At 41.1% G+C, this 144,179-nt stretch overlaps 2 protein-coding genes across 9 annotated transcripts in view; one reads left to right on the top strand and one right to left on the bottom strand.

The window, feature by feature from the left end:
* RALBP1 (ralA binding protein 1) overlaps positions 1-46,402 on the top strand; it is a 49,116-nt gene extending 2,714 nt beyond the window's left edge. The window contains exons 2-10 of the mRNA XM_019814990.2: positions 24,228-24,526; positions 26,497-26,955; positions 30,907-31,256; positions 32,790-32,951; positions 33,956-34,087; positions 38,310-38,417; positions 42,465-42,586; positions 42,833-42,956; positions 44,713-46,402. Of these exons, the coding sequence (XP_019670549.2) occupies positions 24,283-24,526; positions 26,497-26,955; positions 30,907-31,256; positions 32,790-32,951; positions 33,956-34,087; positions 38,310-38,417; positions 42,465-42,586; positions 42,833-42,956; positions 44,713-44,955 (1,944 nt within the window). The 5' untranslated portion in view covers positions 24,228-24,282 and the 3' untranslated portion in view covers positions 44,956-46,402. The remainder of the gene's footprint in view (positions 1-24,227; positions 24,527-26,496; positions 26,956-30,906; positions 31,257-32,789; positions 32,952-33,955; positions 34,088-38,309; positions 38,418-42,464; positions 42,587-42,832; positions 42,957-44,712) is intronic.
* Positions 46,403-58,896: 12,494 nt separating this feature from the next.
* Positions 58,897-122,900, bottom strand: PPP4R1 (protein phosphatase 4 regulatory subunit 1). Of its 8 annotated transcripts, none has more exons than XM_023241747.2 (20): positions 122,822-122,900; positions 122,020-122,064; positions 102,434-102,518; positions 101,526-101,632; positions 96,797-96,939; positions 96,189-96,335; positions 93,211-93,318; positions 93,008-93,073; positions 92,174-92,332; positions 88,004-88,131; positions 80,301-80,824; positions 73,544-73,716; positions 72,121-72,216; positions 69,692-69,877; positions 67,848-68,009; positions 64,756-64,856; positions 61,841-61,961; positions 61,609-61,743; positions 61,005-61,146; positions 58,897-60,046 (listed from the first exon to the last, which is right to left on the bottom strand). In XM_023241747.2, the coding sequence occupies exons 3-20, from the start codon at positions 102,490-102,492 to the stop codon at positions 59,883-59,885; spliced, it is 2,721 nt and encodes a 906-aa protein (XP_023097515.1). In that variant the 5' UTR covers positions 102,493-102,518; positions 122,020-122,064; positions 122,822-122,900; the 3' UTR covers positions 58,897-59,882. The 8 variants fall into 8 exon arrangements, with proteins under 8 accessions (XP_023097515.1, XP_023097512.1, XP_023097514.1 ...); XM_023241744.2 differs by lacking the exon at positions 122,822-122,900 and adding an exon at positions 122,267-122,460 and having other exon boundaries at positions 102,434-102,569; XM_023241746.2 differs by lacking the exon at positions 122,822-122,900 and adding an exon at positions 122,267-122,460.
* Positions 122,901-144,179: the final 21,279 nt, after the last annotated feature.

Genomic DNA, 144,179 nt, shown 5'->3' with positions numbered 1-144,179 from the left:
GACAAGTAAGACCCTACGTTTAAGGTAGCATCAGTGGAGATACACAGGAGTAAGTTCCTAGCACAAACATTTAGAAAGTAGAATTCATAGGATTCAGTTACAGTTGGATTTTAACTTGGGTGATTGAATAGACAATGGTAAAGTACAGTTGACCCTTGAACAATGCAGGGGGTAGGGGTGCTGACCCCCTCGCAGTCTAAAATTCATGTATAACTTTTGATCCCCTCAGAACTTAACCACTAATAGCCTGCTATTGACTGGAAGCCCTACTGATAACAAAAAGTCAATTAACACATATTTTATATGTCATGTGTGTTATATACTGTATTCTTACGGTAAAGTTAGAGGAAAAAAAAGTGTTAAGAAAATTATAAGGAAGAAAAATACGTTTACAGTACAGTACTGTGTTTATCGAAAAAGACCACATATGAGTGGACCTGCACAGCTCAAACTCGTATTGTTCAAGGGTCAACTCTGTACTGAGACAGAGACTTCAGGAAGAGGAGCAAACTTGGGGAGGAACAGTATTTTAGCTTTTGGATATACTGAATAGGGAGTTAATCTATGAAACATTCAAGTGGAAACATTGGCTGCAGAGTCGGGTGTGTGGATTTGGAGTCTCCGAGAAGTCTTACTGTGCAAGTCAGCAGGCTGTATTCTAGGTGGTAGCTGAAATCTTTGATTTAGGTAATACCATGTAGGAAGAATTTACCAATGGAGAATAGTCCTGGAAATAGACAATGGAGAATAACATTTAAAGCCAGATAGAGGAAGAAGACCTGGAAAGGGAAATTCCTGTGTTTAGAGATGCAGAGAAATCATGAGAAAATGTCATAGAAGCCAAAATGGAATCATTTCAAAAGGAAGTTATACTTCAAAACCAACTCTCCAGGAAAAAAAAAAATTAAAAAAAAAAAAAAAGCTATGCTCTAACTGCTTTGAGAACTTGAGTTAAACAAGGATTGTTAGGAGTCTATTGAATTTAATAACTAAGATCAGTTGTAACATTCTACTTAATGCTTAACTTAAATTCTACTTAATACAATTAACTTTTGGGGAAGGAACTAGGTTTTATTGAATTGAGGAGTTAATAGAAGGTCAGAGAGTGAAGAAAATAAATGTAGATTATTTCAGGAATAAATAAGTCTTAGCTGTGAAGAATGGAAAGAGGTGTTAGCAGAAGGTAAAAAGGGTTAAGGGAGTGATTTTTAACATGGCAAAGATTTAAGCCTGCTTTTTTCAAGTGTACAATTTAGTGGTTTTTAGTATATTCATACAGTTGTGCAGCCATCTCCACAGTCAACTAGAACATTTTTATTATCCCGAGGAAGAAACCTTTTACTCATTGTCAGTCACTCACCATTCCCCCTACTCCCACCCATTAGCAACCACTAACCTACTTGCTCTCTCTGGATTTGCCTACTCTGGACATTTTGTATAAATGGAATCATATATGTTATCATTTGTGACCGACTTCCTTTACTCAGTATAATGTTTTCAACGTTTATCATATTGTAGCATATATCAGGACTTAATTCCTTTTTATTGCCAAATAATCTTCCATTGCCTGGTTGCACCATGTTTTGTTTATCCAGTGATCAGTTGGTGACTGAGTTTTGCTACTTTATGGCTATTGTGAATAATGTTGGTGTGAATATTCATGTGCAAGTTTTGGTGTGGATGTATGTTCCTCCTGGGTATATACCTAGGAACAGAATTGCTGGATCGTATAGCGACTCTTACGTTTAACATTTTGAGGAAGTACCAAACTGTTTCCCAAAGCAGCTGTACCATTTCGTCATGCAGTGTAGGGATTCTGGTATCTCCATATCCTCACCAACACTTGTTATGTTCTGGGTTTTAAAATTTTAGTTATCATTGTGGGTGTGAATTGGTATCTCATTGTGGTTTTGATTTGATGATATTGACCATCTTTTCAATGGCTTTTGTAGGTCATCTTTGGAAAAATACCGACTCAAGTCCTTTGCCCACTTTAAATTGGGTTGTCTCTATGTTTTTGCGTTGTAAGAGTTCTTTTTGTTTATTCTGGATGCTAGACCCTTATCAAATAGATGATGTGCAAATATTTTCTTCCGTTCTTTAGGTTGTCTTTTTACTTTCTTGATAACATCTTCTGATAGTAAAAGTTTTTAATTTTGATGAAGTACAGTCTGTCCATTTTTTCCTTTTTGTTACTCATGGTTTTGTTGTCATATTTAAGAATCCATTGTCAAATCCAAGGATGTAAAAATTTAGGCTAGTACTCTTTTAAGAGTTTTATGGTTTTAGTTTTTATGTTTCGGTGTTGATTCATTTTGAGTGAATTTTTATGTGTGGTCTGAGATATGGGTCCGTTTTTTTGCATGTGGAAATCCAGCTGTTTCATACCCATCTGTTGAAGAGACCATTCTTTTCCCATTGAATAGTCTTGGCACCCTTGTTGGTAATCAGTTGACCATAGATGTTTGGGTTTATTTCTGGACTCAAATCAATTCTGTAGGTCTGTATTTTATACTAATGCCAGTACTACATTGTTTTGGCTATTCTATAGTTTTGTAGTACCTTTTGAAATCGGGAAGTGTAAGTCTTCCACCTTCTGTTTCATTATTTTTTGTGGCTTGATTCAGGGCCCATTGTAATTCCATGTGAAACTGAAGATCAGCTTTTCCATTTCTGCAAAAGAGATTGTTGAAATTTTGATAGAGTTTGCATTGAATCTATATATCCCTTTGAGTTAGGGCATTATTATTTTGTCTTAACATTGTTGAGTCCTCCGGTCTGAAAAGTCTATATTCCCTATGTTGTACCTTTTACCTCCACAAATGGAATTTTTTTTTAATTTCATTTTTGGACTGTATCATCATACACAGTTAATTTTCTACCTTCATCTTGTATCCTATAACTTTGTTAAACTCATTTATTGGCTCTAATAATTTTCTAGTATATTCTTTTGGGTTTGCTATGTAAGATTCTGTCATCTGTGAATGGAGACAGTTTTACTTCTTCTTTTGCAATGTGAATGCTTTTTTTTTTTTGCCTGGTTGTCCTGGCTAGAACTTCCAGTTCAATGTTGAATAGAAGTGGCAAGGACAGGGGCGCCTGGGTGGCACAATCGGTTAAGCGTCCGACTTCAGCCAGGTCACGATCTCGCGGTCCGTGAGTTCGAGCCCCGCGTCGGGCTCTGGGCTGATGGCTCAGAGCCTGGAGCCTGTTTCCGATTCTGTGTCTCTCTCTCTCTCTCTGCCCCTCTCCCGTTCATGCTCTGTCTCTCTCTGTCCCAAAAATAAATAAACATTGAAAAAAAAAAAAAAAAAAAAGAAGTGGCAAGGACAAATCTCCTTGTCCTGTTCCTGGTCTTAGGAGGAAAGCTTACAGTCTTTCACCATTAATTGTAATGTTAACTATGGGTTTTTCACTGATGCCCTTGATCAGTTTGACAAAGTTCCCTTCTATTCTTAGTCTGTCAGATGTTCTGTTAAATGTTGGTTAAGATTCCTACATATTTTTTAATTTAAAAATTATTTTTCAAATTATTGATTTTCATTGTTATTTCATTGTGGTCAGGGAATATACTTTATGTGCTTTCAATCTTATAAAATTTATTCAGATTTGTTCATGGCCTAACATATGATCTTTCTTTAAGAATGTTCCAGGTGCACTTGGGATGAATCTGTATTCTGCTATTGTTGAGTGGAGTGTTCTGTGGATTTCTGTTAGGTTTAGTTTAAAGTATTTGTTCAAGTCTTCTCTTTTTCTTTTTTTTTTTTTTTTCTTCAACATTTATTTTATTTTTGGGACAGAGAGAGACAGAGCATGAACGGGGGAGGGGCAGAAAGAGAGGGAGACACAGAATCGGAGACAGGCTCCAGGCTCTGAGCCATCAGCCCAGAGCCCGACGCGGGGCTCGAACTCACAGACCGCGAAATTGTGACCTGGCTGAAGTTGGACGCTTAACCGACTGCGCCACCCAGGTGCCCCAAGTCTTCTCTTTTTCTTATTGATGTTTTGTCTAGCTAGTCTATACATTTTGAAGTCTTCAACTATTGTTGAACTGTTTTTCCTTTCAATTTAGTTAGTTTTTTTGTTCCATGTCTTTTAGGGTTCTGTTATTAGGTGCATATATGTTTGTAATTGTTATCTTACCGTTTTATCATTAAATATTTTTCTTTGTCTTGGGGCACCTGGGTGGCGCAGTCGGTTAAGCGTCCGACTTCAGCCAGGTGACGATCTCGCGGTCCGTGAGTTCGAGCCCCACGTCGGGCTCTGGGCTGATGGCTCAGAGCCTGGAGCCTGTTTCCGATTCTGTGTCTCCCTCTCTCTCTGCCCCTCCCCCGTTCATGCTCTGTCTCTCTCTGTCCCAAAAATAAATAAAAAACGTTGAAAAAAAAATTTAAAAAAAAAAAAGAAGAAAAAAAAATAAAAATAAAAAAAAATATTTTTCTTTGTCTCTTAGAATATATTTTTGTTTTAAAATTTATTTTGTTACTAGTATAGCCAGTCCTCCCAGCACTCTTTTGGTTACTGGTTGTATGAAATATCTTTAATTTTCAACTTGTGTCTTAGAACCTAAAGTGAGTGTCTTATGGGCAATAGATAGTTTATCTTAAAAAAAAAAATCTGTTTTGCTAGTGTCTGCCTTTTAATTTTGGGAATTCAACCAATTTATATTTGAAGTAATTATTCATTAATAAGAATTCCTGCCCTATTACTGTTTGTTTTCTATATATTTAAAATTCTTTTTATTCTTCATTTCTTCCATTATTGCCTTTTCTGTTTCTTTGCAGTGTACTATTTTAATTCCTATATTTTGTTTACTACATAGTTTTGAGTTAGTTCTTAGTGGTTAACCTGGGGTTAAGATTAACATTTTAATTTGCATTAGTCTAGTTCAGATTAATAACAGGTTAATTTCAACAGTGTACTCCTATAGCTCCACTCCCCTTTATAGTGCTGTTGTCACAAGTTGTATCTTTATACCTTGTATGTCCATCTGATTTAAAACTGTTCCTTTATGCAGAGAAAATAGATACAAATGAAAAATACATTTATGCTATCTTTTATATTTACCTATGTAGTTACTTTTATTGCCGTTCTTTATTTCTTCATGTGGATTCAAATTACTGTCTAGTGTCCTTTCATTTCAGCATGAAGGACTCCCTTCAGCATTTCTTGTAGGATAAGCCAATTAGCAATGAATTTTTTCAGATTTTTTTCTTCTGAGAATGTATTATTTTTTTCTTTCAATTCTGAAGGATAATTATACAAGATAAAGATTCTCGGTTGACAGTTTTTTTCCTTCCAGTACTTTGATTATGTCATCCCACTGCCTTCTGGCCTGTATGGTTTCTGATGAGAAGTCAGCTGTTAATGAATGAAGATGCCTTGTATGTGATGAGTCACTTCCGTGGGCTTCTTTCAAGATTCTCTCTTTGTTTTTATAACTATTTGATGAAGATGTGCCTCAGTGTGAATTTCATTGAATTTCTCCTGCTTGGAGTTTAGTGAGCTTCTTTGATATATAGATTAATATTTCATTAAATTTGAGAAGTTTTTAGCCACAGTTTCTTCAGATATTATTTCTTCACTTTTCTCTCTCCTCTTCTTTTGGGACTGCCACTATACTTGGTATGCCAGATGGTGTACCACAGATCGCTTAGGTTTTGTTATATTTTCTTCATTAATTTTTCTTTCTGATCCCCAGACTGATATATATCAATTGACCTGTCTTTAAGATCACTGGTCTTTGTCCTGCCTTCTCAAATCTGATGTTGAGTCTGTATAGTGAATTTTTCATGTCAGTTGTTATACTTTACAATTCCAGAATTTCTATTTGATTCTTTAAAAAATAATTTTTTAATTTTTATTTACTTATTTTTAGTGTTTATTGACTTTGAGAGAGAGAGAGAGAGAGAGAGAGAGCACACGTAAGCAGGGGAGGGGTGGAGGGAGAGGGAGAGAGAGGATCCCAAGCAGACTCTGCGCCATTAGCACAGAGTTCGATGCAGAGCTTGAACCCGTGAACCATGAGATCATGACCTGAGCCAAAATCAAGAGTTGGATGCTTAACTGACTGAGCCACCCAGGTGCCCCTAAAAGTAATTTCTGTCTTTTTATTAATGTTCTCTACCTGGTGAGACAGAATTCTTACGCTTTCTTTTAGTTTTTTAGGCATCATTTCCTCAGCTTTTGAACATACTTAAATCAGATCTTAAAGTCTTTGTCTAGTAAGTCTGATATCTGGGATTCCTTAGGGAGTTTCCGGTGATTGCTTTTTTTCCCCCTGTGTGTGTGGGCCATTCCTTCTTGTTTCTTTACATGTGCATAATTTTTTGTTGAAATTGGACATTTTGAGTATTATAAAATGGCAGTTCTGGAAATTAGGTTCTCCTCTTTCCCCAGGGTTGTTGCTACTTGTAACTGTTGTTAGTTGTTTAGAAACTTTTCTGAACTAATTTTCTAAAGTATATATATTCTTTATTATGTGTGCCCATTGAAGTCTGTGTTCTGTTAGCTTATTGGTCAGCTAATGATTGGACAGGTATTTCCTTAAAACATTTCATACCAAAAACATCTCCCAGTATGTTCAGAGGGGTGTTGTGCTACTGTTGAAGTATTCCTTGAGCACTTGGCCACTTTACAGCTCTGGTTAGTCTTAATTTCCTGTTTGTATAAAGGTCAGGGTCATCCAGAGTGAGCCTTCTTGATACAGTAAACTCAGTGAGATTCACACTGAGACTCTTAATCAAACAGTTGAAAAACAGAGAATCTTGAAAGAAGCAAGACAGAAGTGACTCCCCACATACAAGAATCCTCAATATCATTTAACAGCCAACTGCTCTGACTTCTTAGCAGAAACCATAGAGGCCAGGAAGTGGTGGGATGGCATAGTCCAAGTACTGGAAGAAAAAAAAAGTCAAGAGCTGGCAAAATTCCTGAGCATGTGCACAGCCCTGGGCATACATATGCGTCCTAGATTCCCAGGAATCTGTTCAAGGTCTTTATTTCCCGAAACATCTCATCGCCCAGCCTTACCACTCAAGGTTTTTTGGTCAGTTTGTTTGCCCCAGCTTATACTCATTGCATCAGGCAGCAGCGCTGAAAACATCTGCCTGTAAATGTTTTTGGCAAATACCCTTTGTGTCCTGTAGTGGCTTTAGCTTTGGGGAAAGTCTGAGGTAGCAGTATTAGGTGAGATAAAGCTCGACTTTTCAGAAAGTCTTCCAGGGAGCCCTTAGGTAGGTCAAAACAAATAGTTTCAGTTTGTTTGTGAATGAGGTTTGTTCTGCCGGCCAGTGCTGGGAACGTGTGCTGCTGTTCTCATGGCTGCCACTGATCTGCGGAGCTCAGGGTAGGACGAGAGTAAGTTAAATGCCACAAAGCTCTGTGTTTTTACCAAGATTTAGCGGTGTCTTGAATAAGTAATCCTGGGATTGCTGCAAGCTTTGGGTTAGTTTCTGCTGTCCTGGAAAAGTTGATTCTCACAGTTTTTAGTTGCTTTTATGGAGGGGTGGACTTTTGCTGTTTCTTATGCCAGCATTTTGCCAACATTCCATCTATTACACTACACTTAACTTTTAGGCTACCTGGTATTTGTATAGTCCAAGTGAATTTCATGTAGCATACCGTAAGCCAGCATATTCTTCTTCTCAGTGCTTTATTTTTAAAGGATTTTAGATGTGTATAGAGATGCAATGTAAATAAAGGTTTCTTGGCTGTTATAAATGTGATGTTAAGTATCCTTTTACTTATATTCTTGCTTACTTTTGTGTGTTTGAGGATAAGGTTTTAATAGTGGAATTGCTAGGTGAGAATATTAATTTTTGATAGGTTTTGTTAAATTGCCCTTTTAAATGTATCAGTTTACACTTTTACTACTAATGTATTAGGGTGTCTCTTTCTACACACCCTTCCATTATTGGGTATCAGACCTGTTCATCTTCAGAAGATTTACAGTTAAAAAAGAAAATGTCTTTAATTTCCTATTCCTTAATTTTTAAAATCTCTTTTTTGTGTGTTTTGTGTTTATACCCTCTACCATTTTTTTTTAAATTTTTAATGTTTTTTTAGATTTTATTTTGTAATATAATTTATTGTCAAATTGGCTAACATACAGTATGTAAAGTATGCATGTTTATTTTTTTTTGAGAGAGAAAATCCCAAGCAGGCTCCATGCTTTCAGTGCAGAGCCTGATGCCAAAATCAAGAGTCAGATGCTTAACCAACTGAGCCACCCAGGTGCCCCTTGTTTTTCTTTTTTTTTACTTTTTTTTTTTTTTTAATGTTTATTTTTGAAGGAGGGAGAGACAGAGTGTGAGTGGGGGCGGGGGCAGAGAGAGGGAGACACAGAATCCGAAGCAGGCTCCAGGCTTGGAGCTGTCAGCACAGAGCCCGATGTGGGGTTCAAACCCACAAACTGTGAGATCATGACCTGAGCCAAAGTCAGACACTCAACCGACTGAGCCACCCAGATGCCCCTTTTTTTCTTTTTAAAAAATTGTATAAAATATTTGCCACATGTAGTGTCAGTATTTTTTTCCACGCTTCTTCTTGAATTATTTTTTTTTTAAAGTTTAAGTTTTTTTAAAGTTCATTTATTTATTTTTGAGAGCATGCAGGCGCTCAGGGGGCAGGGGCAGAGAGAAAGGGAAAGAGGGAGAATTCCAAACAGGCTGCACACTGTCAGCGCTAAGCCTGACACGGGGCTTGAACTCAAGAACCGTGAGATCATGCCTGAGCCGAAACCAAGAGCTGGATGCTTAACTGACTGGAACACCCAGGCCCCCCTCTTCTTGGCTTTTTAAATGTGTTTACGATGTTTTTAAAATTTTTTGAGGGGTTTTCAAAGGGACAATCACAAAGAAAAGGCAGGAAAAACCTCATTTTTCAGAGTGTTAGATGGGGGAGAAATATAGTTTAGAAAATTTCAAGTTTTGTCCAGACATTTTTTTTTTTTTTTTTTTTAAAGTTAGTGAAAGCTCGAGCGCCAGCATGAGCAGGGGAGGGGCAGAGAGAGAGGGAAAGAGAAAATCCTAAGTAGGCATCGGGCCTGTACAGAGCCTAATGCAGGGCTTGATCTCAGAGGGTGAGACCATGACCTGAGCTGAAATTAAGAGTCAGACGTTTAATCGACTAAGCCACCCAGGTGCTCTGTCCAGACATCTTTATACTCTTGCTTTTTTTATAGTTAATATAGTACACAAGTACTTACAGCACAAGTAAATATTGGCTAATCTTATTACTGCTTACTGAGTGCCTACTATATATGAGGGATTCCATTCTACTTAATCTTGCCAATGCCTTGCCAGATGTCAGTATTCTTTTGTACAGATAAGGAAATTTGGTCTCTGAAAGGTGATGGTACTTAGTCAAAACCCATAGTTGTGTTCCAGACAGAGTTAAGATTCGAGCCCAGATCATCAGACTCCAGAGCCCAGTATACTTCCTATTTACCAAATTAGCTCTCTGTCGGGATATTTCCCAGTTTCCTTACAGAGGGAAGGGAGTCTGCATGAGACAAATATGACTGTGTTTTTCTCAGCCGTTAAAGATGCTGCCAAAGGAAGAACAACTTAATTTCTTGTATGTTCTTGCAGAGATATTTTATACACATACAAAGATACATGTATATCTTTAAACATGTATATCTTCCTTTCTAAACATGGAAGTGAGGGATCAATATTTGTTGAGCACTTGCTGCGTACCAGGCACTAGGCCTATTTCTTTTCTTTCTTTTTTTTTTTTAATTTGTTTAATGTTTATTCATCTTTGAGAGACAGAGAGAGAGACAGAGCATGAGTGGAGAAGGGGTAGAGAGAGGGAGACACAGAATCCGAAGCAGGCTCCAGGCTCCAACGAGCTGTTAGCACAGAGCCCGATGTGGGGCTGGAACTCACAAACCGTGAGATCATGACCCGAGCCGAAGTGGGCCGCTTAACTGACCGAGCCACCCAGGCGCCCCAACTAGGCCTATTTCTTTGAGTGAAGTCCTTAAAACTGATTGCCTTAGAAAGTTGTAGATATGAAGCTTCCGCATAAAAAATTGCTAAAAACAAAAACATTTGGAATGTGAAACATTTGGAATTGCTTTCAGAGCCACCCAGGTGCCCCCAGTTTGGATACAGAAATACTGAAGAGAAAAAAGAGAGCGAAGATGAGGAAGAAAGCTCCCCTCTCCTATACTAGAAAGAAGACTTTGTAAGGAAAATTTATAAATTGTAGCAATTTTAAGATGTTGGCAATTTTAAGTAGTTTCTTCGGAAGTTAAAATAATAAATCAAGACCTTTGACGTTCCGCTTAGGAAAATCACGGGAAACAAAAGTGTGGATGTAAAACTGGAGAAGAGGCTCGTTGAAGTCTATATTGTTAACACGCTAGTGTGGTAACACAATTGGAAAGCAGCAGATACCATCCAAGTTTTTCAACTTAAGTTTAGTGTTTTAAGAAAATGAGCATATTATGACATTAAATTTAGCTTCCTTAGGTTTTCCTTAGGTTACTTTTTCTTTTTTTAAATTCACAGACTTTTTAAAAGCAGTTTTAGGTTCACAGGAAAATTGAGCAGAAGATAGAGATTTCCCATATGCCCCCTTTCCCACATATGCATAGCCTACCCCATTATGAGCACCCCCTTCACCCCTTGCCAGAGTGGTACATTTGTTATGCTTGATGACCCTACAGTGACACTTCATAATCACCCAGAGTCCACAGTCCACATTAAAGTTCACTTTGGTGTTGTACATTCTGTGGGTTTGGACAAGTACGTGACATGTACCTACCATTGTGTTATCACACAGTGTTTTCACTGCACTAAAAATCCTTTGTGCTCTGTCTGTTCTTCCTTCCCTGCCTCCTTCCACAGCCACAGCAACCGTTGATCTTTTAGCAGTCTCCAGAGTTTTGCCTTTTCCAGAATGTCATATAATGGGAGTCACTACAGTATGTAGCCTTTAAAATTTTTTTGTTTTTATTTATTATTATGTTAAAATGTTTACATATTTATTTATTTTGAGAGAGAGAAGGAGAGAGATGGAATCCCAAGCAAGCTCTGTGCTGTGAGCACAGAGCCCATCGCAGGGCTTGAACTCTGCTTAACTGACTCAGCCACCCATGCGCCCCAGTGTGTACCTTTTTAGATTGGCTTCTTTCACTTAGTAACAGGCACTTAAAATTCTTTCTCCATTTAAGATTCCACTCATTTATTTTTATCACTGAATAATATTCTGGTGTCTGAATATATCACAGCTTATTTATCCGTTCCCTTATGAAAGGGCATCTTGGTTGCTTTTAAGTTTTGGCAATTATGAATAAATGTAATTCTCTAAGCCGCCATGAACATCTTATGTGCAGGTTTTTGTGTGTACATAAGTTCTCTCAACTCATTTGGGTAAATACCAAAACACCAAGGAGTGTGATTGCTGCATTGTATGTTGTATGAGGATGTTTAGTTTTATAAGAAACTGCTAACCTGCTTTCCAAAGTGACTTTGCCATTTTGCATTTCCACCAGCACTGAGTAATAGTTCCATATCTTCATCAGCATTTGGTTTTGTCAACATTTTGGATTTTGGCTATTCTAATAGGTATATAGTATTTTCTTGCTTTGTTTTTTTTAACTGAGGCATAACTGACATTTATTTTAGGTATACAGTGTTATGATTCCATATTTGTATGTACTGCAAAATGATCACAAGAAGTCTAGTTAACATCCTTTGCCATACGTAGTTAACAAAAACATTTTTTTTTAATGTTTTTTAATGTTTATTTTTGAGAGAGACAGAGTGTGAGTGGGGGAGGGCCAGAGAGAGAGCTCCCTCTCTCCCAGAATCTGAAGCAGGCTCCAAGCTCTGAGCTGTTAGCACAGAGCCAGATGTGGGGTTCAAACTCATGAACCGTGAAATCATGACCTGAGCCGAAGTCAGACGTTTAACTGACTGAGCCACCCAGGTGCCCCAACAATGTTAAAAATAGATATATCATTTTTTATAAATCTAGATTTTTTTTAATCAGGTTCATCATTTTAATTAGAAATGTTCCCTAATGATATGGAGCATTTTTCATATGTTTACTTGTCATTTGTATACTTTCTTTGGTGTCTGTTCTGCCCCATTTTTAAATGGATTTGTTTTCTTATTGTTAAGTTTCGACAGTTCTTAGTACATTTTGGATAACAGTCCTTTGTTACATTATAGTCTTTTATGAATATTTTCATCCAGTTTGGCTTGTCTTCTCATTCTTGGTCTTAAGTCTCTTAATTTTTATATGCTTACCCTCCCCGCTCTCTTTTTCTTACAAAATATTAACTAAAGAAACTAAATTCCATACCCTTTAGATTTTGAAGCTTAATCAGATTAAGATTTTATTTGCTTATTTTTGTAAGGCTGATGTGTGTGTCCATCAGAGAGCACATTAAGGTGTTTCTTTTTTGCGTAAGATATTAGCAGCCATTGATAATCATTACCAGTACCCGTTTTTAACTTGCTTATTAAGTGGTGATAGTCTTTCATTTCTTTGTTTATTAGGTGGAAGATTTTGATCAAAATAAATTTGCTGCATCAACACTTTGTAATGGAAGTTCAGGATAAATGCCTTTTTCCCCCTTTATTTACCAGCTATTCCAAATAATGAGATAGTTCTCTAGTATCCTGCAAAGTGACCAGTGAATTTTATTTTTGAGTATATTATGAACTCATGGATTTAAATATACTTGATACATTTTAGTTCATTGCAATTATTTTATTAATTTTTGACCAGTGGGATCATCTTCTAGTTGCCTTCTGAGTCATTTGGACTTGATTTCAAGCATCTTTTGTAACTTTATTTTTTTTTTAATGACATGATATTTCAGTCTCGTCTTGTACATATCCTGCTCTGAGATCTGGTGTCAGCCTAATGGAAATGTCTAATAGTTCCATGTTATGTTGTTATGTTCACACAACTTAATGTGTATTTATGTCATGACAATTTAGTTCATATTTGAAAAAAATACACATAATTGAAAGAGAAGATAATATTTTTATTTCACTCTTAAATAACTAAATGGTTTGCCTGTGCCTGCTGGATACTGTACATATTAATAACTTTGTAATCAGATTGGACATTACCACTGTCATTTCTTATCCCATGTTGATTTTCACATGGTACTTCAAAAAAAAATTATAGCTACTATCCCCAAAATCTCACTTCACAAAAATATGCCATTGACAGGAATGTAGCTCAACCTAATGTTGAAATTGAACTTCTTTTAGCTGGTAGTTTGTACAGTGTCTGACAGATGTTGAGCACTGCTCTTTGTCTCAAATTGAAGATGCCCCATGACTCTTTTATGACTTGGCTTATGATGCTCTGGGTGCCTCAGTGCACTGTTTGGGAACCATCGACTAGGTCTTTCTGCCCAGTTTCTGTTGCAACCAGTGGTGTGCATTTTCAGTTTGTTTGTTTGTTTGTTTGTTTGTTAGTAATCTCTACACCCAACATAGGGCTTGAACTCATAACCCCAAGATCAAGAGTGGCATGCTCTTCCTATTGAGCCAACCAGGTACCTCCTTTGGTGTGTGTCTTAAAAGTTATTGTTAAATAAAGTTTGTTTGTCCTTGTACTCTCCAGTTAAATTCTCATGTAAGATTTCCTTGAGAATAGATTATCTGATTATGAAATGTGGCAGGAAGGAGGCCTGTCTTCTCACCCCTCAAAAGGGTATACCATACCTCTAAAAATGTTCTGTTTCACTGATAAGTACCGAATGATATGTATTATGATTTTTTTTTAATAAGAAAACTTTTTTTGTCCTGTGTATAGAATGACTGCTAGTGATACCACTTTGATTTTGTTTAAAGGCAAGAGTCCACTGTGGGTTTTCCCCTGATACTTAACATACATCTCTACTTTTTGATTTGCGCAGCTGCACATAGGACTGAACTGTGTCCTTTCCAGCCTACCTTGTAGACAGAAGGTGGAATTATTTTCTGTATGTTTTGGCTGCTCATTTTCCAACACTTGACATTCGAATCCTTAGAGTCTGAACTTTCACTTTAAATAAAGGACATAAGCTGTGCTCTTTTATATTATTTTTTACCTTGAAGCATAGTTGACACACATTGTTACGTTACTTTCAGGTGTACAAGGTAATGATTCCACAAGTCTATACATTATGCATTGTTCATCACAAGCCTAGCTACCATCTGTCACTACACAACCCTATTACAATACCATTGACTATATTCCCCATGCTGTATCTTTCATCCCTGTGATTTATTCACTCCATAACTGCAAGCCTGTACCTCCCACTACCCTTTACCCATTTTGCTTAACTGCCGTCCCCTCTCCCTTCTGGCAACCATTAGTTTTGTTTTCTGTATTTATGAGTCTATTTCTTATGCTCTTCAGATTTCATTCTCATCTGGAGGTTGATTTTACAGATTGCATTATGTTAATTTCCTGAACTAACTTGTTAGTTCTTCTGTTTTCTTGTCATTAATTGTATAGTAGTTGTCAGCATTGAAAATGCATTCATTTTCATTATAATGAACTTCAGAATTTAAAATTTTTAAATTTTCTTTTACATGAATATCGGGCATATTGTTTCTTTTTTTTTTCTTTTTTTTTTTTTTTTTAGTTTATTTGAGAGAGAGAGAGAGGGACAGATAGAGAAGGGGAGAGAGATTTACAAGCAGGCTCTGAACTTTCAGCATGGAGCCCTGTGTGGGGCTCAAACTCACATGAGATCATGACCTGAGCTGAAATCAAGAGTCAGACAACACTTAACCCACTGAGCCACCCAGGCACCCGTAGGCATATTATTTTAATCAGTGACACTGGTAATGTTAGAAAGCTGAGTAGAAAACATGAAATCACTATGTCATTCAGTGAATTTCTGTGAGTGGCATGTGGGACTCTAATTAAATGTTTGTTTGGATAGACACCTGGGGGTAGGGGAGAAACTAAAGATGAAGTCTTACAATATATAAGAAGGGTATAGAAAAGAAACAATAACTTCACATAAAGAGTAAAATCTCTATTAAGGTACAGCCCTAAATAGTTGTTAGTAGATTTGAAAGGACTAATTATGTAACAAGGGCAATTGATCTGTGGGGATGTGCATGAGAAATTGTCATCAAGCTTGTAAATGTGAATACTCGTGTGCGTTTACTGGGCATAGGTCATAAACCTCAAGCATACTATCATGGGGATAATCTCACTGCTGATGTTATGAACCCCTCTAAACCCTATCTGCTTCATCTGAAGGATTATGTAGGTCCCATTTTGTTTATAAACTTAAAACATTTTTTTTTCTTGGACGGTAACGTTCATATTTTAAGAGAAATCCCTTTTTCTCTTTTATTTGGTTTTAAAATAAGATTGCCAGCATCCTTCTTTGTGTGTGTGAGACATGATTTTTTTAAGTTTTAAAATTGTATCAGAATAATTCTTAAGATAGTTTAAGGTATCCGGTAGTGTTCGTGTAGAGTTACTACAGCTGGCTGAGACTGCCATCCATCGAAAGGCCTGCCTGCAAAGTCAGTCCTGGCTGACACAGGAAAACTTGATGTTATGTTTTGCACAGTACATTCAACTTTTCCTAGATGAGAAGAGTGGCTTACTGTGTCTCAACTGTTGGTAAAAACAGTGCGGTTTCTGCTGAATAACCTGCTTTCTTTCTGGGAGTCTGGAGACCTGTACGTGCTAGGCTCCACAAAGACCTTGGGCTCAGTCTAAGGAGCTGCCTGGCAGACAGCACTTCACACGTTACTGTTGAAAGAATTCAGCCTGTCTCTGTGAGCCCACTGCAGGAGGGCTCTTGGAAGCTTGAGCCTGGTTTCCTCTGGACTTCTCTCCATGTGCCTTTTCTTTTGCTGTTTTTGCCAGCCTTTCATAGTAATAAATCTCAGCCTTGGGTATGACTATATGCGGAGTTATGTGGGTCATGGGATGATCTTGGGGACCCCTCCAACATAGTACTGAACGACTTACAATGGAAAACGCTATTCCCTGCCTCATTCTTGCACCCCCTCAGTCTTATTTCTTTTGTTATTCATTTCCTTATTTCTAAATAATATATTTACACTGCTGTTTTTTTAAGATACCAGTTGTAGGTGTTGTCAAATAACTGGGTGTTGTGGTAGATGAGGATTTAGGTCTCATACCTTTTCCAGAATTCCCTCCCTTAAGCCCTCTGATGCAATCCTGCCTGTCACAGAGCTTGATTGAGTCAGTGTTCATTGTTTTCATTATGATGACTGGACAAATGTGTAATGCTGAGCTAGGCGATAGACTACGATTTCATTTTCTCATCTGCCTTTTTCTTTTCCTTATAGTTAATGGTTGGTTACCTTCTGTTTTTGTTTTTCTATTCTGTTCTTATGACCAATTTATCCCAAAAGCCCCAGCAGCTCTTCACCAGATTTTACTGTTCTTTTCCACATGGCCAGAGGTCTGTACATCCCACTGTGCTTGGGAACTCTTCCTCCTGTGTCACTGTGGACTGCGTCAGTAGTTGGTCACAGGCCTGCTTTTCCTGGGGCTTCCTTTGCTGCTTTCCAGGGTTGCACTCAGGTCTTTGGAACTCAAGAGAAAGTGTATGGGAAGTACATTCCTTGATGCTGTGTGTCTGAAAATGTCTATGTTCTACCTGTACACTTGAATGGTTGTTGGAACTAATTTTCTTTTAGAGTTTTGAAGATATTTCTTCATTGTCTTTAAATTTCCAGTGTTCCTGTTGACATATTGGTCCTGATCTTTGTAAGTATTTTTCCTGGAGGAATCTCTTAGTAATCTCATTCTGTCCCCTTACGCTTCGTAGTGTGCTTCAGTGCAGGTCTCTTCAGTTACTATGTGGGGTGCTTAGTGGTCTCTTGTGATCTGAACTTTAATTCTGAGAAAGTTTCTTTCCACATCATTTGAAGAACAAGAATGTGTTGTGTGTCCAGATACTATTTACAAAATTTGGCATTCCCAAATAGTAGGTTAATGCTAGTTAGAGGTTCAGTAGGTAATGTATTAATGAGCCCGTATTTGGATTCTCTTGTGGAGATTTAGATTGGAGACTCTTAGTTTACAGCTTATTTTTTAAAACTATAAAAACAAGGAAGACCTGCTTCTACTGAGTTTTACCCTGGTATTTATTAATAAAGAACGTTTATAAAATGCTGAATTTGTTTGACTTATAAACTAGTTAAGCAAGTTCTTGGTTTTCTGGCATAGGTCTTTTTCTGTGTAGATATTATCAAGTATAATAAAACATTAGAGTTATTCTCAGAAGCTCATTTTGGGAGGCTTTAATTTAGTAATCTTTCTTTCTTCCCTACTTATATTACTTTGTCCTTTTGCATGGATGATTCTTATTACATGAGCTGATTAATACTGGTGCCAGAGCAGAAAAGACTGTTTTAAGAATAATGTATATCGGGGCACCTAGGTGGTTCAGTCGGTTAAGTATCTGACTTGGCTTAGGTCATGATATCATGGCTTGTGAGTTCGAGCTTCCTATCAGGCTGTATGCTGACAGCTCAGGGCCTGGAGCCAGCCTCTGGATTCTGTGTCTCCCTCTCTCTCTGCCCCTCCCCCACTCATACTCTGTCTCTCTCACCTTCAAAAATAAATGAATGTTAAAAAAAAAAGAATAATTTTATTCTCTTAGTTCTTTGGAGAAAAGGTATATGTTTTTATTTTTATTTATTATTTTTTAAATTTTGGAGAGAGCAGGGTAGAAGAATGGGGTGGGGAGAGAGAGAAAAAGAGAGAGAGAGGGAGGGAGGGAGAGAAAATCCCAGGCAGGCTCCATGCTGAGCGCAGAGCCCTATGGGGCTTGATCCCATGACCTGGGATCGTGACTTGAGCTAAAATCAAGAGTTAGACACTCAACCAACTGAGTCACCCAGGTGCCCCTTTTATTTTATTATTTCATTTTATTTTATTTTATTTTATTTTATTTTATTTTATTTTATTTTATTTTATTTTATTTTATTTTATTTTTCTATTCTATTCTACTTTATTTTATTTTATTTTTTATTTTATTTTTTAGGAAAAGTGAATGTTTTTAAACCATTGAGTCTAGTTTTATGAAACTTTTTCTTTGCTTTACCTCAGTGGTAACTGTCGTAAAAGTGCTTTATACTTTTAGTACTTTTTGTCAGATACTGCAGAGGTAACACTTTTTACCTTTAGTATAGTGCAACTCCTGGTTCTGTACTGTATTTTATATGCAACATATAATCTTTAGTATTTTAATGTTTGTGCATTAAAATTTGTTTAATGATTTTGCTGCTAAGATTTTGCCATCCCATTCCCATTTTTTCCTTTACAATTTTATCTTATTTTAAAGTTTATTTATTTGTTTTGAGAGAGAGAAAAAGCGTGAGTGGGGAAGGGGCAGAGAGAGAAGGAGATTGAGTCCCAAGCAGACTCCACAGGGTCGGTGCAGATCCCAATCAGGGGTTGAACTCGCAGACGATGAGATCATGACCTGAGAGAAAGATGCTTAACTGACTGAGCCACCCAGGCTCCCCTCCTTTACAGTTTTAATTTTTTTTAATGTTTTATTTTTATTTTTGAGAGAGAGAGAGAGAGAGAGAGAGAGAGAGTGCGACTAAGGGAGGGGCAGAGAGAGAGGGAGACACAGAATCTGAAGCAGGCTTCAGGTTTTGAGCTGTCAGCACAGACCCCAGTGTGGGGCTTGAACTCACGAACCGTGAGGTCATGACCTGAGCCGAAATCAAGAGTCGGACGCTTAACCTACTGAGCCACCCAGGCGCCCCGTGTGTAATAATTATTTTTAAAGTGGACCTTTTGTAAAAAGCATACAGTTGGATCTGCTTTTTGTGCAGTCTGATTATCTCTGTCTTTTTAAAAAATGTTTATTTATTTGAGAGAGAGGTGTGCGTGGACGGGGGAGGGGCAGAGAGAATCCCAAGCTCGATGTGGGGCTCAAACTCATGAACTGTGAGATGACCTGAGCCAAAATCAAGAGTCAAACACTTAACCTACTGAGGCACCCAGGCGCCCCATCCCTGCCTTTTTATTGGAATGCTTAGTCCATTGCATGTGATGTAATTACTGGTTTTAATTCTACGTGTTGTGATTTGCTTTCTGTACAATTAACCTTTTCTTTGGAGAATTAATTTTTTTTTCTTTTGCTTTTATTTTCCCATGTGGTCTCCATTGACACTCAGGTGGGGTGGCGTCACTACCACTGGGTGATGATGAAAAATTCTGACTCTTCACTAGGTGTCCTGTGAGACTACCCAGCAGCAGTGGAGCAGGGTGCTTAGTTACTTACAGTTTGGGGGTGTGGGGTGGAGGTCCAGATTCTTCACCTGGTCTCCGTAGACACCCCTGCAGGAGCAGAGCACTCTTAACCAGCTGGCAGGTGTGAAAGGCCCCAGCTCCCTACTTGTCCTTTTTTGACAACCCCCAGCGGGGGTGCTGGGCCACCACCTGAGGGCACAAATCTAATCTCCCTCTTACTGGTGCAGATAGGGGCAGAACTTCAGGTTTTTTGGTGTTTGCCTAGGGTAGACCATTATTATCTGGAAGTTTTCGTCTTGCAAGGCAGCCCCTTTCCTGGTCCTTTGGCTAGAGAGAGCAGGTTTTTGTTGTTTTATCTGTGCCTGTCTGGGATTCTGGGTTTCGGGCTTCTTGAGAAGCACATCTGAGATGCAGAGGCAAAAAGAAAATGCAGGGAACTCACAGCTCTGTTGTTAGAATCCTGAAGTCCCTAACTCACCAGCCTTCTTCTCTGCCTTTTGTCTTTTGTCTGTTTTTTGTTTATTTTTAACTCTATTATCCAGGATTTCTAGTTGTGCTTACCAGGAGGAATAGTGATAGGTATTCCTTCTTCAAATGTTTACAAATTTAGAATTAGGAATTTCTAATTTTTGTTTTCTTATCTTTGGCTGTTTATACTTAAACAAATTGGACCATTTGAGGCCTGTTCTGCCCTTTTATTTGGTGAAGTTTAGGCTTGCTGCGGCTCCCCAGTTCTCAAAACAGTGTGCCCTAATGGAAACACCAGTTGTTGTTGCCTTTAAATCATCCTGTTTTTTTTTTTTTTAATTTTTTTTTTTCAACGTTTATTTATTTTTGGGACAGAGAGAGACAGAGCATGAACGGGGGAGGGGCAGAGAGAGAGGGAGACACAGAATCGGAAACAGGCTCCAGGCTCTGAGCCATCAGCCCAGAGCCTGACGCGGGGCTCGAACTCACGGACCGTGAGATCGTGACCTGGCTGAAGTCGGACGCTTAACCGACTGCGCCACCCAGGCGCCCCTAAATCATCCTGTTTTCAGGCCTTCACCCCTTCATATGCTGCTACTTGCTGCCCTTCCTTTCACTCATTCCCAACTATAGGGAAGCAAGTCAACAAATATTTCTCTAAAGTAGTTTTTACAAGATAATCTATTAAGCACTTTATGGACAAACGTGTCTTCTTCATCAGTCTAGTATGGAAATGAGTAATGATAGTAAAGGAGCTGGGAGAATGTGTGTGAGTGTGCGCATAGGCGTAAGTTACAAAACGCCGCAGGAACACGGGAGAGAATGACCACATGCCTGTGTGGCATTTGATTGTGCATGTTCCTGCTCTGACTCCTTTCAGCATCAGTTTTGTCACTACTGGCTTTGGAATTGGTGATGAGTCAGCTCCCACATCAAGGCTGAAGTTCTCAGCTTGGCATTCGGTTGGTTTTCAGTTCAGAGTCCACCTTGTCCTTCCGAGCCTTCCCTAGCCTCCTTCCCAGGAACTGCTCCCGTCAGACCAGGCTTGCAGCCATCCTGCAAATAAGCGCCGTGTTTTCTGCTTGTGCCTTTAACTGTGCTGTTCTGGCATGAATGTCCTCTCTTCTGGGTGTTACATGCAAAGGGCAGCGTAGTGGAAAGAAGATCCCAGTTTTATTTCTTCCTTGCTGTGTGACTAATGTAAGTTACTGCGGCCCTCTGAGCCTTGGTTCCCTTGTTTGTGAACATAAAAAAGTACTTCTTTTCTAACACTATGTACTAAGGTTAGTTAATGTATATGAACATGGCTGAAACCACAGGAGCTCAAATAAAATTCAGGCTCCATTGCTTTGTTTCCTTAACTAAAATGTACAGCTAAAGGTCAGGTTCATTCCTTCTAGTCTTCGTCTCATCAGCAGACACAATATGTTGAGAACATGGAAAAAACTAAGTAGTTCATTAAGTAAATGCTTGAGGTACTTCCCATAATGCTCTGTGTTGTGTTAAATGCTGGAGCTCACACATTTGCTGGACAGGATGAGTGGGTGTGCAGGCAGTGAAAACACAGCATGGTGCATGCAGTGCTGGAGGTGTTGGAGGTGTGTTCCAGAGATTTGGGGGGCACAGAAAAGGAGTGATGAGGGAGGATTCCTGGAGAAAGAGTTGCTGGTAATTGACCTTTTTTTTTTTTTTTTTTAAACAGCTTTATTTAGGTGTGATTTACATACACATCAGATCCATCTACTCTAAGTGTATAATTCAGTGATTTTTTAGCAAATTAACCAGTGTGTGTAACCATCACCACAATCCAAATCTAGGCTGTTTCTGTCACTTCAGAAAGATTCCTCATTCCCATTTTCAGGCGCCATGTCGAAGGAGGGGTAGCAGTTGATCATGCAAAAGTGCTGGAAGGAGGGCTGGACTCCCGGGAGTGAAGACAGCCTTGGCAAAGCCAGGGGAGCACGAGACCAAGTGGTGGAGTGTGGGTGGGATGGATGCCTGTAAGGGGTTTTATTTCTGTGCTGTACGGCTGTGTTCTCGGGGGCTGTCTTCTGGCTCCTCCGTCTTCGGAGCTCAGTTTGCTCGCCTGTAATGTGTAACTGTTATGCTGTTGGGCCCCAGCTCCACCTAAATCCTGTGAGTGTCAAAACTTACGATGCCTTCGATTGAAGAGAGAATAGAATGTACTTTTAAAAAACAATAGCCAAACAGAAAAACAGAAGAATTAGAGTGATGCTTACAGATCCTCTAATGGAACTCTCTCCTCTTTTTATGCAATAATGCATAGTGGGTACAAAATTTATGAAATGTAGAAGGGTAGGAAGAAAACTTACGTCACTTATGATCTTTCAATTCAGAGAAAATTGTTCACATTCTCGTTCTTATGATTTGTTTTGCATAAATGTTTATGTACTTAAATATTGATATTGTGCTGTAAATAAAGTTGTTTTTCCCCACATTATTAAATAGTACTAAAAGCTTGATTTTAAATGCTGCATGAGTTTTATGAAATTAAAAACATGCTCTGTTCATTTTTTTCAATTTTTTACAATAATAGTAATAAAAGCACATGGTAAGTTTCAAACTACATAGAAGGAATAAAAATCTTTCTCCCATTTTACCACTTCCAAGTGTTAATAATTGTTAACTTTTTCTTTTCTTAATGTTTATTTATTTTGAGAGAGAGAGACAGAGTGTGAGCAGGGGAGGGACAGAGAGAGACAGAGACACAGAATCTGAAGCCGACTCCAGGCTCTGAGCTGTCAGCACAGAGCCCGACACGGGGCTCAAACCCCCGAACCGTGAGATGACCTGAACCAAAGTTGGATGCTTAACCGACTGAGCCACCCAGGCGCCCCAATAGTTAACTATTTCTTACATGCTTTCAGAAATTGTGTGTTAATTTATATTCCATTATGTGGATAAATCATAATTGAATTGATCTATTGATAGCCACGTAGATGATCATGTTTTTGCTTTTACAGTGCTAAAATGAATATTTTCATGTGCACATCTTTGGTTTCTTACAAAAATGTATGTGAAAGATAAATTCCTGAAAGAGGAATGCCTGGATCAGAGAGCACATTTTATATTTTGATATTGCCAAATTGCTTTTCAAAAAAGATTGTGCTAATTTATACTTCTGTTATTAGTAGAGAGTCTTATGAGTCCTTTGCTTATATCTTTACCAACATTGGGTATTATACACTTTTTTGTTCTTTGCCAGTCTGATATTAGACTGATATTACTGTTTTAGTTTATACTTTAAAAATTAAAACTGTACCTGAACATTATTTTTGCATGGATATTAGTCATTTTTCTGTGAATTATATCATGTCCTTTGTGTAGGTGTCTTGATTTGTTCATATTTTTACTGATTTGTAAGAGCTCTTAGCTCTTTAAAGAACTTAGCTATTGCACATTTTTTTTTTTTTTTTACAGTTTATTTATTTTGAGAGAGAGCTTGCAGGGGAGGGACAGAAAAAGAGGGAGAGAGAGAATCACACGCCGTCAGCACAGAGCCCAATGAAGGCCTTGAACCCACAAACCGTGCGATCATGACCTGAACTGAAACCAAGAGTCGGATGCTTAACCAACTGAGTCACCCAGGCGCTCTGCAGAATTTTTTTTTTTTTTTTACATTTTCTTTTGAGTGTGTTCATGGTCAGATTTATTAGCCTTGTCATTTAGGGCTCTTGGATTTATTAAATTGCAAAATAACCTTAAAAGTGAATGCAAAGAGAAACAAGTGATTCTAATAGTTTTCCAAATGAGTATCATAAAGATATTAAAGTGGAATAAGAACTAATAATCCAACTAACTTTTGAATAATGTACATAGACTGTGTTACCTCTGTCTAAAGAGGAAGAAAAAGTGACCAAACCTTGAACTCTTATTGCATTTGTCCTGTATAGTGTCCATTCTAGTGAATCTGTTTAGTGTGTCTTTCGGATTGAACAAATAAGGGTTCCCTTGTTTCTTTTAACATAACTGCAATACAAAATAAGTTACTATCAACACATGAACTACCTAATATCATGCACTGTAGAACTATAATGAATGATCTATAATTGTGTGAATCATCAAATACATCGCTATAAATATTGTAAATTTTAATTCTCATCCTGAACTATTCATGTGTAGTTGTATTAAGCTGTCTGTGTAATTTATTATTCATGGTTGTTTTTTCATGACTTAAAGAAAAATAGATTGCATGTTGGATAGAACAGTCAAAATGAAACCCCTTCTTTTTAAGAGGAACTCTGTATTCGACTTTGAGAACTCTCATTTTCATTTAGTTCATTTTTCTAATACTTAAAGGTGCCAGTGCTTTCTGCCTCTTTGAGAACTGAAATGTGTGATGAATGGAATGTAACTTGAGATGTTAAAATGAATGAGTATTTTCAAAAGGGTTGTAAAGAAAAATATTTTTGATTTGTAAATGCAAGGTTAATCGCCGTGTTTTGTGCGGTGCTTTTGTGTTCTGGTTGGTGTTGATGATCTTTTCTCCCTCTGTGCAGGTGTAATGGATAGGTAACAGAGAAACCCTCCTCACTGTCTCGTCAGGGAGGCAGAATGACTGAGTGCTTCCTGCCCCCCACCAGCAGCCCTAGTGAGCACCGCAGGGTGGAGCATGGCAGTGGTCTTACCCGAACCCCCAGCTCTGAGGAGATCAGCCCTACCAAGTTTCCCGGCTTGTACCGCACTGGCGAGCCCTCGCCTCCCCATGACAGCCTTCATGAGCCTCCTGACATAGTGTCTGATGATGAGAAAGACCATGGGAAGAAAAAAGGAAAATTTAAGAAAAAAGAAAAAAGGAGTAAGTGCCATTTTTCTCTACGCTTTTGGTATATTTTGGGTAAACTTTTACTCTAATCACTGTGCCTGCTGTCTGCAAAGATTCTTGTTTGGCATTTTCTGTTCTTTACTTTTCTGGGTCTCAATTTTTGTATACTAGAGTTGTATCTTAGGGTCTTACTCTTGTGAACAAAATTACTGAATTTCCAGAAGTGGTAAAGGTTTTTGTTAGAAGTTTCGTAAATGGGTCATTTTAAATAATGTATAAAAAGTAGATATTGAAATTTTACCCTTACAGAATATTACTTTCTTGGCTGGGTTGTGTAGGCCAGTGGGGGTACACTTTATTGGAACTGTGAAAAAGGTAGTTATTTGTTTGTCTTAAGCAGATGCCACGATGCATTCTCTGTATATAGGTCCTATTCTGTAGGAAAGCCAAATTGTTTAAGCATAGCTCTTTAGTATGTTAAAAGCAAATGAGGTGCTCTGTTTTGAGTTTCATGTTATACTTAAGTCAATTTGTTTTTGAAGCATAGCATTGAGATAGAATGCACAAATTGTGTGCCACTTGAATGAGCTGTCACAAAATGGACATGCGTCCTTGTAATTACAAGCATCTGGAAATAGAGCATTATCAGCACGCTTAGAAATTCCCTCCCATTATCCCTGCAGAGGGAATCCCCCACACTTCCCAAAGGTAAGTTTCTTTCAGTATAGCTTGAAACTGCCTGATTTTGAATTTATGTAAATGAAAGCATATTTCCTTTTGTGTCTAGTTTCTTTTGCCCAAAGTTGTATTTGTTAGATTCATCCGTGTATTCCACGTGGCAGTAATTTGTCGTTTTTATTACTGGATTTTGTTCCGTTGCATTAATATGCTAGAATGTATCTCTTCTGTTATTGGTCATTTGGGTTGTTTTCAGTTTTTGACTTGTGAATAGTGCTTCTGTGAATGTCGTTGTACGTGGTTATACGTTTCTGTTGTGGGATTGCTCTCTTAAAAGGCCATGCTTGTTTTAGCATTAGTAGATCCTGCAAAACGATTTTTCAGAGTGGTCGTACCAGATTGCACTCACACCAGCAGTGTCTGAGAACTGCAGCTGCTCTGTGTCGTGCTGTTCTCGCCCTTAAGATTTCTGCTCTTCTGGTTGCTGTGGCGTTTGTGGTATTTTAAGTAGAGGGTAATTTGTGAAATTTTTAAATTTAATGTTCGTTATGAAATGGCTTATTAAGGTAGCTGGCTAAAGAAAAGAACAGGAAAATCATATTTTAAAATAACAACCAAACCAAAGTAGGATAACTGATAGGATATAAAACAAGTGTCAGCGTGTGAAAACCAGGGCTCAAGATGCAGAGAAGTGGGCTGATGCATTCGGCCGCCATCCAGAGATCCGGGAACTTTCCTGGTTCTGTCCTCTACCCAGTTGAGACTTCAGCCCCTGCTGGTCTCCAGAAAGAACTTCACAGCTAGTGACAGGAGGGCAAAGTGTGACAGGGGAACGGCCGGAGCATCTGAACGGCAGGGCCGTTTGTGTCGTGGTGTCAGATTGCTTCAATAACAGGGACCAAATATATGAAAAAAAAAATCTAAATAAGAGGCCATTATTCAGATGATGATTTTTCATCATTTTTCATCATATATTATAGAAGGACTCCTTGCATTAGCCCTCTCTGCAGATCCTTTGTTGTGTGTTTACAATATTTGGTTTGGTTTGCCAAAATTCCACCGGCCCACACATGAACCCGGTTACAAAGGTGACTGGCACGCCGCATTCGCCCTCTTGTGGTCAGGAGATGTCAGTGCAGCATCTCATGTTAGCTGAGAAGAAACCCCTTTCATGACTGGCAGCACCCAGGAGGGATTGGCCATGAAGTGAAAAGCAAGGTAGCCAGTCCCGGGTGGCACTGTTTTTGGTCCTGTTTTCCAAAAGTTCATGGACGGTTTGACATGAAACAGGTGTATGACTTACATTCCCTGCATTTCTTTGGCAGCTGAAGGCTATGCTGCCTTTCAGGAAGATAGCTCTGGAGATGAGGCTGAAAGTCCTTCCAAAATGAAGAGGTCCAAGGGAATCCATGTTTTCAAGAAGCCCAGCTTTTCTAAAAAGAAAGAGAAGGATTTTAAAATAAAAGAGAAACCCAAAGAGGAAAAACATAAAGAAGAAAAGCACAAAGAAGAGAAACATAAAGAGAAGAAGTCAAAAGACTTGACAGCAGCTGATGTTGTTAAACAGTGGAAGGAAAAGAAGAAAAAGAAGAAGCCAATTCAGGAACCAGAGGTGCCTCAGGTTGACGTTCCGAATCTCAAACCCATTTTTGGAGTTCCTTTGGCCGATGCAGTAGAGAGGACCATGATGTACGACGGCATTCGGCTGCCGGCGGTTTTCCGTGAATGTGTAGATTATGTAGAGAAGTATGGCATGAAGTGTGAAGGCATCTACAGAGTTTCAGGTATTGGGCACACGTGCTTCTCTTAGGGGTTTTTAAAAATTCACTTCCATTTTTCACAGGAAGGGAAAAGAAGAACTTGTGAGGAAAATTGTGGCATGGTTCCTAATAAGTCTTACTCATTTCCTCAGTCCTTCTAGTTGCACAGAAATCCCCCACACTGTGTGTGTGTGTGTGTGTGTGTGTGTGTGTGTGTGTGTGTGTGTTTTAGCAGTTTGCTTTTTTTGTGATATTCTCTTCTATCAGGAGCCTTGATACACGAGTTGTTCACAGTTTTCAGGAGCCCGGATGAGTCTAAACAAAGTATATGAGTCATGTCCCTTCAGTTGGGTGCCCTCAGACTATGCTTTATTCTTCTCACCTCCTTCCCTCTGAGCAGGGCTCAGTGTTGTGAGGGAGATCAGTAGGACAAAGAAAGATATCTCGGTTAAGGGATGCTTCTTGGCCAGGAGACACTTTTATTGACCTAATCATAGAATGTATTTCCTGAGTTCGGCTGAAAGAACGTGAAATGTTACTTGCTAACTGTTTAGGCCCCAAATGTCAGTGTTTTTGTCAGCCATGTGCAGCTATTACATATATTAGTGAAATTGATTTTCTGTTTATGTTTTCCATACATGTGAAAGTTCAGATTTCTTATTTGGCAAGAATGTAATTCATATTGGATGTCTAAAATCCAGCTAAATGTATGCTACTTAAAGAAAAAAGATTTTATTTCTTTCTTTTGTACTGTACAGGATGGAAGTCCTGACCTGTGGCAACATCTGTGTTCTAAATCATTACTTTCCCATGATTTAGTTCTTGATACTGGAAATTATTTATTTATTATTATTATTTTTTTAATTATTATTTTTTTAATGTTTTATTTATTCTTGAGACAGAGAGAGACAGAGCATGAGCAGGGGAGGGGCAGAGAGAGAGCGAGACACAGAATCTGAAGCAGGCTCCAGGCTCTGAGCTGTCAGCACAGAGCCTGACACGGGGCTCGAACCCACGAACTGCGAGATCGTGACCTGAGCCAAAGTCGGACGCTTAACCGACTGAGCCCCTATTATTATTATTTTTTTAACACATTTATTTCGAGAGAGAAAGACAGTGTGCATGTAAGTGGGGAAAGGGCACAGAGAGATAGAGAGGGAATCCCAAGCAGGCTTTGCACTGTCAATGCAGAGCCCGATGTGGGAATTCCAACTCACGACCGTGGGATCATGACCAGAGCCGAGATCAAGAGTTGGACACATAACTGATTGAGCCACCCAGCTGCCTCTGGAGATCTATTTTATAAAACTTGTTGGTCACACATTTTCATGATGAGTCAAATCATACACATTTAGAATATAGAGACATTACACTTAGTTTTTTCCATTGATTTGGTTCACACAATCAATTTTTAGAGGGCAGATTTGATATATTTGGCTTTTGGGGAAAGGACAGGCATCTCTGATAATTGGGGAACCCTTAACATAGTACCCCTTAGACAGCGTATCATCATTAAGAATATTTTGGCTAACATGCTACCATTTTATAGAAAATATAATCCATAGATAGGGCATTGCATTTGAATTTATAATTCTTTAGTAACATGAAAATAAACACATTTAAATGAACTTGAAAATTTGACTTTTAAAACTAATGATGAATTGATTTTTAAAGATTTAAATAATACCAACATAGCTGCTTTCTCTCACTTGAGTCTGATAGGAAGGAATTTTGTTCTAGGTGAAAGTTTCTCTGAAGAGTTTCTACACCTTTGTTCAAAGGATTCTTTTGTCTTTGACCTATTTTTGATGTTTGCATTCTTTTGGAGTTGGAGTTGCAGAACTCTGTTTGTGTGTCAGAGCACTCAAAGGGAGCTGTTCCCCTGATCATTGATTCCTGGAGGCTGAGCTCCTGCTTTGATCAATTTTTTATCATTTTTTAAGCTCTGACAGTGTGCTATATTCAGGATACCGTGGATTAGAGTTAATGGCTGTGACTTTTTTTTCTTTCTTTGAATGCTCATAAGACTGTTTTCTGCTGGAGAGTTTTTGGTTCTTATTCCTATTATAAGTGCTAGTTTTCTTTTTTATTTTGTTTTTTAAAGTTTATCTATTTTGAGAGAGAGTGTGCATGTGCATGCACATGTGTGTGAGTGGGGGAGGGGCAGAGAGAGAATCCCAAGCAGGCTCTAATTGTCAGTGTGGAGCCTGATGCAGGGCTCGAACTGTGGAGCCATGAGATTATGACCTGAGCATAAAACAAAAGTTGGACACTTAACCAACTGAGCCACCCATTTGCCCCTATAAGTTCCAGTTTTAAAACACACATTTCATTTTGTGTATGCTCTCTCTCTACCTGAGATGTTTTTTTAAGCATCCAGTCTTTAAAAAGAAAACAATTTTGGGGCGCCTGGGTGGCGCAGTCGGTTAAGCGTCCGACTTCAGCCAGGTCACGATCTCGCGGTCCCTGAGTTCGAGCCCCGCGTCGGGCTCTGGGCTGATGGCTCGGAGCCTGGAGCCTGTTTCCGATTCTGTGTCTCCCTCTCTCTCTGCCCTTCCCCCATTCATGCTCTGTCTCTCTCTGTCCCAAAAATAAATAAAAACGTTGAAAAAAAATTAAAAAAAAATAAAATAAAAAGAAAACAATTTTGATAACTTCAGAGTAACAACAAACCAAAGACATTCTAATTGTTTACTTGTGCAGTTTTCTGGGTAGGCACTATTGGAGAGAAAAATTAGATGCATATAAATACATGTGAGAGAGAGAAGAGGTCTTTGCTAAGAGTTTCAATTAAAGTTATCACTCACCATGTTTTAGTCATGTCATAAAAGTAAGAAAATGGGGAGTATTTTCTAACTTTTATGTCAAAATGAAGATTATACAGAAATAAGCTTTATTTTGTTACTTTCATATTTAGAGTTATTGATTTTATTAGCACTGGATAAGTGACACATTTTTTGTAATGCCTTTGGAAGGTTTTCACATAAGATAAGCCCAGATGTAATAAGCACTATTGATTATAAAATGCTCTTCAGGTTAGATGACACTTAAGCATTTGCACCTGGACCATTACAGTCTCTCAGCCTTAATCTTGTTTCAGGTAATTGGCCTAGAATTTCAAGTGTTAAACACAACAGAAAGCTTCCTTGTGCTTTTATGAGCATTTGCTGGCACTGAATCCATATCACTTAAATTCAGATTGGACTGAGGGCTTCAAAACTTATAAAATGTTTGAAAAACAGCCGTTTTGTGTGTCAGTGTTTCTGTGCAGTAAGAAAAACCAAACAATTGGATTTGAGAAACCCAAGTTTCGCTTTTTTTGTGTGGTGGCTCCAGCTGTGTTCCAGATTAAGAAAATATACAAAAATTCAAATTTAAAAATAGAAATTAGATGGGGATTATTTAATGGACACTTTTTTCACAGAGTGTGTTTAGATAGCAAACCCACCTTTTGTATTTATGATACAATGTTTGCTTATAAAAAGTAATGACCTACAGCTTGTTGGAACATGCTTATAAATACCGAGTTGTGCTGTATGTTGTCAGTCTTGTGACTTGTTAGAAAAGGCCATTGGCCCTTTTTGGGGAGCAAGACTTATGCTTGGATTGTAGTTGAATTTTTGCCTGAATTTTTACCTACCTAGCTTTAAATGAAAAAAAAAAAAAATGTCCCTTGAATCACTTGGCATGTTTTAAAACTTAAAACGTTCCCTGATTGCTCTGACTTTTGTTCTGAATATTGAGTTTTCCTGGTATCATTTAGCTTTTGGTTGAATTCACCCTCACAGTGTAGTCTTTTATGTTATCATCCTTACGGAGGAATTGTACGAACCTCGAGCAGGTCATTGCTTCATAACTAGAGGTTTGGCTCTCCTCAAATCTCTTCCCACAGCAGTGGGTGTCATGGTGAAAAAAGTTGTGTGTTTGATTATTTTCTTGATACCCTCTTTCCCTTCGGAATTTGGATGTTTTTAGGAATTAAATCAAAGGTGGACGAGCTGAAAGCAGCCTATGACAGAGAGGAGTCTCCAAATTTGGAAGAATATGAGCCTAACACCGTGGCCAGTTTGTTGAAGCAGTATTTGCGAGACCTTCCCGAGAATCTGCTTACCAAAGAGCTGATGCCTCGCTTTGAAGAGGCTTGTGGGCGGAGCACGGAGAGCGAGAAGGTGCAGGAATTCCAGCGCTTGCTCAAAGAGCTGCCAGAATGTAACCATCTTCTGATTTCTTGGCTGGTCGTGCACATGGACCATGTTATCGCGAAGGAACTGGAAACAAAAATGAATATACAGAACATTTCTATAGTGCTCAGCCCAACTGTTCAGGTACATGGCCTTCCCTGCACACGTGCCCTCTGATGCTGACCCTGGGGAGTCATTTTCTATTGCTAAATCGCACACCAAGCAGTTAACCAGCAAAAGTAGATGCTAGAGTATTGGTCTTGTTCTCTCGGAACACGGACAGTGTCATGACTAGCATGTAGCTGTGCAATTTGAGTGTTGTACGGTCTTTGGTGTGGTTCTCCAAACCAGTTCCTGATGACAGTGATCCCTCATGAGTAGAGGAGGAGCCCATGGTACCCACAGTTACAAAGTTCATCTGTAGACTTTGGGAGATTTCATTTCTTTCTTCAGATAGCTTCATTAAGCTTCATTGCTTAATTATATTACACCCTATATCAGACTTCAGCACAGAGGGGCCTGACATCATTTGTTTGGTCAGGGATTTATCCTGATGATTTCATTCATAAAGATAGATCCTAGAGAAGGATTTTATAGAATTTTAATCTCAGGAGGCATTTCAGGGAGTTGGTAGTATGTTAATTGGTGTGTCTTTACAGCATGAATACTTGGCCTTTGTTTATTGCTGTTGACTGGGTGTTGGCACAGAGCGTTTATTGTCATTTAATTAGAGTTATACGGTATGCTCGATATTTTATTCAGGCCAGACACAAAAGGCAAAAAAAATGAAGTGATGATGTTTGTATTATTTTAAGCTCTCTTTTTGACCAGTATACTAGGTTATTATCAGCCATTGTTACAATGCACTGTTGTTGTAAGGGTATATTTTCTTGTATTCAAGATTCTTTCATCACTCATTGACTATATTTTGGAAGCAAAATGTTTCTCAAATTTCAGTTTGATCGTTCAGACTAGTCAGAATTTCAGAATTTGGTAAATATTATATTGTTACTTAATATTACTATGGTAGGGATGATAGTTTCATAGAAGGTTCAAGTGTGTTGTTAAGTTTTAGGTAGAAAGTAATTGATGTCCTGATCTCCTAGCATATGAACGTGATATTTAAACACTGGTTGTGCATATGTGCCTGCAAAGCATTGATTTCCAGAGTAATGGCTCTCATGTCAAGCCCAGCTTGACAACTCCCGGTACTCTTCCTTGCCCTGTCCCTCGCTACATACACTGGTATGTGTTAAAGGTCTCAGAATAACTCGAGAGTAAAGAACATAAGGTTTTTAAGATCAGTATTGCTAAAAAAAAAAAAAAAAAAAAAAAGAGAGAGAGAGAGAGAAAATTGATGATCATTGAGTTCTGCATCCTTTTTCCTGTCCTTTTGTTTATTTATTTTTTCAAATTCCTTATGGTGCTTGAATACATGCTTGAATATATGCTGTTTTTCCATTCTCTTAAGTTGGTCAGTAATTAGCAGAGCATGTCCAGTCACTGCCTTGGAAAAAAGTCACTCCCATGTCTACAATTAAAGGATGTACTATGCAGCAGACACAAATTAAATGAAATAAAATGATAATTTGAATAGGTTTTTGGGGTTTTTTTGGTTGGTTTTTTTTTTTTTTTTTTTTTTTTTTTTTGCAAATCTTTTTATTTATTTTTTCTTAGATTAGCAATCGTGTCCTATATGTGTTTTTCACACATGTGCAAGAGCTCTTTGGAAATGTGATACTAAAGCAAGTGACCAAACCTCTTCGATGGTCTAACATGGCCACTATGCCTACACTGCCAGAGACCCAGGAGAACATCAAGGAGGAGATCAGAAGACAGGTGTGTGTGTGCTCAGCCCCACCTTCAACCCTAAAGAGCCTACCTTTGCTCTGACCCTTTTGGATGATTATGATGATCAACAGGGATGGTTCGGAGGAGGAGCTCTTGTTCACTGAGCACTTTCTGTGGGTCTGGAAATTGTCGGGCACATTGTTCGTGGCACGCTGAGGGCAGAAATCTCTGCCTGGCCCTATTTCATGCCGGTGAAGTCAGAATATTGTGGTAGAAAGAATACAGATTTTGAAACCCAAAAGACCTGGCTTTAAATTCTTGCTGTGGTTAAAGTTAACTGATTTTTAGGCATACTGCTTAACCTCTGTTAACCTTGATGATCCCATTTTAAAATGGGTCATCTTGTGGTTTGGCATGAAGATTACTACCATAAATGAGATAATGGTGCCAGGCACGTTGTAAGGAGTCCAAAAGTGTTAACTTATCTGGACAGGGTTGCTGTTATCAGCCATGTTTTCCAGATAGAAATAAACTTGTGGAAATTAACTCACTGTGTCACGTGGCTTTAGTAAACTGTAGAACCAGAATTTGACCCCGAATCCAGTGCTTTTCCACCGTTCTGTTCTGACAGAAAATACCGTTCATTTGATGTGTGTGTGTTTAGCAAAACTGATTACGAAATTCAGGGCCAAGAAATCTACCTATATTTGATTATTGTTATACTTTTTATTTGCATACATATTATCAAATTTTTGCTTGGTTTTCTTTCCTTTTATCTGCTCTGAGCTCCCATCATTGGTTGTTGATGTGTTGTGGGAAAGGGATGTGAATGAACTGTTACTGAACCAATGTAAATTAACGATGAGAACCTAATGCCCAGGCAAAAAAGGATTTTCAGTGATAGCCTCGAAAAAATAATCCATGCCATTATATCATTCCCTTACTAATAATTGAAAAATAGTTGGTTGTACATCTTTAGAAATTTCATATAGTTTTATTTTGCGATGATGAGACATGGGATACCACTCAGTGTGTGGTATATTGTTTTCTAGGAGTTTCTTTTAAATTGTTTACATCGAGATTTGCAGGCTGGGATAAAGGATTTATCTAAAGAAGAAAGATTATGGGAAGTACAAAGAATTTTGACAGCCCTCAAAAGGAAACTGAGAGAAGCTAAGAGACAAGTGAGTAAATTTGGCATTTTGGTACGTCATGTCGATAATAGAATATAAACAGAATGCGCTGGAATTTTTTAAGTTAAGTTTCTCTTAAAACACAATATGTGTATGTCTCCTGAAGTAAAGTTCCCTGAGTGTTCCCAGTTCTGGATTATTGATCCTTCATTTTGGTATCAGGGAAATGATTATTTAGGAAGTTGGTTTTTTGGTTTTTGTTTTTTTTAAGTCAAACATGATTTTACTAAAAGCTGTTTTGTCATTTCCTGCTTGGTTGTACTTGTAAACAGAAGCAATTGGATAGTGATACATTTCAGAGACTGCTGGGGAATTTGAAGGCTTTGAGTCAGCTCTTGGGAAACATGAGGAGGCAGTTTTATTCACCTCATAAAAGGAAGAGTAGCCTGTGACTCCTGCTAAGTTTGGGGCACACGAATCAGACTTTTCATCTCCTCTCATGTATGTTTCTTGGTTCTGGGGCCGTGGGTTGCCTAGCCAAAAGGCTGAGATCTCAGATCTCTGGACCCTCTTACAACCTGTGTTCAGATTCAATGGCAGGCCCCACAGTACTTCCAGGGAACGTTAGTCAGCATCCATCAGACCGCTAGAGCATGATCAGTGGTGGGTCACCATTGTGGTTGTGCTAACAGACAAAGACAGCTCATGTATTTATGTCGCTCTGAGATTAGAGATTTGCATTTATGTGGAAGTTAGCTTTGTCAGAGAGGAAACATGAGGTGTTTGCACATGCCTTCTAGGACTGGCAGACTGGCGAAAGCCCTTTGTGTGTTTTTCTTCCTTCTTTTCTCCTGCTTACCAGATTATCTGTCTTTTTTTTTTTGTTTTCCTATGCCTGTTGTCTTTCTCTTCATGCTTCAGTCTGGAACCAGTGACTGACCGACTAGCCCTCATGGTTGTAATTGTTACCCACGTGGCATTGCCTCTCAGACTTGAAATGAAGGGTTTCTGACCTGTGACAGGGATAATGGATGTTTGGTTTTCATTACTCTTGCTTCTCCTCTCTCTTGGATAAAAGAATTGTGACAGAGCAAACCAGAGGCACTTTAGAAAGGATGGGTTACTTTTACTCTACCAGTTTTCTTTATGCTGTCTCTTTATAGCTGCTCGTTCATTTATAAAATTCTCAAAAGGTTTTGTCAAGTTGATTTCAACCTTGAGAAATAAATTAGTTATTTATTTTTTTAATGTTTATTTGACAGAGAACAAGCAGGGGCAGAGAGAGAGAAGATAGGACCCAAAGCAGCCTCTGTGACAGCCAAGAGCCCGATGTGGGGCTTGAACTCACAAACCGTGAGATCACGACCTGAGCTGAAGTCGGATGTTTAACCAACTGAGCCACCCAGGCGCCCCAAAAATCCTTTATATGTAGACAACATGACTGTCTACATACAAAATCTATCAAAAAACTGATAAGTGAATTTAGCACAATTGTGGGATACAAGAGTAGATACACAGAGGTCTGCTGTATTTCTGTATATTAGCAATGAGCAATCAGATATTGGACCTAAAAAGAAAAACGAAGACCTAAATAGGTGGAGTGATATATCTTAATATTGTTAAAATGTTAGGTTTTCTCAAATTTATCTGTGGATTTAATCCCAATCAAAATCTAAACAGGTGGGTTTGTAGAAATTAATAAGCTCTTCTAAAATTTATGTGAAAATACAAATGATGTAAACAGTTGTAGAAAAAGAACAACACTGGAGGACTTGTACTACCTGATGTTAAGACTTGCTGTGAAATTACAGTAACCAAGATAGTAGACGTTGGATAAAGAGAAGCATATAGAGGAGAAAGTCCAGAAATAGACCCACCAATATATGGGCAGTTAATTTTCCACAAAGATGATAAGACAATTCAATGGGGAAGGATTTTCTTTTCAACAAATTGTGTTGGAACAATTGAATATCTGTATGCAAAAAAAGAATGACCAAAACAAAATCCTTGACTCTTTCTACACAGCATATGCAAAAACTAAGTCAAAGTGAATCTAAGACCTAAAAAGAACTTCCAGAAGAAAGCATAGAAGATCTTACTGACTTTGACTCAGGTCAGGCAGTAATTTCTTAAATAGGACACAATACCCATGAACTGTAAAAAAAAAAAAAAAAAAAAAAAAAAAATTGTTAGATTACATCTCATCAGCATTCTAAAACCTGCTCTTCAGGGGCACCTGGGTGGCTCAGTCAGTTGAGCACCTGACTCTTGGTTTCAGCCCAGGTCGTGATTTCACAGTTCGTGAGATCGAGCCCTGCGTCGGGCTCTACGCTGATGGCACAGAACCTGCTTGAAATTCTCTCTCTCCCTCTCTCTCTGCCCCTCCCCTGCTCACACATGCACATGCTCTCTCTTCTCTCTCAAAATAAATAAACATTAAAAATAAATAAAAATAAAACATGCTCTTCAAAAGACACTGAAGAAAATGAGTATACAAGGCAGAGGCTGTGACAAAATATTTGCGAAAACCCATACCTGATAAAGGACTCAAATCTATAAAAAACTTAAGACAACAAAATTTTTTTTTTTAGAGTTTATTTTTTTTAAGCAGATTTAGGTTCATAGCAAAATTGAGAGGAAGATACAGAGATTTCCCATATACCCTCTGCTCGCCCACCAGAGTATGGTACATTTGTTATAATAAGAATTCAGTTTTTAAAAGGGCAAAAAAGCTGGGGTGACTGGGTGGCTCAGTTAAGCGTCTGACCCTTGATTTTGGCTCAGGTCGTGATCTCATGGTTCATGGAATTGAGCCCTCCCGTTGGGCTCTGCGCTCATAGTGAGGAGCCTGCTTAGGATTCTGTGTCTTCCCCTCTCTGCCCCCCTTCCCCCTTGTGTGTGGGCACACTCTCTTAAACTTTTTTTTTTTTTTAAAAGGCAAAAAAGTTGAACAGGCACTTTACCAAAGATCATGTACAGATGACAAATAAGCACATGCAAATAAACAGTGCTCAACATCGTTTATCATAAAGGAAATACATATTGAAACCACAGTGAGATACCACTACACGCCAACAAGAATGATTAAAAATAAAAATACCAGGTGTTGCCAAGAATGTGGCGCAACGGGAATGCTCATTGTTGCTCTTGGTAATGCAAAATGGTACAGTAATTTTGGAAAACAGTTTGGCAGTTTCTTATAAAGTTAAACATATGGTTACCATATGACCAAGCAATCCCACTTTTAAGTATTTAAAAGAAGGAAGCATATGTACCCACTCGAAGCATGTATGTACGAAATGTACATAACAGCTCTGGTTATAATGGTTCAAAACCAGGAAGGATCCAAATGTCCATCAGCTGGTGAATGGATAAACAACTTGATGTACATTTATGTCATGGCATATTACTCAGCAAACTACCAATACAAACAACAAAATAGATGAATAGTAAAAGCATTATGATGAGGGCACCTGGGTGGCTGAGCCAGTTAAGCATCTGACTCTTGCTTTTTTGGCTCAAGTCATGATCTCATGGTTTGTGGGTTGGAGCCCACTGTTGGGCTCTGTATTGCCAGGGTGAAGCCTGCTTGGGATATTCATTATCTCTCTCTCTCTCTCTCTTTCTCTCTCTCTCACTCTCACTCTCTCACTCTGTCTCCCTCCTTCCCTCCCTCCCCTTCTTTCCCCCTCCCTCTCTCTCAAAATAAAGAAACTTAAAAAAAAAAAGCATAATGCTAAGTGAAAGAAGCTACATAAAAAAAAGATACTTACTGACTGATTCAATTTATATGACACTCAAGAAAAGGCAAAACTATAGCAATGGAAAACAGGTCAGTGGTTGCCAGAGGCCAGCAGATGGTGGAAGAACCCAAGGGTACTTTGTGTGGTGATGGAAATGTTCTGTAATGTGATTATTGTGCCGGTTACTTAACTGTATTCATTTGCCAAACTAATTGAATTGTATACTTAAAATTGACAACATCCAAACAAACAAAAAGATCACAGAAGGTCATTTATATGGATGGGTTCCAGAAATGGTGAGCACGTTAACCAGAATTAAACATTTTTCATAGTGCGGCCACAGACTAAGATGCACACCTTATTTTGGAAGCACAGTTAACAAATGCTCATCTATCCAGTGGGTCACCTGACTGTTACTGCTACTTTGGCAATTCTGGGAAGTGAGAAGGAAGTTTGGTGATGGTGTGGAATTGTTGAATATGTGTTACATAGGGGCTGAGCAGTTCTTTTTCATTTGTCTCACCCAATAGGAGTGTGAAACCAAGATTGCACAAGAGATTGCCAGTCTTTCAAAAGAGGATGTTTCCAAAGAAGAAATGAATGAAAATGAAGAAGTTATAAATATTCTCCTTGCTCAGGTAAGCTAAACTTTTTCTCTACTTTGCAAGATCCTTTCTTAAAAATAAAAATTGTACATAATTAAGGTATACAGCTCGATGGTTGATACACCTATCCATAGTGAAGTGATTACTATGGTGAAGCTAATTAACATTGTTTCCTCATACAGTTACGTTTTTCTTTTGTGATGGGAACACCTGAAATCTATTCTTTTAGTACATTTCCACTAGTTAATACAATGTTATTAACTATAGTCGTCATGCCTGTATACTAGATCTCTAGACTTACTTATCCTTTTGTAATTGCAACTTTGTATCTTTGACCAACATCTCGCCATTTTCCCCATCCCTTTGCCTCTGGTAACCACTGTTCTACTCTCTACTTCTCTGAGTTCTACTTTTTTTTTTTTTTTTTTTTTTTTTAACATTCCACATAGAAGTGAGATCATACAGTATTTGTCTTTCTATGTATGGCTTGTTTCACTTAGCATGGTGTCCTCCAGGTTCATTGTCATAAATGGCAAGATTTCCTTCTTTCTCATGGCTGAATAATATTCCTGTGTCTGTGTGTGTTCATACACACCCCGCATCTATCCATTCATGCATTGACCACGAAGCTGTTTTCATATTTTGACTATTGTGAATAATGCTGCAGTAAACATGGCAGGGCGGGTATCTCTTCAGTCTTCTTTTCATTTCCTTTGGGTATATGCCCAGAGGTGGAATTGCTGGGTCGTATGGTAGTTCTTCTGTTTTTCATAACGGCTGGGTTCAGTTTACATTCCTACCAACAGTGTGCTCTGTGAATGTGGTATATCACATTTATTGACTTGCGTATGTTGGACCATCCTTACGCCCCAGAGATCAATCCTTCTTGATCATGGTGTATGATCTCTTTGCTTCTGTGTTCATCAAGGATACTGACCTGTAATTTTCTTTTCTTGTAGTGTCTTTGTCTGGCTCTGGTAATCATAATGCTGGCCTTATAAAAGGAAGTTTGAGAGCATTCCTTTTTCCGTTTTCTTGGAAGAGTTTGAAAAGGATTGGCATTACTTCTTTAAATGTTTGGTAGAATTTACCTGTGAAGCCATCTGGTTGTGGTTTTTGCTTGGTTGGGTGATTTTTGAGAACTGATTCAGTGTTTGTACGACTCTGTTCAGATTTGCTATGCCGTCATGGGTCAGTCTTGGCAGGTACTGTGTTTCTAAGAACATACCCATTTCTTCTAGGTTGTCCAGTTTGTTGGTGTATAAATGTTTATTGTAGTCTCTCATGATGCTTTGTATTCCTGCGGTATCAGTTGTAGTTTTTCCTCTTTCATGTATAGCTTTGAGTCCTTTTATTCTAGCTAAAGGTTTGTCAATTTTGTCTTTTCAGAAGACGAACTCTTGGAGTGCCTGGGTGGCTCAGTCGTTTGAGTGTCTGACTCTTGATTTTGGTTCAGGTCTTGATCTTTGTGGGTTCAAGTCCCACATTGGGCTTTGCACTGAAAGCTCAGAGCCTGCTTGGGATTCTCTTTCCCTCTCCCTCTGTGCATGCTACTGTGCATGTGTGTGCTCTCTCAAAAATAAACATTTACAAAAATAAAAACAACTCAGTTTCATTAATCTTTTGTATTGTTTTTCTAGTCTCTATTTCATTTATTTCTGCTCTGATCTGTATTATTTCCTCCCTTTTGCTAATTTTAAGTTTGTTCTTTTTCTAGTTCCTTCAGCTGTAAAGATACGTTGTTTGAGATCTTTCTTTTTTCTTAATGAAGGCATTTATCACCATAAACTTCCCTCTTCGAGTTGCTCTTACTTCATCCTGTAGTTTTGACACGTTGTGTTTCTACTTTCATTTATCTCTAGATATTTGATTTCTTCTTTGACCCGTTGGTCCTTCAAGAGTGTGTTGCAAGACTCTAAATGGTCCTCATATATTATAATTTGAGAAGCTCAACCACAGAGGTGTGAGTCTTTTAAAGAAACTCGAAAGATGATTAAGTGGCTTTAATGGGATCATGCCTGTTGTATTTGTTGGTTTTAACTTTTATGTGGTGTTTGCTGAAGTGTTCAGGAGAAACTGTCCTCCACTGACTGCTACTTACTGGACACTGTTCTAGATGCTTAATCTCATTTTATCCACACACAGGTCTGAGTTATAATGTTTTCCGTAACTTACAGGGGAGTTGTAATTAATTTGTTTCATGTTAATGAGATGGCAGTTTAAAAAAAATTAAAGTTTATTCTTTCATTTTGAGAGAGAAAGAGTGTGTGAGTGAGCGGGGGAGGGGGAGAGAGAGAATCCCCAGCAGGCTCTGCCCTGCCAGCACAGAGCCCAGCACGGGGCTTGAGCCCATCAACCATGTGATTATGGGCTGAAACCAAGAGTCAGACACTTAACCGATTGAGCCACGGAAGCGCCCAGACTTTTAATATTTTAAAATGTGTTTTTCCTGACCACAAAGTTTGGGATCCTTGAAATGTAACAGTATAGATTTTATCTGATTGTTGTTGCTGATAACACCTGTTTAGATATTTTCATTTTATTCTTTGTGGGTGAACTCATTTGTTGGAGATGAATTGCTTTATTATTCATTCATTGATTTGACAAATAGCTCTTGAGTATCTACTGTATTCCAGGCATAGAGTTGGAAATGAGCTCCTTTCTTTCTCTGCATTTCTTAAGTCAGCCTCACTCTGTTCTGGAAACTCCCAGAGGTTAACAGAAATGAAGTCCTAGGTTCTGATGGCAGTCCGTGTATTTCCAGAAATTCACATGTGTGGGGTACCTAAAGCTTTACAAGTTCCATTCCTTTCCTGTCACTTTTTTTTTTTTTTGTAATGTTTATTCATTTCTGGGAGAGAAAGTGAGATAGAGTGCTAGTGGGGGGAGGGGCAGAGAGAGAGGAAGACACGGAATCTGAAGCAGGCTCTGAGCTGTCAACACAGAGCCTGATGTGGGGCTCGAACCCATGAACTGCAAGGTCATGACCTGAGCTGAAGTTGGGCGTTTAACTGAGCCACCCAGGCGTCCCCCTTTTCTTTCACTTCTGAGAAGGACATTGTTTTGCCTAGCAGGAACACAGCTCTTCCCCTGAAGACAGGATAAAGTCCCAGATTATGTCTTTAGTTCAGAGTTTTTCAGTCTGACATTTTTCAGAACATGAGCTTTAATGGGTCCCCTGGGATAAAGGGAAAGCATCTGTGTTTAGAAACACACGGGGAGGGAACGCCGCATATTACATCTCTGAGAGCTTGCTCGTGCTTGCTGGAGGCTTTGAGTTCCCTCTAGAATTTGACCCCAGTGGCGTTCAGGTTCAAACACAGGTGCTTATCCTTTCAATACCTAGAAGTTGAGAAGGAAATGCTGTAGACCCTTGCCTCAGACTCCTTGTTTTCCATAGCCTGACGTTTCTGCCTCTGAAATTTTGTCTGCTTTGGTTCTTTTCTAGACTCATTTCTAGACTCATAGGTTGGAGGGGTTAGCTTCCCTTTGGTGATCCAGTTTTAGAAATGCATATCTGTGAAAGCAGAATATTTACTGTTTATCATCTCTGGGGACGTGGGTTGAGGAGGACGGTGGATTTTGGTGAGGAGGAAAGATCTCATCTGGGAATGTTTTCCCTTTACTAGGATTTGCTTTAAGGTAATACACCAGCTGTGTATCTCCTGGGTCCTTCTTTTCCTAGTTCTATCTTGACCCCGAAATAGATAAGAGAGGTCCTTACTGAGAAGTAGAAAGGCATTCAGGAGGGACTGGGAATCAAAAACAGTCACTTGGCCTTTGTGCCCAGGGTACTGGTTCATCGGGAGCCTTTGCAAATTGAGGACGGGGGATTCTGAGGTGGCATTTTTTGTCTTGGGAAAAATCTAGGTATTCCTCCCGAATAACTTAGTCTACTTTTTCTCAGCCTTTCCATGACATTAGTTAGGGAAACAGGATGATAAGCTTTGTAGTACAAGCTTTCCCATAACTTGTGTCACATATGGGGCTAAAGAATTTAAGGCAACATAGGAGACCCCAAAAGGCGACATTCCCTAGACTCATACTCTCGAAGGTGCTCACCAGTGGTCATTATTTCAGGAGAACGAGATCCTGACTGAACAGGAGGAGCTTCTAGCCATGGAGCAGTTTCTGCGCCGACAGATCGCCTCCGAAAAAGAAGAGATCGAACGCCTCAGAGCCGAGATTGCTGAAATTCAGAGGTAGAGGAAAGCTGAGGGTCTTAGTTTTAAGTTCGCAAGAATGTTTACTGAAAGATGCACGTAGTTGTTTCAACTCTCAGACTTCCACGCAAAAGAACTGGGCATCCGAACCAGTCAGCTTTACCGTTTCTTCCTAAGTGGCTCCACTGAGTGGACCCGTGGAGCGCTGGTGAAGGGGAAGGAAGGGCGGGAGGGCAGCGGTGCGCGCTCCTCTGCTCACCGGCTCTCTCGGCCTCCCACCCGCAGCCGCCAGCAGCACGGCCGCAGCGAGACCGAGGAGTACTCCTCCGACAGCGAGAGCGAGAGCGAGGACGAGGAGGAGCTGCAGATCATCCTGGAGGACCTCCAGAGGCAGAACGAGGAGCTAGAAGTGAGCACCGGCTTCCAGAAAGTTTCCCTTAGAAGCGGTCTTCCTTTCTGTGGGAACGAGCGGGGAGGCTGAGGAGAGAGTTGAGGGGACGTCTCACCGGAGCCGGCCGGGCGCGCCGCACAGCGTGGCCTCGGCGGGCGTCCTTGGGCTGTGGCGGCTGCCCCGACTGCCCTCGAACCGCTGCGAAAGATCTGGGCTCAGTTCCCAGAGATGAGCAGAAAGAGCAATGCTGGTGGAAGAGGTCGAAAAGCCTCCTGACTCTCCTGTGGGTAAAATGGGGACAGAGCTTTCTCTTGTCCCTTAACCCTCGGAGCAGCCAGTGTGTCGGCCCCAGGGATCGGGGAGGCAACCGCGTGGTGAAAAGCAAGAGATTTCTGTGAGCGCGATCGGAGTTCCCCTGCTTACCCCAGATTAATCATTGTCTCCAGATGTACCTCAGGGGTTGAGAGAGGAGAGCCGTCCTCGTCTTGCTCTAAGAACAGGGTGACGGCTTGCTTTCCCTCGTCCCGATGCACTCAGCTGCTGGGGCAAATCAGCCTCTCACTGCATAGACAATAGAATCCCGCACAAAACTGCCGCCCACAGAAGTCCCGTGGACAGAGTTCAGAGGGGCTGCCCACCAAGGTCCACGTCCCAGGACACTGGCTACGGCCACGGGTGTGTCGTGGGAGAAGCAGAGCAGCGGTTGAGGCCTGGGCCACCAGGTGGCTTCCCTTTACAAGGGCCTCCCGTTGGCACTTTAGTTTGCTTTCCTAACACTTGGCAGACCACGTGAAAATCCTAAGTAGGAAGATCTATTCCAGAATTGCAGTACTTGGGATCTAGGTGTAGCCGCTGTAAGAGAGGATATTCTCGCGGTTTGAACAAGATGGTTATGTCCCTCGCCTGGCAGACATGCACGTCTGCCACCCTCCACACGGGAAGCCCTCCCCCCATGTGGAAAACATTTGGGGTCCAGAGTGGCCTTAGGTCTTGCCCACTCTCAGCAGGAAGGGGGAAGGAATCCAAGGATGCCTGGTGGTTAAGGGCCTCCGCTCATACCTTGTTAGCAAAGGCACAGTCACGTGGCTGTAGGTAGCCGCAAGGGAGCCTGGGAAACGCAGGCTGCGTAGAAATGCCACAGCCCAGAGAGGAGAGGGTGCGCCGTGCAGCCAGTAAGTAGCCTGCTACCGAGGGAGGTTTGTAGGATTCTGGGATCAGCTACTGTCTCGCTACCTCGACTTTGCTGAATGCAGGCAGATAATCTAGAACTGATAGTTTTCTGTAGTTTGCTTCAGTAGCACAGTTCAGATGTAAAGAAATGCCATTCACAAAAGACAAAGGACGTTCACTTTTGAGATAGATCTGGGATTTGATCCTGTCTCTGACGTCCCCCTCTAATTGCTGGTCAAGTCCCTCTCATCTTCTGCTTACTTCAGGGCTAGTCAGGAGCCAGTTCAAAACATACACCTACTTGAAACACTGACATATTTATTATTATTAAGCGAACTGTTTTCTCTTGGTACATTTATGTTTTCCAGATGTGTTCACTCTTCTGTAATTAGCAGTTTCGTTCTTGAATTTTGTGCATTCGGGGTCGAGGTGTTGACGTGTCTCATTTGCGCATCCGTGTTCCTGTCTCCAGTCTCACAGCTGAGTTGACTAAAACAGAATAGATTGCTGTGTAGCACACCCTTGCTAACTGTTCTCTATTCCTGAATCTGTTCCTTTGGACCTTCTTGCGTAAGTGACGACTGTTCTTTTGTCGTTCCTCAAGATAAAGAACAATCATTTGAATCAAGCAATTCACGAAGAGCGAGAGGCCATCGTCGAGCTGCGGGTGCAGCTCCGCCTGCTTCAGCTGCAGCGAGCCAAGCCCGAGCCGCCAGGGCAGGACGACGAGGAGCCCGAGAGGCGCGGGGCCGGCCAGCCGCCCAGAGACGGCGCCCTGGAGACGAAAGCGGCTAAGGAGCAGGCCAAGCCGTCACCGAGCAGAGACAGGAAGGAGACGCCCATCTGAGCAGCCCAGACCCAACGAGACCCGTGCATCTTACTGTAATCCCGAGAGTCAGAGTGCACAACTCTGTGCTGTACATTCTGTAAAGATGTCTTTTCTCCTCAGACTCTTTCTTCTCTCACACGTATGACTTCTCCGCGTCAGGCTCAGGTTACACGGGAGGACAAAGCAGTGCACGCATTGTGGGCTTGTAGGGGACAGATGAGTTTTCCAGATAGTGTCAGCTTATTTGAAGATTAATTTTCCTTGTTAACTTAAAACTATTTTAACCCTTGAGTGGCTTCTTTTTAAACCAAAAATCGTCTTTCTTTGCTTTTTTATTACAGCAGAATCAGGATCTCTTTCTCTCGGTGGGGGGTGGGGTGGGGTGGGGGTGGGGGGTGGAGCCAAACAAGGTAAATCCTGTTCCTGCCTTGTGGATTGCCCCGTAGTGTCACCCTCCGGGATCTCTGCTTACTAGTCACTCTTGCTTGTGCCTTTTACACCTTCTCGGTGCAGATTCTATAATGGGGAGCTGCCTCAGATTTCCTGACTGGCCAGAATGGCTGTTACTGAGGTTACCTTTGCCCACCCTTGTCACCCTCTCCTTTGACGGCCCTAAACCAGTCCATGAACCTGAGTCACCGGATGGCCTGACCTGTCACAGAGCTGCCAGTGGAGCCCGCCCGCTGGCCCCGGGGCAGCGTGGCCCCCGTGTAGGAGCAGCCGCCGGGCTCCTGCGGGCTCCTCGCTGCCGGTGATCACATGCTTTTCAGTGGGTTGGTCGGAGGTAGCCGCCTGACCTGAGGCCTCCACACAGAGGACCGGTTCCTTAACCCGGAGATCTTCTCGTGTGACTGATCTTCCATTAAACACAGGATGACTTAGATTGCTTGCTTGGGCTGGAATGTAAAAGTCTCTCTGCCTGAATAAGCCATATATGCTCTTAAACAAAAGTGTCCAATTACCCGTATCCTATGATCTCAGTGAACCTGCTGACGGACTCCCAATTGACAAGATTGAGCAATAGAAAAAAACTTTTCCTTTAAATGATAGCTGTGATTCCCCGACCCCGTTTTCTTGCTTCTGTAACTTCTCCGGTGACTGAGGCATCTGGGAGGTCAGCTCTCGGGCACCTTTGTTCAGTCACGCTCTGTCTGAATAAATGGCACCCGTGAGGTAGGTCAGCTCTCATGGCTGTGAAGATAAACCCCACGCACTCAAGGTGATGGAAACAAACCCCCCACGAGGGCTCTGTCCTCTCCTAGTTACTATTTATTTTCAGCACCTGTTTGATGCGGTTTTTTATTCTCTACCTATTGCACTGTTGTGACTTGTTGGCCATTGTTTGATTTTTGTACGAAAAAAAGCTTTGTTATAGAAATCAGCATACTATTTTTTTAAATCTGGAGAGAAGATATTATGGTGACTGAAAATATGGTCAGGTGTCAAATATAAACGTATAAAAGCCTTCTTGCTGTCCTGTCGGTCATATTACATTTATTTTATATTTACTGGCAATATCGAAGGTTTCTTTTTTGTTTGTGTAAACTCTAATTTCTATCAAGGTGTCATGGATTTTTAAAATTAGTATTTCATTACAACTGTCTCCGCATTCGTTAACTAATTTTTGCCAGGACCATTATTGATCAAACAAATAAATTCAACAGCCATTTGAGGAAAAACAAACCAACAAACAAAAGCATCTTGTTTTTTTGTGCACCTTCTTTCTTTGAAGTAGCGTCCTGTGGCTGACAAGGAGTTGGTCTGATACTGCTTCCAAGAGTGAACTAACCTCCTGTTTGGACTCTCCGTGTGTGCCCCGCCCCGGTGGACTTGGTGCCCCTCGCTGGTTTCTAGGGTTTACTGTGCTCCTTCCCAATAGGTGCTTACCTGCTGAGGGAGCACGTCTGCACAGCCAGCCGACAGGGATCGGGTCTGCGGTTTCTTCTGTGAGCGACGTCCTGTGGACAGTGGAACGTCCCCTTCAAAAATGTCGCACAGGTCAGTCGGCCCAACGTGGCAGGAGGGCACGTCGGTTATTGCAAAGTCCCTTTCCTTTAGGGGCTGACATTCCTGGTTAAGATTCCATCGCCGGGAGAGCTGAACCTGTAATTCAGTGGTGGTTTGCTGACATGGGACTTAGCATAAGAGACTGTTTTGGGCCTCGTCTGGTTTCTGATAATTCCCACTTGATGAGACTCTCAGCCTTGAGAGATGTGATCAAAATATAAGGCATCAGTGCTTCTCTCTATCACTCTGAGGTTCTTGCAGTTTTTGCCAAATCTCTGTAGCGTTTCGCAGATCATGGTGTTGGGTTCGCAGTCTTTAAGCTGGCCCTTCTCTGTCCCTTTTCTCCTGTTCTATCTTAAGGAGTTTGCGTGGTGCTTAGTGGCTGCAGACACACAGTTAAAGCTTTTGAGAGATTCCGCGCACCGTGGAGCTACTGTGATCGTAAGCAGGATAATGCTGAGCGCACTTATCCGGAGTGCACTTCGGAGCCCTTGTTCCCAAGACCCAAGTCAGTCAACAAAGATTTCCCTGTTGAAGGAGTCACGTAAGGGCCGCCTGGGTGGCTCATTCGGTCAAATGGCCGACTCTTGATCTCTGCTCAGGTCATGATCTCATGGTTTGTGGGTTCGAGCCCCGCATTGGGCTCTGCACTGACAGTGTGGAGCCTGCTTGGGATTCTCTCTCTCCCCACCCCCCGCCCCCCTCTCTCTCAGAAAAAATAAAAATTTTAAAAAATTTTGTTTTGAAGGAGTCACTTAAGCCAGTTGGCTTGTACACAGACCTCATGTAGCTGGAGTGTCAACCTCCACATAAGTGTCGATCCAAGTGCAGGGAGCACAGACACCTCCTTGCTCAGCTGCCGGATAACTGATGGCTTTCCTATCATGGAGCCCATCTTTGGCGAGAGAGCTGAGGGTTTTTTGTCGTCATTGGGCAGCTAATTGCTTTAGCAGCAGATTCTTCAGTATCTTCGGAGTTCAGGAGAGGTTCCTGATCATAGCTTCATTTGCACTTAGCCCGTGGAGTAGGGGAATCTGTTGAAGGAAGTGAATTTAGAATCGATTACGCCTCCTGGAAATTCTGGTTTGAGTCTGTGGCTCGGGACTGGACAGCTGACAGCCATGAAGGCCGGTCTAATTTCTGGATCTGTAGGCTGCTCAGGTGGTTTTATTCTAGTCAACATCTTGTGTCTGTTTCTTTGTCCGGAGCCTGGAGGCAAGGTCCCCCGGGTTTGGGGTTAACTGGAGACAGGGAGATGGAGCCTGAGGGTTAGGGAGCCTGACAGGATTGAGGGGGCTGAGCTTGTTCCAGAGAAACTGAGGCATCAGGAATCAGACATTTGTGATGGACAGAACTATAGGCTCACCAGCATCGTGGCAAATCCCACAGTTGTTTGGATGCGATTACCCGCTTGAGAGAACTTTCTGGGCCGGAGGCAAGGCAAAAAAGGCCGAAGAAAAGAATCCTAAAGACCTTCATGATGTAAGAATTGGGAAAAGGATGGCCAGAGGGGGAAGGGGGAGTGGAAGGAAACACTCTTGGCCCTGTGTCTTGGGATGATGGTGGCTCGATGACGGCTACTTGCCTTCCTGGTCAGTTTTATCTTGAGGTCTCCAGCATTTGCACAGGACCGGATGTCAGGTGGGGCCATCTTGGGAAATAAACACCCAGGGTTCAACGCCTTGCAGTTTGGCAGCACAGAGTACCTGGCGGGGCCTGTCCACGAATCTCACTGTTACAGAAGCATCGGAGTAGAGCAACCGTTTGTAAATGACAGAAGACTTCAACGGGCCCGTGCTTAAGGAGCCGACGGGTTCACCGGAGAAGGAAGTGGAGTTACTTCTGTGGCATACGATCATTTAGGGTAATAACTGGACACTGAGAGCTTTGACAGATCTCTAGAAACTTCAGATCTGTAGAAACTTCGGTTTTCTGGTACATCCACACACATATAACCTGAGGTTTACTGTACACACAAAACCAAAGCATTTGACGGCGCTTCCCACATATTTGAACATGTTAAATTAATGAGAGACAGCCTTTGAAATCTTCCAGGAGCCCTCTGGGATAAATCTCAAGCTAGTTTAAAGTTAAAAAGACTACTGAGAATTTTAAGAAAATGTTAAAAGATTTGAACATTTGATTAAACAGGATAACAGATAATTATGAAATAATTGTATAACAAAAGTGGCAATAGAAGACGTTAAGGTAGGGGCGCCTGGGTGGCTCAGTCAGTGGAGCATCCGACTTTGGCTGAGGTCACGATCTCATGTTCGTGGGTTCGAGACCCACGTCGGATCTTGTGCTGACAGCTCAGCCTGGAGCTGTCTTTGGATTCTGTGTCTCCCTCTCTCTGCTCCTCCCCTGCTTATGCTGTCTCTCAAAAAATAAAACTTTATAATTAAAAAAAAAATGTTACGGTAAATATAGAAAATTAAGGTAAATACAGGTGAACAAAAGTTAGCTTTCTCAGTATGACAAAGACTGGATTTTCTTAAGTAATCAAACACCTGATATAAGACTGTAGAAAGCACAGTAAGTTATTTGGGAAAGAAAAAAATCTTTGCTATCCAAAGGTTAAAAAAAGAACAACCACAAAACAACCTTTGCAGCAGTTGCTTAGGTTCTTAGTAGCAGACCGATAATCTAAGAAAACTTTGTCCTTTTAACAGAAAACCAAGTTCTAATTTTGTACCAGTGTACTTTTGATATTAAAACTCATTTTTTAAAAAACTTTAATCTATTCCAATCTTAGCCAGCTTGACCACATGTAAAATCCTGCAAAGATTCTCTTTCCACAAACCTTCTACAACTTTTTTCTATCCATTCAGATTTTGTCCTGGGTTTTCTCTTTTAATTCTGGAAAATTCAACCATTTTACATTCCTTACCTATTTTCCATACACAGATGTTTCCTTCCGCCCTTATAATTTCTAAGTAGCTTTCATTACACACATTGAGAAGAACTTGGAAGCCTTAGATCTTCTGTTCCTAGTGAAAACTAAGTAGTAAGCAAATGTGGACCATAAAACCTGCATTCTGTGGACTGGCAAATTTATAAATACATTTTCAAAGTTGCTAAAAGCATATTCTTTCTCTTGGTAAAATTTCCAATGCAGCACAAAAATGGGTTTACTGATAGATCCGAATGTCTTCACCTCCTCTGTAAAAGGAAGCCAAAGTGGTTAAAACCTTTGTTGAGTCAATGTTTTGGTATGTTTATCTTATTTGGAAAGTGATCTAGATACTCCATGAATATCCATTATCTGTCTCAGTGTAACTTTAAGGCTTCAAGTTACCAAAAAGATTTTGAAAACTACTTTTAAGTAGACATACCAAAAAGCACAATTGTTGTTGAAAAGTTCATTTATAAAGTTTTATCGTGCATCTGTTTTAATTCACTTGCCCTTAACAGTTTAGACCGGTCATTGAAATTTTCCTGCAATTAAGCAGCTAACCACCATCTCATCTTTCTTGCTGACAAAATCGGTAACAGACATAATGTGAGCCTATTTGATTTTTAAGTAAACTAAAGTAGAATAAAAGTTATATGTACACATTATTTAATGTTAGTAACTCTAAAGACATGCCTGTTCTAGTTAAACCAACAAACTTAAACTAGCTTTTATGTACTGAAGATTATCCTAGATCACATGAACTAGAAAATCATTTGGGTTAGTTCCTGTACTTCTGAGAGGATACTTGATTTACATAATACTTGTCTGTCTTTAAGCCAATTAAATAGGGCTCTTTACAAATTAATTTTGGCAACACCTTTTGGAGCTAAAAAAAATCACGTTTATAACGTATATACATTGACATACATAAACCTACAGATGCAAACAGATCTTGTAGCTTTCATTTTAAGATTTTAGCCGCGAGATAGCTAAATAATACAAAACTCACTAGTTTACAAAAGAACCAAATTTTGTTTCTGGCAGAATGGAGTAAGGTTACCTGCTCAGATGGCTTAAGCTTTTCACTAATATCTGTGCAGAAGATGTTAAAATAGTTTTCTTTCCTGACAAGCATTACATCGGGGAGACCAGGTAGAGAACTCTTCCATCTCAGAGGCACAGAGAACGAATGCAAGTTCCGCTGAGAAGGACTTTTGTTCCCAAAGTCCGCATCTTTCACAATACCTGCAGGCCTTCTGAGGTGAAGGGGGGCGGTTTTAGGGTTCATGAAAATGACAGGTGAGCTTTAGACTGTTTCAGAGCCACGTTTCTAGTCTTGTGAAGGCTCAATCTGTAAGGCAAAGGTGTTTTTATTTATTTTTTAAAGTTTGGTTTTAGCAATCTCTACACCCAGTGTGGGGCTTGAACCCATGACGCTGAGTTTGAGCCGCTCACTCTTCTGAGCCAGGCAGGCACCAGAAGTACGGTTGTTTTGAATTCCGTAAAGAATTGGGTTGCAATCAGAATGATACCAAGAGGCTGCCCCACCCATCCAACTACATTATCTTTAAAAAAATTTTAGAGTGTGAGTGGCGGGTGGGACAGGGTGGGGGCAGAGAGAGAGGATTCCAAGCAGGCTCCATGATCAGCCCGAGAGCCTGATTCAGGGCTTGCTCCCACGACCCTGGGATGTGACCTGAGCTGAAATCAAGTGTTGGATGTTCGACTGAGCCACCCAGGTGCCCCCAACTATATTATCTTCAATTTGCCTTTTTTTTTTCCTTAGAGACAGACTACAAGTGGGAAGAGGGGCAGAAGGAGACAGAATCTTAAGCAGTCTCCATGCTCAGCATGTGGGGCTTGATCCCACAACCCTGAAATCATGACCTGAGCCAAAATCTGAAACCAGAGACACTCAAACGACTGAGCCACCCAGGTGCCTGCAATTGTCTCCTTTTACATCAGGGAGAAGATCTTCAATTAAGATGGAAATCAAGATTCTTACCTTCTAGTTTTAGAGCTCTGTGTCTTTGGGATGTTTTAGTAAATACTTCCACAAAGACTTCAGAATATTTTTCTTTCTTCAGGACCTATAGTTTCGGGTTAACTTTGGGGAGAAGGCCTAAAAAAGTTCCTATCAGGCTCTGAATATCAGCTTCCAGTTTGGCCAACTTCTGGCCATTTAGCTAATTTAAAAAATTCTTTCAAATAGCTTGCCGGGTTTTAGCTGAGACAATAGATACTCCTGTCAGTATTGAACAACCCCATGGACACAAGAGGTATCCCCAAAGAAGGTGCATAAGATACTACCGTCTGATTATCCTAAAGACAGCCAGAAGAGACAATTGCCCTGAGAGTTGGCAACAGAGGTTTGGACCCTAGCCCCAAAGGGAGAGTGTAACCCACATTTTTGTCCAGCCATACTTTTGGGGTCCCCATCCTGAAAGTCGACAAGCTAAGTTCTGTGGATACAAAATGAGACAGACAACGAGGCAACATAACTGTCCATGGGAGAGAAAGGATCGATAACCAATGGGTAGTGGAAAGCAAATTCCAAGTTACAGTTCAAAGATCTATTTTTTTTTTTAATGTTTATTTTGAGAGAGAAAACACAAGCAGGGGAGGGGTGGAGAGGGGCTGGGGGTGGGGGGAAGGACAGAACCCCAAACAGACTCTGTGCTGTCAGCATGGAGCCTGACGTGGGGCTCGATCTCATGAACTGTGAGATCGTGACCTGAGCGGAAATCGAGAGTCAGATGCTTAACCAACCGAGCCACTCAGGCGCCCCAGAAGGTCTAATTCTTACAAATGCTTCTTGCCTGCCAGTCTGAATTTGGGAAGAAAGGGAGGGAGGGACACAGTAACATTTTACCTTCCTCTCTGGACCAGGCACCACAGAGACACGGGAGCGCTGACTGGTAAGAATTCTCACAGCTCGCTGGCTTCTGCCAGTTTCCCCAGGATCCTGGCTGCAGTAAATGCGTTGTTCCACCAGGTCTCTTCCTGCTCACCAGAAACCGTAGACGAGGAAAAATAATTTTCCTCTACTTTTAATGGTGAGCGCTTGGCTGAGACCCATTTTCCCTAGGCATGCCATAAATGGATAAGCTTAGCTAGGTTAAAAGTTGTCCACTGTGGCCACTATGTAACTCGAGATTATCCTTGGTAAGGTAAACCTGCTTGTTCAGCCTCACGGCAGATTTTATTCATCTGAGGCCTCACACGACCCAGTCCCGCCCGCTAAATTAGACTTAGTCCGACCCCAGACCCAGTCCGGTTTCCAACTTGGACTTAGTCTGACCTTGGATACAATCCAGTTTTCAGGCTGGACCTAGTTAAATCTGGATCCATTCTGGTTAAGTCAAACCCAATCTGGGTGGGGGGGATGGGGAGGGAGAGGCTCAAAGCCTGAAAGCTCACAAAGCAAAAGCTCCAAGGGCCGGAGCTAAGAAGGACTTACCCACCATCTCCAAGGCAACCAGAAAGCAGCAAGCTCAAGGGGCTCGATGGGTACCTATGCCTGGTTCCTCACTGGTCCTGGGGGCTGATGGGTGTCTCCTTCAGATCCCACATCTGACACCAGAACGGTTACAAACTGAGGCTTGTTAAAAATTTTGGGGGGGCAAAAACTGATTTGAATCAGGCAATACCCCGTCTAGTAGACAGAAGGGAGTTTAAGGAACTGTACGAAGTGAGATTTTATAGGCTGCCGCGAGCAGGGACAAAGAAGTTGTAATGGGCCAAAAGAGCAGGTCAGTTACTGCAAAGTTGTCTTCCCAGGATGGCCTGGGTCCACTACCTTACAATTCCGTTTCTGGGAGAAGCTGAAACTTTAAGCCGAGTCTCGGTTTGGTGATGTGGGGGGGGGGGGGGGGGGGGGGTTAACGTAAGAGACTCCACAGCATGCGTGTGCTGTCACCACACACCCCTGAGAGGGAATGAAGTAGCCTCTGTGAAGGCATCCTGGGCCCAGTTCCGATGGCCTCAAAACAGACCCGGGGGAGGGAGAGACGGGCTCAATTCTCTGGAGTGCCCAGCTCCCACAGGCCGGAAACTGCTGAGGATTCCAATTAGAGCGAGCAAGAGCTGCCTCTTCAGGAGCACGTCTGCAGCCTCGGGATAAAGGCCGCAGCGAAAATTCTACCATTTGCTGCTGTTAAGATGGTCTCGGTGACATCTGCTGTCTGCTTCCTTAGCAGGGAGCAGCAGCACGGAAGGAGTGGCGAGTTCTCCGAAATGAAACGTGAACTGGCAGGCGGGGCCACCCAGGCACGTCTGTCCGAGGGCAGCTCCGAGGGCAGCTCCGAGGGCAGCTCCTCGGGCGGAAGAGCCCCCTGAGGAGTGATGCCGTCTCGCTCCCGGGCCTTCGGTCTTTTGACTTAGGCTGACCTTCTGGTGAGGTTGCCGTTGAAGTGCAGACGTCCTGGTTCCGTTTTACTTTCATATCAGCAGTGACAGATATTTGAATAAGGGTGTCCTGGCTTTTCTCTCCGCTCCTGTATTTTTATTTTTTGTCTGGTCAGCCCACCTCAGTGCGCTAACTAGCGACGGGGCTGCTCACGCCTGAGACCCTGAGTGCTGCACAGGCCAGGGCCGTTCTTGCTTGAGGGGAACAGAGGGGCCTCGGTGTACTGAAGAAACGCGGAGAAAATGCGGGAAGTGCTGACGCTACCAAGTAGGTGGAACTGGGGAGGGAAGGACGCATCAGGACTGACCACGTTTGGCTCTTTGCCTTCAATGTAAGATAGCGGGGAGCCCCGCCGAGCAAGCTCACGGTCTGATCACCAGGGGGCGGACTTATGTACAGAAGGAGGCAGCAGACGGGAAGACGGTGGGTGAGGCGAGCGGAACAGTCTGGGGCCACTGGAGGACACAGCCCCCCCCCCCCCCCCAGTCCCGCCATCCTGCACGTGGCTGACCCTCGCCGATCCCGGTCACCTGCCGGAGGGCTGGCTCTTCCCGGGCTTCAGGCTCGCCTACCAGCCGTGTCTGGTGCTGCCGTTGCAGCCACTGTGGCCGTGACGCCTGCCTGATGGCCAGGCACCGCGTGGGCACCGCCACACACATGAATGCGCTGGTTGGCAACTGAGGAAACCGACTGTAAGTATCAAATACTCAACCCTTTTCTTTTTAATGTTTGAAGGCGGAAGGCGGCGGGGGGGAGGGGGTGGCGGGGAGGGGAGAGGCAGAGAGGGAGACAGAGATTCCCAAGCAGGCTCCATGCTCCATGCAGAGCCCGACGTGGGGCTCGATCCCACAAACCGTGAAATCACGACCTGAGCCAGAGTCGGACTTGAACCAACCGGGCCACCCAGGCGCCCCTACCAGCCATATTTAGAAGCCAGAACCAAACAAAACCGCCAGAAAAACCTCAGAATAAATGGCTGTCCAAAACAAGCCAGCTGGCGGCCTTACGATGCACACACACAGACCACACCGCCCTGAGAATTTTCCCGCGAGGGGGAGGGTGGGTGTCCCGCCGAGGGGGCAAATCCCTGCTGTGGCGGCACCAGAGGTTAAATGGCAGCGGGCACAGCCTCCCTGGAACGGAGAGGAGCGAGCCAAGTGAGACTGTCTGTGCCCGGGAGAAGCCGGCCCGCTTTCCTCCTGTCCGTGCCTGAGTAGGTAACGTTCCTGTCCTCCGATACTTTCCTTCCCAAACTCGTACCTTCCCAGGGCACTGGGCTACCGGCGAGCTCCAGGCTCCGCCATCTCTCAGGGACAGGAGCGGTGACAGTTTCCTCGGCCGCCTGACGAGAACCGCTCACGGCTTCCTCACGGAACACCGACAGACAAGACCCAATACGTGCATTGTATCCAGTCAATAACTGCTGGCATCGTGACACGAAGTACAGCTGGTCAGGCTGAGAGATTCAGAGGCTACACTCTCTGACTAGAAACTCCAAGTGTCTGATCTTGCCACGTTTAGATCGGGAAAATCTGACTTAAATAAGCCTTGGAAATAAACCTGTGACAGCGGTGTAAAACGCTGCATGGAATAAAATCTGATCCCTGAACGGGACGCTCGCCGTCCGACTTTCTAAGAAAAGGATGCTTAAGGAAAACAGTTTCTGTAAGATTAAAACTAGTTTCTTCTCTATAGAAAACAGATGAAAGAATTCATTTGGCCTTGATGCAGTTCACTGCAGAAATTCCTTCACCAAAACGGATCACTGTTCGAATTTTTGTGTTCACGAACGGGCACATGTTCTCAAGGTCCACACCTCCCCTGGGTCAAAACATCCATTCGCATTCAAAGGATCACACGGCCTCAGATTTGGGGTTTCTGGTGGGAGAATCGGAGAATTGGGCTTCTTTCCCCTACCCTACCCTCACCTAAACCACCACCTGGTTTCCTAGTGAGCAGCAGGTACGCGAACTCTGCCGGCTCGGACTCATCCAGGTCACTTAACCGTCAGGAACACCAAGAGGGAAGGGCCTGGCCTCCACCCACGCAGGGTCCCCACCCTGCTGGCCGCAGGTCCCAGTGCCGGGTGCAGCCGGGCCCCCTTCCTTCCCGGCCATCCTCCTCCAGCGACCGACCCCTCCAGGTGGCCCTGCTCTTGACCTTCTCCACCTGGTTTGAGGACTTTAGAAAGGCTCAAGAGGGAATTCACAAATACGACAGAACCACAGAGTCCTGCTGACTCACATGATTTCCAGACTCACCTTCTTTTCCTCTGGTTTGAGTCAGAAGATTATTAATCGTAAAGAGGCCGCTTGCATGGTTTCAAGTTGCTGGGAGTTCCTTTTCCTCCCATCACTCATTCCTTCTGTCTCCTGGAATCTTGCACGGAAACATTACCATACAAGGAAACAATCGCGTGCGTCCCAGAGCCTGAGCCGCGCTTTTTCCTATAGATGGTCACTTTCAAACCCCGCCGCCCCCTCTCGAAACTCCCTCCTTGGAGCTGTGTCTGTGAAGTATTGCTCCCTGAGGCTTCCCAAATATGCCACGCCTGCCGTTTCAGACACCCGTGTTCCCCTGACGCCGGAGAGGGCAGATTCTCGACTTGCTTCCTTGGGCGTATTCAGCTGCCAGTCTGCCAGGAAACAGATTCACCCAATGTGCAGCGGGGCGCGGACCCGACAGGCGTGGGAAGGATCAGTAACACACCGTGCACCCGACCGCCTGCCCGGCAAACTAAGAATCGCCTGGACGGACGTTCCGTGACAGGGTGCCGGCAGCTTGGGCAGCTCACAGGACATGTGCATGGTAAACGATCTCAGGAACTCGGCACTTGCCAACTCAGCTAGAGGGTTCCAGAAAAATGAGCGGTCTGGCATCACAGAAATACCTCCAAGACCTAAGGACAAAGATCACAGCCAAAATTCCACTACGCAAATAAGTCTGGTGACCTGGGGACCGGGTAAAGGGATGCCCTGAAAGCTCACAGAAGCTGGCCCACTGATTTCTCCCAGACGAGGGGCGGGGCAGCCAAGGTCAGGTGCGGCACCATGATGCCGAGCGCCAGGCAGAGGCTGAAGAAGGGGGTGCTGCACGCTCCCAGCCTGCCTGGTGGGGGAGGCGAGGGCCGAGGACGGGAGACGCACCCGGCAATGACCTACTGAATAATGAGCTCGAGTTTTTGAAAAATACAGTTTTCCTCTTCACCTTGTCGACCTGCCTCAAAAGTCCTAGGATCACAGAATATCTTCTAAGATTGGCCACCCCACGTTAAATACCTAGGAGGACGTGATTATTACTATTTTATTCATTTTTCTCTTATGAAATTAGTTGGAGTATTAACTGGTTTGTAGTTTTTGCCTCCTCAAGGATTTCAAAGAACTGCTGAGTCATCAACTTTACTCATTTGCTTGGTTTTGTGCAGCCTTTGGAAGCCCAGTCTTCTCCCTTAGGAGATCCTGTCAGCCGAGAGGGCGCCCTTGCTGTCCTGGGGACCCGGCCACCGCTCTCCATCACGCCCTGAAGCAGGACCAGCCACACCTCGGCCAGCCCGCTGCAGGGGCTAAATACGGTTGAGAACCGAAGAGGTGACACCTGCAGCCTTTTCCTTATCTTGAATGATTATCCACACCGGGTTGCTTTCATTGTCGCCGCTGCTCAACAGTGCAGGTGGCTTCTGTACGCACTGCCATGGACGTGAGTGGAATCCCAGCGTGGCCCCGGGGCACCTGGAGACCCCCAGGGCACCTGCTGCTGTTCCTCAGCGCGGCACCGGGCAGCAGCAGGAAGGCTCACGAGGAAGAACTGGCTGCTGCATTTGTCGGCTTACCCTGGGTTCAAGTTCTTTACCCCAAAACATGCTGTTACTGCCACTGCTTAAAAGAAAACGCTGCTGTTTGTGTACAGCTGCAGTTGTACACTTACAGCAGTTGTACAACTTCAGGTGTAGTTTATGCACCAGAAAGTTTAGGGGGCCAAGTGTATGACCAGAACTTAGCATCAGGGAACAAGCACCCCAGAGATTCGGCTACATCAAACGAGGCCACACCCTCCTCCGGTCTCTGCTCTGATTGCCCTCCAGGCCCCACGGACCCCTCATCACCTTCCTGTTCTCCACAGCCCGGCCCTCGGCACCCGCTTCACATGCCACCCGCGTACTTCCTGCCTCCTCTGTCCCAGTGGAACTCGCTCACGTTTACGATCCTGGGCTGTTAACGCGAGAGTGAAGGAACACAAGGCTTCTTTGTAATGATCTGTACAGAAAGCGGCCCACACGTTCCCAGATCCACGCACAAGGTTCAAGGGAGCCTGTCCTGCTTCCGCAACCCTGAGTCCCTGGCAGCCGAGTCACCAAAACCAAAGCTCACCCACGCAGGCACTGCAGGGACTCGGGCCGAAGGTCTTTAAACCTGGGCCCATCAGAGCGACGGACATTTCTACGAGGCACTTCCATGCTCTCATCGGAGCGCGAGACCACTCTGCCCCGGACGAGCGGGTTTCACTATCCTGTTCCTCGGAAACACAGAGGCTCCGAATGTTCTCCCGGAAACAGCTTCAGCACTAAGCGCCCGGTGCACGACGCTGTCTGCCGAAAGCAGAGCCCGGCCCTGGGTGGCAGGTGTGGATGGCAAAGAAATTACTAAACTACTTAAAAGACAAATATTTTAATCTGGTTTCCCCACTTTATACTAAATCATTGCTACAGGTCACAGATTGGATTTGCAGACACCTAGAAAACAATCGGAAGTGTATACATCTTTCTCTATAGATCTCATTAATAAATTTTATTTGGACAAGAGAACTTGTGCCACAACAGGTTAAACAGCATGATTAAAGACGGCAGCACTCCCCAGAGTGGTTACAGGCGTGTGCAGCGCGTGAAGGAAAGCCGCACCTCACAGCCGGTCGTGATCAAGGTAAAAACACCTGACACACAGCACACGTGCCAATAAACTCCTTCAGGTCATGACCAGCATGAAGAAAATCAGGACACAGATACTTGGCCAACGTTCTGTAAATGTGCACAGCAATATGCTGCATTTAAGAGTTAAAATCGGATTCTACTTTAGTGTTAGCATCAAGCCCTTAGGAGAACCCCCCGAAAATCTCCTTTCCCATTTACACACGTCAAAAACTATTCACACTTAGGGCGGACTGGGCAGAGGGCCACAGAACCGACAGGTCCTTGCCTGCGTGGAAACAGGGCTAATACTGAAGGTCTCTTTCGCATCCCGGCTCACAGCCGCCTTCTGGCTGCCACTCCACCTATTTAAATAAAACCAGGAGAAAGCAATGCAGGTCTCTGGGAATCTCCTCCCTTCCATAAGGAAAATGCTCTGCCAATTCAAGTTTCATTCAGTCAGGAAGACGGAAGGATTTAAGGCTTCGGTGACAATTATAATCCTCTGAGAAATTATTTTCCCTTAAAGTCAAGATAAGATAATAGTGTTTACTGTACTTTCTCTTGACTCTTAAAATCCCTGGTATCAGTGTAGGCAACTTGCACCTGCAATTAAGTCTGCAAGAGAGGAAGGTCTCTCCTCCTCCCAGAGGCTGTCCCAGATCACACACGTGTGGAGCGCCTGTCAGCCTGTGGCTCCCTAGGAAGCAGGAGGACACCGAGGTTCAAGCTTTCTAGTAGGTTGAGGAAGCGGTGCTCATGGCATCTTCAGAGATTTTGGTGCTGGCGGGATGGATGCTTGCGAAATACTTGACGTCACTGTCACGATCCATCTGAAGAGCCATGATGGTTTGTTCTACGGCCTCCTGATGACAGCTGGCAGAGGTTAAGAAATATTCTGGAAATGCAAAGGGCAGATTACAAATGAAATCGGTTTTATGGACATGTCAGTTTTATCAAGTATAAGTACACTAAGTTCTTCGTCATAACCCTAACTTCTCCAAGTATAAACACAAGCCATGCTGAATTCTATGCAGTAATCCAAACTGATTTGTGTGATATGAAAAGACTCCCCAAACGTAAGAGAGTTAGAAGGTTCATCTTGATTGTTTTCAGAATGGACTAAAAGGCTGAGCGGTGCTAAGCTAATATATTAAAACTTACACTTGTGACAGCTATTCATTCGCTCAGGAAAAACACCCCAAATACCAATCATACATGCAGACTGAAAGCCAGTCTTCTCTAGCCATTTCCCTATAATTGCTCCTAAAACAATTTAACTGGATACTAAAGGAGAAAAAAGAAACACTATTCATTTACCCATATTCTTATAAACCTGTTACAAACCTCTTTCTGTGCTTCATTCATGAGTTCATGCATCTAAATGATATTTATTAGGTATTTTAGGAGGATTACAATAAAACAAGTGAAATCCTGAGCAGCTTACTAGGATTTGCAGCAAAGCAAATCCTAGGGGGCATTTGTCTTTCGTCTAATGAAGAGGAGGGGGAAACACAAACATGCCTCCTAGCTCCAAACACAGTAACAGATGTCAATTGGGGCCGACTAAAGACGGTAATTTTTCATAATGTCTTAAGTGACTATCCAATTTTTCAAACAGTAAGTTTGCAATTATCAAATAAATGCAACTAGAGCAGAAAGGTGAAAAGTCCCTGTCCTCTAATCTATGTCCTTTCTAGGGGGAACCTCCATTAACAACTTACAAATATATTCTTTTATTAGACTCTGCCTATGAACATACAATATTCCTGCTTAGCGACTTATCTATCCATGTAGTCTACGAACCTCCTCCCTGCCACGTACGGTTTTCCTAACACAGTCACCTACCCACCCACCTTTCTCTAGTAGGGTCTGTCTTAATGTCTTTGCAAGTAGCACTCGAACGTTTGGAACCCTATCATTTGCCAAGGTTAGCAAATGTGGCATCAGATGCACAGCGAACTGGTCCATGGGAAGGCAATCATCCTCAATGACAGTCTAGGGAAGAGAAACAGCTGCTTTAGATTTGCCAAGTTAGTCTATCAAACCGTAATACCAGCTAGCGTTATCTTTTAGTGACAGCTTAAGTGCTACAGATTTTAGTTACTTCCTTTCAAACCAATATTCCAGGCACCTGGGAACTCAAAACAAAAATGACAAAATTTTAAGCCCCTGCAGACACACAGCTTTTAAGTGGCTCCACGCAGACCTGGAGTGTGCAGTCACATTCATTTGCATACATGTGCCATGGGCCGTGGACCCCGAGCACCCTCTAGTGGATGGCTGTGGGATGGGCAAGGCAGACACCCAACTCCAAGGAACAGGTGATCCTGTGAAAAGCCACCTGGCAAAACTCTGTTCCGCAGGGATAAGAAACAAGGTGTTGAGAGGCCAAGAGTGAAAGAAGAAACACAGCTTTAGACAGAGAAAGGGATCACAAATGGGTAAGTCTTCATTTACCTGGCAGACAAAGACAAAGGCTTGCCGACCAGACCACTTGGGACATCTACCAAAGTTTTCTACAAGCTCATTGATGAGGTCCACTCCAAACGTGGGTGGCGTGGCCACGTGCAGCTTCTTCACCATCTCACTGACCTAAGAGGGTGAACACACACAAGTGAGGAATGGCTTCTGTTCTAAGATCTTATTAAATAGTTAGCTGTTCTAAAATTATAAAAATTTTAACACATACCAACTTGTAGGAAATCCAACGAACAGAAGAAACTTTATCTGCACATAGATTCAGAGCAATGGGACGTAAATAGTCATAAACATCTCTGGGACTATATAATTCTAGAAGTAAAATCAGCTGTCTATAAAAACGAATTATAAAAATAAAAATACAATTACAATTTTAAAATAAATAAATGAAAACAGGTTAATCATGTAAATCATCTGTCTCACTGGACACTTGTCTGTAAGACAAGTGCATGCAAAGGCTCATGATTAGTGTGGTCTCTCATGCATAGAGTTATTTCCAGTCTCCGTGTATCTGGAAATGCATCTAAACGCTATGCGAGTTCAAGAAGTAGCTCCTGCCTTCTGAATGTAAGGGAGACAAATGCGGCATTCTGTGTCCGCAGGGACTGACACAGAGCAAAGCATTTCCTAGTAGGTTCAAATGGGACACGGAACATGTTTTTTCCACAGGTATTGTCCAGATACTGAGATACTTCCACCTATAAATCAGTTTTCTAAATAAGAAGTTCTGGCGGCATCAGGTAGCCTGGTGTGGAACTGCCAAGGCTCTGAGCAGCTTTGAAGGCAATGGCAGGCTTACGAGGGATAAGAAGTGAAGAGGTCCTCTACCTCTAGCGAGTGTTCCTATTATGTCTCGCGAGACCTGAAGACTGACAGTGTCCATGACGCTACTCTGAGTGGACACAACAATGCCCTTCAAGAAATACCTCAGACACGAATGAGACTTTTGCCTTTCAGGTTTTATGGTTAAGATTATTTACATTTGTAGTCGGCAGGGAATAAGCTAGAGGCATGAATATACGTAACGCAGCGATGACCAATGTACCTGTGTATACATACAAACATAAATCCTTAGAGACAGGGGCACACTTATCAACTCTTATTTTGTGACACTGCAATCTTCCTTGTTGGCCTCCCTTCCCTGGGCGCACACCACATGAGCCAGTCTGGCAGCCAGGTAAGCAAAGTGGAGAGGCCCCTTAGCAGGCAGGAAATGACTGACACATGTTGGGGGACAGGCATCAAACCCCGCGCACTCCCCTCCTGGGTCCTTCTCTTTACCCAGCTCGAGCCTTAAGGCGCTGACGGAGGGGCGGCAGAGCCTGTCCACGCCTGGGTGCAGGCAGACACTGCAGCTGGGGGCAGAGGAGAAGAGCAAATTCTATTCCAGGGAAAGGGGTAGAGAACCTTCCGAGCTGAGACCCTGCACTGATAACAGGCACAAGTCTCCTTCTGCTGAGGAGGGGCAGGAGCCTCTGCCCAACACTGACCACAGACGCAAGGCAGAAACTGGATGTTACAGGGAGAGGGCAGAATTCTGAGAAAGCCCCGGCACACAGGGCCTCCCCAAATAACCAAGATCCTCCCCTTTTCCAGCACGAGCCAACCACGTCCTCACAGCAGCCTACAGCCAGGGGAAGGGAAGAGACCCACCCGTTTTGCAGGGGTGCACGAGAGGTGAGGGAGGAATGCTAACACGTGAAAAGGCCCCCTGGCACCCCAGTCCCCACCCTCAGCAGAAGGCACTGGCAGGCCCCGGCGAGAAGAATCAAAGCGTATCCTGCACCAAAGGCAATCACAGCAACAACAAGCCCAAACCCAGCTTGCTCCTGAGTAGATGGACCCAACCCTCCACACTAAGGGCAGAAGAGGTGTGCCTATTTACAGTCCAAACCTGGCAAGCCAGAACTCAGTGGACTGACACCTTTAAGGTATGACGAAAACAACAAACAACAACCCAACCTGGCAGTCCCGATTCTATATCCAGCAAAGATATCTTTTAAAAATGCAAGTAAAGTCTGGAATCCGGAACATATACAGAACTCCTACAACTTAACCCAACTTAAGATAAACCCAATTAAAAACCGGGCAATGGATCTGAATAGACATTTCTTTAGATTATATATGAATGGTCAACAAGCAGCATATGAAAAGGTGTTAAACACCACCGGTCATTAAGGAAATACAAATTAAGATGACCATAAAACACTGCTTCACACCCACTATAATAATGTCTATAATCTTTTTAAAAAAGGCAAATACCAAGTGTTGGGGAGGATGTAGTAAAACTAAACCACATTACTCATAGGAATGTAAAATGGTACAGCTGTTGTGGCAAATAGTTTGGTGGCTCCTCAGCAAATGAAACGGAATTATCAAATAACCCAGCAAATCCACCACAAAATAACTGAAGACAGATAGGTGTTCACAGAAAAACTTGTATTTGAATATTACGGGCAGTACCAGTCACTTCAGCCAAAGAAGTAGAAACAACCCAAACGTGTATCAATTGAATGGATTTTAAAAAGTGGTACACAATGCAGTATTATTCAGTCACAAAAAGTAATAACGTTCTGACACCTGCTACAACATGAATGAATCTTGAAAATATTATGCTAAGTGGAGAAATCAGACACAAAAGGCCACATGTGATAAAACTCCACTTATACGAAATGTCCAGAACAGGCAAATCCATACATAATAGGTTAACAGCTGCTAGAAGTCGAGGGCAGAGAGGGATGCGGAATGACTGGGAAAGGGTATGGTGTTCCTTTTGGGAAGATGGAATGTTCCAGAACCAGAGAGTGGTAATGGTTGCATAACACTGAACCTACTACATTTCACCAATGGCAAATTTGGTTATGTGTATGTTATCACAATAATAATAATAATAATAATAATAATAATAATAATAATAATAACAACAATAATAAAAAATGGTGAAACAGGCTTAAAAAAAGCGGAGAAAATTCACTGCTGTCAACACTTGCATTTCAAGACATATTAAAAGGAATAGAACATCAGACAGACATTTGTATCTACTCAAAGTAATGAACAAATCTAGAAAAGGTAAATAGGAAGTAAACATCCCTCCAAACTATAGTCCAATAAATTGTTAGAACTTACTCAGCCAGTTCAGCTCGAAAGCGCCAATTTCTACTATTATCTGTCACCAAAAACTCCTGAAGTTGATAAAGATATTCTCTTCTTTTGTCAATATGAAGAAGCTGAAGTGACAAAATGAAAATATGCACTAAAACAATATACGGGCATTACTACTTTTATCACACTGCTTGAAAACGACTACAACAAACAATACAGTTAATTCTTCTGAAGGAGAACAGATATAGTAGGTACATCTAATTGTTCCAAAAACTGTTAAGTTCACTTCCCCTGATAATCCCATTTACCACCAAGAGTCTTACCCTCTTTTGAAATACTTGTTCCCTGGGCCATGCGTGACCTCCTCTGAACCCTACAGCACCTTGCGCACAGCTTTATGGTAGCAATGACCCACTCTGTTCACTGGACACCCTTGTTACTGCGAACTCTTTGAAGACAATAATGTGCTCCTCCTCAGATATGTGAACCTCGTGGATGGCACCGTGATGGCACATGGTAGGTAATCGATATGTATTTGTTGAGTGAAAAGAGTGAATTTATCCCAGTAACTGCTCTACAGGTATGGTCAAGTAAGTTTATAGTCAGCAAGGGGGAAAACCATAAATGTGATACCAACAGAAGCAAACTTAACTGTACTTCAAACAGGTAAGAATCACATAGAAAGAAGTACTCTGACTATACATGTTTGTGGGATATGCTCTAAGGACAAAGTGCTGAAGGAAATCTTGAATGTTACTGAATTGAGTTGATGTCAGAAATTGGTGCAGTAATTCTGAAACTACTTCATGTATGTTGTAGAACTGAGCAAACGACTTAATATATTCATGTTAAGAACAGAGTTTTTTACCATGAAAGGAAAGAAAAAACACGATGTGGAAAAAGGAGAGGAAATCGTATGGGACGGGAAGCTGAATGATCGAGATGAACTCAATAATTTAAACACAACAAACCAAAAAAAGCCCCCCACCTCCCCCGCCACTCCCCCAGCTCCTGTCTGTCCCCTGAAAAGTAAAGGAAATGACACTATGGGAGCAGTGTGCATATCCAGTGCCTGGGTCTTGGCTTCTAAATACCACTCTCCACTCTCTGAATACCAGGCTCCTTGGAGAAAGAGCTGACTCGGGACTAGGGGAGAGGAAGTCCTCAGAGGTGGGCCTGGAAATAAGGATGTGCTTAAATGTGAGGGCACAGATCAAAAGGGGCACAGAAGTCAGCTTTCAGGGGTTCCTGGTAGCCAAGCTGATGTTCACAACCAAGGACAAAAATGGATTACACTAAATAGGAAAAGAATTCTGAGAAAAAGAAAGAGAGAGAGAGAGAGAGAGAGGGGGAGAGAGAGGGAGGGAGGGAGAAGACAAGGAATGTAAAGAAAAAAATATCTAAAAAAAATAAAGTTAAAAAATCTGGAGTTCACACACTAAAAAACCTTCCAAAAACAGGGAGGGAGAGAAGGGAAAGATTAGCTTTACATGAGAATGCCAACTGATAATGGAGAAATTATAAAAATCGAAAATCAGATTTTTACAACCAACACAGTAACCACTGATTTAGGCAAGGACCATGTATAGATGCACAGATGCAAAAGCCCTGTGTGAGAGACATGGGGGAAAAAGACTCACCCCACCAAGTAATTATTATTATTTTTAAAATTATTTTCATTTATTTTATTATCTTTTTGAGAGAACAAACAAGCATGTGAGTGAGGGACAGAGAGAGGGGGAGAGAGAAGCAAGGCTTACCTAAAGCAGGGCTTGTGTTTTACCCGACACAGGGCTCAAACTCACCCAGCGTGGGGCTCGAATTCACAAACCGTGAGATTGTGACCTGAGCCGAAGTCAGGTGCTTAACCGACTGAGCCACGGAGGTGCCTCCCACCAAGTAATTATTAATCACAAAGGTGAAAGGTTGTTACAACAGAGGAAACGTGCTGACATAATCAAGTGACCAGAGTCAGCATCACCAGTGATGATGTTCCTCCCGACAGGATACACAGGCAATGTGCCTGCAAAGACAATCTGTGTGACCCGAGTCTCACGGTGTATCAATACTCAAATTCAAATTGAGAGCATTCTGGAAAACAACAGGTGGGCCTCTTCAAAAATGCCAATGACAATAAAGACAAAAGTCAGGGAAACCGTTCTAGATTGAAGAGGGCTAAAGAGATACAATATTTAAATTCAATATGCAGAGGCACCTGGGTGGCTCAGTCAGGTACACGTCCGACTCTTGATTTTGACTCAGGCCATGATCTAATGGTTTGTGAGACTGAGCCCTGCATCTGGCTCTGCGATGACAGTGCAAAGCCTGCTTGAGATTCTCTCTTCCCCCCTCTCTCTGCCCCCACCCCCCGCTCTTGCTCGCCTGTTCTCTCAAAATAAACAAACATTTTTAAAAAAAGTAAATTCAACATGCAATTCCTGATTGGACTCTGATATTTAGTGGGGGAAGCTATAAAGGACATTACTGGGACAAGAGAAATTTCAGTGTGATCTGTATAAAATGTAACACCACGGTATCAAAATTTTTTTAAAAGCAGGATTACAGTACTTCTGTACCTCAAAACCTCAAACTACAAGAGCCCATTTCAAGGTTAAAGTCTAAAAAACAACAGTATTCCAGGACTAACAATTTTTAAGATGATAGCTGTTCATCTGCAAGGCCAGAGATCCACACCAAAGGACTGAAGACTACTGGGAAATTTTTGGACTCCTAAAATATCACAAAGCCTCCAAACTTAATGTTCATGGAATTTCTGTATGTATTTTCAATAATTGTATGTATGTATTCTATTACTGAATTGTATGTAATTCAATAATTTTGGGAGGGGGAAGTACAAGTGTTTGTAGTCATGATAAAACACCGTTTAGAAATGAGATTTGGTGTAAATATTCTAAATTAAAAATTAAAAGAACACCAGCAAAAGTGATGAGAACAGGACTATTTCTTTTTTTAAGTCATTACATATATCAACTCATGGCTACATTTTCTGACGCACGAACATACAGAGACTTCATCTTGGTGGGAATAGAAAATCAAAACTTTCGGTCCACAGTGGAACTTTAGTGTGTTTTTATGCAGAATAATTTAAAAGTTACCTTCAGAAAATCATGCAAATGTTTAAGGACACCTATCCTGACTTCGTCGAGGTCTTTCAAAAATCCATTGAAGATCGGAACCAGATCTGCAGCCGTCAGCTGATCTCCGAGAATAACTGCCAGCTCATGGATGGAGAAGGCTAATGTCCTACGAACCTTCCACTGCAGAGACAGAGAGGACCACGTTCACAAGCGAAGCACACAGTACTGAGTGCTTTCACGCTCAGTACATGAAGGCTAACTTAACATCGGAACGTTACCAATCTCTAACAACTAAAGCAGAATTGAAGTAATGGAAGTAATAGAAGTAATAGATCCTCAGTTTTAAATGTATGCTATGTATCAAAAACTGGCTGAGAAAATTTCAAAGCCCTGCACAGTACGTATTCTCTCCATTTACGAAGGGAACAATGATTGGAAATCACTAATGGCATAATCTCTGTAGTTCTCTGAACCCCTGATGCCCGATTTACGGATGTGTCCCACATCCATCATCCTCGCTTGACTGTTCCCCTTCTGATTCCTGTACAGCCTATCTTGGATTAAAAAATAGTAATAAAACTGGTTGTTAAGGAAGTGACAACTAAGGAAATGTAAGAATAGGAGAACGTAGAGAAATTTACATTAAAAACACGTTTTTCTTCACATTGTTTTAATTGTAAAATGTTTACTTTGTTACTTACCTTAAAACACTCTGCTTGAGGAGAAGCTATTTACAGCAAGCACTCTAGACCCCGTTCTTGAAATAAAATTTTGTACCCACATTCAACACATCAAGCAGATGAAGGCAGAGGTGTTCGGATGGAGTGGAGGGGACGGAGAAGGCATGAAGCCCTAGCCATCTAGGGCCTTCCTAGTCACCAGGAACCCTGAAAGGTCTGTGGACTGATGATGGAAAACCACCAGCACTCTGGAAATTGGGCCTTTGTGGCCCCTGCCCAGTTCTACTAGTGAAGAAGCGTGTGAACACAGGATAAAGTCACTTCACCCGGACCCTGGCTTCCTAAACTCATAGGTCAGTGGAGGAAATGAAACTATGTTCTCTCAAGATTACTTTCAACTCCTACCTTGCTTAATCAACAGCATGATTCCTTGAAAAATGCATTAATTACTAACACATTTAAGGGAAACTCATTCATATCACAGCATAAATCAGTCTAACCAGACTGCTTTCTTAATAACCGAGAGGTTAAATTTCACTGAAGGAACAGATTTTGTGCAAGAGGGGCAAAATTTTGGTGTACAATACAGAAACCAGACCTAATGGCAGGGGAAGTTAAGTCAACAAAATCTGGGAAAAGAGCCACAAAAAATACACAGATATCCAGACAAGATGACCCGGGTCAACACTTCACATTTCATTTTCTTTCAGGGAGGGTGGTGGTGGTAGCGTGTGGGTCTGGACAAAGTGTGCACAAGTGCACACACAAGCACGCAGAACACACGGAACTTCTCCCACCTTTATTACTGCAATGCTCCCTGACCCAGGGCCAGAGCTCAGAAGTGCTAACACTACTCATACAGCTCTATTAAGGTCTTTAAAAAAAATCAAAGCAGCCATTTACAACACTATGTCTGGAATGAATCTATACATCAACTTCAGACAGCAACACATTTGTAAGTTAGGAACTTCGGCACGTAACTGTGATGATAATTTCCAAACGGTGGAACGTGGACCGTACAAAAAGAAACCTCTTTGGTATTACTTCTGAGCTCAGGCCCAATATCCCATAACACCAAGTATTTGCTGTAACATGGACAGAAATTCTAGTAGGTCTTGACGGGAAAATCACCACGCCTTCCATCCACGCACATTGTGCTTATTCCTCAGCTGCCCTGCTCACCTGCATGTCTGACGCCAGTGTCTCATAGGTCTCTCTCAGGCAGTGCCAGTTCTGCCTGCCGAGCGTCAGGGCCACGCCGGGAAGGCTGTATGCGCAGTGCTTAGCAATCTCTGTGTCGACCGTCTGGGCACGAGAGGGGTCCGTCATAGATAAATACTGATCTAACAGAGCCTGAGGCACAACATCCTAATGAGGAGAGAGACACCACAGTGATTCATTTTAGCAGTGTAGACATAAATCAGGCAAACATATTTTTAAATCTATTAAATTTTTTGTTTTATTTGAGAGAGAGAGAGAGAGAGAGAGAGAGAGAGAGCGAGCGCGTGCGAGTACCGGGAGAGAGGAAGAGGGAAAGAGAGACAGAGAGACAGAGAGAGAGAATCTTAAGCAGGCTCCACACTCGGTGCAGAGGTCGATGTAGGACTCTATCCCACGACCCTGAGATCATGACCTGAGCCAAAATCAAGAGTCGGATGCTCAACCAACTGAGCCACCCAGGTGCCCTAAATGTATGAATTTAATATAGCATCTCAACTAACAGAGAAAAACCCAGTCTCAAAGTTTTAGGTATCTACTAACTGAAAAAAGGTAAGAAAAACATGCTAAGGGAAATACACAAATAAACAAAAGCAAACCTAGAAGAAAAATGGTTAAGATCTTAAAACTGGTAACAGCCCAAAGGATGATTAGAACTGATCACTAAATTTAAAAGAAACATTAAAAGACCAGCACATCCCAAAGATTGTAATGTTTGCAAAGACTGTAAAGTTTGATGTAACCTAGTACATGTGAGAAAACAGGCATTCATGTGCACCATTACCAACATGTATTTTTATAAAAACACCACCAAAATTTCCAATTTTAGATGGGAATTGAGCAACTATCTATAAATATTTAAATTTTTTAAATGTTTACTTTTGAGAGACAGAGAGAGAGTGCAAGCAAGGGAGGGACAGACAGAGAGGGAGACACAGAATCTAAAGCAAGCTCCAGGCTCTCAGCTATTAGCACAGAGCCTGACACGGGGCTCGAACCCACAAACAGTGAGATCATGACCAGAGCCGAAGTGGGCTTAACTGAGCCACCCAAGCACCCCATCTATAAAAATTTAAAGTGTATAAACATCTAACCATCTGTATAAATGTGAGGAAAAGAAGGACGTATACACAATCTTGCTCACGTATATGTAATGCAGCTCTGGAAGAATATACAAAAGAAATGCAAAACTGGTTGCTTTGGGGGCAGCCAAATGGATAGAAGAGAAAAGCTGAGAAGGAACTATCACTGACTGCCTTTGTGCCTTCTGAATTTTAAACTATGTAAACTTATATATCTTTTAAAAGTAAAATGGGGTGTCTGGGTGGCTCAGACGGTTAAGCGTGTGGTCTCGCAGTTTGTTGGTTCCAGCCCTGCATCGGGCTCTGTGCTAAAAGCTCGGAGCCTGGAACCTGCTTTGGATTCTGTGTCTCCCTCTCTCTGCCGCTCCCAAGCTCACACACTGTACTGTCTCTGTCTCTCTCTCTCAAAATTAAATAAACATAAAAAAAAAATTTAAGTAAATTAAAACTGAAATAAATTCATTAAAAGAATGAGACAGTCTGTTTTAACTTGAAAATATCTCTACAGGAGTGGTTAAAAGATTGTTTCACAACACCGTGAACACCAATTTTATTTTCAGTAAACAGAAAAAGAACGTACACCATCTGACCTAGGAAATCTACAGTCCCAGAAGCAAATGCCACACATAATCACAACGAGTGCGGCACTGCTTGTAAAATCACAGGACTAAACCCGGAGGCGAGTAAGGAACCACAAAAGGCGTAAAGTCTTTGCAAGACAGAGGCCACGCTGCATGGACACTGCGCTCCCGTGGCGGGTTGGGGTGGGGGTGATGGCAAGCACATGGAAAGATCAACGCACGCACGCACCAAGGTACAAACTACCACATTCCAAATATTCCATCAACACATTTTCCCACGTTTAAAATTTCTGAAACTGGAGTGTAACTTGTCACTGATGGCACTTCATGTGGCTTTGGGACATTTTTTCATTACTGTCATCCCTGAAATCGAGCTGTATCTTGTAATTCTTGGCAAATTAGGCATCATGACATACCTAGGTACAACGGCATGATTCTGTCTCTGACAGACAAAAAGGGGTGTGCATGCATGTTTCTGTGCCCATGAAACGTTTATGAAGAAATATATGAGGAGCTGTGATCCGTGGTTACTCCAAAGGATGTTATCACAGATATGAGAAGAGGAAGATTTCTGCTTGTGTTTTACTCTATTTGAATTTTCTTATCGAAAGTATGATATACTAGGTCTTACTTTTAAAAAACTTACCGTTAAGAAGGACCAAATTCAGTGGGAAATGGGTTTAGAATAGGAATGGACAAGACCCACACCACATAAAGGCTTGTCACTCACCTGTACTTTAGATCTCCTCTCCTCATCAGGGCTAAAACTGCTGTTGGTGCTCAAGTCCGAGTCGTTATGAATATAGCGAAGGGCAGAATCCATATTCTGTTAGGAAAAAACATTTACGTAAACAACCGTCCCTTCTTAAACCTTCACTTCACTTAAACCATCTTACTAAGTTACTTACCTTTCAAGACTGGCAGATGATATACATACATAAATTCTTCATGCTTTTAAAAGCTTGTAAACATACCTAAGACCTCTTAAGAACTTCCCCTAAGTCAAACTCGAATAGGTTGCTAAATGTATGAAAATGAATTCCAGAATAAGCTCATTAAAATGTAAATTTAGAAATAGTTTTGAAATGGTTCAAATATCTAAAATGAGCTTATTCATTAGATCGTATTTAAAGGGGGCTTTCAGTCAACGTTTTAAAGGCCATGGGAGGTCATACGTAGCTTTTCTTCTACTGTTTCTATTCCTGGCTATCTCTTATTTCACAAATACACTTCTTTAACAGCGCCAATAAAACCTCCAAAACACACAAAACACCTTCTAAAATGCAGAGGTATCACAGTATTCAAATCTCCAATGCTGACAGGTGGCCAGGGTTTCATTCTGAAGCACTGGTATTATAAAAGATTTCTAACTCTACCAGATGTCACCTAACAAAAAACAAAACAGAAATCCACTGACACTCCAAGAACCCTCTCCATCCCCGGTGTGTATGTAGGCACTCTTTTCCTGAGCTTATCACTCAAGCTGCTCTGATCTGTGACCGTTGGAGTCTGGCAACCAGTGGTGTATTGCTTATCCTTTATTTATATAAACAAGGGATAAGAAATACTGATACCAAATGATGCTGGCTGGGGGGGGGCGGGGGGGAATGCAGGAGGAGATCAGGGAAGGATCACACAGAACAGCTCCAAGTACACAGCGAAGATGATGCTAGTAACAGTACCCACCCTCACACTCCAGAGTCCAGATAATGCCACTGGCCCCTCCGCAACATGGCCTCAAGTCCCGATCTTCCGCTCAGAATACTGTGTTGCTTGCTGCAGTGAAATGGTCCGAGCAGAAACAAAGCACCTCTCCAAAAAGAAAAGGGAAGAGTTAATTATTCTTGATAAAGGGCTTTGTTTCCAGTAAGACTATTTCACTGCAGTGAGCTACGTTAACACATTGAGGCTACTCAAATGGTCGTGTAGACAGGATCGGGATTTACATCTCCAAGCACTGAACATGACACTAACGTCACAAAGACAGGATGCGCTGACAACTACTTTTACTTTACGCCAGAGGGAGAGCTGAGGCAATCAGCCACAAACGGAACGTACTGACGCGAAAGTGACCGGCTACAACTATTCCCCAACAGAAGACTTTTCGGACCGGAACTATTCTCACTGGATAAACGCTCGACTGAGTGTGTTACCTCAACGGCATCGCTGATTAAAGGCACGGAGGCGTCGTGAGTTGTTTTACAGTTTGGCAGCTCATTCGCACCCAGCGCGTCCTGCCCGTCACTCCTCTTCTCGGCGTCGCTGGCCTCCTCACGGGCGTCCAGGCTGGAAGCGCGCAGCGCGGCGGACAGCACGTCCACTTGCGCTGTGGGCGGAACAGGGAGAGGGCGTGTGAGCGGCAGAGCCGACAGTGCGCTTGCCAGTTTTTTCTCCGTTTGCATTACAGGTTATCAATGAAATGCACACTTTTGTGACACTGCCATCAGAAAGCTGAAAAAAAACTACTGTGGTAAATCATTAGTCCTTCAGGAGAAAAAGGAGAAAACTAATATGCTTTCATGAGATTAAAAATGTTTATCCACTACTGTACATTATTCTGCGTTAGTATGAAAGAGAGAAGCTATCTAGTTTTGGAGGTACCTCCAGTTTATTAAAAGGAGTCAATTTCAATGTAAGTTAACTATGTTTTGGTAGTGCAGGAATCGAACTGACAAGGCTTACTTACTAAGCTAGTTTAGCAGAAGAGCAGTCACACAAGCCCTGCCAACATAAAACAACGGTAATTACAAAGATTTTTGTTGCAGTTACATTTCAACATCTCATATCTTATCCCAGTTTATTTTATTTTCCCCTAATTCCTGTTGAACATGCAATTAGTGACTTAGACATCCCAAATTGAGCGCTGTCTTGCTTGCAGCAAACCAAAATGACAAATTATAGCACCGTCTACATTTCGAGTTACATTTTCTTTTATAAAAGTGATTCAAAACTGAAATAAGGCATTCTTCCTTCCCCGAAAACAAATGAGACACTTAGCAAAAAAAAACAAAAAACAAAAAACAAAAAAACAGAAAAACAAAAAAACAAAAACACTGCTTAGAGTTCACTTTAAGTAACAATCCACCTGGAAGCTCAAAATATAGTAATTCATCAATTTTAACTTTGAAGTTAATTAGTACGAAGGTCAGAAAGTATGTCCCCTCTCTACTTAAAGATTATAAAAAAGCAATCAGAGCTCTCTCACTAAGACAATCCGTTACTGTGCTACAGCCATCTCTGACACTCAAGCCCAAGCACATTGGGAACCCGGAAACGGAGATACAAGAGACATACAGGATGAAGTTCTAGTCTATTAGGTCATTAGTTGCTAAATTAAGTAAGTAAACTGAAGGTGTTTAATCATAAAAAGTCACTCATGAAAAGTATGCTCATTCTTGTGAGAATTCCAGCTGTAATCTTTACTAATCCTTATCATTGCTTTAGGTCCCCCTTCTGGAATCTACTAAGTTTCCAAAACAAAACCACAACAGTACTAAAAGAGACCTAAAACACCTAAAATTAAACACCTAAAAATTAAACCTAAAATTTAAACCTAAAAATTAAAATGTTTTGTCCCACATAAAATGCATGCGGTGTGTGTGAGAGAGAGCCCTAATGCGTTTTAATTCTGCTTCCCTGGAAGTAACTGATTAATGAAAGCCTTTCAAGGAAAATGCCTTACATGAGTCATTTATCTCTACATGGACCACATACTTCTCTTTCTCTATTTGCTAAAGACAGAGAGTGTGAACAGAGGAGGGACAGAGAGAGAGAGAGAGAGAGAGAGACAGACAGACAGACAGACAGACAGACAGACAGACAGAATCTGAAGTAGGCTCCAGGCTCTGAGCCATCAGCACAGAGCCTGATGAGGGGCTCGAACTCAGGAACTGCAAGATCATGACCTGAGCTGAGGTCGGACGTTTAACCGACTGAGCCAGGCGCCCCTCTCTTTGTCTATTTTGATGTTTGTGCGTTCATAAAAGTTTAAATGAGTTACACTGTGACATTACCTTCCTCGAAAAATTGATACATAAAGATCAGAAAGACAGAGCCTAGTGCTGATTCCTGAGGAACCCTGATCTGCTTCAATTCTCCAGCCAGAGAATGAGGCAGATTCTAATGCCTGGCTAATGCTGACCTTTTAGAAGGATCCACCACCATGACAAATTTAAGAAAACGGAACACACACGTCCTTCATCAAGATCTGCATTTTACTTATAATACAGATGGAAACCCCAGGAACCGGGGCTGGTTTCATCGTGGACTTGTGAAAGAAACACAGACCCTAGTGACTCATGCTCAGAAACAGGGACAACCTAGAAACTTCGAATTTTACTCCCTGAAGAAGCTGGTAGAGTTAGGCCAAACCTTTATAATCTCTAACTCTTCCACATATTATACTGGTGGGGAGTCACAAATTCCTAACCATTCACTGATTTCAATCAAGAAACATTATTCTGACCACAGCTACCAAAATGGCTCAATTCTCCCACTGGGCCTAAATTGGGTAGAAATCTGTATTTTGTGAGCCTAGGCATTTTTTCCTTTTGTAGTCCATGAATCTAGCTAGAGTAAACCAAGCTGGCATCAACAAGGCTACTCAGTCAGAGTTCAATCCTGAATCAGCTCAGCAAGAGAGATTTTGTAGCTGCCCTAAACAAAGACAGAAAAACCTCAAATTCCCTTGGTAAGTATTTCAGAAAAGGGGATCTCTTACACCTTCTTTGCATTTGACTATTTCCCTCTTTGGCCTTCCATGTAGGCTACGTTTCTGTTCTAGAACAGAAAGTGTTCTTTTTCTGACTAGAAGATCTCATTCTAATCCCTGGAAACACTTGAATTTTTTGACCAAAAAACCCACAAAGAAGAAAAAAAATCCCTGCTTTGAAGAAGGTTAAGAGTTAAAGTAGCAAGACTGTTAAGCAAAGGTTGCCTTAAAAAAAGAAACCCTAGCCTTGTTACTGCTTCCCATGACACTGCCCGCTGGACAGCTAGCAACACAAGAAAGGAACGACTGACACAGAGGCTTGGGAACTTGGAAACCCGACTTTCGAGCATATGCCCTAAAACACTGTCTCTGGGCAGTGTGCTTCCTTACCATTCTATAGCCCAGCTGACAAAAATCTACACATGCAAAAATTACACATGAACTACTTACGTAGTAGTTCCGTAGCTGGGCAGCAGTTAGTGTCCCAATTTTGGACTAAAGTTCTCTGCCTTTCAAAAACGTGGACGTTTTCTGATAGTTTTGAAGGAAATGGCTACCCCAATGGCAGAATCAGAAACGAGAAAGCATCCAAAATTAAGGTATATCCCTTCAAAACACCCCCTGGCTATGGAAAACTAAGGCACGGTTACTGAAATTAACAGAAGTTAAACATGTCCTCAGATTTCAATAAAACTACAAATTCAAGCATTCTGTAGCCTAAGCAGAAAATGCCCAACACGGCCCACTGATACTTTAGAACATCTGACACAGGCAGTTTGTGCATCAAGTGTCTCATCCTTCTGTGCTCTCTGAGGCTGGGATTTCTGTCCGGTTTGCGGCTGCTACATATTTAGTGCTTAGGAAAGTATCTGGCACAATAGTAGTTGCTCAGTAAGTAATGTTGAGGGAACGAGTCCATGCACAGGCTATGCAAGTGTCATTATTACAGGCAGAAAGGATACCATAACAAATTTAAATTGCAGCAGGCTTAAGAGATAATTTAGAAAGAAAACTGACTAAATCACAATATAGTATTTGTGTTGTAATCTCTCAACTGCAGCCTGTAAATTTATGGTACTATTTTAAGTCAAACAGTATTAGCCGTCTTTGGAAACACAAGGTCATATCCTAAAACTCGCATGTACATGTAGGTCTTTTTAAAAAGCACGCTACGCATAGCACTTTTAGCTATTTATTAAACATTTTAATGTTTCAGTTGACATTTGTTAGTGCTATGATGGCAGAGAACTAGCAGGTACTATAATGCAGTGAGAGCCCCCAGAACAGGCCAAAAAAGCTGGGCTAGCAATCTTTTTTTTTTTTTTTTCATAAAAATGGAGCATAAGATTCATTCAAAATAGCAGTTACTAAAGCCTGATCACCTGAATAAATGAATAGTAAAATTTGTAAAGCTAAAAGCTATAAATGTTTACCAAAAATTGAGTACCCTCAGCTATGAACATCCTTAGTTTGAGGTGTAATTCTCTGTGTCTCACTGCTCCTCATCTGGGGTGGACAAGTGTGGAAGGGGTGGAGACAAACTACTAAGGGAAGATTTTGACGAAGCTTCTGACAAAACAAAAGCCTCAGTAGTTGCTACATCACCAAGCTGTCATATACTGTGGAATCCTGGGTCATGGGTAAAGATCAGTGACAGAAGCCACACTGAGAAATGAGCAAAGAAAAGAGAGTGGCAAGATTATTTTTCATAAAAAATAATCTACCATGAGAGAAAAAATAGGATATTCTATTAGAAATATCCCATCCTCTGTTCTTGCCCTTGTTTCATTATATAGTAAAAAGGAATGATCAAAATAAATAAAAAGGAATGAACTAGTGATACATGGAATGACTAGGATAAATCTCAAAAACATGATGCTAAGCGACAGAAGTCAGACTCAAAAAAGGCTTATATTACTTGATTACATTTATGTGGCATTCCGCAAGAGGCAAAATGACAGGAACAGAAAACAGGTCAGTGGTTGCTAGCGGCTGGGCAGGAAAGGACTGGCTACAGGTGCACAAAGGAATGTTCTAGGGTGACGGTAACAGTTCTGCATCTTGACAGTGGTGAGGGTCACACACAACTTTATGTGCGTCTACTCTTACACAAATGTCCCTTCAGAAGGCTGGATTCTACAGATCTGAATTATATTCCAATAAACCTAACACAAAAGGTTAAAAATGAAACTGACCATCTGCCAATTAAATTAAAATAACTTTCGGGCGCCTGGGTGGCTCAGTCAGTTGAGCGTCTGACTTCGGCTCAGGTCATGATCTCACGGTCTGTGAGTTCGAGCCTCGCGTCGGGCTCTGTGCTGGCAGCTCAGAGCCTGGATCCTGCTTCGGATTCTGTGTCCCCTCTCTCTCTGACCCTCCCCCATTCATGCTCTGTCTCTGTCTCAAAAATAAATAAACCTTAAAAAAAAAAAAATTAAAAAAAAAAAATAACTTTCAGGGGCACCTGGGTGGTTCAGTCGGTTAAGCATCAGACTTTGGCTTAGGTCATGATCTCACAGGCCATGGGTTCAAGTCCCACGTCTGGCTCTGTGTTGACGGCTCAGAGCCTGGAGCCTGCTTCAGATTCTGTGTCTCCCTCTCTCTCTGCCCCTCTCCTGCTCTCTCTCTGTCTCTCTCTCAAAAATTAACAAACACTTGGGGAGCCAGGGTGGCTCAGTCGGTTGAGTGACCGATTTCAGCTCAGGTCATGATCTCACGGTTTGTGAGTTTGAGCCTCGCGTTGGGCTCTGTGCTGACAGCTCAGAGCCTGGAGCCTGCTTCGGATTCTGTGTCTCCCTCTCTCTCTGCCCTTCCCCCACTTGTGCTCTGTGTCTCAGAAATAAATAAACATTAAAAAAATAATAAACATTCAAAAAATTAAAAAAAATAACTTTCAGATGTCAAGGATATGAATTTGTCTTTAGTCAAATCATTTTTCTCCAAGGGTAAAATTATAGAAAATCTCTGAAAATGGTAAATTAAAGCCAAATGAAGATAACTATGATTTTAACCACCACTGATGTAATGTTCAAAGTTTAAAGAAGCAGGTTTTGTATGTTTTAGAAGAATACTAAAGGTATCCCTTTATCTGCTTTAAAAATGGGTATTTCCTGGGGTGCCTGGGTGGCTCAGTTCAGCGTCCGAATTTGGCTCAGGTCATGATCTCATGGTTCTCGTGAGTTCAAGCCTTGCATCAGGCTCTCTGCTATCAGCACAGAGACCGTTTGGATCCTCTGTCCTGCTCTCTCTCTGCCCCTCCCCTGCTCACATGAGCTCTCTATCAAAAATAAAAATAAACAATAAAAGAAAATGGTATTTCCCAACACTGAGCAAACCGACAGCTTAGAAATTTTAGCTTCTGAAACTAACAAGAAAAAGAAAGAAAAGAAAACCCACAAAGTGATAGATCTGAAGATGAGTAGTTACAGGACTTTTCCAGAATTGTTTTTTGTTTGGAATACTATTTCACTGAGTGGTTACAGAAAGTCATGAGGAGGGCTTTAGTCTTCAAAGGGAAAGACAACACTTGCATCGGGTTCCAGCCCCAGTGGGCAGAACAATGGGGACTGTTCCAGCGTGCCTCATCTCCCACAGACTGCCTTAGAACATATTGCCCCTTAGAAAGAGGCCCCTCTTTATTCTAACATCAAACAACCTTTAGGGCTATTGTTCACAATGAAAGAATCTGGGTGATACACATATAACCCAATGGAAAAAAAGTCAAAACTGAGAAAAAGAAATCCAGTTGACTCTTACACATGTTTACAGCTCTTAAAACACCATGTTCCACAGGAAACATACCTCTGTCTGTTACTAGACCACAGTCCCTTCTTAAAAAGGAACACCGCATCTGCTGCTATTGTATAAAAAAGTTAACGAAACCCAGAGCAAAATAGTTAAGGCAGGGCTCCAGATTTGAAATGGTACATGTGAAGCACGGTTTGAATGATTGTGAAAATTTCAGGGCGAGTGATTTGTAAATCAACAAACCTGTATATGTATGCTACCATCAGAAACACAGGGATGAGCTTGTCTAAATGAAATTTACGAAATAATCAGATTAAGCGTATTTACCAAGACAAGAACACATGACGATGGTGAAAACAAATTCTTAAAAGGCAATTTTTCTAGGAAAAAGGGTCACCAAATGATAGTTTATATCAGCTTTAGGGTAAAGAACTTGATGGACTCTTCCATACCTTTAACGTCTGGATCATCAATATGCGGCTCTAGATTTTCTATCATTTCTTCAAGTTCCTTTCTGGTGGCCATAGTGATATTTGAAGAACCTGGTATGGTGACTTCAGGTGTTTCTTCTGGTCTCTCTGGGCTGAGTATATTCCCAGAGCCCTGCTCAAGCTCTATATCTAGATCTATTTCAGGAAGAGGAGTCCTCCAGAAATGGAAGGAGTTGTACAATTCCTGATCTAAGAGAGCTGAATCTGGTGAGCTGGTGCCACCCTCTGGCCGTAATGTAGATTTGTAGTTAGCGGGCTTTTTATCATTCTCATTACTAGCTGCTTCCTGATGAGATTCTGAGGACAAAGTACAAAGTAAAGAGCTGTCCATTGGAACACTTATTTCACCTGGAGATTTCCTAGATGTTTCAGCATGTTCTTCCACCATGTTTTCCAGTTTGACACTGGAATTACTAATACTGGGATCTGAAGAAACATCCTCTGGCCTGATTTGTACATCCTCTGGGACTTCTTGATCTCTGATCCTTTTATTGTTTCAGTTGGGGAAAAAAGAAATGAAAGTATAAAAATAATTACTGGAAAAAACTCAGTGAAAGATACTACATAAAGTATTTAAACAAGTTAAATATTAAAAATTAAAAAGATTATCCACACAAACTGTATAGTTTATGTACTGGTAATGCTTCTTTTTCCATCAGTTGTTCTCTGTTCAGAGATGTAAATATCTGTTAAGCATAAGTCTAGATATTAAAGTATTACAAGAGTTGGAAAAGATAACACTGTAGAATCCCAGGATTCTTAAATGCCATGCTAATTTCAATAATAAACTAAAGAAAAACTGTAGGAAGATAAATTCCTACAATGCATTTAAAAAATGATCTGATTCTGAGGATTATGGTATTGCCACTGCTCCAATGACATTGAAAAGCTGAGAAATAACACTTACTTGTTTACATAAAAAAGGAAAAAACCTCTATAATAGTGTTAGAAAAGATCCTTACTATCTGACAAAATGTTAAAATTCACTTAAGTGTAAATAAAGGTTTTTAAATTTCTTCCACTCTTTCCAGCTCTACTCCCAAAAGATTTTTTCTCAAAAGAGAGTCACGACTTAATTGATAAGGACAGATGGTACAAGCTCCTAAATTCGAGTCCACTGATTATTACCATCCATTGTCTAAACTAAAGCGCTATAGTAAGTTTGAATGTTTATCCCTTATATTTTATCTGATTCAATTAAATTTAACAAACACATATTGAGCACCTACTAGGAGCCAGGAAATGAAGCCAGTGCTGAGGATCCACATGGGAATGAGATGCAGGCCTTGTCAGGGTGATTACAATTGGAGGCAGACAGGAGAAACAAACATGCAAGCCAAGTACCTGCCACACAGAGCGGTGAGCACTGTGAATGGAGCTGAAATTCAAAGGCTTAGAGGAAATGACAGGAGTGGTGTTTGGAAGAACCAGTAAATGTTTACGAGGCTAAGGGGAAGAAAACGCACTCAAGGAAGAAAAAAGCATATGCAAAAGCAGGAGTGACAGAGTAAGTATTATATACTCAGAAAGCCACCAGGAGTTTCTTACAGCTAAGAGAAGGGAATGACAGGTGACCAGGGTGAAAAACTTCACCAGCACCACCATATGCCCTGCCAAACACCTATGGAATGGATCCTACGGGCTACAGGGAATAATGTAGGAATTTGGAAAACTGCATTTTACATGCGTTATTTTTGAGAGAACATTCTGGAAGTGGTGTAGGAAATGGGGTGGAGGTGAGATAGAAGGCAGGGACAATGGGAAGGGCGGTGAGAGGCAATGATGACTTTGTGAATGAAGGCAAGGCTGGGGCTAGAGAAGAAGTAAGCACATTCAAATGATGACAAGACCAATAGGGTATGTTTACTTGTTCCATGCTGGGGACAGAAAACAAAAGGGAGGAATCTGGAAACTGCCAAATTTCTGGCTAGTGTGGCAGAACAGATCCTGGTAGCACCAAATGAAAGTGGAAAATGCCAGAACAGTTTAATGAGAAAGCTAATGGGGTTCTGGTTTGGACAGGCTATGTGAGCTATCTAGGGTGCATTCCAGGTGGGGATGCCCACGGGAAACTGGTCAGACACCGGGGACAGATCCAGAGGTCACCAACTCAGAAGGATGTGTGCGGGGCTTTGATGCACGCAAGGCGAGAAAGATCAATGAAAACACGATGGGCACAGAGTAACAGAGCGGGGGCGTTTTTCTCGTGATGCCTGAGAGAGGTGAGCAGAGATGTAGCAAGTGCAGACATGGGAGACTGGCAAAACCGATGAGAAAGCATCATCTTTGGAGAAGAAAGAACATGCGCTCAAGAACACAGGTGCACAAATTAAATGGGGAAAGAGCCACCTCTTTCTAAGGAATATGAAAGGGAAGTAAGGATGAGTGGTGCAGGTCAATTTGAAGGTGAACGTGAGGAAAAAAAATTAAAGGTGCTCCCTTGAAACAGCATGTGCCTTTAAACAGACACAGTAAAACATACTAAACAGGGGGCTCACCAGGACCGAGCAAACCGGAGGGGACATTAACAGCTGTGTAATATCCCAGGTAAGTAGCCACCGAGAAATGATCAACTCCCCCCAGTTGGGCTTTATCTCATAGTAATGTTCACATTGTTTTCCAAAATATGTATTTTTAAAAACACGTGATTATTGTAAAGAAACTTCAAAAACATAGAAAAAAAATATGTAAGAAGTCATCTGAAAACATACCACACAACGACAGCATTTAAATGCTGGTGTTTCCCTTCTATTCTTAGGACTACAGTCAGTCAGGGTACACAGGGTTACAGTCAGGGTACATAGGAGAGTTGTTACGCCTGTGGGAGCGCTGGGCCCCGAGATCTTGGCCCTTGTCCCCAGTGCCCGCACTGCACCCCCATAAACCTGGGTTCGGATTCCAGTTACTCCTTATTCATGCAGAAGGGATTGGCTTAGACAACCTGTAAGATTCCTTCCCTCTCCGAAACTGTTCCTGAAGCTAGTGCTGCCATGCCAAATAAATTTCTCCTACATGAGTATTTTCCAATCATGTGCTCCTTATTGGAAGACATCGTTTTACTTTTGTTTAAAGAATTTTAATGGGATAATTGGTGAAATTTGAATGGAGTCTCTAGATTACTGTATTGATGTTAACTTCTTAATTTTGGTAACTGGACTGCGGTTTTGTAGTCATGTCTGCATTTTGAGTAAACACATGCTGAAATATTTAAGAGAGGTAAAAAGAGTATCATGTCTAAAACATTTTCAAAGAGCTCAGGAAAAACAGTGAAGCAAATATAGTAAAATATTCCCACTTGGAGGATCTGAAGGTATATGGGATTCTCTATGCTATTTTTTGATATGAAAATTAAATTTTTAATAATTACAGTAACAAGACATTGCTTGGTGGGAGTGTGGACTAAAGGGGTTAAAACTTGTAAGACTTCATCTGTTATCTGATAAATTAAAAACACCTGCATTTAAAGTACACAAAAAGAATACAATTAAAAGCCCATTCAGGGGCACCTGGCTGTCTCAGTTGGTGCAGCATATAACTCTTGATCTTGGGGTTGTGAATTTGAGCCCCACGTTGGGCATAGAGCCTACTTAAAAATGAATAAATAAACTCATTAAAAAAAAAAAAGTCATTCAGTATGTAAAACTATTCCACGGGCCTGAAGTTCCTTGATTACTACTCTTACTGTGGCATTAAGATTAAATTTTAGGGGGGCCTGGGTGGCTCAAGTTGGTTGAGCTTCCGACTTCAGCTCAGGTCATGATCTCACAGTCCGTGAGTTCGAGCCCCGTGTCAGGCTCTGTGCTGACAGCTCAGAGCCTGGAGCCTGCTTTGGATTCTGTGTCTCCCTCTCTCTCTGCCCCCAGCCCCCACTCACATTCTCTCTCTCTCTTAAAAATAAAAACATAAAAAAGAGTAAATTTTAATATTCTTAGCCAAAATGAAGAAGAAGAATGGCCAAGTCATTCTATTTGCCTGATGTTACCATACTAGTCTGTATTTAAAACTCCTAGTAAGGGGGTACCGAGGTGGCTCAGTCGGTTGAGCACCCGACTTCGGCTCAGGTCATGATCTCGCAGTCCGTGAGTTTGAGCCCCACATCGGGCTCGCTGCTGTCAGCCTGTCAGCACAGAGCCCATTCTGGATCCTCTGTCCCCCTCTCTCTGCCCCTCATCTGCTTGCACTCTTCCAAAAATAAGTAAACATTAAAAAAACAAAACAAACAACTCCTAGGATGGTTTTAAAGAGACAAAAAAATTCTTCCTACTATTAAATTCTGGGAAGAATGACTACATGTATGGATAACAGTTGCTTCAAATTGTCAAAAATATAAATTATCTAAACACTGAATTTTCCTAGAGCTAGGTTAACAGTCAATGCAAGATCAAGCTGCTAAATACCAAAATTCTGATGTTCTTAGTTATCAGATTTCCAAATGCCATCATACAAGCAAACATTGTTTTGAAACCTGGGGAGACCTCTGATTCTGCAAAATGAGATAATTATCCTATCTCCTAAGAGATGCAGGTAATAAGAGCATGAGAGGGTAAGCCAGAAATTTCTGTAACAGAATCTTAATTTTCCTTTAGCGTCTACTTAAGTTTCCTATTAGAGACTCCAGGTCTACAAAAATAAGTACGTTGTATTTCAAGGAGAAAATGACCTGTGGGACATCTGGTTAAAGAAGTTCTATATCCTGACATGAAAGAAAAGAACATAAACCTCTTTCTAGTACTGTGAAATAAATAAATGGAGTTTTCGCATTAGTGAAATAAATTTGTCCCAACAGCAATCTTTCACACAGTTGGCATTAGGCTAAAGTGACAAAAACTGGCATAAGTGGCATAGCTACGTAAAGCTTCTGAGATTAAATTATTTCCAGAGCGCCTGGGTGGCTCAGTTGGTTAAGCGTCTGACTTCGGCTCAGGTCATGATCTCACGGCTTGCGGGGCTCTCTGTTGTCAGCACAGAGCCCACTTTGGATCCTCTGTCCCTCTCTCTGCCCCTCCCCGACTCACGCTCTCTCTCGTTCAAAAACCAATAAGCATTAAAATACATTTTTTAAAGAAATTATTTCCTTACAATTCACTCAGGGTTTATTATGTGCCAACCATGTGCTAGGCTCAGTGAAAGTGTTCTTTTACATGAAAACAAAAAACTAGATTGCCAGAGCAGATGGACTTGTAGTCTACTAGGTGATATCTGCAAATGCACAACTGAAAAGCTATGGATCAGAAATTAGAACTCTCATTCCAGTGCTAGTGTCAGCCAAGATGCAAAAGCTCTGAATTTCCCAAAAACTCAGGAAAAGATTCGTGGAGGTAGTGAGTCCAGAGACAGCAAGCATGCTGACATTCACTTTGTTACATGAGATATGGGTGGAACAGAACAGCTCTCGAACAGAAAGCAGGGAGAATCAAAAGGACATAGTGTATTCAGAGAATAATATAACACTTGATTTGACTAAGAAGAGAATGCTTATTTTACATAATTTAAAAATGCAAATTTAAACGTTTAACTCTGCTTCTGGAAGCAGCCTTTATTAATACCTTCAAAGCATTAATAGCCTGATCTAGGATGAGTGAAAGATAAATCTGGTATATAACGTCAGAGGCTTAAAATCCATTAATGCTTCAAAGTATTAAGTGATATTGAATGTTTCCAGAATCAGATTAAACTATATAATAAATAAATAGTAGTGGAAACAGGCTGTCAAAAACTTGCTTACTCTGTAAGACCTGAATTCCAGGAAAACTGAGAGGACCTTGAGAACAGGAACCAAGTTCCTGATTTCTATCTACAGGAGCTAGTTCATAGTAGGTGCTCAATTAATTTCTGCATAATCAACCAATCAATCCTAAATAACAAAACAAGTTTTACGACAGCTTAAAACCAAAGCCAGTATAGAATTAAGAGAGGGTAAACAAACGAATGGTTCTGACATAAGTAATACAGGGGACTACTTTTTTTGAAGTCAGGAAGTAAAACTACACAAAAGCTTTTATAGTACAACTCCCTCCTTAGCCGCAAATTCTCTTCCCTCCCCTATACTGTTAACACGATTCAATCAAGTCTAACAATATAGTGAAAACCGAATGCTACAAATAGTACTGACTTGACATTAAGACATGCTTCGTTACAATGGAAGAGGAATTAATTAAGGTTTGCAGGTGAAAGATAGCTGCCTTCACACAGCTCTTCCAAGAATGTTCTACACCAACAGTCAGTACAACTACTGGCCATGACAGCCACACCAACTATTTTGGTCAGTAAAGTTTTATTGGAACACAGCCACGCCCATCTATTTATGCACTGTCTAGGGCTGCTTTCATGCTGCAAGGGCAGAGCTGAGTGGTCGTGGCAGACATTGAAAATATTTATTTAGCCTTGGGGAAAAGGTTGCCGACCCCTGACCTATACAATTCTCTGTAAATTCATATTTTCACTTACTAAACTCTCTCCAGATTTAAAAATAAATAAAAGTTATGTAATAGTCTTTGTACAATTAGGTAGTGAACAAGGCAGTGAACACTGACTTTAAAAATGAAAAACAGATAACATTCCCCCCCCCCCCATCATCATTTTTGTCAAACTCCTGGCAGCAGCTGTTTTTCAAAAGAACTGACAGAATTTGCTCGCTAGGAAGACAGGTTTAGAGTGATTTTCTTCCTTTACAAAAAACAGTACCTCAGGTTTGTTTGGCTATTCAGCAGGACAGTAGGAGAACGGGCAAAAAGGTAAAACAAGGCAGCAGAGAAGAAAGGAAGAACTGCCAAATCAAAACACCAAGAAAGCAAATATCACAGTATCAAGACCTACAGAAGAAAATGTCCATTAGCATCATGACAAGGGAGGGACAAGACACTATGGCAACTTAAGCATTATAGTAGGGACTGTTTCAAAACCAGGTTCTAAATTATTTCAAGTGCACACCTGTAAAGTGCATATTTCCCATGCACCAAGTTAGGCTTGAATTTTTTCCCCTAAGTATATAATAAATTTTAAAAACTAAAACTCAAAATGTCTTAATGTAAAAAAGGTTTAAAAATAAAAAATCAGAGTTGTCCTTTGTATCTTAAAACTTAGCTGCCCTATTACATTTACAGTTGATATTCTAGTTAATAAGCACATTAATTTGGTGCTAATCATTACAATGCTTTCCCCCTCCATGAGAGATAATCATTATTCTGCAGAGTTCAAGATCCACAATTAAATTAACTGACTGAAAGGAAGAATAATAGTAAGAGATGGACTACATACTAAAACATATTCCCAAATTAGGTTCTATCCCTTAAAAAACTACTCTTTAGGTTGTACAATCATTACGCCGTCTATACTAAATGTCAACAGATGGCTTACTAGGTACCTAACCTGTTAAATAAACTTACTGATTAAAAAGCTATCATATCTATCTCTCATTTACACTTCTCTCCATGGCCGGGGTCAAGCTCGCTGCTACATGCATCTTCATCTTCTCATTTAAGACACAAATAACCAGAGGCATTTAACAAATGTATTTACAATACAGCTCTTTAAAAATATTTATCCATTTTTACAATCGAGACAAGTAGCAAAGGCTCCAAAAAGAACATTTATTATGAAACAGAGGAAATGAAAATCTGTTCACAGGCAATAAAGCTGGAAAGTAAAGTTTAAAGAAATCATACCTATTTTTGTCTTCTACTGATGTATCTTCTGAGCTTTTGCTTTCTTCTTTAAAATACTGGCCTGAGCTAGACGGATTAGCAAAAGTAGATATGAAAGGTCCCAAAGACTGAAAAGCTGCTTGGCGAACCTAGGAGGAAAAAGAGGAGGTAAAAATAAGGGATTATTAACAATCTACTGGCCATATACTGAAGTATGGTTAAGACAGGAGTAAGGTATTCTAAAAAACTCTCCCAGATTCAGAACTATAAATCGTTCTTCAGCTAGGATTTAAGATTCTTTATAAACCATCCTGTTTTTTTACTTTCAACTTTAAAATCTGGCTTCAATATTCCAATCGTTAGAATATGAATATGAGAGCCCATAGAGCATTTGCGTGGGACTAAAGGAGGTCCTGCAGTGTTCTCAAGGAAACCAAGATTGCCAAACAGAAAATACAGGGCAATAAAGTAAAAAAATGTGATAATCCATTTCATGTTTTCTGGTAGGAAAGACTGTAATTTGCTTACTAAAAGGAAACAAGACAGATGTGCCAAAACTACAGACTTAATCAGAAATAGAACGCTATTTCACAACAAACTGGGTACACATACTACTGTTATCCATGAATGTCTCAAGTAGGAAAACTGAAAACAGGTTATAGAATTTTATTTACCTTATATTGTATTTCTGTATTAGTTTTGCAATCAAGATCACAAAAAAAAAAAATTGGGGGAAGAGAGGATTCATGAGAGGAAGCGGAAGGATGGACACAGTCTGACAGAGGTCACTCTGAGGGAGAAAAACCACAAACCAATTTCTCTAAGATCCTGCCCCTGAGGCATATCAATACCAATACTTTTTCCATGGTTTAAAATGAGGATCATGTGGGGCACCTGGGTGGCTCAGTCAGTTAAACATCAGACTTCAGCGCAGGTCATGATCTCACGGTTTGTGAGTTTGAGCCCCGCATCGGGCTCTGTGCTGACAGCTCAGAGCCTAGAGCTTGCTTCGGACTCTGTGTCTCCCTCTCTCTCTGCCTTCCCCAGACTGCAATCTGTCTCCCTTTCAAAAATAAATAAAACATTAAAAAAAAAAAAAAAAGAAAAAACCCATTTAAGATAGCAAAAAGCAGCGTATGTGTGAACTTACAGAATTTTTTCCCCTTTATATGGTAAATGTTACTTCCATAAAAACATAACAGGTAACTTTTAAGATTATTTTTGCATGAGTGTAGTCTATTCTGGATACTGTTAAAACTCTGAGCTTGTCCCAAATAGGCCTAGGATTTACATATACCTCAAATGACAGATTTAAGGAATCCTTCATTTTAATATAAACATATTCCCAAATTACCAGGAAATACTGCATGTGCAAACAATGATAAAATAAAGTTTCAAAATGAAAACTTCAAATAAGCTACATAATCTTTTCTATCAAGCTCATGTAAGACATTTTTAAAAAAACATTAAAATAGTACTAAGGCTTAACAGTCTTTCCCTTTATGTAGAGTCTATTTGAATACGGAAAGGTCCTGAGATCTATTTCAGGTGTGACAACATAGGAGCGCCACTGACCAGTGAAATGGTTGAAATGCAAAAACCCACAATTTAACACCCCAGGACATAGTCCTAGGGGCAGGCAAACAACAAAAGAAGGAATATCTACTCAAAAAAATCTATAAATATTCAGTAAAAAAACAAAAAAAACTGAGAGTCTGTGGTATTTGAACCAGGGAGGTAAACCACTACTCCAAACTGTGGCAGCCAGCAACACTGGGCCCCCTCTCTTCTAGCTTCTAGCCAGAGGGATTTTGAGGTTTCTCCTCCTGCGCCAGCTACCTGATGCTGAGGCCAGGTCCTGGACAAGTACAGTGGGTGCAGGGGCTCCCTTCTTCTGAACAACGCCTATGGGTAGAATGGAAGCTCTACCTTGGATCTGGCTCAGAACACTGGGCCATGAGAATACTCAGAATATGGCCCCTGCCCCAGCTTATGAGGCCCCTCCTCCAGGATAGAGGAGCCAAGAGTACCTCTGGCTGCCCACCCCGAGGCAGCCACCACTCCCACTCCCACCAAAATGCGGTCATCCCAGGGTGGCTGTGGGCATGCCCAGGGCTGCGCCTCCTGGAGGGGGAATAAGAGTCCACTAAAGCATTCCTGCCGGTCACTAAGCAAATAAGTAGGTCATCATAACAAGCCCCAGAGAGGGGTACCAGTCCCCAAATTTGCTGTGTTACCTAAAATGACCAGTTTCAAAAATAAATAAATAAAAGGCATGAAAAGGAACAAAAAAGTATGGTCCATACACTGGGGGAAAAGTTAGGGAACAGAAATTATGTGTGGGAACAGTAAGATGTTGGACTTAGAAAAAAACTTCAAAGTGACCATTATAAATTATTGACAGAAAGAATGAAAGCAGGATTAAGGAAGTAAAGCAAGGTATGAGGACAGTGTCCTATCAAATGCAGGTTCATGAAGAGAATCAGATGGAAACTCTAGAGTTGAAAAGTACAACAACTGAAAAAAAACACCACATAAACTTAAATAGATCTGAACTGGTAGAAAAAAAGAATTAGTGAACACAACGTGCATCATTATAGATTAGGCAAGATGAAGAACAGAAAGAAGAAAATGAGGAAAAATGAACAGAATCTCAGAAAATGTGGGACATAAAGTGTACCAACATATGTACAATAGGAATACCAGAAGAGTCGGAAAAGACAGTATTTGGAGAAATGATGGTTAAAACATCCCAAATTTATTAAAAATCAGTAACATACACATCAAAGAAGCTCAACAAAGTAGGATGAACCAATGGAGATCTATAAATACATCGTAGTAAAAATGCCAGGAGTCAAAAGCAAGAAGAAAATCTTGAAAGCAGCAAAAGGAAAGTGACATATGATTTACAAGGGAACCCCAATAAACACTAATTTCCTGGCAAAAACAGGAGGGACAGACCAGAAGGCAGTGGGGACAACGTATTCAACGTGCTCAAAGAAAAACCCCGTTAGCCAAGAATCCTATACCCAACAAAGCTATCTTTCAAAAACGAAGGCAAAATAAAGATATTCCTGAATGAACAGAAATTGAGAATTTACTGCTACCATATTTACATTACGGTAAATATGAAAGGAAGCTCTTCAGGTTGAAAGCCAGTTACCCTGGATGGTAATTCAAAGAAAAAAGAATGATCTCAAATTGATAACTTAATCTTCTACCTCAAGACACTGGAAAAAGAAGAGCAAAAGCAAGCAGAAGAGAGGGTATAATAAAGATTAGAGTGGAAGTTAATGAAATAAAGGACAGAAATTTAGAGAAAATCAGTGAAGCCAAAGTTGTAAAAGGCTGAAGAAAACAGAAAAACCTTTAGCAGAAACAAAGAGGACTCAAATTACTAGAGTCAAAAAGAAGGGATGTTACTACTAATGTTAGAGAAATACAAAGATTATGAAGTAAATACTATGGATCATATACCAGCAAATTAGAGCACTTACATGAAACAGACGAATTCCTAGACAAACTATCAACTCTGACCCAAGAAGAAATCATCTGAGTAACTCTTTAACAAGTGAAAATAAACTTAATAGCCCTGTAACGAGCGAGTAGTAAAAAAAAAACCCAAAATCAAAACAAAACAAAAAAACCGCACACAAAGAAAAGTTAAAACTGAGATCGCATCACTTATTTCTACTCAACATTTAAAAGAGAACACCGATTCTTCGAAAATTCTCCCAAAACATAGAAGAGGAGGGAGTACTTCCTAAACTTGTTCTATGAGGCATTACTGTGTTAACAAAACAAACAAAAGAAAACAAACAAAAAGCCATCACAAGGAAGCTACAGGCCATTATCTTTTACAAAACTATGAAAACCCCTAACAAAATAGTAGCAAACTGAATCCAGCAACACAGCAAGAATTATTACACTATGACCAGGTAAGACTTACTAAAAGTCAGTTAACATCTGAAAATCAATATACCACAACATATCAATAGAATGAACATGATTTACATCTGTACCGAAGTTCTGCCCAGTTTAATAAACAAAAGTAATACAGTAGTTTACTTATTGCCTATTCCTAAAAGTATTAACAATAACATACTCTGAATAAATTGTTTCTTAAATTATGAAATCAAAACCATGTAAAATGTATTATTTTCCAAAAATGATAATTAGACAAAGCCCTACCCAACGTGAAGGATCACTGATCAAATTAATAAACAGTGCTGACAATTTAGTCCGCCGGATCTCTTGACATGTTGCGCAGGAAACTGCCATGAAGCATTCAGCACAAGCCTTCCGGACTCCCCACACGTTGTCAGAACAAAGCTGGAAAAACCTGGGCAGCTATGCAAGGATAGGGTTTTGTTAGGCAGACAAACCAGGTTTCAGTGGTTACTTTTATTTCATTTTCTGTTTTTAAAATATTAGATTTTCCCATAACAATTTAGAAAAACCATGTAGCATTAACACTCAGTAATTTTAAATAAATCACACCTAATTCACAACAATGTTGACTATGGAAGAGCAAACCCAACAAATAAAGGTTAAATGTTATTCAAAAGCTTGTACCTATACTGTTTTGCCTAACAGACGGCTTCAGAAGCTCTTCAAGTATGTTGACTTCTACTTTAAGCATGTATATCCCATGTACTCACCACTTAAAAGTAACAAGATGTAGGTTTAATTTGTCACTGAAATACTTGAGAGCTGCAGTTAAATTACGGACTTGTTTGAATAAAGAAAGAACTGATTTGTTTAATAGAAAATGGGAGAGGTAAAAACAAATCAATGGTTCTTACGCATCACGTACATTCAGTTTTAACAAACCATCATCTAAACGCAATTCAAGGGCCCAGATTACAGAAATTTAAACTCTCAAGGTCATATTATCTTTCTGGTTTACGTTCACGGAATTGTGTTCATAAAATGTGGGGTGAATGTATGCACTGCAAATTCACGTGTTACTCTGTACTGTATTGCTTGCTCCTTTATTTACCCCTTTATTTCTGCAATACTTACCAACATCTCCTCAGTAGCTTGCTGGCCAACCACGCTGCAAATATCTCCAAAATTGGCAGCACAGACCTGCCAACAAAAGCATCACTGACATTTCAAAATATTACAAATACACGGCTTTAAAAATAATCTTCTATGTTTCACATATCAATACAGTAACCACTAAAACCACATGTTCTTAAACAAACAAAATGCCTAAAAAATACCTTTCGAACATGAAACATTCTGCAATCACAGCACATCTCACAAAACCTAGGGAGGATAAGACGCTCTGTAATGTCCTTCCCAACCATGGGAGCCATTTTGCACATTATCTAAAATGGATAAGAACAAAAGCACACTGAAAGTATCTTCAAGTTAAGACTTTTCCAGTTAAGTTTGCTAACTTGTTAAAAGTATATACTTCAGGAAATATAAAATAGGATATGGCATCACACCGCAAACATCACAAAAAACATTCATCTTATTTATCCAAGTTGAAGACAGAAAAATAGATACTACCACCAATAAAATCAATCAATAATTACTAAATGCACAGTAAACCCAGAGAGAATCTGAAAAATTTCATTTTCATCTATAGTTTCAATCTTATTAATCATTTTGCCTGATAATTTATGTTTAAAAAAAATTTTTTTTTCCAACGTTTATTTATTTTTGGGACAGAGAGAGACAGAGCATGAACGGGGGAGGGGCAGAGAGAGAGGGAGACACAGAATGGGAAACAGGCTCCAGGCTCTGAGCCATCAGCTCAGAGCCCGACGCGGGGCTCGAACTCACGGACCGCGAGATCGTGACCTGGCTGAGCCTGATAATTTAAAAGCAGAATCCTCTACATTTTCCCAGTAAGAAAATGAGTGGTAACTGTTCAACGGGAAAGATTATCCATAAGAAGAATGTGGATTTAGTATAATTGTGCTGCTAAGACTTATTTGAGGGCAGTCATTACCTTGCAAAGTACCGTTTTAACAGAAACTTGTGCATAAGAGAACTGCCTTGGTTCCAAGGAAGTCAAGGACACGGTTCCAACGCACAGTTTCAGTTAACGCAGTACCAGGCAAAGTGAGAATGAACTATGTTTGAAAACCTGCCCAGTGTTATTTAAATAAATCCCCCTTCCCCACTATCCCAGTTAGTACAGAAAGCAATCTGATGGCCTATTATTATTTATTTGTTACATCTACTCCTAACCATACAAATAGGATTAGAAGTAAATGGAATAGAGATTGCAAAGAAAGAAAACTCCATTCACACACGGCAGGACTGTCTAGCTAGAAAACCCCAAGGAATCTACAAAGAGGCCACCAGACAAATAAGTGTACTTAGGAAGTTTACAGCACTTATGTCAGAACATAAAAATCAAATGTATTTCTATAAATTAGCAACGAACTGAAAACATTTAACAGCAGTATCACTGACAACAATGTTAAGAAACAGTTCAACAAATTACATACGTTCTGTTTACCCAAAACTACAGAACACTAATGAGATACATAAAAGACCTAAATAAATGGAGAGACCTACATGCTCACGGATTTTTAGGTGGGCAACTATCCCTAAATTGATCTACAGATTCAACATTATCCCCATCAAAATCCCAGCATCCTCAGAACTGGAGATAACATCTGAAATCTCCCAAATCCCAAAACCAGTTTTGTTTTTTGACTCCCTACTATTTCTAAGCATTTTCAAATTCTAAAGATCCAAAGTTATACTGTATCACTGATGTAGCATAATTAAATTCATCAGAAAGAATTATTCCCAAGACAGAGAACAATTATTAGGACCAGGGAATGCAAAACATGACTAAATAAACTGACCGGTAAAAGAATTCTGGGTTTCATACTACTGCTAAATACAGTCTTTTTACTACAGTTACCATGTTTCATTATTGTTAAATCCAATAAAAACAAAAGAGCAAGTTAAACTCTGCTGAGTTCCCCCAAAACTGATTTCCTTTACTGAGGAACTTGTGAAATTAAGCAAAACAAAACAAAATAAAACCTATGTTTGGGATTTGACAGAGGTGCTGGTTGTACAACACTGTGGATATACTAAATGCTAACTTAACTGTGTGCTTTAAAAAGCAGTTTTTGGGGGTGCCTGGGTGGCTCAGTCAGTTAAGTGTTTGACTTTGGCTCAGGTCATGATCTCACAGTTCATGAGTTTGAGCCCCATGTCGGGCTCTGCACTGACAGCTTGGAGCCTGCGGCCTGCTTCGGATTCCATGTCTCCCCCCCGCCCCCCCCCCACCACTCCCCCGCTTGCACTCTGTCTCTCTCTCTCAAAAATACATTAAAAAATAAAAAATAATAAAAAAATAAAAGGCAGTTTTTTATTATGTGAATTTCATTTCAATAAAAATGGTATTACTGAAAAGTGCCTAAATTTATTATTCACTTATACAATGTGTCTAAAATAATGGAATCAAGAAATTTCCAAAGGAAACGGGACTAGAGAGATGACCTAATTCATTCTTCTAATGATCCAGAAACACAATACAATTTTGGTATAATTTTTTTTATATCAACAAAAGTGCAATTATATTATTTTAGGTTTAAATAGTAAACTCTCACTACCCAAAGAGATTTGAATTTTTAGATGGACTTATTATCCCTGACTTTGTTATGCACATAATGATTTAATCTGTGCATTTTTCTTATAATCACAATTTGTATCACATATATCATAAAACTACTCACCTGACTATTCTTTTCTGAAAGACCAGACTGTCAAGGGCAGAAGGTAAGATTTTCTTTTTCTTCTGTGTTTACACAGTGCTCAGAAAGTGTTCAATGGAAGCAACTAGAGTTTCACAAATGTTTCTTCACCCAATACAGGGCTGTGTTTTTGTTTTAACTACACTGATTATTTCTCCCATCTTATTTTTCCATAATAATGAATTTATAGTTACTTCTTACTCTCTTGCTGCATATCTGCTTCCTCAGAGCTCAGTGATAGAGCCCTCTAATTCACAGGTACAAAGCATAATATGGGGCCCGAAGAACACGGACCTTTTTTGTATGCCTATGTCCCTTTCTAGCCCTTTCTAATGATCTGTGGTTACTTTGATACTTAATATGTATAAATTCCATAGCACAGAATGCAGTGTAATATTTGAGCCATTATTATTTGTCAATATAGTGACTTATTTTTACCTAAACAGAAAAAAATGCCTTCTACTTACAGCTACAGCTTCTGTTTTCACATCATCGTTGCTATCTGGGGCAGTGAGCTCTATGAGGACAGGGCACACTTTGGTCTCCACATCAAATCGCTCAATTAACTCCTGCTCCAGCAGAGCCAGCAAAGCTGCCTGACTTGTTTTTCTTACCTATGAAAAAAAATCGGCAGTGTTAACAAAGTACAGACACAACAAAACTCTATCACTTGATTTTCACAAAACGGAAAACTTTTCATTTCAAAGGGATCCGTAAGTGGCAAAACGTTGCAAATAAAAACTGACGGCTATGTTCTCCAACTGTTGCAAACACAGAACCCCTGCAGACTGTGATATGACAAATGGTGACTCACAAATCAGCAAACTTTCTGAGGGACACCCATGAGGGTACCGCGGGAGAATGCAGCAAATGACACTGTCTCTAATGCATTAAGGAGACTCCCTAGATTTGCAACACTCTCAATGTATCTTGTCTAAGACAAACGGTCATCTCAAAAAATGGAATGATGAGTGGAGGAGGAAAAAAAATTCAAATGAGACCCCCTAGGGTAGGCCATTCTACATACGTCATACTACACAAATTTCCATTAAGAACACATAAATGGCACTCTTACCTGATTATTCTGATCTGCGAGATATCTAACCACAATAGGTAGTAAGTATTTGGAAAAAGCATATGGGATTGAAGGCCGGTTTTCTTGACAAAACAATGCAATGTGAGGCACCTGTTCCATCAGCTCTGCTCTCACAGTTGGCTCTATTGAAATAATAGAAATATGAGCAAACACATTCTCCCACAGTAACAAAATCTATGCATGGGCTTAAGACTAGGAAAGCTCTGGACTTCCATCCTCAGCATTCAAAGGGCTTACAAAATGTTCTCTGACTCTGGGATCCTTTTCACAATCCTAGGCAGGTCAACGCACGAGTGAAAGAAGACCCGACTCCCATCCCACACTTCTATTTTCATACAACACACTGAGTATGCAATCATTTCCTATCATAACTGAATTCATCCATCACCTACATTGTGCCACATATGCCAGGGGTTAAGTATCCGATATTCACATCAACAAAATATAGATTATCTATAAACTCAACTATTTAAGAGCCTCTTAGGACAAGCCATAAGGACTGGTTCCTAATAAATTTAATCACTGCCTGGAGAATTTATAGTTAAAATTATGACTAAAATGGTAAGTGACCGTTAAAGAAGACCAATACAGTTAGAGGAAAAAAAAAACAAAAAAACAAAAAACCTGAAGAGACCCAAGTAAATAGAGCACATTTAAGTGTGACAAACACAGCATTTCAAATCTCTGGTTTCAAAAGGGAAGTGTCTAAGAGTAATGGCAGAGAATCAGCTAGTTATGTGAGGAAAAAAGGGTGATTCCTATACTACACAGCTTAAACTCCAAGTGAATTAAAGTTCCAAACTTTATTATTATTTTTTTTTTAAAGATCAAAAGCACTAAAAGACAACATTTTAAAAAATGTTTCACCTTGAGGCAGGAAGCCCTTCAAAGGCAAAGAAAACCCCCAAACCAACCAAGAGACCAACTAATTCCATTTTATAAAGCCTTCAATACAGACAACAGGTCCCATACTCAGTTAAAAGGCAAACCAGCCTGGGAGAAAATACACACATAACAAAGTATTAATAACTACAAACCAAGAATCCACTGTTCAAATGAATACAAGAAAGAAAATAAGGATACAGACAACTAATTCATAGAAGAAATGCAAATGACTAAGACATACATAGACATGATGGATTATCAATACAATTCACCATATTAGACCCTGTTAGAACTTTGGCACCTATTAATGATTATATTATTAAAGTTACTTTAAGGTAAATATGAATGCATGGGGCCAGAGGAAATTTCTGACTTCAACAAATAGAAATTAATGCTTATCAACAAACCAATATGTGGAATTTCTATTACATGGCTGTGCCATTTGAAGTTAGACCATAATTGAACAAAAATAGTGCTTCTGCTTTGAAAAATAAAAAATTAGTTAAAAAAAAAAAAAAAAGACCTAGGCCTCTCCTTTTCCTCATTAACCCTGAATTTGCTAACTGACCTAATAGTTACATGTATTTTTGAAGTACATGAAGGACACAAGTTACAGTTTTAGTTGAGAATGAAATCAGTACGTTTTCTTTCTTCAAAGCCTTCTTAGGCAACGGACCAAAACAGAGCTGAGAAATGAACCCACTGTGAGCTGTCTGGGAGAAACTGAAGGGCTGGGGAGGGATTTCAGAGCTACTGTGATGGTTGAAGGGAGTGAAGGAGAAGGGAGTTGAGCCTAAAGTCTCTAACTTGGTGGGCTGGGCTGATCATGACATCCAAGTTAAGGACTACTGAAAAATATACAGTTGTAAAATTAATGCATATATTCCATTCTCCTAAGCAAACAAGGGGCTTAGAACCTTTAAATCTTCTGTCTGCCTTATCGTTATCAACTTTGATCTTGACTTTTTTTTCCCTCCAAAGTATAGATTTTTATGATTTTATATAGCAAATGCTTGGTTAGACTTACTACTAACTTACTAATTTTTTTTTACCCTCATCAGTACATCTTTCATCCAACTCTTTTCTGGTTCAATTTAAAAAATCCATAAATACAGTTACACCCCAACAACATGACAAGCTTCAGAAGTATGAAGAAGCTAGACACAAAAGAACATATTTAGTATGATTCCATATAAAGTTCAGAGAGGCAAACCAACCTATATACTTAGTGGTCAAGATATTGATTTCCTTGGGGAACAAGAACAGGACAGAAATGAGGGGGTGCCCTGAAATGGTTTCTGGGACGCTAGTTCTATTTCTTGAGCTGAGTACCAATTACATGGCTTCATTTTGCTTTACTTCATGGGGCTGAAAATTTATAGCCCGTGACTTTTTGTAGTTAAGTTTCATTCAATATTAAAGTAACAGAGTCCCTCCCAACAAGTGTTCCTGTTGCCCATGTTTTTCACCAAGTCAGTCCACACTGGTACATTATCGTTCTAAATCACAAAAACACAAACTTTCTAGTACGGCATACAGTATAAATCCTTACATAATCCAGACCCCAACTACCTTACTGAACAGCCTCATTACTTTAAACTGTAGACTCAGTAACCTACCTGTTGGGCAAATGGGCCACTATCTTGAAGTCCTTAAACCTCTAAACCGGTCTTGTCTTCTCTTCTCCTGAGTATGCTCCTTCCCTTCTTTGCACTTCATCATTCTACTAAATCCAACTCAATGTCACTAACATTCTGAAGCCAGAGCTAATCCTCTCCATTATAATTTATTGTTTAGGAGTTAGCTGCATTCATCAAACTGTTAATTTGATGACAGAAATTCTTATTCACCTTAGTAACTGCTCTAGCATTTATCCTAGATTCTTGCATAGGACTGCACACTGTATTATGTTTACTGAATAAAATATATAAATGTCAATAGAGATATTTACCATGAACTTAACAACTTGAGAATATATATATTGTTTAAGTTCATTTATTGATTTTGAGAGTGAGCAAGTTGGGAAGGGGCAGAGAGACAGGGAGAGAAAGAATCCCGAGCAGGCTCCATGCCGTCAGCTCAGAGCCCGATGTGGGGCTCAAACTCATAAACTGTGAGATCATAACCTGAGCTGAAACCAAGAGCCAGACACTTAACCGACTGAGTTACCCAGGCACCCCAAGAATATATTTTTAAAATCTAGCACCTGGGTGGCTTAGTCGGTTAAGCATCTGACTTCAGTTCAGGTCATGATCTCATAGTTTGTGAGTTTTGAACCCCGCGTCGGGCTCCGTGCTGACAGCTCATAGCCTGGGGCCTGCTTCGGATTCTGTATGCATCTCTCTGCCCCTCCCCTGCTTGCACTGTGTCCCTAAACATCAAAAAAAAAAAAAAAAAAAAAAAATTTTTTTTTTTTACATAAAGTTTACCCTTGAACAACTAGGGGGCTGAGGGACTGACGTCCTTTGTGCAGAAGATCCACATGCATCATCTTTTGACTCCCCAAAAACATGACTACTAATCGCCTCCTATTGACTGGAAGCCTTACCAATAACAAACAGTTGATTAACACATAATTTCTATATTACATGTATTGAATACTGTATTCTTACAATAAAGTTAGCTAGAGAGAAGAAAATATTAAGAAAATCATAAGGAAAATAAACTTATAGTACTGTACTCACTGAAAAAAATCTGTAAAAGTGGACCTGTACACAGTTCAAACCCATGCTGTTGAAGGGTCAACTGTATATACATATATGTTAATAAAAACGAGCACTACAGGTGGTAAACAGGTAAAAGAAAACAAACAAAAATTCCTCCATAAGGAATACCTATTTCTACTAAGAAGGAAAAAACCACAATGGGATGAGCCAAAATTTTAAGTCAAATTGTTATATTTCTGACCAGTTAAAATTATAAGGAAAAATTATAATTGATGAGACTCCCTAAAACCATTCTGGCACAAGCATACACATAAGCAAGTACATACAAAGAATATCGTAATGAAAAAGATTAACTTACAAATATTTTTTCTACCCTATAGGAAAATAAAAATTACTTAATGCTTATGTAAATAGTAAAACATATTCCCACAAAACAAATTGCTCACCAAAAGACAGGCTCATTTAAAAATTAAAAAATGAGACTGCTGACATGACAAAAAGTTTGTTAGAAAGTGAAAAATAACACATTTTAATAAAAAGATAATAGGCTAAAGAAAAAAAATTATTTACTTTTGAATCTTTCTAAAATGAAAACACGCTTATGACTTAAGATTATGTTAAAATGGTAAATTGCATGTTATACATATTTCACAAGAAAAAATATTTTAAAGAAACTTAATATAACCATATTCCAAGCCTCAAATCAGGTTTACCTCTTTCTTAAGCAGACCGTTCTAGATTTGCTTTGGAGACAAAAACCTTTAGCTTTACCATGTGTGACTGACATTTTTTTGCAAGTGAGAAAGCATACAAAAAGGAAGCATTTTATATTTGCCTCAAAAAGTTTACAGCCCACTCTGTCCCTTTTTAAAACTTATTCAAAATTATTTTTACGTTTTTAGTAATCCTACAATTAACATACATGATGCAAAACAGTATTTTTAGATTTTTCTGATGAGAAATTTCCAAAATTAAACTAAACAGAGACCAACTATAAAATGTATGAATCTTAGGAACAGGATTTTCTTGTTACTGACACATTTGGGAATTTACTTAGGAAATCTTTTAAAGAAGTCTCATATCACACTAAGTTTTTTCAATAGTTTTTAAAAACTCAAATTTGGTAAAAGAAACCTTTCTCTGCATTAAAAATATACCTGAATCGTCAGCTAATCTGCTAATTCTTTCCAAAACAGCAATGCAATCTCTTTCATCATCACAGACTTCCCTCAACGTGTCCAGCAAACTCCGGGCCACCATTTGTCTAACAGAAAAAGAAAATAATATAGCATTTAGTGGAATTTTAGAATTTCAAAGTGTAGAATCTATATAGTTATAAAGAAAATTTTTTATACATCTTATAACATAAATTAAGTCACTGATTTCCTAAGTGACAAATGCCACTATGGATTTTATTTTACCAAGATGAGAGAGAATAGTTACCAAAATATTTTTCATCTTTAACTGATGTAACAAATTTCTAAGGTCACTGAAAATTCTATAAAATTTCAAGCATGATCTTCAATTATCAAACAATGGGAAAATACACACACTCTTCATTATACAGATGACCCTCACACATTTTTACTAAATGAGTTTTACACATCTATACTCAAAAATTTAAGCAAAGACTTATCAGAAAAGTCTGATACAGGTGATCTGGGGACCACCATTGGAGAAACAATGCATTAGGAAGTGTGTCCCAATCCCCTTGAACATCACCTGGCACACAGTAGGTATACAACATCACCTGCTCAAAGAAGAATATACTCCCCTCAGTAATCGCTTTGCACAATCATCAAAATTATGCCTAATAGCAAAAAAGTAATGGTATTTTTTGTTTTGGCCAAAAAGCAAAGAAAGAGTGCCACACGGTTACTAGGATTAAAGAGTAAACAATTATAAAAAAAGCCGTGGCTGTGATTATTAATAAAAGGTGGTGACTGAGACTGCACGTTAACAATACAACTTTAAACTAAAAAACTGTATGTATTTTCCTTACTGAAATTAATGTAGGAAAACCCTCCTTCCACTTCCATAATGAAAAGAATATGTATGCATGTACCTGTTAAATACGTTCTCACTTGCAGCATACTTGTCCAGTCTCCCCAGTGGCGTCAACATTTCATCTTGTGAGACAAAGTCCAGGGCTGAAGGTATAATAATCACATCAGACTCTGAGCTGTAGTCATCCACACCAACTATCAGAGACATCAGAAATACTCCTTATAACACTTTGAAACTAAAAAGTATCCCTTGCCTGTCTGAAGAGCTTAAATAAAACTGCCTTTAATGTTTCTGGAGTGGTATAAAGGGTCGCAAGTGACTCTTACATCAACTCGGAAGCCATGAATAAGTGAAGGATGCTTCCTCTCCTTTTCCTACAGATAGGTCTAGTTGTCTCTAGAAACACAGCGGTCAGAGGCTTCAGAAACAGCATGGGGTGATAACTGAGAACTCACATGTTCAATCAGAACACTAACAACTTGTAAATAAATAAAATGTCAAACACGGATACTCTTAATTCTGTAATGCAGTCAGAGAAAAATTCCCCTTATAAACAAAGATAAGAATTACAGCAGACTTCTCATCACAATAAAAGCCAGGAGACAGTAATCTTTAAAGTGCTAAAAGAGGAAGAAGAAAAAAAAGTCTAACTAAAACTCTATACCCAGTAAATAAGCATCTTTAAAATATCTTTGAAATTCGTATCTTTCAAATACAAAGGTACAATAGACCTTTTCAGACACACAAAAGCTGACAGACATCATCACCGGCAAACCTGCACTATAAGAAATATTAAAGTAAGTCCTTCAAGCAAAAGAAAATTGTACCAATTGGAAATCCAGACCTACACAAAGGACTAAAGAGCGCCAGAAATGGTAAATAGGTGGGTAAATACAAAAGACTTTTCATATTTAAAAATCTCTTTGAAAGATAACTGTTTAAAGTAAAAATATGTGTTGCAAAATAAAAAGCTAAAAAACGTACTGTGGGGACTCTTAACTATAGAGAACAAACAATAGTTACCAGAGGGGAGGGGGGTGGGGGGATGGGTGGGATGGGTGAAATGGGTGATGGGGATTAAGAAGTGTACTTGTGGTGAGCACTGAGTAATGTACAGAATTGCTGAATCATTATATTGTACACCTGAAACTAATTTGACACTGTATGCTAACCAGAATTTAAATAAAAGTTTTTAAAAAGTACTGTGGGATTTCTAACACATATAGAAGTAAAATGTATGACTATAATAGCACAAAGGCAGGAAAGAGGCAAAGTCCACCTTCCTAACATTCTTACACTGTATATGAAGAGATATGTATTATTTGAAGTCAGACAGTAGTAAATTAAAGATGTATACTAATTATAAACTCTACAGCAACCATTAAACATCAAAAACAACCCCACCAAAAGTTATATAGCTAGTAAGCCAATAAACGCCATAAAATGGAATCATAAAAAACACTCAATCCAAAAGGCAGAAAAAGAGGATAAAAGAGGACAAACAGATGAGAAATAGCAAGATGAGAGATTTAAACCCAACCATGTCAATTATCACGCTGAACACAAACAGTCTCAACAACCCAATTCAAAGGCAGAGATTTTCCAAATGGATTAAAAATAACACCTAACATGGAAATAATTGCTTACATAGTGCAGGAAAGTTTTATACAGGTTGTGCTGATCTACAACTCACAGCAAAGTACCTTATTTATTTTGAATCAGAAAGTTGTAAAAACTGCTCAGACGCTCTCACTTGGCCTCTGTTTTCTCCTTTCTCACACACGTCTGTTGAGCTAGCATGGCCTCAAAAGCGCCTTTATGCAGGCTCTAGAATTCTATGACTATGACCAAACTGTTTCATCAGCCTCACACTTGTCAATCTTAAAGATAAACATTAATAACACTGACTCTAGTCCTTACAAAGCCTAGAGGGGCAACCATCGAACACTGCTGTGTTTAAGACAAGCCTGGAGCACTTATCTCTGAATGCACACTCCCAGGTCACACATTCAAATACTGATTATGTAGGCTCGGAGTGCGGCCCAGGAGCACCCATTTTAATAAATATTCCTACCAACTCAAATGCAGATTATTGAACTACCGTATTTGAGAACTATATTCTCAGAGGGCAACAAAATCTATTTTCCTTCAACTTCTGTCACCACTCTATCGTGGTTGACAATTGTCTACAAAAGGAAGTGTTCCACTCTGGCACAGGCAATGGTGACAAAGCTTCATTTCTATTTCCCATTACTGCTGCCTCCTGCCAATATCTGTGGAATCATTCTGGCCTGAATCGTCCTTTCTGAATTCAAGATTTCTTCATCAATTCTTGACTGGACCAATAAAGCTCTGGAAAGCATCATTATGGAGGCCACAAGGATTGGTTACCACAGTTACAGACTGCACGCTTAGATCTTACCCAGTCATCCTGCAAACACCTACCACAGGTTATACAAAAGAAAAACACAAAAATAATCAATAAAAAAAAACTATTACCACAAATGAAAAAAATCCTACAGCATATACCCTGAGTGATGGTACAGTAAATAATATCCTCTGATAAAACAGACAACATAGAGTAAATGTAGCTGTACTGCTACAAGGATTCTATAGTTTATGCAAAGTACAACACTAACTTTAAACAGAGTATGATAAATTAAAGACAAATTATAGTCCTTAGGAGTAATCTCAAAAACATGTAAGAAAGCAGCATAGCTAGAAAGCCAATAGGGGAATTAAAATGCAATACAAAAAAAATATCATTAACCCCAAAGAAAGTCAGGAAAAAAGCAACATGAAAAAAAAAAAAAAGGAAGAAAAAAAAGAGACAAATAGAAAAAAGCAGACCCAAGGGTACCTGGGTGGTTCAGTCAGTTAAGTGTGGACTCTTGATTTGGGTTCAGGTCATGATTCAGGGTCATGAGATCAAGCCCCGCATCAGGCTCCACACTGATCACAGAGCCTGCTTAAGATTTTCTTTTTCCCCCTCTCTCTCTGCCCCTACTGCACACACGTGTGCACATGGGCACGCACATGCTATCCCTAGTAGAAAAAAATAAATTGAAAAAAAAGAAAAAGAAAAAGAAAAAAGCAGACCTAAACACAACCAGACCAATAATTACATTACATATAAGTGGACTAAACATTTAAAAGCAGAGATTCCCAATTAAAAAAAAGTAACACCCAACTACGGATGTCCACCATAGACATAGCTTTAACGGCAAAATTTCAACTAAGAGATTGAAAAGAAAAGGAATTTTTATTTTTTTATTATTTATTTTGATACGGAGTACACCTGGGGGAGAGACAAAGAGAGAATCCCAAGCAGGCTCTGCACTGTCAGCACAGAGCCCAACGCAGGGCTTGAACCCACGAAATTGTGAGAACATGACCTGACCCAAAACTGAGAGCTGGATGCTTAACCAACTGAACCACCCGGGTGCCCCAAGGATTTTTTTTTTTTAAAGACAAAACATGAAATAGTAAGATAAGAAAGCTGGAGTGGTGATATTCTTAGACAAAATAGACAAAGACAAGGAATATTACTGTGGATGAAGAGAGACATTTCATGCCTCCATACCCCACCTGAGGGCTTTCTTTCTAGATAACTAAAGTTTACGGAAATTCACTATGACTGCAACAGCCCTTTAGGGTTTCATAGCTTTAAAAACTTAGTCTCCTCCACTGATGAAGTAAAAAAACCCATGTCATCTTTCCATGTTATTTGAAATTTCAAATTTACCAAAAAGCATATAAAAACAATGATCACTCTGAAATGCTTCTTCGAATTATCTGACCTCCCCAAATTTCCATACTTTCTCAGCTCCCTACACCAGAGAAAGCAATGTTCCATTTTCAGCTGTTTTAAATTTAAGGAAAAGAATGTCTAAAACATAAAAGTTGGATCCATTTTTTAAGGTGATTAATTTAACCCCTACATAGTTACAGCAAAGTGGTATGAAAAGGGCAAAGGCTCTTTAAAGTAAGACAGATCTGGGTTCAAATGTCATGTTTTGCTACTTATGAACTCTCTATGTGGACTTACACAAATACCTAATTAATTTGGGTCTGCTTCCTCATCTATAAAATAACATGACTTAAATAAAGGCCAAGACTTTTTAAGACACACATTCAAAGATAATGTGTACAAAGTATGATATGGTGTCAGGCAAATAAGGTAAACGTTCTGTCCCACCTGCATGTAGGTTTCTTTCCAGATACAGTGAGTCTTAATGTGGTTTCCATGTGTTTTTATTTTATTTTTTTTTTAATTTTTTTTTTCAATGTTTATTTATTTTTGGGACAGAGAGAGACAGAGCATGAACGGGCGAGGGGCAGAGAGAGAGGGAGACACAGAATCGGAAACAGGCTCCAGGCTCTGAGCCATCAGCCCAGAGCCCGACGCGGGGCTCGAACTCACGGACCGCGAGATCGTGACCTGGCTGAAGTCGGACGCTTAACCGACTGCGCCACCCAGGCGCCCCTCCATGTGTTTTTAAATGTTGTCATCCACGTCAACCAGTAAGAGGGCAGCACATATACTGTTAAGTGCCAGGCACTCAACAAGAAACACAGATACAAACATTAGACAAAAAGTGTATGCATGTAGTATGCATGTATAAATATGTGGAGGTATCTATATGTGTCTACATAAATACACTAAGAAAAGATACATGGCGTAAGCATACAAAATATGCTGTTAACTATTATATGTTGTTCATTATTATATGTCTAATCTGCCCTGGTGAGTGAATATAAGAAGGCTTCAAAGAGTCAAGCAATTCTTGGAAGGTATACTGGACTTTGCCAAGCAGGACAGAGGGCAGGAAGAGGGCATTCTAGGCAAAGAAATCTGAAGACAATGAGGAAGTAAAGGAAAACTATTAGTACAGGTGGGACACAAGGTTTATACAGAAGTGAGGCAGGAACAGCAGAGGAATGTGGCCAATCAAAATCAACTTAGCCATCTAATTTTTAAAAAGTAACATTACTACATTTTGCAAAATCCTCTTACCTGGCTAAATAAACCACATTACCACCCTATAATTAGGAATGGCATTTAAAATTTGCTAAGGGGCGCCTGGGTGGCACAGTCGGTTAAGCGTCCGACTTCAGCCAGGTCACGATCTCGCGGTCCGTGAGTTCGAGCCCCGCGTCAGGCTCTGGGCTGATGGCTCGGAGCCTGGAGCCTGTTTCCGATTCTGTGTCTCCCTCTCTCTCTGCCCCTCCCCCGTTCATGCTCTGTCTCTCTCTGTCCCAAAAATAAACGTTGAAAAAAAATAAAAAAAAAAAATAAATAAAATTTGCTAAGCAACAACTTAGTTAAATTCAACAGCAGTACACCTCTTTTGAGCAACAGACAATTCCAGGCAGCATATATACTTACTCAATTGTGCTCTACTAAGACCTTATTAAAATTATTATTAATCAAAACCATCACTTTTTTTAAACGTGCATTTATTTATTTTGAGAGAGACAGTGAGCAGGGGAGGGGCAGAGAGAGAGGATAACAGAGAACCCCAAGCAGGCTCTGCACTGTTGGTGCAGAGCCAGATGCGGGGCCTGAACTCACAAACTGTGAGATCATGACCTGAGCCGCAATCAAGAGTTGGAAGCTTAACCGACTGAGCCACCCAAGGGCCCCCAAATCATCATTTTTTAAAGTTAAGAAGCAAAGATCATGCTGTCTTTTCCAAATCAAAAGACCCTTTGCCTTCACACACCTGGAAGCCCAGGTGTCACATTACTCCTCTTCCGATTACCTGACACTCTCAGCTTTTGGAGCAGAGGAGAGAAGGAATACAGAGAAGCCCTAGTCCCCTTCAAGAGTACATTCTAATTCAGTGGAGACAATCCCGGTTGTACCTGTATGAATACCACAAGCAAACCTCCTTTCTATTCCTTGCTAACTATGCTCAGACATACTATAACTTCATACTAATTTCAGGCTCAATAAGAATTTTGAATGTGCTATTCTTAAATCTCAAATTCTCTCAGAAGATGTTCCCAGAACTACCCTCAAAAAATCAACTTCCTTTCCTCCTTTACGATCATACATGTATTTGATGAACTCTATAGCACCGTGTCAGAGGAAGCAGTACCAGCAGCCAGGAGGACAGAAGCAAGGGAGAAGTTTGAATAGTGCACCTGACAACCATTCTACTCTACAACCACATATATGCTTAAGGGCAGGAGAAGACAGGGCGCCTGGGTGGCTCAGTCAGTTAAGCGTCCCACACCTCGGCTCAGGTCATGATCTCACAGCTGGTGAATCTGAGCCCTGCGCTGGGCTCTGTGCTGACAGCTCAGAGCCTAGAGCCTGCTTCGGATTCTGTGTTTGTGTCTCTGTCCCTCCCTCGGCTCGTGCTCTCTCAAAAATAAACATTAAAAATTTTTCTAAATTAAAAAAAAAAAGAGCATGAGAAGATATAAAAGTCCTTCAGCTGTCCTTGCATGCTTCTCAAAATGTAGCATCTCACTACTGCTGTCTGGATATATTTTTCCAACAACACTGCCTTTAAACACCAACCACCTCATTTAGGACTCACTACAGAAACAGTAACATTACAGTGGTGGAGGGAGAGTGAGGCCATGTATACCATACTTTATGTGCAATATAAAGGTAATTAAGCACAATTCTGACTAGGTGGGTTTTTTCCTGACACACTGATTCTAGAATTTAAGCCTGCTATTCTCTAAAATGACTCTGTCAAACTTCTTCAAGAGGTAGTTCCCTTTACAGTCTTCACCCCAAGAAAAATAATCCGTCCTATTTCTCTTTCACTCTCGTGACCCCTGTCTTAAAGATCGGCAATAACTTGACAAAATTAGAGGGCCCTTCTTAGATTTATTGTCTTACTTCTCTATAGCACTTGACAAGGCTGACTCCATATCCCAACACCCTCCTCTTAAATTCTCTTTTCTTGGGTTCTCAGGAAGTACACAATGCTGAGTATTTTTCTACCTTTCTAGACTGTTCTTGCTTGCTTCTTTCTGATTTCTTTACAGAGGGAGTTTCCTTCTAATTTTGTCCTCATATTTTACACACACGCGCACACACACACACACACACACACACCCCTCCTCCCCTTGAAAATCTCCTTCATTACTTACAATGCAGATTACCTCCAGAGTTCTCCTGCCATGACCCCCAGATCCATATTTGCAAGTACTTCATAGAATCTCCACCTCAATGTCACATTTGTTCTGAACATTTAACTGTCCAAACAAATCTTATAAAAACCAGCTCTTCCTCATGACTTTCTCCCCAGTAACCTTGAGTTCTCAAACATGAAGTCTTCAGTTACCTTTTTAACAGTAACTTTCTGGCTCCCATTATCTAATCAGTTTCTAAGAACTATAAATTCTACTTTTACAAAGTATCCTGTATTCCCACCTCCCAGTTCCCAACACCCTAATTCAGAGGCTCTGATGCTTTTTGCTGGGAGCAAACCAGGGCATTTGAACCTCACGAGGGACACAAAGATCTTCCTGGGAATAAATCAGACGGATGACTTTAAGGGATATTATAGACCCCAACTTCTAGGAGTACTTGTTGCAAAAATATGCCTAGTGGTTTAGATCCTAAGGCTTTCCCTTTTACAATCTCCCATACTCCCACTGGACAAGGAAAGAGGTATCTCTCAACTCCAAGGCCACTGTGTTACACTGCCCCAAGGCTGGAAAAAACCTCCACTGTCAAACAAAGGGACCCACTGAGATAATGCTGAAAGTGTTAAGAGATCAACTCTCTAAAGACTGTAACAAATACTTTTACAAGTCAGGCATTTTTCAATCCTTTGCTTTCAAAAAACTTGAAAGGCTGATAGATCATTAAAAATATAATTTAAAAAATTTTACCATATGAGTTGGACGAAATTCAAGGAAATCAGCGACACTGTTAAAATCCTTTCCATCAACTTATTTATGTCAACAAAACTTCTCAGTGCACATAGGTCTTAAAATAAAAAATAGAAATCAATGCTAAATATTGTCTCATTCTAGCAACAAATTACATTCATTCATGAATACGTAACTTTTCAAAAGCTCCATCCATTTCATTTGCCCATTCAATAAAATTTTGTTTACCAAGTGTTTACCATAATGTGTGATTTATTTTGGCTGACCAAATGAGTATTAATGATAATAATGGAATAATAATAGCTGAAACAAAAAAAATTTTAGTTTTCTGGCCGCAGGAAATTAAAATTTTCCATTTCTCTTTGTATACATATTTTTGATGCAAGAAATGTGATTATCAGTGAAACTTTCAAGTGTAAAAAATTATATTAGGATAAAATTTTCTGTAAGAGATGGAAAGAGATCAAGAAAAAAAAACCAAGGTAAAATTCCCAATTTAGTTTATTCTTGAAAGTGGATGGATAGTGGGTATCAAAGTGCTGTGCTATGTACATTCCATTTTTAAAAGTTTTATAATCATTACATGTACATATTCATAACTGTTTTATTTCAAAAAATACTCAAACTTAAAAACGTATGAGATGGAATTTTTGAAATTATTTTAGGAGGTATACCGTAATTAAGTTTGAAGACCACTGCCCTCAATCGTGGACTTCACATCCCTCACCCGAACCCGGCTTCCACAGCACAGCCACTTCCACCTTCCTCGTGCTCTACTCTACTCCATTCCCTGCACTCCCTGCCCTTCCCTTCCCCCCCAACACCCCCAGCTCGCCAGCAGGCAGCGCGGCCAGGATGAACCTACAGCTCTGGGGGCTCCAGGATCTGGCCAGCCTATTTTCCTCTCCGGCACTCAGCCCACGCAGGGGGCCGTTTCCGGTCGCAGGCCCCGCAGCTCTCCCGCCTCGGGTGCTTATGTTTGCCCCATTTCTGCCATTCATCCTCATCTGAGTTTAAATTCACCTACTCACGAACACCATCCCGAAAGCACTTCCCAGTCTTTCTAATTAACATCTCTTCCTCCTTTGAATTCCCCAGTCTTGGGTGTCCCTGCTTTTATTCTGCCAGCAAGAGCCAGTTGGAGCGGTTCTTTCTCCTTTGCCTTTTCCTCTCCCTGCCCCCGGCCCCAAATGTAGATAGATTCCCTGAAGGCAGAGACTGTCTTGTTAATCTTTTTATTCTCTAAAAAAGAGTCTAAGGCTTCTCCTGAATAATGTACATTCATTAATATTTGTTAGTGAAAGAGAGCCCACGGGGATATTTCAGGGGACTAGGGCACTTCATCCCCGGGCAAAGGTAGTGACAAGTTCATTAGCATATTAATGCCTCTAAGAAGTACCATGCCAGAGAACTGGTTAATTTGTGTGACTGGACTTTCACCAAACTTCATCATAACATCCTCTGTTCGCCATACAGCCTCTAATAACAGCCTTTAGAACAGAAAAAAACAGGGGCGCCTGGGTGACGGTTAAGTATCCTACTTCTTGATCTCAGCTCAGGTCATGCTCCCTCTGGCTCATGAGATTGAGCTCTGCACTGTCAGCGCTTGGGATTCTCTCTCCCTCTCTCTTTCAAAAATAAATAAAAATAAAACTTTAAGGAAAAAAAAAAGAGAGGAAAGCAGATAGTGTGTCCTCCCTTCTCCCCTTCAGTTTTTCCATTGATACTGCTTAGACCACAAAACTTACCAAATTTTGTTTTTCAATTCTTTACATCTTAGAAAATGAAAACGAGACACTCCCTAGAGACTTAATCATCTTTATAAGACTTGCCTTAAGGCGTGGGCTTTAAAATTAATATTTTAATAAATAACCAAATAAATAGGGAGGAAGGAGAAGCTCTTCTCTGTAAAGCAGACTGCCAGCCAGTAAATGTAAATTGATCCAAGTAAGAATCCTGGCCACATTCTTAACACTAACGGGTAAAAGTCTGTTTGGGAATAGCATATTTCCTCAGTGTCAAAGTATTCCTCTTACTAATTACAAAAGAACAGAATCTTTAAGTGAGAAATTTTGCAGACATCACCTTAATCGGAGGGGTTAAAGAATTACCACCACCAATAACAGACAGCTGACATCAGGTGCCTCTTGAGATAAAGCACTGAGAAAAAAAATCACAGTATTTCTTACATAATATTCCTATCTTCCCCACAACCCCCCCCCCCAAAAAAAAAGCATAGCCTACATCAAATCATGAGGAAACAGATAAAACCAAATTGACTCTTCAAAAACCCAGTATCATGAAAAATAAAGGCCTTTAAAGAGACATGACAAGGAAATGCAATGCTGGGGCCTGGACTGGCAAGACAGTTGCTATAAAGAACATTATTAAACAAGAGGTGAAATCGGAAAATGGACTACTTATTATATATTTGTATTGTACTGATGTTACATTTTCTGAATTTGATGGCTGATTATGAGAGAACGGCCTTGCTCTTCAGAGATCCAAGCTAAAGGTCCTGATTTCTACAATTTATTTTCAAAAGGTGCAAAGAAGATTAAGAACAATGTACACATTACACTGTGTGTGTATATATATCTATATATATACACACATGTATATACACACACATATACATATGTATAAACACACACACACACGCACACACACACACAAACGTATAGAGAAAAATAGAGCAAGCTGGCAAAATGTTAACAATGGGTGAATGTAGGTGAAGGGTTTGAGGAATTAACTGTAACAGGTGTGCAACTTATGCATAGGTCTGACATTTTTCAAAGTAACACATTTAATTTGAAAATAAATTTCATTATTTGACTGCAAGTAAGGTTTTATGGTCATATTTAGTTTGGCCAGAAGAACCAAGGCTCACCTCAGCAAGTATATGCTAAAGGTCTGCTGTGTGATGGCACTCTGCTATAGGTAAAGAATAAAAATGTTAGAGACTCTGGACTTACCAGAACAATGCAGGGGCAGCAAAATGGCCAGTAGGTTAAACCAGCCTACAGTCTGTTTTTGTAAATAAAATTTATTGGCACACAGCTATTGCCCATTCATTTACATACTGTCTATGGTTGCTTTCACCTTATAAGAGCAGATCTGAGTAACTGCAAGAGACCATGTGGCCCACAAAATTTAAAATATTTACAGTCTGGTCCTTTACTGAAACTTTCCAACCCCTTGTAATGTAACAGACATGCACATAAGTCATTGCTTGGAGGAAAAAAATGAATTAAGACAACAAATTTGAAGGACCATATAACTTAGTCCTCCTAAATACAGCCTCAAGCAACAGGTATGCCGTTTCAAATTTGTACTTTGTGACAACATAATGTTTATCAGGTATCTTTCCTTTAAATACAAAAAGTTTACTAAATCTTTAGCAACGATCTTTATTAACAAGTCATTTTACACTGAACTTAAGAATAATTTCCTGAAGTTCATTCTATGACATTCCAAAAAGCATTTTCCTAAAGTACACATATAAATAAAACAGCAGTGTGTTTATCGACTGTCAAATTAGTTACAAAGATCATGCTTCCTAAACAGTATTTGTCAGAGAAGCAATGTAGCCTGTCGAAGCCCTTCCAAGTGCGGATCTCCCATACATTATAGATGCGCTGTTTGTTCCCTTCAGTGAGTAAACATTTTCCTTACGGTCTTATTAACCCAATTACTTTGGTTAGTAATCCTTTTTTCCATAGGTAATCCAAATATAAAACTTGAGCTAATCTAGGTCCAAATTACCACCAGTCTCTAATAGAGTCTTGAATTTGTCTGAAGTCTTGAAGTTATTTCTACCAAAAACTAACTTGATTTAAAATTTAAATGTAAATAGGGGCGCCTGGGTGCCTCAGTCAGTTAGGCATCTGACTTCAGCTCAGGCCATGATGGCACGGCTCCTGAGTTGGAGCCCCGCATCGGGCTCTGTGCTGACAGCTTGGAGCCTGGAGCCTGCTTCGGATTCTGTGTCTCCCTTTCTCTCTGCCCCACCCCTGCTTGCTCTCAAAACTGAATAAACATTAAAAATTTTTTTAAACGTACATGTAAATATGACCTATCAAATCTGACTTGGACTATAAATTCAAAGCACTATAATAAATTTAAATATAAATTCAGATTTTAAAATGGCCTCTTCAGGTGATTAGCTAGAGACAAGATGAGACACATTAGATCTCATCAACATTCTTATCAACTTTTACTCCAATGACTGACTCTCCCATACATGGGTGCTTAAAACACACACACAAAAATGTGTATTTTGTAAATTATACCATGTTCATGGCAGACAGGAGCAACTTAGGACAAAAATTATTTTACCTACCAGACACCTGGAGCATATTACTACCTTCACATCCTCTAGAACCTTTAGGAGGTTAAATGACCTACATAAGTGATAAATTAAGGAAAGTCAAATTGGAAGGCAGTAAGAACACAGTAGTAAAATAAAGTAAGAAAGATTGTGTCACACAGGTTTATTAACCTAACACTTTCAAGTTAGGTGACTGAGCAAATTATTTAACCATCAGATAAGCCTCACTGGATACTACTTTTGTAACTTTGTGGTTACTACATACCTCACAGGGGAATACTATAAGCAAGGTTATAGCACAGTGACCAACATCAGTATGAAAATGGCAAGTTAAAAAAAAATAAACAAGATCCAGAAATTTCTCCCACCTCCTGTTTGCAGTCAAAGAGCTATGTTAGACGATGTCTAGGAAAAGAATATCCAAACCTACCAGATCTGAACTGTATTCTAACCTCTGCCACCTTTATCTAGGAGACCCCAGGCCTAAACTTTCTATTGCTTAAGGGACAAATAATTACTCTGCCTTCTAGCTCTTGATTTCAGTAGTTCTGGGAACACTGGCTCACTAGAGGTACAGCACAGCTCAAATTTTAAAAGTTTATACGACCCTCTAAATGATAGAGCAAACCAAAATAGAAAATTCAACTTTTGTTCACCAGTATTCTTTTGCTACCATATGGAGTGACCCAAAAGGGTGAAATGTGCTTAGCAGCATAAAAATAAACAAGATGTTGCTTCTGTTAATTTGGTGATCAATATGAAAGTGAATTGAGTAGTCATTCAAATGTGCTTTATTGCAGTAGAACCAGCAAGGCAAATGTCTAAAAAATTTAATCATTTAAACTTTCATTATTTAGCACACCTTACCATAACCTTAGAGTCCTTCTGTTCATAGATTAAAACATCACACTTCAAGTATATGCCTTGTGAAATATTTATAGTTAAAATAAAATGACACCGGGATATCTTTAAAGCACTCTGGCTGCCTCCTCTGTGCCTCCCCCCAACAAAAGCCCAGTTGTTAAAAGGGGATAAATGAAGGTTCAAGCTAAATGGTGGGTATATGATGGCTCATCGGCCATAGGTTTGAAATTTCTCATTAAAAAAAAAATGGCATTCACTTAAAATAAAAATCAATGTAACTCATATTTAAAAAACTAAAAAAGAATATCATAGATGCAGAAAAAGAATGTGACAAAATCCAGCATCCATTCTTAATTTCAAAAAAAGTTCCCTGAGTTCACTCAGGGAAGTTTCTCAACCTGATAAAGGGCATTTGTGAAAAACTAAACGGAACATCGAAATTCAAAACTTCTCCTCAAAATATACTGTTGAGACTGATAAGACAAGACACCGACCAGAATATTTGCAAATCACATACTCGAGAAAGGACTTGTGCCTAGAATATACAATTCTTATTAAGAAAATAATCCAATAAAGGAATGGGCAAAAAATTTGAACAGATACTTCATCAAAGATATCTGATGGTAAATGAGCACATGAAAATAAAAGCATTATTAGTCATTAAGGAAATGCAAATTCAAACTACAAAAAAAAAAAAAAAACCTCTGTATACACTTAATAGGATCACTAAAATGAAGACTGGGGGCACCTGCATGGCTCAGTGGGTTGAGCGTCCAACTCCTGATTTTGGCTCAGGTCATGATCTCATAGTGGTGGGATCAAGCCCTGCGCAGGGGCTCCATGCTGAGTGTGGAGCCTGCCTGGGATTCTCTCTCCCTCTCTCTCTGCCCCTCCCTGACATGTGCTTGCTCTCTCTCAAAATAAATAGACATTAAAAATAAATAAATAAACTAAAACGAAGACTGCCCGCACCAAATGCCGGCAAGGGCGTGGAGCACCTGGAACTCTTCTACACTGCTGGTGGGAGTGTAAAATGGTTACCACCGCTTTGGAAAAAGTTCCTGAAAAAGGCAGCCAGCCATTCCACTTGCAGGTATATACCCAAGAGAAAGAATGTATATGTCCACACAGAGACTCGTCACAGCTTTATTTGTAACAGCCAAAAACTGGAATCAATCCAAAAGTTCATCAACCTTTTACAGATCGAGAACAGCTGAGAAAAGTGAAGGCACTTACTCAAGATGATAAGTGAATGCAGAGCAAGGGCCAGAATCTGAACACAGCAGACCTAACATTTACAAAACCAAGAGCTCTCTCCTGGGCAGAGAAGCACATACCGAGATGTATTCCAGGATTACAGCATGATAAATGCTCAACCACCACCGAAGCTGACATCAATTAGGCCAGAGACCAAGCCTGCCGTGGAGTCTGGGGGTGGGGGGTAAGGAGCTAAGAAAGCTTGACTGAACAGTTAGGAGGATCAGAGGATGGACCTGGAGAAGGGGGACCTTAGGTGACCTGCCAGATGAAAGATCTGCGTAGAAGCACCCTCTTCAGAACTTACAGGGGATGCAGGCCCTACAACCTTCGCAGCCCAGATTCCACAGGCGTGCCACCTCCTATTCCTTCCAAAACATCCCGTCAGATTCATGTTCAGATACGAAGTAAACGGAAAATACCACTTTAATTCCAGTCGAGGGACTGCCCACCCTACCATGTAGCTGCTGGCAAAAATTCTTTGCCCTCAAGAGAGAAAAATCCTAAATTCCAAAATAGAAGGCAAAAGGAGGAGTGAAGAGTTTAAAATATAAATTCTTTGTTTTGATGAGAGGAGGAACTGAGGCAAAAGGGCCAGAAATAATAAATCAGTGATCAAACAAATGTGGTAGACTAATGAACTTTACCTAGCTAGGGCTATTTGTGTTTCATAGGCAGAAAGAGCAAACATTTTTTTTTTTTTTTTTATTGCAGCTGCAAGCCCAGGCAGCTGACATGCATATTTACAAAAGGTTTTCCTCCTTTTTCCTTCTTAAAGAAAAAAAAATTCTATACAGAATTCTTACCCAACACATCATTAACTGATTCTATACACATGAGCGTATCACTAAAACCATTTTTAAGCATGCTTTTCTAGGATATTAATTATATTACCTCCAAATAAAGATTTCTCCTGTCCGGTCTTGTTGGTAACAATCAAAATATGTTACCAAGTCTCATGACTCACTCTTCCAAATCCCCATTTAACAACACTTCTAAATATCATGACTTTCAAGGGCACCTTCCTAGAGTTTGCTTAACTGATTCCCTGGCCACTACACAGCCCCAGTTTTTTGCTCCTTAATCCCTTAGGTGCCAAGGACTTTAAGAATCTTATCAAAACTAGTTTTCTTTTCTTTTTTCTTTTTTTAACTTTTACTTATTATTGAGAGACAGAGAGAGACAGAGCATGAGCAGGGGAGGGGCAGAGAGAGGAGGAGACACAGAATCCCAAGCAGGCTCCAGGCTCCGAGCTGTTAGCACAGAGCCCAATGCAGGGCTGGAACTCAAGATCCACGAGATCATGACCTGAGCTGACGTCGGACACTTAACCGACTGAGCCCCCAGGTGCCCCCAAAAACTAGTTTTCAAAAAGTAGTCGGAGGGCCCAGAGACTCTTTGAAAGAAGTACAGCCCAGGCAGTTATACCCAATTGGTTCTGGATCCATCCTTAATTCACTCTAACCCAACAGTGCCCTCAAATCTGAAAAATACAAGTAGTGTGAAAGATTTCCAAAACTTCCTCAAACATGAACAAGAGCTCCAAAAGCTCTTCAACATCATGCTAGTTACAGCTGAAAAAAAAAAAAACCATAAAGACTAAACAAGCTAGATTACACCCAAGCTTCACTTGAATGATCTCTCTTGGTTAAATTAAACCATATGCAGATGCTAGATTAATTAATCTTCAAGGGTATCTGAAGCAAAGTTCAAACAAATTGCCTATACGACACGCTTGGGCTGCTCAATGTTGTAAATGGGCAAATTAAGAAAAGACTACTTCATATACAATATTTAGAAGCAGGAGGCCTACCTTAAAATTCTGGCCAGTAGTTAAGGAGTTTCATTTCTTCAGAAAATAATTTAGCCTCTTTGTGCATCAGCTGACTTACTAATATCAGAATACCACAGCCTACACCTCCCAGGAGTGCTGTGAAGAATGATCTGTGCAATAAAGCTAACTCATCCAATCTGACTTAAGTCCTATCTCACCTATTTTAGAAACCTAGTAAGTTACATTTGGAAATGTAAACCAAAACTATATCTTTAGAAAAGTGACAAAAGAAACTTAAAATCTCTCTCTCTGAAAGTCTATGTGTGATTTTTGCATTGCCTGCCATTATTCAAGGAACAGAAAGGGTTTTCCCAGCCTGAAGTCACTCTGCTGAGATACCTATTCAAACGTTGAGTCACTGGCTTGCTTTCACTTTGAAATTCAAAGTATGTTTCATGACGCAGTATGGAAAGAATTACTTTTAACCTAAAACAAACTTAATTTTAATAGCACGGAATGATTTTCTTACCTTCATGACCTTCTGCTACGTACATACAATGCACCATCTTTCACATATTAGGATTTTGTTTCTTTTTCTCTAAGGACATCAGCCAAGTCAGTCTTTGACCAACCCTTTTCTCATTCTACCCACTTTTCTATGAGCTCTGTACAGACTTTGGGGCTTAAAACAATCAGAAGACCTGACTCTTATCAAGGCTTGGCAATGCCCACCTTTCAAGATCTAGACCCTACCCAGGTTCCCTCCAAGTCTCCAAAGCTGCAGATCACCTGTACAGTAGTATTTGCTCTCTTCTTAGTCTAGGTTCTGCATTCAGGAAAGGCAACCAAGATTCTAGAGTTTGGCCAGAAAATAATTTCTTCCCCATCACAAAGACAGACCTAGACCTAAGCTTGGCTGAAGCGGCAGGATCTGGTTCATAACTCCAGAGGCGGGCCTCCAGACCAGTATTACTTAAGACAGAAAAATCAGGCTCCTAGGATCTGTTCTAGTCGTAAGCGCAGCCCCATGCTCCATTCTCTCTAACATCTCTGGTCCTCCACCTTCTCCAGGATGTGACAAGCTTTCTCAGCTTCTCCATACTTCTCTTACCTTTGACCTAGGCATCACAGCCAGATTTCCCCCTCATTCTTTCCCCCTTCATAATAGACAGCAAGTGGTCCTTCAAACTGGCCACATGTTCAAAAATTGCTCCTAAATATTCTGGATAGAGGTATCAACTGTAAAGACCTTAGCAACTGAAAAAAAAATTATTCTAAAAAAATCTTTAATCAATTTATAAATATGCAAGTAAACTATTTATGCCTTCAGTAAACTATTTATGTCTAATATTTTATCCTAAATTAAAACGCACTGGGAACGAAAAGAACCTTTAAAAAGTTAATTGCAAGCATTAGCAGCATCTATAAATGTATTTATTCTGTACTGTAATGTTCAGCATCAGTATTTCCTTCTCTGCTTTCTTTTAAGCTTCCCTACTCTTTACTCGTAACCACCACCACAAAATAGTCACTTAATCTACCAGGTACTGTTCTAAGTGCTTTTTCTGCATTAATATACGTAAGGTTCTAAACAAGTCTTAAGTAGGCAATACTTACTATACCTATTTACAAATGACAAAACTTAAGCATACAGAGGTTAAGTGAGTTGTAGGAGTCTGTCCAAAGTGGCAATCCCAAAACTGGAACAGAACAGTCTGGCTCTAGAGTGTTGTCTATTAACCACCGTGTTGTATACTGCCTTTGAAATCTTCATTATCACATTTATATTAAAATTGCTTGTAAACCACTAGAGGGCATAGACTGTGACCATCCTTTGCAGAGCCACATCCTCAGTACCCTGAAGAAGTCCTGAGAGGCTCATGAATAAATCATTGTTGAGTTCTTCACAGGTGTGCTTTCCCCTCTAGGCTAGGCTCCTTTATGGTCAATGAGGAAACTGACACCATGGCTCATCCTTAAAGAGTGCATGACACCTAAGTGAAAATAAAGGAATGTGCAGAAGTTGTTGCGCCACACATTCCTACCAAACACCTGCTGAAAGACAGATCTTCTCCTTAGTCTTGAACCTAATTAGGTAAATGAGAAGCCCCTGTTTGAGATAACAATCAGAGCCACCTCTCCAATCCTAACTTTGCAAGCAATCGATAGGTGCCTTAAATAACCTTATAAACTTACTAGCAGGCAGGTAGGTGGCCTAATGTAAAACATTAAGTGAAACGTAAAAGCTGTCCTTCACTACATTAGTACTGCTCCCTTTAAGAGCACTTCTTACTTAAAAAACAAAAACCCAGAGTAGAAGTTTGTGTTTGAGTGATTTGCGTTAAAAATAATCACTCTTTTTCGAGAACCCTTGTGAATAAATTCCTCTTACTTCACTCAAAACACCTAGGAATTTAAAAATTAAGTTTAATTTGGCCAAGGGAAACCACATTAGACGATGCTATGGATTAACTACACAGTATTTTAAAAGAACAATTGCAGACTGCAACCATCTCTGAGTTACTTACCTAGGTATTAGCCACAGTAAATCTCAGCATCAGGCTGGCTTTCCCCTAAATACACCACAAATTCTACCAGGGTTATCATTTCAACCCAGAACAATTTCCAAATTATCTTCTGATGCTTAGAAAAGCACACACGAAATAAACAAATTCCTTTCTAAATATCAGTTCCTTCCTGACACTATTCTGGAAACAGTGTCAAAGTTTTTCTTTTTTTTTTTTGCTTTTTTAAACAAAAGACTCGACTCTTCTGAAACTCCCCTTTCTCAAAGAAAAGCTGAAATTGTAATATTTAGGGAGGCCTGGGTGATTCGCGAACATTTGCATTAAAGAAATACGCTCTGTTAACCTCGTATCTCCAGCTAAGGCCACACCTTCGAGCCTTCCCGTAATCCACAAATCACAGGGGGGTGTCGAGGCAATCTAAAAACTGTTAGGAGTTGTAGGGAAATTACAGGTATGTAGTCTCCACACCGGCAGAGCCGGGGCAACCAAACCGGGGCGGCAGAACGCGGACCAGGCTCCCATACAGCTGGCCGCTGAGTGATACTTGAGAGCAACTCTAAGTAAACACACCTTCCTTCTCGGAGCCTCTTCCTTCCTGCGGGGAGGCTGGGGTGGGGGTCCGCGGAGGGCCCCCACCGGGAACAAGCACACCCTAAATGCCCATCTCAAATCTGGGCCCCGCCACTTTCTCCTCCCGGAACAGACGCCAAGCGGCCCCCCGAGCCCACGGGCGCCCGGGTTGGGGGGCGGGGGGGGGGGCGGAGATGATGCGAGGGTGGGCGGCGGGACAGAGCCCCAGCTCGGGCGTTAGACAGGGCATCCCTCACCGCCCGCGGACCCGGCGCGCCGTTCCCTCCCCGAAGGGCAATGCTCCCTCAAGCTCGCGGCCCCGGCCGGCCCAGGGCCACGCCTCACCGAGCCCCGTCCCCGCCGGCCGGGCCCAGGCCGCCGCCGCCGCCGCCCGCCCTTCCTTCCCGGCCGCTCCCCGCCGGCCGCCGCCGCCGCGACAGCGAGGCGGGAGCACTCACATCCGTCCGCGTCCTCCTGCAGGTCCTCCTGGAGCAGCGAGAGGTCTGAGCCGAAAGGAGAGAAGAAAGGCCCGGTCAGCGCCCCCGGGACCCGGCGCGCCGCCCCGCCGCCCGCCCTCCCGACCCCGCGGCGCCTCCCCGCGCCGGGACCCCGCGCCGGCCGTGACTACGGGCGGCGGCGGCGGCGGGCGGGCGCGGGGAGGAGGAGGCGCCGCCGCCGCCGCCCGGAGGACAGGGGGCCACGTACCCGCCATCTTGTGGTCGCCCCCTCCTCCTCGGTCTCCCGGGGATCCGGGGCTACATGGAGCGGCGCGAGCCGGGGAGCCGGGGAGCGCGCGCGGGAGTGGCGGCGAGGAGGAGGGACGGGCCGGCGGGGGCGCGCGCGCGCGCGGGGCGGGCCGAGGGCCCGGGCCTGGGCCGCGGGCCGAGCGGCTCCCGGACGCCGGGGGCGGGCGGGCGCCGCGGGCCCCGGGCCTCGCCCCGCCTTGCCCGGCCGCTCCGCGCGGCTCCGGGGCGGCCGGCGCTCCCTCCCCCCGCCTCCCTCGCTCCCGGCCCGGCCCGGCGGCGCGCTCACACCCACGGCCAGAGGCGCCCTCACGCCGAGCGCTGCGACGGGGGCGCGCAAGCTGCCGCTGGCCCGGGACCCTGCGGCGTGTGCCCGGAACCGGGCCCGGGCGGGGCCTCCCGCGGCCCGGCCCGCTTTATTGGGTCACCGGCCTCGCCCACCGCCTCGTCGGCCTCTGCCCTTCTTCGCGGGAGCGCCGTTCGCCGCCCCGCGCCCCCTCCCCAGGGCTGCACGTACGTCGTCGGCGATCCGAGGCCCGGCTGAGGCCGAGGGTCCCACCCTCCGGGTGGAGGAAGCGCCGCCTCCCCGCGCGCAGGGGGCCCTCGCGAAGTGGCTGGTAACAAAGCCCGGGGCCCGGCTGCACGGTGGTTGAGTGACAAAGTCATCGTGGTGCAGCCCGCTTTCCCACCCAGGCGCGGTTAAGGCTGAAGCACAGGTTATTGCCCCCGTGTCCTGCCCATCCTTCGCTGACAAAGCGGGAAATGCTCCAGCAGGAGCGCAGGCAGGCCTGGGTTCAGATCTCCATTCTGCCATTTAACTTAGGTGTGTAACCCGTCTGTACATGAAGGATGATGCCTGCCCCAGGATTTTTGGGATTAGTAAAAAATGTAAGGAACCCAGAGAGTACTTCCTATCTAGGAGATGCTCGATGAAGGGGGCCTATGATGAGCTTTTCTTTCTTTAGCTTAAATAATCTTGCTAGCACTTGAGGTGTATGCCTGAAATCACTATTACAAGTTTTATTATTCCCGATTTTTTTTTAACGTGTGTTAATTGACCAGCTCAAGTGCAAAGTGGAGGCTGAATCCAGGTTTTCTGACTCCGTTTCACACTGCCCTATCTTCAAGACTCTAAATCTATCTGCTACCCCACCTAAGACCTCCAAACTGGTAAACTTCAGAAGTGGAGAGCAAAACACCCAATTGTTTAATTGATACCACACTGGCAGGTCTGGTTTCTTGGAGAGGAGAGGAAATTCCCCTTGTCAGCCTGTGCCTTTCCACAACGTGGTCTTAACCAAGGACACTATGCAGTTGACGCTTAAACTCCACAGATTTGAGCTGTATGTAGAATTTTTTAAAAACTTATATTGGAAAAATTTTTGGAGATTTGCAACGGTTTGAGAAAACTCAAACAGCATAGCCTAGAAATACCAGAAAAAGAAAAAGATATTATTGTAAGCATGCAGTATATAATGCATATTATATACAAGTAAACTATGTTATGGGTAAGGCTTCCAATCAACAGTAAGCTATAAATAAGTTTGGAGGAGTCAACAGTCTTATGGAGACTTTTCAATGCAGGCCCGTGGGCATCCTATCCCATTGTATTGGTATGTAATGCCACTGAGAATCAGACTAAGGATCAGATCGATTCTCTGAAATCCATAATTCTGTGTAATAAACTGGGTTCTACAGAGCTATTCCAAAAACTTGCCTCTCAGGTATTACAAGATGGAACACATCGTGTGGTATGTATTACATTTCTAAAAGCAACAAAAATCAGACAGTCTAATTTTCTCATGTATAGAATCATTAAAACTGAAGGCCAAACTCATAACCTATTTCTTTCTTTCCCTTACAGAATGCCCTTATGTGAGTTCCGCTGACACTAATTCTCCAAATGACAGAAATTCACAAACTATCAACAGAAACCAGTCCCAATTGACTCAGTCCATGACAGTCCTGCCCTGCTTATGGATATTTCTCTTGTTGACACTTACCATTTTAGCAATTTCTGGATAGAAAGGAGGAGGAGAGGATTTTGCTCTTTGCACTAACTGGTGCTCTTGTAACACCACAAAATCTACAGAGTGCCAGCTATACTCAAGCCACTGGGTATACAAAGATGAAGAAAGCAATCTGGACAATCTACCCAGAAGTTAGATTTATAATTCTCAGTGATGGTGATAAGATAGGGATTGTGTACCAATTGCTAGCCTGGGATATGAAAAGACAAACTCTGCCTTTGGTGGCTAGGCCTCCGTAAGCTTTAGCTCACTATCCTCTGGGAAGGCAGCAAAGGAGGAGGGTCTGTGTAATGTTGGTGTTCTTCAAGAACTACGCATTTATAATCCTGCCTGCTTTACGTGTTACTACAGGTCCTTTCAGGCACTATCGTCTTTAGACATTTCACTGAAGGTTTTCTTATTCACAGTTCAGCACAAGTACATGTTTTTTTACATTTGATTTTTCTCTCCTTTCTTAAAGATCAATGGTTTTTAAACCAGCATTTATAAAATTCACTCTGTTCCCTCCTTATTAAAAAAATGATATTTAAACAAAGAATAGCACTCATTTTTCTCTATACCCTTACCCCGGTGTCACCTATAATGCAGTCTGTGGTTTCTGGAAGCTGTATGTTGTTTAGTGGTCAGAGCACAAACCAGGGTATAAATTCTGAATCTGTCTCGCCACTGAAATCTGTAAAATAGAGGGAATTGTCACAAGTCAATTTTATTTATTTATTTTATGTAATCTCTATACCCAACATGGGGCTAGAACTCACAACCCTGAGGTCAAGAGCCATGTGTTCCCCTGACTGAGCCAGCCAGGCACCCCACAAGTCAATTTGTTAAAAAGTATTATCCAACTATGTGGCTACGAAGGCCTGAATTTTTCAGAGTAAGTCTTCTTTCAAATGCTAGTGAAAACTTCCATGAGTTGCCAAGAAGCCTTGGAAATCGATGTATTTGGCTCTTCAAAACCAAACAATAAATTTCATGGGGAAAAGATTGCCAATAAAAAAAACCCTACCTGGGGCGCCCGAGTGGCTCAGTCTGTTAAGCGTCCGACTTTGGCTCAGGTCATTATCTAGCAGTTGGTGAATTCGAGCCCCGCATCAGGCTCTGTGCTGACACTCAGAGCCTGGAGCCTGCTTTGGATTCTGTGTCTCCCTCTCTCTCTGTCCCTCCCCCACTCATACTCTGTCTCTCTCTCTCAAAAATAAATAAACATCTAAAAAACATTTAAAAAGGGGCGCCTGGGTGGCGCAGTCGGTTAAGCGTCCGACTTCAGCCAGGTCACGATCTCGCGGTCCATGAGTTCGAGCCCCGCGTCAGGCTCTGGGCTGATGGCTCGGAGCCTGGAGCCTGTTTCTGATTCTGTGTCTCCCTCTCTCTCTGCCCCTCCCCCGTTCATGCTCTGTCTCTCTCTGTCCCAAAAATAAAAAAACGTTGAAAAAAAAAATTAAAAAAAAAAACATTTAAAAAAAACCTACCTGGCATTGCTTAATGCTATCCCATTTATTAATTTTTGTATTGGTAATCTAACTGTTTACTTTTTTCTTTGGAATTATCATTTCTGTGGTCATTCTTGAAGCTGAAAATAGAGAAAAGGCAGATCTATCAGTTATTGTTTTGAATAATAAAAAATCTGTTTGAAAGTGGAAAAATACGAGAATGTGCTTTTTAAACAGATTTTTAACATTCATTTTTATTCATCTCCGTGTTTTTTGGAGCCAGGTTGGTGAGATGTCCCTCTACAGACTGCCATTCCCAAGTAAAAAGCACAAACATTTTCCACTTTCAAAAAAAATAATTGCCAGTCTCCTACCAAAAGCCTTCTTTCCGTATTTTGGTAAATTGTATGAAGGTGAATATTTGTGTAAAATTTTCCTTTTTTTTTTCCTTGCCTCTCCTGGCCCCCTTTAAAGCTCCGTGTCAAGGCGACATTCCAAAAGGTGAAATTTTAGCCTTTCCTAGATCTTTCATAGTTTGGTTCTGTCTTTCAAAGACATTGGCTGTCTTTTTACTCACATCAGCTAAAGATGTTTTCTCAGACCGTCCTAAAAAAGAAAGAAAGAATAGAGGGGAAAATAGCTACAGAACTGAGCCCCATCCAAGTCATCCCTGTTCGGGCCATTCTTTCTCTGTTTATAAGAGTTGAAGGCTGCCTGTAGAATGCAGCAGAACGTAAGCTCTGTCCCACAGTCAGCGTCTGCTGCAAGTTTTCTTACAATCGGCTTGTTCTGAGCAGAATAGAGCATCCTGTTAGAACCACCACTGTAAACCAAGTATAAAGGAAAACAAACCCCCTGTTTCTTATCCACCATGTGAGGTGCTGTGCTGTTTTCCACATTAGCAGATCCAAAAGGATTCTCCACTGACAGTGTTGTAGTTATTCCAGCTGCGGTATGGTACGGCACCCTCTACGGTTTGTTTCACAAAGTTTAACTGTAGTGTCGAAACTAAGAGGTGAAAGTGACAAGCAATAAATCCATTAAAACAGCAGTGTTAATTTTCTCTGTGCCTTTCTCTTAAAACGCAGAAAACGTTAGTTGCAATTCAAAGCAAGGGGGAAGAGCCTACCCCCATACAGTATGGGGTGCTGGCGAAATGTTTATTATTTTAAATCTGGATGGATGAGTCAAGTGGAACCGGGAAGAGAACATAGGTAAACCACATACTGAAACCCAGATGAACTCAGCGATTAAACCATACCCTGATTCTAAGGTCACTTCATGGTAATGCCGCCCCGTGGTTCTAGGGTTCAGAAGAAATTGCTTCCGTTCTCATTTCACTTCTGTGTAATTCTTTGTAACCAAATTGCTTGTGTTCCTGGTCTTTGATTCCTTCATCTGATAAAAAAAATAAATTAAAAAATTAGCACAATGACACAATACAATTTATGCACATGATAGCTAATACATTTTTTAACTTTTGATTTTGAAATAATTACAGATTTACAGGAAGTGGCAAAGAACGTACAGGGAGGTACTGTGGACCTTCCCCCCACTTCCCCCAGTGGTAATACAGTACATTTGGAAACATTTTTGAGATATACGTGTCAGGCATTATACTGAGTGCTTTTTTTTTTTTTTGAAGTTTATTTATTTATTTTGTAAGTGAGAGGCAGAGAGAGAGGGAGAATCCCAAGCAGGCTTGGTGCCAGCATAAAGCCCAACTCAGGCCTCTATCTCATGAACCATGAGATCATGACCTGAGCTGAGATCAAGAGTCAGTCGCTTAACCGACTGAGCCACCCCGGCGCCCTGATGCTGAGTGTTTTTATGTACTCCTGATTTAATCCTTAAAACTAATGAAGTAGGTATTGATATTACCATTTTTAAAGTAATAGAAACCAAAGCTCAAAGAGGTTAGGTAATTTGTCAAAAGTCAGATCACAAATGGAGCTAGAGTTCAAACATTGGAATCCCCATTCTAACAGCATTTTCTATATATCATCATGCTCATGACTTTTCCATCAAAACTGTTCCTCAGCCAATTTCTCTGGCATCAGGGAAGCCTCCGTCCTTTTCCATGTACAGTCTTGCCAACTGGGCCATCACTTTTCCCTGCTGGTTTAAGCACTGAAACTAAGATCACCTGTTCACTCTTTTCTCACATAACATCCTGACCAAAGTATTAACCGCTTCACAACCATATTAGCAACTTTCTAACTAGGCTTTTTCAATTTACTCTGACCAAGGATGCAAAAATTTTCTTTCTAATATTTCGCAGCATCTTCCCAGTAACTAGACTTGTTGTGGCGATCAGTTTGCAATGTGTACAAATGTCTGATCACTGTGTTGTACACCTGAAACTGATATAATATTGTATATCAATTACTTCAATTAAAAAAATTATATAGGGGCGCCTGGGTGGCTGGGTCGGTTAAACGGCCGACTTCGGCTCAGGTCATGATCTCGCTGCCCGTGAGTTCGAGCCCCGCGTCGGGCTCTGTGCTGACCGCTCAGAGCCTGGAGCCTGTTTCGGATTCTGTGTCTCCCTCACTCTGACCCTCCCCTGTTCATGCTCTGTCTCTCCCTGTCTCAAAAATAAATAAAACGTTAAAAAAAATTAAAAAAATATATATATATAGTCTTTATACCAAATGCCCTTTGCTTCATTAGCTACCATTTACCACCATTTAACTCTACTGTTTTAAGCCAAGTTAACCTGGGTTAAGACAGTCTTGAACTCAGGTGCCAAGTCATTTCTCCTTCGAACTATGTTCTTGTTTGTTTGGTTTTTGTTTGTTTTTGTTGTTGCTGTTGGGAAGAGAGGGGGAGGGAGAGATTAAATCTCTTTGTGACATTTCTTCTTTTTGATTTTTCCGCTTATAAAAATACATGTATAAAAATCCAAAACAATAGAAAGAAAAAATGAGAATTGCCGAAAATCTCCCAATTCAGATATTACACTACAGAACATTAGTATATGTTTACTACTTTTTAAAAAAATTTTGTTAACGTTTATTTATTTTTGAGAGAGAGAGAGAGAGAGCATGAGCGGGGAGGGGCAGAGAGAAAGGGAGACACAGAATCTGAAGCAGGCTCCAGCATAGAGCCTGACGCAGGGCTCGAACCCGTGAACCATGAGATCATGACCTGAGCCGAAGTTGGACACTCAACCAACTGAGCCACCCAGGTATCCCCTTTTACCTCCTTTTTTAAGCTTTCAAGATCCTACATAAAAAATTTTAAACACCTTTATCAAGGTATAAATTACATACTATAAAATTGACCCATGAAAGTGTATATTTCAATAGTTTTGAGAATATTCATAGAGTTGTACTACCATCACCACATCTAGTTTGAGAACTTGTCACCCTCAAAAGAAACATACCCATTAATAGTCACTCTCTATTACTCCCCCCACCTACCCCGCCCTAGGAAAGCAGTAATCTATTTCTGTCTGGATGGATTTACCTGTTCTGGACGTTCTATATAAATGGATTCATAAGATATGTGGTCTTTTGTGACTGGCTTCTTTCACTGAGCATAATGTTTTCAAGTTTCATCTATGTTGTAGCATATATCAGTATTCCATCCTTTTTTATGAATGAATAATATCTTATTATAGAGATATACAATTTTATTTGTCCATTCATTAGTTGATGGACATTGGGTTATTTCTACCTTTTAGCTATTATGAGTAATGCTGCTATAAACATTTATGTACAAGTTTTCGTGTAGATTTATGATTTCAGTTCATTTGGATATATACCTAGGATTGGAATTGCTGGATCACATGATAACTCTCTCTTTAGTATCTTGAATTGCCAACTGCTGTCCAAAGCAGCCACACCATTTTATATTCTCATCAGTAATGTATGAGAGTTCCAATTTCTCCACGTTCTCCTACATAAAATGTGCCTCTTCCAAAGTAAAACTGTCATTATTGATAAATGATGTGATTATATATGTGGAAAATATAAGAATCCACAAATAAACTATTAAGAAGTAAATTTAGCAAAGTCACTGGGCACAAGGTCTATTCTACATGTGTCAGTGCCCAATAATTATATATAGAATTTAAAATTTTAGTACCATTTACAGCAGCATTTAAAAAGTCAAATCTTAGGGACACCTGGGTGGCTCAGTCAGTTAAGTGTCCCTCACTTGATTAAGGTTCAGGTAATGATCTAAAGGTTGTGAGATCAGGCTCCATACCCAGTGCAGAACCTGCTTGGGATTCCCTCCTTCTCCCTCTGTCCCTCCCCAGCTCACGCAGGCTTGCTCTCTCTCTGTCAAAAAAAAAAAAAGTCAAATCTTAGAAATGAATCTAATGAAAGAGATGCAGGACTATTGCATACAAAACTAGAAAAACATTATTAAGGGAAATCTATTAAGTTATTAAGTAAAATGTAAGGCTACATTAAGGCCATGAATTAGAAAACTCAATTTTGTAAAGATGTCAATTGCATTAGATTCAATTCATTCCCAGTCAAAATCTGAGTAGTGTGTGTGTGAGTGTGTGTGTGTGTGTGTGTGTGCATGTGTATCAACAGTCTGATTTATAATGTCTATGTGGAAATGCAAAGGGCGAAGATGAGAATAGCCAATAATTTTGAAGGATAACAATGAAAGGAGAGAAACCTCCTTTACTGTATATCCAGACGTATATTAAAGCTACAAAAATGAAGCATGTGTAGTGTTGGGTGGACATAACAAATAGACCAATAAAATAAAGAGTCCAAACACAGCCCCACGCATGTCTGGATGCCTGATTTACGACAGCAGCAGCGATGTTGAGTAGTAAGAGAAGGACAAAAGTAACACAGTGGGGTTGTAATGGAAAGCTGATGCAGAGTCAATGGGAGGGTCATGTGGGGGCAAAAAAAAATGAAGCTTGACCCCTACCTCACTATATACACAAAAACCAATTCCAGAGGGACTGAGATACAAATATGAAAGGTAAGACAATAAAGCTAGAAAAGATCTCGAAAATGTACCTTTTTGGCCTTGGGATAAGGGATGATTACTTAAACAGGCCCAATCACATTGACCATGAGAGAAAAAGATAAATTGGATTCTCTTAGTTCTGTTATCCATTTAAAATAAAGGAGGGGGTGGGGGTACCTGGGTGGCTCAGTTGGTTAAGCTTCCAACTCTTGATTTCTGCCCAGGTCATGATCTCACGGTTCACGAGTACCTTGTATTGGGCTCTTCGCTGATGGTGCAGAGCCTGCCTTGTGACTCTCTCTCTCTCTCTCTCTCTCTCTCTCTCTCTGTCCCCACCCCTGCCCCTTCAGCACTCTCTCCCTCAAAATAAATAAACTTAAAAAAAAAAAGTTCTCTTATCCAAAGACACTATTAGGAGAGGGAAAACACATGCTATAAAGTAGAAGATAGTATAAATACAAAGATATACAAAGAAAGTAAGATAAACAAAGAAAGATTTACAAAGAACTACACAAATCAATAAGGAAACGACAATCAATGGGAAAATGGGCAATAGATATGGACATCATAAAAGAGTATATCCACATGGCTAAGAAACATATGAAAAAGCGCTTAATATAATTTTTTTTGTCAGGGAAATATAAATTAAAACCACCCACCAGAATAATGAAAAGCTTGAAAGGTAATACCAAATATTGTTGAGGATGTGGAGTCTGTTAATTTTCTATTGATGCTTTAACAAACTACCGTAAATGCAGTGACTTAAAGCAATTCGAATTTATTATCTTACAGTTCTGTGGGTCTGAGGTCTGATACAAGTCTCATTGAGCTATATCAAGGTTTCATTTAACAGGGTCTGTGGGTCTGAGGTCTGATACAAGTCTCATTGAGCTATATCAAGGTTTCATTTAACAGGGCTGCATTCCTTTCTAGAGGCTCTAGAGGCAAATTCGTTTCCTTGCCTTTTTTAGCTTCTAGAAACTTGCGTGTTTCTTGGCTCTTGTCCCTTTACCTTCACCTTCATAGCCAGCAACATTACTGTGCTTTGACCACCCCTCCATGGTCACATCCTCTCTGACTCTCTTCTTCCTCTCTCTCCCACATTTAAGGACTCATGGGACATTGGGCCCACCTGTACAATCCAGGATAATCCCTCTCTGTCAAGATTTTTAATTTAATCACAACTGCAAAGTCCCTTTTGCCACGTAAGGTAACGTATTCACAGGTTCTGGGAAGTAGGATGTGGACCTCTTTGCAGGCGGAGCATTATTCTGTCTACCACATAGAGCAACACAACTTTCATACAATGCCCTTGGGAATGTAAATGAGTTCAACCACTTTAGAAAATATTTGGCAATATTTGCTAAAGCCAAACACAGGCAGAACCTATGATCCAGCAATTCCACTCCAAAAGGTAGGTACACATTATGCACACCATTATTTGTAAAAACTTCCAAACTAGAAAAAAAAAATCCAAGTGTCCTTTAACATTCAGGATGGATACTTAAAATTGTGGTCTATTCATATCGTGGAATATTATATAGCAGCAAAAATAAATGAGCAACTGTCACATATTGCAAAATGAATGACTCTCACGGGTGTAGCATTAACTGATAGAAGCCAGATGCTGAAGAATACATCCTGTATGATTCCATCTGTTTGAAATTTAAAAACAGGCAAAACTAATCTTTGGTGTCAGAAGTCAGTTTAGAGGTTAATGGGGGGGTGTTGCGGGGGAGGGGATGGGTGGATATGATAGAAAGAGGACTTGAGCAGGGCTTCTGGGAGTTAGAAGCCTTCCATCTCTTAACTTGAGTGAAGGCTGCGCATGTGTGAACTCTAAGATAATTTTTCATGCTGTATCTTATGATCTGAGCATTTTTTTTCTGATTGCATGTTTTACTTTTATTTTACAAAGTTTTATTAAGCATGCAAAGTGAATATCCTTAACTAAATCTATACTCAATATACTTAATATGTGTGAATATAGTTAACTAATATATTACTAAGTTGTACATTTCAAAATGGTTAAGATGATAAATTTAGGGGCTGCTGGTTGGCTCAGTAGAGCATACGACCCTTGATCTTGGGGTTGTAAGTTCGAGCCCCATGCTGGGTGTAGAGATTGCTTAGAAAAAAAAATCTTAAAAAAATAATTACTAAGGAAATAAATGGTCATCTGCCAGAAAATCTGTGTGACAAAATCTAATCCAGCACTCAAAGAATTTCAAACACTGAATTTTTCTTTATCATCTTTAGGGAGAAATGAAGGGGAGGAGAAGGGGGATGGGGAGGGGAATGGCAGGGAGAGGAGGAGGAGGAAGAGGGGGCAGAGGAGGAGGAGAAGGAAATGTTTACCCTAGTCAATTTGATTATGTGGTAATTATTTTGCTTTATCAAGCAAAGCGTCCTTCTATGAGCAAGGTAAGCTTTGCCTCTCCCCAGGCAAATTAAAGAAGCCAGTATACACCCTTTGCTTTAGTCCCACCTATCTTTTCTCTCTCATCCTTCCATTTCTTCCCTCCCCTGTTAAGCCTTTGACCCTGTCTTCCTAGGCTGCAGTTTGTGGTTCTCAGTCTCCTTCCTGCACCTCTGAGCCCCTGGTGCCTAAAGCACTGGTGAAAGTCCCCAGGCCTGAACTTGAGAGATCAGGACATCTGAAGCCAATCACTGGACGGTCCCTCCATCCCCACAGTGACTCGCACACACCCAGGCAGCGTGGTGGTCAGTAGGGCCCAGGCTCCAGGATCCTGGCTCTGCCACTCCACGTCTGTGGATTTTTAACAATTGCCTCACCTCCTCCTGATTTGGGTTCCGTGTCTGTGAAATGGCCATGATAAAACAAAAGTGCCGTTCTCATGGGCCGTTGTGAGGACTGGAGGAGTTAGTGCCTGTAAAATGCAGAGACAGTGGCTGGCAGATGGTAAGCACTCGGTAAGTAAACCTAACAGAGAACTTATTAAAGAATCATCCATTCTGAGCATCCAAAATTACTGACTAAGGAGTAACGTTAGTAGATCTAGCTGAATTCCAATAAACTTGGCCTCTGATTGCTTTCTATTTTCAGCTGTCACTGCTTCAGAGCCTGGAAACGACAGCCCCCCAAAGTAATGATACTTAGGATGGACTAAGATCCCCATGCTCACAGAGCCCTCATTTCTAGCTTTCAGCTGTTTGAGAAATAAATAATGCATATATTAGGGAAGTAATGGCCCTTGGCTTGAGCCTTGGGTGCTCGGCCCAACTCTGCTATTTAACTTCAGCTTTGCTTTCAGCCTTTGGAAGGCCAAACAACCCAGTGATTCCGGAGCGACATTTCTAGAATCCCTGAGAGGCTGCTGCTCAATGATCAAGTACACGCACAGCTTCCCAAAGCATCCAATCAGTGTGACAGTGTCGATAATCGGAATAACAGTGGTATGGATGTGTTGTTATTATCTGAAGATACTCTTTCAAATATAATTAAGCATTCTAAATATAACTTGAAGGAAAATCTCCTTACGGACTTCCCACGTGCGAATTCTGCCAATCAAAAGTGCTACATAAAGTTATAATTGCCAGAGTAAATGCTGCAATATTCATTAATATTGTGAAATCTTTTCTCTAAAAGAAAGTGTTTTAAAAATAAATAAAGACAGTGTTTGAGAGAGTTTATTTTATTTAAAAAAATTTTTAATGTTTATTTTATTTTTGAGGGAGAGAGAGAGAGAGAGAGAGAGAGACAGAGTGCGAGCGGGGGAGGGGCAGAGAGAGAGGGAGACACAGAATCTGAAACAGGCTCCGGGCTTCTGAGCTATCAGCACAGAGCCCAATGCAGAGCTGGAACCCACAAGCCGTGACATCGTGACCTGAGCCAAAGTTGGACACTTAACCAACTGAGCCACCCAGGAGCCCCTAGAGAGTTAATTTTAGAAAGAACGTTATATATTTTGGAGCCAAAATTTTTTATAAAAATTTAATTACTAACATAAGGTAATAGAAGAATGATTATATCATGATTCCAATATTTTCAGAATTGTTTGTCTCGATTCTATCACTAATCAAAATAATCTGTAACAACTGCATTTGATTTAGGTTTTAAAAACTTCTCCTTAAGCCCAGAGTCTTTTTTTTAAAATTTTTTTTAACATTTATTTATTTATTTATTTATTTTTTATTTTTTTTTTAAATGTTTTTTTTTAAACATTTATTTATTTTTGAGACAGAGAGAGACAGAGCATGAGCAGGGGAGGGTCGGAGAGAGAGGGAGACACAGAATCGGAAGCGGGCTCCAGGCTCTGAGCTGTCAGCACAGAGCCCGACGCGGGGCTCGAACTCACAGACCGTGAGATCCTGACCTGAGCTGAAGTCGGCCGCTTAACCGACTGAGCCACCCAGGTGCCCCAACATTTATTTATTTTTGAGACAGAGAGAGACAGAGCATGAATGGGGGAGGGTCAGAGAGAGAGAGGGAGACACAGAATCCAAAACAGGCTCCAGGCTCTGAGCGGTCAGCACAGAGCCCGATGCGGGGCTTGAACTCACTGGACTGCGAGATTATGACCTGAGTTGAAGTCGGACGTTTAACCGACTGAGCCACCCCGGTGCCCCAAGCCCAGAGTCTTTAAAAAAAAAAAAGTTCTGTGTGAAAATCCCTTGTATCTTCTGCGAGTGATATAAAAATCATAATGTCAACTTTGCCACCTCATTTCCACAAGGAAAAAAAAAATTCCAAAACAACATACAATAACTTCATGACAAACTATCCTTGATCCAAATAGATACACTAAAATGTGTCAACAGTCGAAAAGAATTAGAGAAAAACTAGGTATCCCAAATACATTTTGTTCCTTCTAATAAACTTAAACATAGATGCTGTAAGAACATTTAGAAGAAAACAATTCTTTACAGATTGAGCCTGTAGGAACTAAACATTAAAATATAAAGCTTGCCAAGTGTTTGCTGCGGTGTGACAACCATTTTTTGGTAATTGAGGATATAATGTATTTATGACATTTTCCTGGGTACACAGCTCCTTTGAGAAAAGTCAGGACTGAAAACTGAATTCTGTTCTGCCATGCATAAAAGATTGACGCCATGTGTTCAATGTGCTGGTGACAGTCTAGTCTCAGGAATATGCAATGAAATGACTACAAAAGTTGTCACAGATGACAACATTGACTAATTTCGTTCCTACGCTAAAGTGTCAAACTTTAAAATATTGGTTACTAAAATATTGAAGGGTAAAATTATAATCTTAATTAAATTTTTGATAACATGTCACTGATTTTTATACTTCAGAAGTTTAATCTGTGATGGTGATATTCAGCTTCTATTTCAGCTTTGAGTGAGTTTGGAGCTCTCCCCGCTTTGGCTGAATATGGTTTTTAAGATTGGGTTATTTGGTGTTTTGCCATGATATGTATTCAGTGTGGTGGCCAAATGTAGACAATGAAGAAATATGCATATTTCCATGCATGTAATTTGACTTGCCTACAGTTTCTTTTGATTCTTTCCTCACTATGTCCCAAATCAATATGGGTTGATAAGGGACACTAGCCTGTAACAAGATGAAAATATTTTCTATATATATTTAAGAACTCTAAGAAATGAGTTCCCCCGAATTACAGTAAAAATTATTTTCTCTTTTTAATGGGCAAAGGACTTGAATAGAACTTTCCCCCCAAAAGATACAAATGGCCAACAAGCCCATGAAGAGATGCTCATTATCACTAAGTATTATGGAAGTGCAAGCCAAAACCTCATGATATATCACTTCATACCCATTAGAATGGTTATTGTTTAAAAAAAAGAAAAAAGAACAAGCATTGGCAAGGATGTGGAGAAACTGGAACCCTCGGGCGTTGTTGATGAGAATTAAAAGGGCGCAGCTGCTGTGGAAAAAAGTATGGTGGTTCAACAAATTCAACATAGAATTACCATACAATCTGGCAACCAAAAGCATTGAAAGCAGCGACTCAAACAGATATTTGCACACCTATTTTCATAGTAGCATTACTCACAATAGCCAAAAAGTAGAAGGCGCCCAAGTGTCCCCTGATGGAGGAATAGACAAACAAAATGTGGTACACACACACACACACACACACCCTCATATCCTGGCCCCACACACAATCTGGGTGGCTCAGTCAGTTAAGCGTCCAACTTCGGTTCAGATCATGATCTCATGGTTCGTGGGTTCGAGCCCCGCGTCAGGCTGTGTGCTGACAGCTCGGAGCCTGGAGCCTGCTTCTGGATTCTGTGTCTCCCTGTCTCTCTACCTCTCCCCTTCTTGTGCTCTCTCTCTGTCTCTCAAAAACAAACAAAAATGTTTCAAAAAATTAAAAAAAAAAAAAAAAGGAAGGACATTCTGACCCAGGCTACAACATGATGAAACTTGAGGACACTGTTCGAGGTGAAATAAACCAATCACAGAAGAACAAACGCTGTACGATTCCACTTATATGAGGGACCTAGAAGCAGAGTCAGAAAATAGAATGGTGGTGCCAGGGCCTGGGGGGTGGAGAGGGAAATGGGGAGTTAGTATTTCATGGTAGAGACTTTTAGTTCGGGAAGATGAGAAAGTTCTGGAGATGGATAGTAGTGATGGTTGCACAACAATGTGAATCTGCTTAATGCCAGTGAGTTACATACTTTAAAATGGTATATTTCATGTGACGTATATTGCACTGAAATAAAAAGTATTTTGTATTTAAAAATGTACATGTTATACATGCTTATTTGACTACAATGGGCAGGGCGAGGACAAGTTTCTCCAGAAGAAGTAAAGGGGGAAAAGAATATTGATCAAGGTGCTTTGACTTTGCAGATAAAGCATTTTCCTAGTGCACCAGTAGGAAGTGGAAAGAGGCATTTCTTTGAAAGATCTAATGTCCTCCCCCCTCCGCCCCAGCCAGTGGGCCAGGGCCCAGGATTGGGAGCCAAGCTGGGACAAATACACTACTTTACGTGGTCCAGGATCAGGAGGTCTTGGGAGGATACACTCTAGAGCTTTCAAGTCCCAGGGTGAAAAACTGGGCACAGGCCAAGCTTGCATGGGCCTCGATTGGGTCAAGGGGAGAGCGAATTAAACCCGGAACTGGATGGGAAACGGCAAAACGAGAGGTAACAAGCCCGACCACATCTGTGGTATAGGTCGACGTATTACTTGACTTTTTTCATCATCCTAGAAATGCGGAAGATACCGCCGTCAATCCTTGGAAGGCAGCTGGGGTGCTGTGAGTAAAAAGGACCTCATCAAGCATTCAAATGGTTAGGCATGTCAGACAGGTTGTTTCTTATTACCTATAGTCCTATATTCGGATGCCATTCGTCTTAGTGACGGATAGAGTCGCTGATCATTGATCCAACTGTAAAAGCATGTGGAGCACCTAACAGCTGCTAGTGCATGACTGTTACATGTACTTAGCGTGTTTAGGGAGCAGGGCTGCCCTGGAGGCTGTATGGATCCCACCGCATGAAAGCGGAGCCTGGGAAAGGCCCAGTCTCCCCTGTTCCCGGTCTTCATCCCCTCGGCTTGTCACTGGAGTCTTCCTTCCCGACTTCCCTCTGGACGGATGACCCGCTGGTTAGTGTCCATGGCTTTGTAAGTCACCTCTCCAGGATGCTGCATCTTGGCTCTATGCAGGGCTCCGGACCCAGGCTCTGAAACACCATATGCTAATCCAGACCAGCATGCCCGGTACCCCATTTACCCTTCCAGGACAGGATTTAGCATCATTTTTCTGGTCGAATAGCACGAGCGCTCACCTTATCTCAATTTATTCTCAGGCAGTCCTGGCTTCAGATGGAGGCAGATGTCCAAGCACTCGGCTACTACGTAAGTGTCATTCACTCATTCGGAAAAATACTCAGTGCCTTCCGTATGCCTCGGTGATAGGGTCCTGTAGGAAAAACGTGTTCAAGGAGCTCACAGTATAGGGACAATAAAGAGTAAAACAATTGTAATGAAGTGCATTAAGCGCTTTGATGGAAGGTGGCAGAAGGTGGGCTGGGAACAGTCGAGGTGAATTCGAAGAGCCTGGGCCAACAAACTGCTTGCTCAGATGTCACAAGTGAAGCAAGCCCCTGCAGCGGTGCTCCGGCTTATATATTAAAGAGCAGTCAATGAGGCAATGTGGTTGCCCCATTTTACAGAGGAGGAAAGTGAAGCTGGGAGACCCTTCGTAAGTAGCCCGAGGTCTTGTTGGCTGTACTATCCAGGTCCTCGAGTACAACTGGCATTGGTCACTCCTCCAGAAGAGCATTGCCTGGTTCATAAGGGCAGTATCACGTCTTCCTGCCTCTCCCGACAAACAAGACGTGGAAAATAACCCACCTTTTGGATTCCCCCAAGATTACAAGCTCGGAGGTCAACGGAGAGCTGTAGCTATACCAAAGTTACACGGTTTCTTCCGAGTCACATATTTTAAAATTATTTTTAATGTTTTATTTAATTTTGAGAGAGAGAGAGACAGAGCAGGGAGGGGCAGAGAGAGAGGGAGACACAGAATCCGAAGCAGGCTCCAGGCTCCGAGCTGTCAGCACAGAGCCCGACGCAGGGCTCGAACTCATGAACGGTGAGATCATGACCTGAGCCGAAGTCGGACACTTTAGCGGACTGAGCCATCCGGGCACCCCTAAAGGACATTTAATAACTATGCCTGCCTGAGTGCAGAACCGCCAAGTGCCCAATAAAAGAAGCCTTTTTCCTTGCCTTTTGCGGCTTACAAAACCCCTTTATAAACTATCTCACTTGTTAATCGAAACAGTCCTGTGAGATCAAAGGCCAGGTGATCTGCCAAATTATGGAGGACGGGCCTGAAGCTAATTAATTAATTTAAAAGAGGTGCTTTATTTTATTTTTTTAGTATAATTTCTTGTCAAATGAGGTACTTTATTTTAGAGTAGGCTTAAACATTATAAAGTAGGTACACAGGCAACGCTGAAGAAACAAGGAACCTCGTAATGTTGAATTTTTAATAATTGTCATTTCTTTTTATTAAAACTTTTTAAAATTTTTTTAGAGAGAGAGAGAGAGAGCACAAGCTAGAGAGAGGGGCCGAGGGAGAGAGAAATCTTATATAGTCTCCATGTTCAGCATGAAGCCTGACACGGGGCTCAATCTCCACGACCCTGGGATTATGACCTGAGCCAAAGTCAAAAGCCCAACGTTCAGCTGAGCCACTGAGGCACCCCAAATAATTGTCATTTCCAATTTTCAATCTCTATTTAAATAGTGCACATGGCCCCATTTACGCATATACTATTTTAGCGTGATTGCCACCAACGTGCTATCACATCTGCCTTAGTCCAGAGGACTCGCACAAGAATGCGTGACCAACTTTTGTAGCATATTCACTTAAATTGTATTTGTTGACTAAAGAGATGTTTATTTCAGAACATAATGGATTCCAACAAGCATGAGATTGAGAAAATTATGTAACTGACATGCTTTAGTTGACCATGAATTCAAAATTTTTAGTGTTTATTTTTGAGAGAGAGAGAGACAGAGAGACAGAGCACAAGTGGGAGAGGGGCAACGAGGGAGGGAGACATAAATCTGAAGCAGGCTCTAGGCTCCGAGCTGTCATCACAGAGCCCAACACAGGGCTTGAACTCATGAGCTGCGAGATCATGACCTGAGCAGAAGCCAGACGCCCAACCCAATGATCCATCCAGGTGCCCTAGATGACCATGAATTCAGTCGACCCCCTTGGGTTAGGTAGTTTAGCTGTCTGCTGAGCAAGTTGCATCATCCTTATGACAGTGGTTCTCAAACTGTAATTTGCTTGGGAATACATGAGAAGGCCTTTCAAAGCAGATTCCTGTACCCTACCTCAATTTAGCAGGTCTAGGGTCAGCCTGAGAATTCCCATTTCTGACATAGCATCCTGATCAATGCTGCTCTCCTAGACGCCTCACTTTGAAGGCCACTGACACACCTAAAGCTTGTGGGGAAGGCATGTGCTAATCTCACAAATTTGCATTAAATAACAATTGGTTCTTTCAGATTTTCAAATTTCCTCTTCTCAAATAGAATATGTATCACACAGCCATGAAAAAGTTTTAAAAGATCAAAGGGCTGCACCTTGAGAGAGATTTTCAAAATTTCATGTATAAGAATGTATGATTGTTTCCATAGAAGACACCTTTGTATTGAAAGGAAAGGGGGCGACAAACCAAGGCCTGTGTTCTCAATCCCTGAAGACCCTGCTGAGAAGCCCGCGGACTGGCCGCAAGAGCAGGTCAGGGTCATGTGACCAGCTCCTTCTCCTTCCTAACTGGCAGCCATGTTTACAGCAATCCACGAAGAACGCAAAGGAGATTAAAAAGACAGCAATGAAAAGACTGAATTACACTTCTCAAAAGCATCTATATCTTTGGGAATACTGGGGTGACATCGAAGATATGGTTTTGTAAAACTCTCCATTTTTACAAAATTCAAGAACAATGATATTGCTCTTTTTGGTAAAGGTTCAAGGGGAAGACTCGCTGTACCTGAATTGAATCAATCATTTGTGGTGTATGTTCTTGAGTCAAGGGAGGAGAAAACTCCCTGGAAGGTCCCCAAGGTTGCTTGTCTTGCCTTTAATTAAAGGTTTTTGTTTTGTTTTGTTTTGTTTCCCTGGGAGTCCTATAAATCGGGGAATGGGGCTGGGCTATCTGCTGTTGAAACCAAATGAGCAACCTACCCTTCTGCCCGTATGTAATAAATGCAGAAAATATGAAATGTAGGGTTGAAAGGATAGCTGGGACCTAACTTCATCTCTGCTATCTATCAGCTGTGTGATCTTTTACTCACTTATTTAGAATACATATCATTACCAAAAGCTCCTTATCTGCCAGGTACATAGCTTATACAAAGGACTTTGTTTCTGTTGTAAAGTAGGGATCATGAGGGGCGCCTGGGTGGCGCAGTCGGTTAAGCGTCCGACTTCAGCCAGGTCACGATCTCGCGGTCGGTCCGTGAGTTCGAGCCCCGCGTCAGGCTCTGGGCTGATGGCTCGGAGCCTGGAGCCTGTTTCCGATTCTGTGTCTCCCTCTCTCTCTCTGCCCCTGCCCCGTTCATGCTCTGTCTCTCTCTGTCCCAAAAATAAATAAAAAACGTTGAAAAAAAAAATAGGGATCATGCTAACCCACCTCCCTGTTGGGGGGGGGGGAGGGGAACCACACCCCCAGAACCCCTGGGGACTCTGGATCTATGAGGTGTCTTCTCTCTGTCTCCTCATGACGAGCCACCCCACCAGAGCCACTCCTGGCTGATGCGCTGTCCGGTGAGTGCGGCCTCCCTCGGTGTGACTTTCCAAAGTTCGGTTTTGAGGGCCAGATGAAACGCGAAGAGAAGGGCCCGGCAGCCGCTTTCTCAGCTCTAAGACAGCACACACGTGAGGCCACTGTAAGGAACCTCACGCACCTGGAGCACGCCACAGGCAGTGGTAGGCACGATACATACACCGGCTTGGTCCACCTTCACACGTGCTTCGTGCAATGAAGCAGCTTGGCATTATTTTTTGCAGTCCCCACAAAGCCCCTAACAAAGTGCCTTATGCTTAGCGGGAGCTCAGCTGTTTACTGAAGTCAACTCAGCACCCTCCAGTCGAATGCTTTTAAGCAGTTATTGTCAAAAGGAATTTGCAACTGTTCTTAAGAAGTACCCAATCGGGGCGCCTGGGTGGCTCAGTGGGTTGAGCGCCTGACTTCGGCTCAGGTCATGATCCCGCGGTCCGTGAGATCGAGCCCTCCGTGGGGCTCTGTGCTGACAGCTCCGAGCCTGGAGCCTGCTTCGGATTCTGTGCCTCCCTCTCTCTCTGTCCCTCCCCCGCTCATGCTCTGTCTCTCTCTGTCAAAAATAAACATTTAAAAAAAAAAAAGTACTCAATCATTTTCTTTCCCTGCCCCCACCCCCCATATCTGAAAACAACAACAAAAATCTCTTGAGTTAAGCCTGGAACGGACATCTTTCATCTCATGCTGCCGCCACCTTTAGAGGTTCAATTACAATTTACCTCCACGGAAAAGAGAGCATTGGTAGAGGCACAACTGAAAAGAAAGATGTGGAGGGCTAATCCTTAAATTCCAGAAATCGTATCTTTTCAGTAAATTCTTTTGTGATCGTGGTCAACTCAGCTGATTGGAGAGTAGCTGTAATATGCCAGATTGCAAGTTTAATCCCTATACAGGCTCCACACTACGCAGTAGCCACAGATGCTTCCTTACCCCAAGCAGCTGTTGGCCACTGAAGGGGCTGGGCCAAACTTGAGCCCGCAACTGAGTAGACCGCTGTGAATGTTTGGGAAAAGGACCCAAGTTCCTTTTCCTGGTAGATCCACAGCACTCTTCATTCTCCTTTATTTAATAAGCTGATGAGGACGTGAGTATCTTCCACTAGCCAATAGGTTGACCAGCCTTGGAGACAGTGCAGCAAAGAGATAGAAAGCCCCTTCTGATGTGAACCTATGTGAGCACTGAAACCGGCTCGAGCGTGCCCAAAGTCCCCATTAACAAGGTATTTCCTGCTTCCTTAACTTCCCCAAACAAACAAGTCCTAAGTGGATAATTATTATGGGCAACATTTCTGTACAGAGAAATCAGGGTGATAGAGTGGAGTGAGGACATATTTAACCTGGATATAACCATGTTTTAACATCTAATTTCCAGGTTACTGGAAATACAAGAGAGAAGAGCCGGTGAACAGCATCTTGAGAAAACAGAATTCTAGAAAGTGGGCGATGAAATAGGACAGCAGGTCACTTCAACAAGTCAATGTCAAGATTCAGAGCAGCAGGGGCGCCTGGGTGGCTCAATCGGTCAAGCATCCGACTCTTGACTTCAGCCCAGGTCATGATCTCATCACAGTTTGTGAGTTCGAGCCCCACATTGGGCTCTGTGCTGGCAGAGCAGAACCGGTTTGGGATTCTGTCTCTCTCCCTCTCTGCCCCTCCCCTGCTTGTTTTCTCTCTCCCTCTCTCTCTCACTCAAAATAAATAAAAATTACCTTAAAAGAAAAAAGATTAAAAGTAGCAGAGGAGTACTGTTCCAGATTAAAAGACAAGGTTAATTTCTTTTTAAGCAACCAAATGGAAAGCGTAATCTCAAATAGAATTTGGTTTGAATAAGTCAGCTGTCAAAGACAATTTTGATGCGGTTGGGAAAATTTGAATATTGGCTGGGTATTCGTTGATGAGAGGGGAATTAGGTTTGGAGATAATACTGCTACAGTTATGTAGGAAAAATATCCTTATTTTTCAGAGGAACATTCTAAGTGTTCAAAGATGAAATGACATGTCTATAATAGAAAACTTTTCAGGAAAAGATGAAGCAAATATGTTGGATATTTACTGTTAAACCTAGTTATTGGGTAGATGATACTACATTCTTCTGTGTCCTTTTTTTATTTTGAAATTTTGAAATTTCCTTATTTGTAAACTGGCGATAACAATGAGGTTGCACGAAATTGAATATGCATGTGGACGTACTTCCTAAATGG

Source organism: Felis catus, chromosome D3 (genome assembly GCF_018350175.1).
Source record: "Felis catus isolate Fca126 chromosome D3, F.catus_Fca126_mat1.0, whole genome shotgun sequence".
Classification (NCBI taxonomy): Eukaryota; Metazoa; Chordata; class Mammalia; order Carnivora; family Felidae; genus Felis; species Felis catus.
This window is presented reverse-complemented; position numbering and strand designations above follow the sequence as displayed.

Excerpts from the sequence above, each read along its gene's own strand:
- PPP4R1 (XM_045042426.1), bottom strand. The coding sequence starts at position 109,555 with ATGAAGTACTTGCAAATATGGATCTGGGGGTCATGGCAGGAGAACTCT. Across the intron at positions 69,878-72,120 it reads AGAGGAGATCTAAAGTACAG|GATGTTGTGCCTCAGGCTCT; the intron begins GTGAGTGACAAG and ends TCTCCTCATTAG. Across the intron at positions 64,857-67,847 it reads ATTTGCATGATTTTCTGAAG|CTTCTTCATATTGACAAAAG; the intron begins GTAACTTTTAAA and ends TTGTCACTTCAG.